Below are 125,640 nucleotides of genomic sequence, written 5' to 3'. Positions count from 1 at the left end.
CAATCTGAATTTGAAACGATAAGACTTTTTTTTTCTTTGAAACTGTATTTTATCCTCACTGAAAATTTAATTCTGTTTATTTTCATATTCAGTCTTACAAATAGAAAACGTTTTTTTCAATGTCAGATTTTGTTTTTGAATTGAGGTACTAAGTTTTAAATTAACTTTATGGTCAAGTATGAAGTATCCGGTTTGTAGGCGGGGACACCCTGAATCAGTTGCCAGCCAATCGCAGGGGACACAGAGACGAACAACCATTCACGCCCACACTCACACCTAGGGACAATTTAGAGCGTCCAATCAGCCTGCCATGCATGTTTTTGGAATGTGGGAGGAAACCGGAGCACCCGGAGAAAACCCACGCAGGCCCGGGGAGAACATGCAAACTCCACACAGGGAGGCCGGAGCTGGAATCGAACCCGGTACCTCTCCACTGTGAGGTCGACGTGCTAACCACTGGACTACCGGGCCGCCCGCCCTTCCATAATTAAAATATGAATTGATTTTGTCCTTGGCATCACCTGCTTGAACCCTCAAGTTTAATTATTGATTTTGTGTCAAAATATCAGTTTAATATTAATATAAGAGCAGATAAGATCTCAAGTGACGATGGGTCAGAGTATCCTCTTAATGTTGTCGGGTGATGCTTTTGCGATGGCGAGACAAGAAGAGCTGCAGGCCGGCCGTCTGTTATCAATCACAAAGTCCATTTAGTTGGACACAACAAGTCTCATAAAATTAGTCACCATTCTAACCTCAGTGACACCGCTCACCATATTATTCAATGGGGGGGGGGGGGGGGGCATTCACAAGTAATTTACGCTGTCACATTGTATTAAAAAAAATAACGGTTCCACTACTTTTTAAGCCTGAATAACAGCAAATAAAACCTGCCAACCAACCTAATAACGAGAAAAAAAAGATAAATAGCACCACAGTTGATACATGTCATCCCTTTTAAATCTCACTCTTCTCACCTGCTTTAGGCAATTTAAAGATAAGAACGGATTCATTATGAAACCTAATAAAGATTTTACGGTCCACTTGTATTATTTGTATAATTTTAACACAACACGCGTACAGTGATTACCTGGAAGCAGGTAGGACAACAACCTGCAGACACACACACACACATTACAAAATGAAGACATATTGCATTGATTATCATTTTATTGCCACCTGGACATGGATGAGATTAGCAAAGTACAATAACATTCGGGTAATAAACATTTCATATCGGCACAAATACAATATGTATACAACAGAGAACAGCATGCCGTATTAAGTTCAAATATTTTACAGTTTTGTACAGACTCTTGCAAAAATAAGTGTATTGCCACATTCCATTAAAATATTACATTTTGGAGATATTGTAAATAAATGCCTTCTTGAAACCGCCATTGCGTTGTCTCATTGTTTGCGTTTCTGCGACAGAGAGTGGGAAAACACAAAGAGCTGTATTTTTGTGACCAATGTAATATTTGACGCAGCGCGTGCCGTATCTCAGCACGGCGGCAGGTCACACCCGCTGTTGCAACTTTCGCAAGGCAGCAGCTCTAAGAGAGGGAGGGCTGCGCCACTGTGGGAACGGCCAGGGCCAACTTCGTGGCTAATTCAATCCAGCTTGTCGGAGACCGTTTTGCCAAATTGGCGAACGAGTGTAGTGAGCCAAGCGCTGATATAAAAAGGAAGACACGCAAACCATTCGGTTGCTGCCGTGCCACCGGCACGATACAACTTAACCACAGTAAAATAAAGGCATGGCAGTGGTTGCGTATAAATAAAAAAATAAAAAGACTGAAGTTTTGTTTCGATATGGAGGACTTCTGAGGTGTGCTCATCTTTTGCATAAATAAAACAAATCTGTTAAAAAAAATACAAAATCAACTTTTGTCTCCGGATTTGGACAAAATTCTCAAACTCACCTTGAAAGGAAGCAGCCTAATGGTTGATCTGAGTTCTATTTGAGATCCTATACATATCGGAGTGCTTCACCTTCACACTTTTTCTCCCTAGATATGAAGACAGTTTTGTCTTAATTGATGGAGTGGGTGTGTAGCCAAAAAAAACAAAACAATTTTCGACAAAATAAGACATGAATACTAACCTCTTTTGAGCGTTGGATATTTGCTGCTGTGCCTGTGAGGTAAAACGAGATTTTGGTTAAGTAGTAAAGTCGCCACCTACATTTTTGCCCGTCTCTCTAGTTTTGAGTCTTGATATCGGGTCCAAAGTCGAGCACTCGAGTGTTCTTTTATGCGTAATAATATGAGGATATTCACCTTTTCCTTCTTCTGAGCCCATAGACGATCAACCCGATCAGGATGACACTGAGAATGCAGCAGCCGACCGCGATGGCGGCAGCGACCCCGATGGCCGCCCAGCAGTCGCATTCGGGCAAGGCTGGAAAAAAGACGGACCTTCGTTGTTCACAACGAATCGCATTTTTTAAAAGGATAAGTACAGTGCAAATATATACGTGGCAATAATTTAGGCCATTTTGTACATAAATTCCTTGTCCAAAATAATTTCAATTTTCTTTTGGAAAATACACATTTCTTAAAGGTGATTTTTTTTTCTTTTTCTTTTTTAGTGTTGAGCTGTAACAATTAAAATGATAAACAATTAAAGTCATCAAATATTTCACGGTGTGTGCTGAATGTTTATGAGTGTCACTTTTAAATTTGATTTACTGTAATGAAGTTTTCTGCTATTAAGTTATCCAAAGTAATGGAAATAATGATTAGAGCACTATTGTTCCTTTGGGGGGGGTTTTTCTTCAATTTAAATGGCTGATACAACTAAAGGTCCACTTGGTTGGACAAATAAACAATCACGATGACTACAAAAATTCAAGTACTGGTAGATTTTGCCATGCATCTTTTCTTGATAATAACCAAACATTTTTAATAGCGTGTAGTGACAAAAGCTTTTAGAGATTGCATATTTTCTTTTTTTGTATCGGTCACATGATACACCTTCCCTGGTAGTAGGCGTTAAAATGAACACAGAATTGAAGAAAACAATGCTGGTGTAGTATATATATTTTTTTCCCATCAGCTTACTTAATTCACCTGGAGATAAATTCAATGCACGACACCAAAGACGGAACAGAACTTGGTTGTGCCTCACGTACCCAAAACGGCTAGCTTGTGGCTTCCTGTTGCGCTCTGTCCTGTGATGGCATTCCGGGCTGTGCAGACATACTTCCCTGCGTCCGAACTTCGACTTGCAACGACGACGTATGTGGCTGTGCGCACGCCGGTGGGCTTTCCGTTAAAAAGCCAGGAGAAGCTCGCCGTCGGTACTGACGAGGCAGAGCAGAGAAGCATTGCGTGTCGTCCGATGTAAACCGAGTCTGGGCCCTCGATGGTCAGGCTGTCCGGTCCATCTGTCAATCAACAGATTAAAAAAATATATATATAGTTCAAGAAGAAACATCTGGCAGTTATGCCAACAGAAACAAAATGAACACCTATTATGACAACAAGCCGCACTTTGTAAGTAGTGGTAATCCCCAGTTGAATTAAGATAAACATCAAACAAATAGGATTTCGGTCCGCTAGTTTAATGCTAAATAGCATCTATGTAGCGGTGTTGTAACACATGTAGAAAGACAGCATGACGGTACTTGTAGTCATATGTGATTTATCCTCTGTGTAGAGCAAGTGATATTAGTGCCGTACCGAGGAGATGAGAGGAATTGAGACATCTCAATGAACTCTCTGTCCATCTCATTCTGACCCCTGGTGGCCAAGGCGGGCACACCAGAAAAAGCGGCACAGCAAACCGAAATGACCAAGTCACGCCATGAGACCTGAGTCGGTGAGTCTCCACTTCAAACTCACACTGAATGAAAAGATGCAGCGGCCGGCTGAGTGCCTCGCTGACTCCGTTGGACACGTTGCAGCCGAACGGTCCTTGGTCGTAGCGCGTCACGTTGACTACGGTGAGTGTGGAGCCTCCGGCAGTGAGATGAACTCTGTGACTGGCCGTGACCTCCAAGCTGCCGTTCAACCACCGGAAGGAAAGTCCCGAGCCGCCAGAGGAGCAGGACATCGTGACGGAGCTGAACTCAAACATGACTGTGAGGTTGGAGGTAAGGCCCACGTTGGAAACTGGTGCTGCGGATGATGATGAAAACGGCAACTTTCAGTTCACACGTTGAAAGCAGCGACGCAACATACGCGCCTGCCCTCGGCTAAGCCACGACGGCTGATGCTAGTTCGCTTTTGTGAAGCGGCTCCAAGGAGAAAGGGAATCAGGGCTAGTGGTGCAAATAATGCTAAAGTGGCAGCAGCACGGGAGAATTTCCTTATTATGTTACAAAATTATATTTTTAAGGAACATAATAAATATACTGATATAATAGAATATTCATTTTAATCAAATTGTGTATCCAACCGTGCGTCCACAATCGTGATCGAAAGCAAATCTTAAACTTGTAGATGTAATCTTGTCCGTCACAAAAGAGAACGAGCATGCGAGAAAAACGATACATTGTGATGTTCATATTTTGTCACAAGTCAAGGTGCAAATTTCTCATAAAATCGACATACTTAGACATGGGATAGCCAAAATACTGATACCTGTGATTGCGTATCAGGACTGTATCCAAGTCGAAAGCAAAATTAGTCAGAAAAATGTGCATGGCGAGGCACTGGACAGCCAACGATGCTCGCGCATTAATGCCAGCAACAAAAAAAAATGACACTTGTCCCCTTCGTCCAGGTCGAGGGGCCCTCATTTAGTAAATCCTGACTTACATTGAATAAAGATGGCCGACGGCTTTGTCATTTGAGATTTTGCGGTTTTGATGTTAACGGCCCGGCAACTGTAGTTCCCGCTCTGGTTCTCCAAAACGTTGACTAGATTGAGGTCCGGTCCTGTGCGGGACAGCGACTCTCCATTGAAGAACCACTCAAACCGGGCCGAAGGTCTGCATGCAGCTGAGCAAGACAGGCTGATGTTGGATCCTCTCGCAAAGTATTCCCCTGACGGAAATTGCTTTAAATGAATGCTTTCTGGTCCATCTGTGGCAAAACACACGCAAAAAAAAAAAACAAAAAACAATCATTTTCAAAAACACCAATGGGCATGCCAAAATCTTTGCCGGACTCACAGCTGACGGAGAGTTTGAGCGGACGGCTGGTGGCATTGCTGAAATTATTGAAGACGTGACAGATGTAGGGACCCTCGTCGTAGCGGCTCACGTTCAGGATGGTGACGACGCCGCCTTTGCCGTCGATCTGGACGCCATCGCCAGCCGCCAGGTCGGCGCTGCCGTTCCGCCAAACAAACGTTGGGAACGAACCGGCCGAGGAACAGGACAGCCTGACTGAGCTGCTGAGCTCTTCCACGTCCGTGCTGCTGGCCGCGATCACAACGTTGGAGATTTCCGCTGGAGACCGGCGGTACAAAACAGCTGCTTTACTGACACTTCCACAGCACGCAACGACTCAGTTCCGCACCGCTTGCCTCAGATTCAAATTTCTGGCGTAAATTCGATCAAACTTACATCTTTTCACAGAAATGGCCACGGGCTCCGAAGTCACGTTCCTCATTGTTTTGTCATTAAAGGCCTGACAGCTGTAGTTTCCACTCTGATGGAAATGAATGTTCAGCAGCTTGAGCTGCGATCCAGCGTGGGACAAAAGGTCTCCGTTTCGGAACCAACGGAGTTGCGGCGGAGGGCCCGAGGCCACCGAGCAGATGAGGCTGACGTCCGAACCCTCGTCGTAGTTTTCTTGCGACGGCGAGCTCGTCAGGTTCATATTCTCCGGTCCAACTATTGTGGGTAAAATGATCAGCGCTGATTAGCGACGTTCCGGTCAAGTCGACATTATTTCGCTAGCGCCAGCCGACAACAGAAATGTTCATAATGGGCACGGCAAGAAGTTGATTTGTGACTCACAGTGGACGGACAGCACCACCGGACCGCTGGTGCCGTTGCTGATCAGGTTGAACACGTGACACCGAAACGGTCCCAGATCGTAGCGGGTCACGTTGAGGACGGTGAGTTTGGAGCCGCCGCCCGTGATCTGAACTCTCTCGCTTTGTGTAACTTCAGAACTGCCGTTCAGCCAGCGGAATGAGGGCGAGGTCCCGGTTGAGGAGCAGGACAGATGGACGGGACCACTGAATTCAAACATTTCTGTGGCGTTGGTCTTGACCTCTACTCTGGAAACCGGTGCTGTCAACAAAAATAAAAATAAAAGGGATGACAAAATAGTTTTAACAATGGCAGTGCAATCGTGGCTCAAGTCCAAACAGCCATCAAATCTATTGCACAATATTTCATAAAAGATATAAAACAACATCGACTTTCACGAACATGCAGATGCACTGGCACCTGATCTAAAGCACAAGATACTTTGAGTCTGCTATCGGTACGAGATCCATCCATCCATTGTCTACCGCTTATCTGGGGTTGGGCCGCGGGGGCAACAGCTTTTGCAGGTCAGCCCAGACTTCCCTCTCCCCAGCCACTTCTTCCAAACCTTCCCGGGGGATCCCGAGGCGTTCCCAAGCCAGCTGGGTGACATAGTCTCTCCAGCGTGTCCTGGGTCGTCCCCGGGGCCTTTTGCCGGTGGGACATGCCCGGAACACTTCACCAGGGAGGCATCCTAATCAGATGCCCGAGCCACCTCGTCTGGCTCTTCTCGACGTGGAGGAGAAGCGGCTCGACTCTGAGCCCGTCACGGATGACCGAGCTTCTTACCTAATCTCTAAGGGCGAGCCGTATGCATCTGCCAGACGTGATTTTCCTCAATGTTCACTTTAATTAAATTAGCTTTAATTAAAGATGACAAAAATGGAGTTTGCCCACTCTAATTCTAATTCTTGCTCATTGGCGACATGATCATTCACTTGCCCGCAGCTTCCAGAAGACATATTGGCGAGCAGCTGTAAAATTAAAACTGCAGCATACCCTAACCGAGGCAACCGGTTTTGATCGTACACATACCCAGTATAGTTATAGTCGAGCGGCGAGTTTTGGACTTTGTTGTCTTGTTGTTCAAGGCTTCACAGCGGTAGCTCCCGCTCTGACTGTCTAGAACATTCCTCAGTCTGAGCTCAGGTCCAGAAGCGGGCAACGGGTCTCCATTCAAGAACCACAGGAAGATTGCAGGAGGTCGAGATCCAGCAGAGCAGGATAGGTTGATGTCGGACCCTTCCATGTGGTATTCCAGTGACGGGGACGTGGTCAGACGGATGTTTTCGGGGCCATCTGCAGCGCGGGGGTGGCGTGGAGACAAAAGGAGGCGCAACATGAAGGTCATCGATGGTGATGGAAAGCAACGCGGTATCTAGAACTTCTACCCAAATACTGATTGTGAGTACTTTTGCCACCAGTGGCAATCAGAGGCGCTCACAGCTGATGAAGAGGTTGACCGGATCGCTGGTGCCATTACTGATCACGTTGAATACGTGACACCTGAACGGTCTGTGGTCGTAGCGGATCACGCGGGTTAAGGTAAGCTTGGAGCCCCCGTCGGTGATCCGAACCCTGCCGCCGGCTTTGATCTCGGAACTGCCGTTCAGCCAGAGGAAAGAAAGTCCGGAACCGGCCGCGACGGAACAGGACATCGTGACCGGGTTGTTGGACTCTAACAGATCCGTGGCGCTCGGGATTAAAACCACGCCGGTGATCCGTTCTATGAATGAAAAAAGAAATGACAGTTTAACCGTGCAACGTTAACTATCACAATTTAAAGTTTGGAACTGTTCATAATTCCCTTAAACAGCAGCAACACTGCAGCGTATGTAAAAATGGCCAATCTGTGCATGAGCGCAACGTACCATGGACGTCCAGTTTACAGTTCCCTCTTTGCTGAGCTCCACCAGCCGGTATCACAGTGACCGTGAAATCTCCGGCGTCTCTCAAGCTCACGTTCCTCAGTTCCAGCGATCCCGTGTGGCGGAAGAGGGTGATCCTGTCCCGGTACTCTGGCATGGTCACGTTGACGCTAGTGGACGTTATGATATTCGTGAGGGTGCCATGGACATCTGTAACACTCCAGGTGACCACCAGGAACGGTGTCGCCGGCGGAGTCACTGTTGTGGCGAACGTCACCGTTTCTCCCGCGATTGCCACCAGGCTGTCGGGCAGCACACCGGCTGCACGGCTGCAGCCTGAGGATGGAATTGATTTGTCATATGATCATGTTTTTAATTGAATATTCAAAAAAGGAATTACAGTGTGGCACTTTATTCCAATGCTGTACCAACAGCAAAACGTTTTTTTTTAAAAATCTATTATGATAACGATGTATTCATACTTCCTGAAATAATAATGCCGTACAGTGCAGCGTACTGATACCGGTGACATTCTAAAATAATTTGACAGATGTAAACTACTGTCGATTTCTCCAATAACATCAGAGATTTAAAATCCTAACGACAGTCATGAGGATGAGAACAAATCCAACAATATTTCGACTAAAAATGACAACGCTTAAGAACATTAGAACGGATTCAGAACATAACTTTTAATTCACATTAAAATGCGCAACGTGATAAATGTCCATTTAACAACCAAATGTACGGAACAGAATTCTCAAAAATATCAAATGTGCCAAATTAGCATAATTTTGTCGTCCTTTCCTAACTAATACAGTAAAGTATGAATAGCATTCGCACATTGTAATGACTTAACAATCAACGGATACGAAATGAACATTTGAGATATTTAAAAAAAAAATGTCAACTAGAGCACGCAACGCACGATTTTTGTTATTTCAAGAGTCCGAGCTGACCTGAGAGGGCCGCCAGCAGCAGCAGTCGTGTTATCATATTTGCAGGCTACAGTCATCAATAAGCAGTCCCAGAGCGGAGGTGCAGTTAATACGCCGGTTGGAGGGGAGGAGCGTGAATCTACTTGAACCTTTGTCGAACTTCAATCGCTCGTTGAGTCTCTCCGTACATTTTTTTTTTCCAATATGTACTCATCCCATGCGTTGTAAGATGAAGCATTCAGGTGCACGACAGTAATTTAGTTCATTTACGGCAACGGTTCAATGCAAAATGGTGGCACACTGGAAACGACTTTAGAACGACAATTCTTGATGAAAGATCATTTGGATTCTTTTAAATGAATTTATTGACATTGTTGTTAGCTTTAAACTAAAATCATCCAAATGATATCAAAGTAAACTACCAATATAGTTTTCTCTTTACCTGAAGTGAATCCACACCATGCACGTGTATTGTATCACTTTTTGAATTGAACCATTAATGTGAATTAAGTTCCCCCGCTGTTCTATAATTCATTTATGTGCACCAGTGATTCATTATTTCAAAAAAAAAAAAAAACAATTGCCTGTAACAACAAGTAGGGCAAGAAAAGATTAATTTATTTATGGCGAGCATAGAAAAGAGTACGTTTTCATATTCGACTTTCAATGCCATTTATGTCCCAAAGCCGTGAATTATTTATGCAAGAAACGTGGAGGCGTGAAGCCCAATGCGCTGTCCGAGTCCTTTGCCATGAACACATGCAACAACCAACCAACCTTGATACACGACATGACTTTTGATCAACGTTTATGGACTTGACCATCCCGATAAGGCGTTATCAGAAAGCCATCAAAATGATGATCGCTCTATCACAACACTTTGGGCGGAGGGCGGATAATAAAAGAACAAAGTCAACGTGGCCGAAAGGTCAATCGAGTTTGAGATTGACGCGTTTAATGTGACTAAGTGACACAAACATAAATTCGCATTAACGGCGGGTTGAAACGAAATCTAATTAAAAGCTGTAAGTCGTTAAATATTACAACAGAATGTCACAACTCCTGATGTCCTTTTTATGATGATGTCGGACGGCACTTTCGCTAATGGCTGAAATAACATTGGAGGAAGGCCCGAGGGCACGTCGACAAGCTTCATATGAAGATACAACAAACGCATCGCAATAAAGTGACGCAGTCTTTTAGCTCAGCATGAGTCCCAGTGACGTCAAGACAGCGCAAACCACCACGGACATTCTGACGGGAGCACAGGAGTCTGCGTGGGAAGAAAAACATGTTAGTCGGTTGCCATTTTGCACCCATTACTTGAGCTTCGTCATCTTTCGCTAAGCCACACCCCAATGGAGACAAGCTGGCCACTCCCATTTGGAAAAAAACATGTTTCCAATATTTGGTTTGCTCTTTTTTTTCCGAAAGAAACATTGATTCAATGATGAGTCACTCGTGACCATTTTCAAAATGCCTAAAGTATTGCCGGATCTGGGTGAAGCCATGCGGTCCACCGCAAGGTCAGCTGAATCCCTCAAAAATCAACAGCCGTATCGCTTTATGCGTTAGGGCCATAGCTGGATTGATGAATGGATGGATAGCGGGTGGACTGATCGGCGGGTGGAGAAGCAGAACCACCAAGGGTCAGATAGAAGGATGGTCGATGAACTGACACGTCGACACTGGATGAAAGTACCGGTACTAGAGTTCTACTCTTTTCCTTGATATTCCTTGACATATTTTGGATGGCTGGATGTGAAAGTAGCCTAGACTAGATGGTTGGATGCATTGATGGATGATAGCTTTTTGGATGGCAAGGTGGATTACCGGTAATTACATTCTAACTCAGGCTGGCCGGATGGGTGTAAAAATAGCCAGGGGTAGATGGATGGATGGTTGGATGGGTTGATGGATGATAGCTGGTTGAATGGAAAGGTGGATTCAGTACATTCTAATTGAGGCTGGCGGGACGGGTGGATGGATGGATGTGAAAATAGCCTTGAGTAGATGGATGGATGGATGGATGGGTTGATGGATGATAGCTGGTTGGATGGAAAGATGAATTGATTACATCCCAACTCAGGCTGGCTGGACGGACGGATAGATGGATGTGAAAATAGTCGAGGGGAGATCGATGGATGTGCTGATGGAAGATTGATTACATCCTAACTCAGGCTGGCTGGATGGATGAATGGATGGATGATGGGCGGATTAGATCATGGCCTGGAGTAGATTGGTGGATTGGGTCAATGGACCTACGATTAGAATTTGACGTGGATGGATTTATTACCTCGGTTGCGACAAGAGGTCGATGGATGCATGGATGATGGGCGGATAACGACAGAAAGACAGATGGTCGCGCAACACTAGCATCAATAGCTTGCCCCCTGGAAATGTGTTTCATACAAATATCGACTGCAATTGTACCACGACAACCAGAAGTGACCACAGGACAACTTCCGCACAAAGAAATGGAATCATATTTCACGAGGAAAGCAGACTGAAAGCACCGTCTTACCTCAGAATCTTAACGTTCGTCATAATTTAACAGCCGTGACTCTAACGGGGGGGGGGGGGGGGGGCGGTGAAGGCGAAGAAGCGGTGAGAAAGAGAGCTCAAATACCCCGCAACGTGTGGACGGCGAAGACTTCCAAGCCGGTGATTTCGTTGCGCGCCGTGCAAGTGTACTTCCCCAGGTCGCGCTTTTGCATTTCCTCGATGTAGTGCTCGGGCCCGGACATGACCGTGTGCTTGAAGTTCCAGCTGAACTTGGCCTTGGGCAGTGAGTCGGCCGAGCAGAGCAGCGTGACGCTCTCCTCGAGTTCAGCGCCGACCGGATCCTGATCTATAAAGGGTTCGTCAGGCCCGTCTAAGCAGAAAGGACGGAGAGGAGGTTATTCTGGATGATTTCCTGTATTGTTTGATTGGCCGCTTTTTCTCGGTCGGTTCGTTAAATGACCTGCCGTGGTTTTCATTTCACGGATGTGATCGAAGATGCGGGGCGGAGTACTTACAGAAGACTTTCAGCTTGCATTTGGCTGTCGCAAAGCTGACGGCGTTACTGACGTTACACAGGAAGATTCCGGTGTCCTGCCTGCGCACGGGGCTGATGGACAGCACTCGGCCGCCGTCGTAGAAGACGAATCGGCCGCCGGGGAGCAGCGGCTTGCCTTTTATCTTCCACGCTCTGTTGGTCACCACACCGACAGCGTCGCAGGTCAGGTTGAGGGAGCTTTGACCTTCGAGTAAGTTTTCCGCGGGACAGGCCATTGCCGGGATGGACACGACGCCTGTGCACAAAACGGAGATTCAGTCATGCGATGGAAAATGGAATTTGGAATCACTTGGATATAAACAGTTTGGTGTTGGGAGTGTTTGAAAACACATCAAGTATTTATTTTTGTTTGTTTTTGTTTTGCTGGCTATTGAATTTGGTTCAATGATGACATCAGTACATGGGGAAAATTGACAGAAGAGTTTCTACCCATTCCTTGAGCTGGGCAAAGAGACGCCATTTCCAAGTGACGACACTGTCTGACAAACAGCAAAAAGGTAAGCAGAGCTGCATTGAGTTTTGATGGATGAGCAGATTCGTTTTGGGAAACAACTGTTGCATCAAATTAGCGTTACTGATGTCATTGCCCTGCGAAGATGTTGACGCATCGGGTACTTGTGTGTGGTAATGGCTCTTCTGCAAGCACCCCAGACACAGATCTGCACAAGTGTATGAAGTGCTGCCGACATGAATGAAATTATTGTCATACAGTTTACATTTGCTTTGTTCACAGCTGATTTTCGGGGGACTCGGAACTCAACATGCAGCCGCCCATTGGTCGTCATGGTGATCAAAACTCGCCATTGGCCCAGCGGTATCGGATGGACCGCTGCTCACTGGCGTGAGCCATGACGGCCCCTTCTCAACAGGCTAATTTCAGCAGGCCAAAAATAGGGGGTGAAAAATAAATACAATTGTGGAGAAAAAAAAAATCCAAGTAAATCTCCATTAAATACACACATTGTACTCTACTTCAAGAATATTTAACGTGCCCATCTAAAAAATATACTGTATAACAATAAAAAAAAAATTTTTTAAATTGCAGTAGGCATGCTGTTCCACTCCCGTCCTGTAGGTGGTGGTAACTGCAAAGTTGACATTTTGGGTATACCGTATTTTCACCCAAATCCCCTTTTATTTAGGATCAACATCAGAAGCCTGTAACTATTTTAAAAATTTATTGAAAATCTGGTAAATTTGGCATAAAACTGGAATTGATATGTTCCCATTTTAGTGAATATGTGATTCTTCAACGTAACTGAATCGATATTTCCAATGGGATGTTTCGCCAGATGCCCCACGGCTCAGTCTTACGATAACGTCAGTTCATCCTACTCACTGAGCACTTCCAATTTGACATGTCCCAAAATCGGCTGGCCAGCATGCAGGATAACCAGTAACTCGTATTCTCCGCTGTCTTCCTCCGTCAGGTTTCCCAGCACCAGCGATCCGGTGGTTTTATCCAGGGTGATCCTGCCCTCATAGCCTTCTCCCACCACATCCACGTTGGTCGAAGTTATCACACTGGTGGTCGTGTTGAAGCTCCAAGTCAGCGCCAGAAAGGGTTCCGACGTCGGTGTCAGTGACGTGACAAAGGTCACGCTCTGTCCAGGCGTCCCGCGCAGCCAGTCGACCGGGATTATTCCAGCTCCGTGGCAAAGACCTGCAAAAATAAAAATAAAAATATCCGCACCATTCCCTATTGCCCGAAACATTACGGGCTGTTGATCCATTTGAAAGCATCGTTCCTCATACCTGAAAACAGCAGCGCAAAGACGGCTGCCCGGCAAAGCCTATTGGACGCCATCGCGTTTGATTCTTTCCTCTCCTCTTCGATGATTGTGTCACTTGTGCCCGGAGAGTTTGAGCTGCAAATGGAAAGAGTGCCTTGGAGATTATCTGCAATAAAGAAAACTTGATATCAACAAGTTCTACACTCAGCACGCTTAATTATTACCTCCATTAACACCACCAAAGTTACATAAGCAACAGTCTGATCAATCGTCTCGCCCAACCAACGTCTGACTGGACACACGTTATGTAGAAGTGGGGTATAAAATGTTGAAGGACCGTTGGAATTACTTTCATTCATACCCCCCCCCCCCCCCAAAAGTTTACTTTTTACTGCATATTGATCGAGTTCCAAAACCTTCTCCTGTACCCCTTTTAGACAATCACTAAAACATCTGGTACATTTGTTGTGTCATTTTGTTAGTTGGAAATTATGTAAAACATTTTTTTCAGTGCAACTTTATCTTCTGGATCCGGTGGGTCGCGCCCACACTCAGACGCAGTGCAACTGTTCATCCATCCATCCATTTTCTAATCTGCGTCGGCCTCACAGTGCAGAAGTGCAGGATTCGATTCCGGCTTTGGCCTTCCTGTGTGGAGTTTGCATGTTCTCCCCGTGCCTAGGTGGCTTTTCTCCGGGTATTCCAGTTTCTTCCCACATTCCAAAAACATGCATTGCAGGTTAATGCAACACTCCTCATTGCCCCTCGGTGTGATTGTGAGCGTGGCTGGTTGTTCGTCTCTGGGTGCCCTGCGATTGGCTGGCAACAAGTTCTGGGTGACTCCAGCACCCCCACGCGACCCTTGTGAGGATAAAGCGGACCGGAAAATGGATGGAGGGACACCGTAACTATAATGTGGCTCGAAACAACAAAAAAATAATTTATGCAAAGCATTTGGTATCATAATTGTACCGGATTGACTTCCAGCACAACCACAAGAGGGCGACGCTGCGCCACATTTGTGGTGGCAGACGCGAGCTGCAGCTTCCGTGTTAATATTTTAGCCCAATGTTGATGCACTGTGGCCCAATACGCAGGTAGGGTGGCTTCTTCCTCTACTTGGACATGTACAATTAGAGCTGACCCGGTGGATGCGACATTCTCTTCTGTGCAAACTGCAGGAGGATTAAATGGACACACGAGCAGTGTTGTGTATTGTCTCTGTGGCTCTGACAGGTAAGGCTGCCCAACGTTTCAGCACTGATCTGGCTGACCTTAAAAGTGGAGAGTGTTTGTTGAACTAAATTGTGCTCATCTGTATAAACAACATGTTTTTTTCTGCCTGTAATAATAATAGAAGTTGTCTTAAAAAGCTACATGAAGTTATATTTGGGAATGGTTGCTTTGTTGACCGAGCAAGCCTGTCAAAGTGAAACAAACTAAGCCCGGCCATAAACTTCATGATCGGGCAACTTTTGAACCTGAACAAACATCCATTGATTTGCTCAATGATTTGAAGTTTAAACTCTCACCAAAGAGCAGATAGTTTACATCACTAGGTCAGGGTTTTTTTTTCCTTATTCCAAATGTGTCCCCCCAGGTTTAACCGCAGGATCCGGCGTGTTGCCCGACGGGCCTCTGACCGCAGCCGTGGGAGGCTCGGTGAGGTTCGACACGGAAGTAGCTCCCACGGAGACGCCGTTCCACACGGTGAGCTGGACATTTAGCAGCGGCGGTAAAGAAACACCCGTGGTAACGGCCACGTCTCAAAACAAACCGGGCCCCGAGTATCAAGGCAGGATCACCCTCTTCAACAAGACGGGCTCTCTGGAGCTCAGAAAGCTGACTCTCAATGACAGTGGCGAATATCGACTTGTCATTGTAACAGCGGACGGCAACCCAATCACAGGGACCACCACACTGCAGACGCTTGGTGAGCAGATGTTTCTTGTGTGTCGAATCGGAGATGATGGGCACAATTTATTGTTCTGTGTGTATCTTTTTTCATGTTACATACATAACAATCTGTGCGCGTTTATCATGAGTGGGTTCCTTCTACGATGATATTGGACACTCTGAAATAATCCATCCGTTTTCTGTCGTGCTCGTCCACGTTCGGGCCACGCACGCCCGGAGTGATTAATCAAGACTTCTGACGATTTCCCGGTGGGCCGGGCTGCTACATATACTTTTCAGAGCTGCTCCTCCAGCCTGCAGAATCATGTTGAAATCAGCAAATATAGCGCATCCAACGTACTTGAATCCAATTATCACCTTCTTGGACAAACGTATGAATAACACACACCGGCAGGCCATTATATAATATATAACACTGACCGTCACTACCTGTCACTGCAAGAGTCACAGAGTGGCAGTAACTAAATACCAAAAGAAGCAATAATTTAATAGGCGATGAGCAACGACACGACTCGAACTATATTAACCTTTGTCTGTACAAACGAAGGAGTGCAAACAAAGAAAGTGTTTTTTTTTAACCCTTTCTTTCATTATTTGCTCACCCATTCTTTCGTCTAGGTGCTCAGGCCATAGCCCTGTCTAATAGAAAGGTATTGCTTTGTCACTATCCTGGTGGCAGGACATATCTTGGAGGGGAGGACTTTCATTGGGACAGGCCATTGCCCCGTCTTTTATAAAAGTAGTGCTTTGCCACCATTTTGTCGATAGGGAATTATACATCTTTGCGATTAGAAGCAAAAGTTCTGAATTTGCAAGAAAATGAGTTCGTCCTTGGCCCAAATTTCATGAAAAATCAGTTTGGTAAAGTAGCACGCTAACCACCAGCACGATTTCTGAACATTTTGTGTTATTTTGCACCCCCAGATCCAGTCTCCAAAGTCAACTTAACGGCCAGCAGCACAGACCTGGTGGAGTTCAACAGCACCGTCCGTCTGTCCTGCTCTTCATTCGGATCGTCCATCTCCTTCCGTTGGATGAACGACAGCGCAGAGATCTTGCCCGGCGACAGAGTTCAGCTCGGCGACAAAGGCGCCACGCTCACCGTCGCCCCCGTGACCCGCTATGACCAGAGGTCGTTTCGATGTCACGCTGCCAACGCTGTCAGTGGAAACTCCAGCGATTCGGTGACCCTTTCCATCAGCTGTGAGGGCCACTCTTCTGCAAATATCTCACCCGCCAAAACATTCGATCCACCTGCACAACCTAAACCGATCCAATAGAGAAGCCATATATTTCCATGAATCACATACTTCTACTACCGACACTTTCTTCTTTGTATTTGATGTCAGCCTGGATGCCCTAAGCTGCCTCTCACAGGTCAGCCTTGGTACTACAACACCTAGCTTGCTGGAGGGGACTTGTAAATGTCAAGCGAGATACGGTTTTGTGTGTGATGTGTTGGCCATATCAAGGACACCACACCTAATCCGTTCGGATTTTTTCGTTGTCCCGTGTAGGGTCTCAGACATTTTAAAAATCAGTTAAACGTTCAAAATTGGTGTGCGTGTACCTCGCTTTACTAGATTGTGCAGGTGTACCAAATTGTTGTGCTCAGTGAATGTCTGACTTATTTGCAAAATAACTTTCCAAAATATGCCGTCTACGCCCCACGCCCTTCAGATGGCCCGGACGACACACATCTGGTTATATCGCCGTGGCAAGATTACATCGCAGAAGGGACGGACGTCATCCTTTCCTGCTTGGCCGACTCCAGGCCGGCCGCCGTCTTTACCTGGCTTGTGGACGGGAATCCGTCGATCTTGGCAACAAATCTCTCGCTGATGAACATTCAGCAGAATCAGAGTGGAAACTACAGCTGCCGGTCCTTTAACACCAAAACTCTGAGACACAAAGACTCTCGGCAATGGCCGATTAATGTGCTAAGTAAGGGCGACTACTCTCATTTTAAGGCCAGTTTCTTCTTCAATTGACATTGTTATTAATCCCACGGAAAACACAAATCCTTAATTAAAAAAAAAAAATTGTGTGCATTACATATTTGCATTCAAATGATGTGTTTAACAGAGAGAATTTCCAGCACCTCTGTCACGCAGTCGACGGATCACCCAATTGAGGGAGCGGCGCTGAATGTTACCTGCGACGGCGTCGGGTCGGTCTTCTTCAGACAGTGGACAAAGGGCGGCTCAACCTTGGTCCCGGATGAGCGCGTGACGCTCCACGACGAGAACCGGACCCTGTCCTTCCGCGCCGCCGCAAGATCGGACAGCGCTGCGTATTCCTGTCGGATAAGCAACCCCATCAATGAGGAAGAAGTCGCATTCAACGTCCTGGTCAACTGTAAGTAACTGAAATGCTGCTCATGTCGGAACAGTGAAGCCACTCGCACAATAATGCAATTGAGGATTTCATATTACCTGTTTGGATGTTGATTCTGTACAATTGCACCAACCTGCGAAGCCGAATTCATTCAAACCATTCGCACACGGTTCCATTCAAGCTCGGACTGCATTTGCGTGTGTTTTGGTTTTTTTCCCACAGTATTTTTCCCTTGTATCGGACCACCGTTTCCAAATATTACATTGGCGGTTAGCTACCGAACAAACGCTCCAGAACAGATTGCATTGCACTTCACAGGTTTCACCGTGCATCCAGAACACACGATTGTACAAACGTCTCCAACATATTACTCTGTCTTGCAGTTGGCCCGGACCCAGTCCAAATCACGGGACCGAGCCAAATTCAGGTCAAGCAGACTTTGACTTTAACCTGCTCCGCCGCGTCCGTCCCATCTGCCACGTACACGTGGACGCGACTGAACCACACAGCGGCGCTACATAATCAATCAACGTTCGTCAAAAGCAACGTGGACTTTGCTGACGGCGGAAGCTACGTCTGTAGCGCGACGAACAATATTACCGGGAAAAGCACGTCGGCGGTACACAGTTTGGCTGTGACAGGCAAGTCATTATGACAGGTTGTACTGGTGCAAGCAGACTTTCCAGTGGACGTTTAAAATTTGCTTCAGTGGAATTTTGGTGAACAGAGTCCGAGCCTGTTACTGATCAAAGAGTCAACAGCTTGATGAGACGCTAATCAGAGAGTCAACCACATGATGAGACACAAGGGAAGGTGCTGGGCGGGGCTGTGAAGATGCGCAGCCAATCAGCTCAATGGATAAATCCACTTGTGCTGTCATTGGTCGACGTTGCACGCCGGGAACCAGTCATGCGTACAGCCATGTACAAAACATCTGAGTCATTCGGCTTTTTTTTCTGAATACAGAACTGTACTTTGGGGGAAAAAACGCGATCACATCGTGATATTTTGGGAGGAACCTTTGCTCGCACCAGTGCAACCGGTGCAAAAATTGAGTCTCGGGCCCTGCTGTAGCATCGCAGCACCACATAGCGAGAGAGAGAGATTTCTGGTTGTATGCATTCACAGATGAAACCGTGTCTGCGTGTTCGGCCGGTTGTATCGCTGGCATCGTGGTGGCTTGTTTCGTCATCTGTGCGGCAGCTGCTGGCGGCGGATTCGCCTTTTATCGTCATCGGTAAGTATACCGCATTCTCGCCATTGTCCGCCATTCTAATCATGCCTCGCTAGATGTAAAAAATAAATCAATAAAAGAAATAAATATTCGCACCCAAAAGGCAGTCAAAATAAACATTCACGAATGAAAATGTCACAATACAGGAACAGGAACAAGCCAATGAATTGCCCCGACGGAAACGCCTCCAACGGGACAGGTAAGCGTGACATGGGAACTATTCGATCCAGTCTGGGCTTTTATTCAGTTTTTGTACTGAGTCATGTTCAACTGAATGTTACCTTGAGTGACATTAATTGGATTTTTTTTTTTTTTTTTTTTACAGGACGAAAAGGCCACGACAACACAAAAGAAACAAAAACTCAGGTACAAAAATTCAGTTCGTCTGGACCGGCTGTCAATAAGACAATATAGACCTACTTCAAAATTGTATGTGGAGCCAGGCGATTTTATTTTGTTCAACCACTTGATGAAATAAAACGGAGACAATTACACACACTTTTTTTTTTCAGTGCAGATACGGTTGGTCTTTGTAGCATATGCTCAAACAACGAAACAAACGGCACCTCAAGACTGTTGTGTGGCACTGCGCCGACTTCAATACTGCTCAATATGTATTGGCTCATTTTACACCACCTGTCAAAACAGGAAAGAAAGCAAGTAAAATGTCAATCCGCAAAAAAACGTACTCATGACGTCGACGCTGAGATGGGACAAGTTAGTGTGTAAGGGAATGATTGTGAGGAACTAAAAATCATCTGACACATAAAACCTTTGATCGGCAAAGGATTGTTTTAACATTGACTATAAAGCACAGTTGTGCCAATATCATACCTTGCTGGGTTTCTGTGTAAAAGGCAAAAGGCGGCTAATTGTCAAATCTTTTCCGGCTCTGGTGTGGCCATTTTGCGGTATGCGAGGGGCTCAAGTAAAACCACAGCTGCCTTTTTGTGGATTCATGAGGCCAGGAAACACTTGACAACATTGGTTGATGACTGATAAGTCTGTGATCATGTTTGTCGGGCCTGGTTGGACTTTGAACCAGGAAGGAGCTACATCGCTAACCGTTGTATTGAGGGGGGAAGTTTGCGTGGTCTGTGGTTGTGTCTCTTTAGAGAAGTGGTACTCTTCGTTGAGTATTAATCCTATTCCCGTCTTTCGAGCAGGAGTTGACCTATGCAGACCTGAGTATTCTCCGCGCAAAGAACGGCGGGGAAGTCAAGCTGCAGCACCGGGATAATGAGACAGAATACGCCGAGGTCCGAGTGAACAACGTGCCTCCTTCCTACGACGCGCACATGCAGCGGATGAAGAGGCGAGCCCCTCAGCCGCTCGAAGCCTACGGAGGCCAAGTCGGCCAACAGGTTCACAGCAACGAGTGGTCGCGTCGCGGAAGTGGAGACCACCCAACGGTGTGACAGGCGGTCACAGTTCTTTAACTCATTCAGTCCCAGCCAATTCTAGACCAAGTCTGAAAAGACGTTTAAAAACGTCTTTGGGAGTGAATGAGTTAATGGCGCGCTAACGACGGCTAGTGTTTGCAGTCAATGTGTGTGCGCGTTAATCATTGATCTGTTGACGAAGAGTCACAAAAGCACAGCGGTACTTGATTAGATCCATCGACTTGATTGGATTAATCAACACACAGTGGGCTGAGTAAGGACTGCAGGCAGTCTTGCCATGCAACACTTTGTAGAATTTATTTCACTCGGTTCAAAGTAATAAATAGCAGAATAAACACTTTCACATACACAGTACATTTAACATGGATTTATTGATGTACCGGTAATCCAATTTCAGAAGCGCAGAACTGCTATTGTGCAGTATTTTTTTTTTCTAGGAGGCAGCACTTCATCATCAAACCACCGAATTGTACTACATGTCCAAATACAAACACCCTGCCTCCACCTTGACAACTGCCTCAAACATTTGAGGTTGTGGGGTTCACACACGCGAATGCTATTCGCTAAAGCTAATCCATGCTCACACTGCAGCTCTGCTTACCTTGGTAGTACAGATAGTGTTTACGAATGGTGGCCAGATTCTGGTTGGTGCTTGAAAATAGCTAATTCTCACCGAGTCTTGCTGCTAATTACGACAAGAGACACTGTTGAAGCCCTTTATGGACAGTTTGGCAGAATGGCTTATTTTCAGAAATAGACAGCGAACAAAACATTTCACGGGTTGTGTAATTTCCATCTCTTCCAACTCTTTGTATACGAGTAATTAAAATGTCAATTTTCCGATTTTCGTGGCTTTAAACCCTGTGAATCCGCCAAATGGTACAGTTCAGTTCTGCTATTTATGGTATGTCCCTAGAACGCTAAAGCGGATCAAAGTTTTCATCTGACCAACGTGAATGTAGTGCACGTTTAAAATTTTCAAAAGTGTAAAATGGACTTAAAGTGTCATGGGAATGTCTCTCAAAGGGACAAATAAAACATTTTTTTTTGTGGGTTGCTTCCATACTTCTTGAATTTTTATCACATTGTTTAAACATAAATGTTATCTAGCCAGGAACTCACGTATTTATGACCTTCAGATACTCTGCGGTTTGTGTCTGCGTTCTCCTTTCACTTGACTTCAACTTTTCCACTCGCCACTTCCAAAACATGCGTTGAATCGTAATTATAACAACTATTAAAAAGAGGTGAGCCTCTAACTCGGCAACATTTTTACTGTCAAATTTTGGCGGATTCCGACATTTCCTTGGCGACTAGATCACGTGAGTATTTTGGTTCATCACCGTGATTTGTTCTGATACTTTCACAAACAGGAAAAATACGGGGGATGTGTTTGTTTACCGTGCAAACTGATAACATTTGCTTCAGGTACACTTGGTGAATGAGTAACTCATATAAACACAAAAGGTGTCGAAACTATGCACAGCCCCCTCCAAAGAACACAGAGAAATACTTGTTGCAAAATTCGAATTGTAAAATGTATTTTAGTGCGGTAGAAATGTTGCAATAAATCCAAAGTGCAAAGTGGAAATGTTGCAATTAGCAATGCATGGATAAACCAGGAAATCATGTTGCTTCTGATGTCTTAAAACGTTAAGTTGGAGTGAAATACCCTAGTATTTAATTAGTTGTCACCAAAATGTTGTTATGAATATGTTCCGCCCTCGTCCCCGTTGCGGCTAGACAGACAGACAACTCCTTCAATGACCACACCGTTGATATTTCCAGCGATTTATTCACCAGCGAGTCAAGAAGGTATAAAACTGGAACAGACAGACATAAAAACACTTATACGTTGCAACGTAAAACGTGGTAAAACAATGTGCCCCACTGATCTGACATGTGACGAACGCGTGGCTACGCTAGTGTAGCTAACGCTAACGAGCTAATACGCTAATGTGCTAATCGCTGTGCATAAATGCGAACTAAACAATAGAAACGCCCAACAAATGTAAATCCACGCTGAACACCCCCCACGAATTAATAATATGGCATAAATTTACATAAAATATTTACATACAGGCTGTGCTTGGCCTACGACACGAAGTTGCAGTCCATCGTTCGGAGGTTCCCCGTGCAACGTTCAACCGGAAGTGTCTCACTCCATAACGTCGGTGTGCCCTTCACATTAACGAATTAACCTGACAAAATAAAGCACCATTAGGAGATATAGCGCCCTCTGGTGTATGACACCCTGAACGATCTCGTTTTCAATTACTCCATCGCGGACGACCTTGGTTTCCCGTCACTTCTTCTCGCCTCTGGTAAATTCCACTTTGCACATCCTGTTGCTCCATATCCTCTTGTTGTGAAAATGAAGGCGTGGCTACTTTTCACATATATCAGGTTTCTTACCATACAAACGACTAATTCGGCTGGAATTTCACAACACAACGAACAGTCCACAGTGGGAGATAATGGTCGCCATCTACATTGTTTTGTTGCTGGTACTGAACGGTAGGAGAGCGTCGAAGAAATTACACATTGTATATTTTAATATGACATAAGGGCTGGACGATCAATCGGTCTTATTCGACTTGTTTTTTTTTTTAATCAGCTTTATTATTATTGTCAACCAAAGTAACATTATGCACTGTTTAAACATGAAACAACTGTACTCGATGATTCTGTTAGGATGAATCATTATTATTATAATTTATAAAAGCTATTAATGTCGTATACTTAAAAGTTGCATACAGCTAGGTTGTGTTGAACAAATGAACATAACTAGGCTTAAAAAATGTTCCAGCCATGCCATAACACTATCCACAAAAATTTAATTGAGTGTTCCTTCACATAGGATTCTATAATTATCAATGATTTACGTTCTGTGTTCTGTTGTATTCTTGTTCTTCTTGTGATTAAATGTTCTGTAAAGCGCTTTGTGACAGGCCACTTCCCCCCCCCCCCCCCCCCCCCCCGTTTTGCAGGTGGACTGGCAGGAGGGCTCAAATTGCAAATTGTTTGGAGTGGTAGAGTGACCGCCGGGTCCAGCACAACTTTCACATGCTCGTCCAACTGCTTGGTAAACTGTACATACTCCTGGTCCTTGCTGGGCCGCACGTTCAATGGGAGCACGCTCACCTGGACGCCGGATGGACTGCAGCAATCAGTGGCGCTGCAGTGCACCGGGAGAAAAAATATAGGAGACTCCAGCACTACGAGCGCTATTGTGGATATTGAAAGTAAGTACAATACTACAGTCTACTACAACACTCGTGCGAGTACTTGCAGTGCAGAGGAGCCTAATTTATTTTTGACTATGTTCAGCAAAATAATGTCGGGTTCGTCACAAAAGTGGTTTCGAGTGAGTTGATCCCACTCGCAGTTGGTTACAGTCAAAATAAACATCAAACTAAGAGGAAAATACACTTGGTGTATTTCAAACAACAGCAATAGCTGGGCCTGAATAAAGTCCAGTTAGCTTAATGCTATCATGCTAAAATGACTAATACTGTAGTGTGGCTTACAGAGCGGTTGTGGCCATCTCCGTGTCTGTTCGTTTGTATTATTCTGGCACCCAGTGGTCAAGACATGCACACAAGTAGGAGTAGCACAATGTCTGTTGAACCAAAGAAAAATGATCAATTTAGTTAGGTACTACTGTATATTAAATAGCGCTATGTTTCTTATGAAACAAAGCATTATAAAAAATATTTGTTGTTTTGACACTGTATTTTAAGTACTGTCCTTCAAATAAATGACGAATTTGACGTTTTACATTGCCATTCCAGATCCAGTGTCAGTACAAGTCAGTCCAGCCGGCGCTGTGCCATCTCTGAACCAGTCCGTGGATCTCCTCTGCCACGTTGATGGAGCCACACCTTCCACGGTGGTCTGGTACAAAGATGGACAGAAGGTGGTCTGGCTTGATCATATGCACCTGCTCCACAACGCTACGCTCCATTTTGACTCGCTGCAACCATCAGATGCTGGATTTTACACGTGTGGGGCCGTGCTGAACCAGAGTAGGGTTTTCAGTCTAGGCTACCTGCTAAGCGGTAAGCACATCAAGGGCCGAGCTTTTAGTAGCGATTGTTTTTTTGGGGAGTTTTCAACATACTTACTTACTGTAATGCCGTTTCAGGCGTAAAAAGTATAAACAACATTTTTTTTCTCTCCATTTTGCGCTTCCATTTTTTTTTTTACATTGTGTTTAAAAATGATTATTTTATAACTTTAAAAGTGGGGCTGAGCGATTAAACAAAAATCTAATTGTGATTTTTTTTTGATCTTCCTGTGTATATTTTAACAAATACAAGCAATATATTAATCTGTAGATTACAAAAAAAACATTAGATTTATGATACAAAAATGTAGTAGAGGTTATACTTATGCTAAAATGTAAATGTATTATATACATACAGTATACTGTATGTATATATAAAGCCTACCAATACTAAATGGAGTGTTTTGGGGTTGTTGTTTTTTTCAAATTGCAGCCTTTGCAATTTGAAACTTGCATTCTACCACCTCGCAGTTTTGACGAGAATTTGATTAATTGTTCAGCCCTAATTTAAATGGTGCGGGAGAGACAGAACCTTTTTTTTTAATCCCTCGTTTATCACTGGGGTTACATTCCACAACAGTCATCCTATATTGGCATCTTTCTTTTTTTAAATGTCCTTTTTTTTTGTAGGCAATACACCTTGGAACGTCAGCATCAGCGGGCCCGATCAGGTGTTCGTGGGGCGACTGAGCACGTTCACGTGCTTGATGACGTGCACTTTGAACGTGGACTGCACCGTCAGGTGGCCGTTCGAGGGCGGTTTCCCTCTGGGAAGCTACATCTCTGTGCACGAAGACCAGCTCTTGTGGATTCCCGCCGTGCCGGGAACCTTCCAAAATCTGACCTGCCTTGTGGAAAACGTCGCAGCCGGACGCTCGGCCAAGGCCACCAAGATGCTGGAAGTGAAAGGTAACAGCTGCCCTTCAGTGGTTGTGAATTATCGCGACATGACCTCAGATTTTGTTAAAATGAGGCTTTCTTTCTTCTGGTCTGCAGGCGTTCCTCTTTCTGGATCCTTACAGCTCACTGGATTGTCCACTTTGGTTTTAGGCCTGGCTCTGCTTTCGGTGACTTACTGACAATAACTCACTGTGACTTTTCATTGCTACATTGACTTATTCTGTGTAAGAATTCATTCAAAGTGGACATCATTGTGGGATGCTCACTTTTGAAGCGCTTGTTGTATTATGCCGGTGTGCCACCCAAATGTGGAATTAAAGCAATCTTTTCTTCTCTGCCTGTTTCTAAAAAGGTGTGTGTGAGCCAGTCCTTTTGTACTTCGACCCTACTGTGATGTAACATTCATTCATTCATTTTCCAAACTGCTTTATCCTCACTAAGGTTGCAAGGGGTGCTGGAGCCTATCCCAGTTGTCTTCGGGCAGTAGGCGGGGGACTCCAGTCCCTACCCCCCTACCACCCCCCCCCCCCCCCCCCAAAAATAAATACATGTTTGTTTTTGAGAATAAGAGGATTTCGAACAATAAAGAATTAGTGTAAAGAATTAAACAGTTTGTACAATGATTTATGTTTTTCTGACATGCCCGCCTCGGCCACAGGGAGACAGTATAACGCAGTCTTCCAAACAAACATGGAGGAATAGTACTTCTACTTTTCCTCGAAGTGACTCAGTGAGATGCTTTGATATTAGTCATTTTTCATAGAGGACAACGAATGTGTGCCTGTGAGTGTTGGGATATTACATATCTGTCAAGGTGTGTTCCATCATTTTTGTTCAAACGTCCATTGCTTCTTCAACTGCGACCATCGATGAACATGCCACACAGGAAATGGATATTAAGTGCTACCTTACCGAGTGAAAATGTTTGTATTGTCTTTGCAGGTGCTGTTTTAATTTTTTTTTTTTTGCTCACGCTTTGCTTTCGCAAGTAGAATCGACGCCTGGTCGCAACAAAAGTTTATTTGTAGTTTATTTGGCTCAGATGCGGCTGGTATTAACATTCCAGGAAGCAGTTTTTTTTTAAATGCATGGTGTCTCATTCAAAGCAATTTTCTTTCTTTCTGCTTCCGTGGCCTTTTTACCTGTTGAGGGAACGATTAACACGAGTGATGTTCGCATGTTGGTTTGACTCAATGATAACCTTTGACCAGCTTGTGTAATTGATTCGCCTAACTATAGCAAAGTCATCGTGACGTACGTATGGAAATTTCAATGAAGATCCTTCACCTCGCTGACTTTTTTTTTCGTTAGTTTGTTTTGCTTTGTTTTTTAAACACTTATTAAATACAAAACGTTTGAATCACACAAAGCAAACAGGTGAGGGAGACAAAGGCCTCTGGTGTGTTTTGTCACATTACTAAATTCCTCCTGTCTTGTTCTGTTTACCTGTAGATTATCTCACCCTGTTTTGTGTGTCGAAAAAAAATGTTTTTATATTTCATTTGAGTTGGTAAATGCTCATACAGCCACATGGGGGATTTTTTTTCCCAGCCCGAGCCAGGATTGATCATCTTTTTTATTCCAGGGGTCTTTGATTGTTATGTATTTGCGTTTCATTTGTTTGTTTGTGCCGTTTGACAAAATCGATGTGGCGGTGAACCCTAGCCTAATATATTAGCAGTGAGGGAAGCGGAACTGCAAGGCGAATCCAAAGCTCTAGTAAGAATCACTGTGATTGCATATTAAGAACACACGCGCGCAACCCCCCTCATCCGCCTCCGTCTTGATTTGATCTGCGCAGAAAAAGGCCTTAGCCTAAGAACCCTGAATGCACAGCAACCCTGGCCGGGGGCCTCCTTCAGTATCGCTAAACATACCGCTTGTCATCATTTGTCATGCAGGAAACGTCACCTGAGATGGCAAACAAAAATGGAACACAGAAGCCACCTGCAGATAAGAACCAGCACGCTTGAGGAGATGGGGGTGGCACAAAAGAGGTACTGGTCAGGCACCTCAAAGCAGAGAGAAAACGCGCTGCAGTGCTGCTGCTTTCGAAACAGGGTGATGCTCAAGTGATGTGCTTCTCTCTTCTTATTTTCTGTAACTTCCTGCCTAAAAATAAAACACCCCACCCCCAACTTCAATCACTCATTCAACTTTATTCAGCAGACTCACGGTTCCTTTCAAAGACTCATACAAAACATATTGTATAAATACATACAATAAAATAATTTTTAAAAATTAAGAAAGGAAAAAAAAGTACCAAAATCCCCCAAAGAATTTAAAGTGACAACAAAACTATTTAAAATGTCTACTAGTGTTTCCACAAAAGTGACTGCTACCTCATGCCCCCCGCCCCAAAAAACGGTATTTATTTAGTTACGGTGTATTCAAAATTGTAATATACCATTTAGAGATTCATTTATTCAAAATAAATTTATCTTGACTTTAATTACTGGGTGTGTTCAGATATTTAGCAAGGCTTTTTATCTGACATTATCATGTTTTATTTAAACCTACAACTTCATTCAAATGATGCTGCCTCATCTGTGAGGTCTTGTGCGACAAAGAGTTGGGGGTTTTTTCTTTTTAAAAAGTTTTTATACACATTTTAAAATAATACAAACGCATGGCAGGCTTGATTGATAACAAGGAAAAGGTGTGGCTGCTGAAGAGGAACGCCCTCCACTCCGGCTGCTGCTGAAAACCAAAAACATAAGACTAAGCAAAACCATGACAGGCGTGAGATGCTTTTGCCTAACCAGGACTTGATTGGCAAAACTCGCAGTGGGTATTTGATCCGGGATGTTTCGAATAACGTGTCGGTGTCAACAGTATCTCTGAGCATTTACGGGTACCTTTCATGTCAAGCCTTTACAAAGCAACCGCTTTCTGTTATTGTCATTACAAAAGAGCAATGTTGACATAAGAACTTCATGTGATTCGGTATTTGGAGTGAAACAAAACAGTTTTTTTGGGGGGTGGTTGTTTTTTTTTTTTGTCATGATAGCATGTGTTTGCGCGCGCGTGTGTTTTGGCTTGCGCTGCCCTTTCCCCCCCCCCTCACATGCGACTTTCTGTCGCCAGGCATAATGGCATCAGCTCCCGTTTGACTTGTCCTGTGTCGTTATGCTCTGTTTGGAGAAACCTTCATCATCACCATCATCATCGTCATTGCTGTTGATGTTGTATTGAGTTGAGTTGAATTTTTTTTTTTTTAATTGGTAAGACACAGGCGGCCCGGTGGTTTAGTGGTTAGCATGTCGACCTCACAGTGCAGAGGTCATGGGTTCAATTCCAGCTCCGATCTTCTTGTGTGGAGTTTGCATGTTCTCCCTGTGCCTGCGTGGGTTTTCTCCGGGTGCTCCGATTTCCTCCCACATTCCAAAAACATGCATGGCAGGCTGATTGAACACTCTAAAATTGTCCTGAGGTGTGAGTGTGAGCACGGATGGTTGTTTGCCTCTCTGTGCCCTGCGATTGGCTGGCAACCGGTTCAGGGTGTCCCCCGCCTACAACAACAAATATTCACTGAACAGACACAACATTACAGACATCATGAAAAAAAAAAGACTGCTAGACTATAGTGCACATTCTTACTCTCACGCGTACATTCCTGTCCTTATTTTGCTGCCAATATGGTTGAGACACTTGAAAACGAGTTTATCCCAGGGTGTCAAGTGGCCGGCAAAGACACAACAGTCGTGCGCAACGATACGAGCGGCACGGAGGAGAATACAACAACAATGGCTGTTTGTGCAGTCACAGAAGCTGGCGGCAACACGTTGTTCACGCATGTCCATTATTCGTGCAATCGGATCACTCCTGAAAATCAGCCATGTCCAAACTTCAAATAGCATTTGACACAGCTGGTATCTTCATTTTTTATTTATTTATTTTAGAAGGGGGTTGTCCGATTTTTTTTTAAAAAAAGTGTGGATTGCGACACGCGCGATCATGACAACTTCCGCTACGGATGAATGAGCCACCGAGCTCACTCAATTTTTGTCATTATGCAGAAGAATAATTTTAAATTCTTGGAGGAATGATATCTTGGTGAGTCATCAGGCAATGATTCTTGCTTCTGGATAATTGTTTTTAACGGAAATTGTAGATTTCCTCAGATTTCTGTGTTCTGCCAAATGGGGGGGAAAAAATCATTCCATTAGTTTAATAATGCTCATTTAACTAAATAGCATTCCCTGAGTCGGCACCCGATGATAATGGAGTCGTGGTGATGTGGTGTCGTGGACAGACGATAGAACATATCTCATCGTCATCTATTCTTTATCCTCTGCATAGAATGACCCTAGTTAGAACTGTACCGATGAGCCGAAAGGGGTGGGGAGCTTCGTTTTCTGAAGTTTTATTCCCCCGGCAGGGTCACCATGGGGAAAACTGACAATGTCGTATTGCTTTTAACGAGTTGTTAAAAAGAAATGTCCTGTCAATCAGCAATTCAAGTTTCATCCAAATTCACTTCTGTTGTAATGTTTGCCCATTGTATCACAATGTTTGCCTTCGTTCCAAGTGATGTCACCCGCTCGTGAAGATAAAATATTTATCTGGTTGGCACGGGCGATTGAAAGTGTGCAGAAAAGTCACTCGGCGCCACCACAAACATGGCAAACAGGTGAGGGTGGATCAAGTGTCAACACCAAGCTGTTTCGTTTCACTTTAAAATGCCACAGAGCGGAAGAGGCCCCCATGCCCCCTATGTGTGGGGCGGACATTCTTTTGAATCTCAGTAACTTCATCATGCAAAAATGATTGATTCAAATCCCATCGAGTGGTGATCATCAATGGACAACACACAAAATACAATTCACGTACAGTATGTGAAAGTTATTTAGTGGTCTTTGTTTTTGAGCATCCGCTCAGTGCCTTTGTGAACACAGTAAACAAGGAATATTTATTTTAGAACCAACTTATAGTCTATGGGCGCTTTAGAAGAACAACCGTCTTACTCCAACTTTGTCCTTCAGACAATCCAAGGTCACACGAACAAATTCGCGCAACCCTGCTGTTCACACCGGGCCAATTTCGGGTCTTCAGTGAATTTGACACGCATGATTTTGGAGCGCAGAAGGAATCCCGAGTACCCAAAATTAAAATGGGCCCTTAAAGGGAAACGGTTTCCGACCACGAAACCTATGGCAAACACATTTTAATTATCATGGCTTCCACATCAACCGGTTCAACGAAATTGTATCTTTGTTGGTAAAACACCATAATACTGTTAGCAAGTTTTTCCGTGTGCGTTTGCCTCACTGAAATTGGCTTGCCTCAAAGTGTTCACATGACGCAGCAAGCTGCTCATTGGAAGTTTGCCGTCCAAGTAAACATAAAACAAAGGCAAAACAAGCCACACATCGTCTGCCTTCGGCTAGCTTAAAGCTAGCACGCGATGCGAAACGCCATCGATGGGTTATGTAATACCATCTGTTGTCAAATATGTGATCGCGAAGAGTGAAAATCTCACATAAACAGACGATATAACAATATTTATAGGCATATATTCTTTATCATTAGGAAAACAATTACTAATACTGGGGCAGTTCACTGAGTTTTGATCGGATCCCGACTCCAGGGGCCAAGTTGCGCACACCAGAAGGAGCTGCAACAAATTAATCATGATACACAAACCGATGGTTTACATCCTGTTTTGATTATATTCATTAGGATAAGTTTTATCAAGTAAATACTGAGTGTTACTTGTCTCATTTAAAACATTTTGTTTTTGTTTGGGAGGGAGGCTGGAACAGATTGCGTAAAAGCATTTGCATTCATATCAATTGGGAAAGATGAGTCAAGTGTTGTGAGTTCAGGCCACGGTCACAAAACAAACCAAAATCATATCTTCAGGCACGGCTGTAAATATGATTTCGGTTTTTCATAAATGTTGAATAGATCCTCATCAAATTGAAAAAGGATTCCCCATCTTTTAAATAACAACTAAATAAGACGTTTTGATGAATTGACTTTGCAAAGTGGCTTCTTGTTAGTTAAGCAAGTTGTTGAATATTGGCACAATCAATTACTTGTGTGTTTGCCTGACTCCAATTTTCACACAATGGGCGGATGTGAAATCGTTCATTCACCGCTAAAAATTCCAGTGTTTATTCAGCATCTGAAGGAATGCTGCCGGGGCTCAAAGGTCCTCATGTTATAAGTTAACGTTGAATGCAAGGCGTCAGCGTTGACCCCCCCCCCCCCCCCCCCCACACACACACACACTCCTGCGACAAGTGGACGGAAAGTTGCCGGACAAGATGAGAGGTTTACAGTAAATGGACACTCCTGCGGCGCAGCTCCGGGAGGATAAGGGCAAAACAGGGCGTGGTGGCTTTGTGGTGGCACTGCTGAGCATTTGCATCAACAGAAATTTGTGCAGAGCAAATATTTGCTTTCAAGAGAGCAGGCAGGATTGGTCACCGCGCGTGGGATTTCAATTAGTTTCGCTGAGAAGGCCCAAGGGAACGCAGCAATGGATCCTCCGCTAATGTGTCTGATCATCATATCCGTGTTATCCTGCTCGACAGGTAAGACTCGTCACATCTTTTGAAATTGAACCATACCAAGCAGTGCTGAAGAGCGACTGACCCCCCCCCCCCCCCAACCCCCACCCCTGCCCTCGACCCCCACCAGATCGTGCGGGCGGTCAGTCCATATCCGCCTCGGAGAACCCAATCGCCGTGGGGAAAAATGTCACCCTTTTCAGCCAGAACCAAGTCACCACGGGCGCGTGGCTCTTCAACAACAACCTGGTGGTGATCATTATCCCCGGAGGTGCGATCCTCGCCGCCAACTGGACGGGCAGGGTGCTGTTCAATTCCACCACGTCAGCGTTGACGGTGATGTCGCTCAGCTTGGGGGAGTCCGGGACGTACACGCTGCAGGACGTGGGTTCCTCCGCTTCCCAGTTAGTGCTGTCGGTTCAAGGTAAGGAAGTGGCTTCGAGAGACGAACTGGAGACGGCAGGCTTAGCAGGAGAAAATGGATCAAGTGGTCAAAAGCTTGGAGTGGCCACTTGACCGAGTCATTTGATCGAGGTGGTCTATTAGTTAAAATCGGATCCATCTTCCTCTTGAACCGTAAACGGGATTAAAAATTGAAAATGGACCAGTGTATAAGTACATAAATGGATGGATGCTTTGATGTGACTTGTGATTGATTGGCAACCAATTCAGGGTGTTTTAAATTCCAGCCAAGGCCCTGTGATTGACTGGCGACCAATCCAGCAGAGTTGGGATACTGTAGCCCAGGGGTGTCAAACTCCTTTTTGTCGCGGGCCACTTTTGAGTTACCGTTTGGACAGTGAAACCCCAAACATGTTTCATCGCATTATCGCATTATTACTTGTAAGGGTAACAAAATTACTGCAAAATCGCAACATCATTTATTTCACATGATTTCTGTATTTTATTTATTTATTTATTTTAGCAAGGACCATGCAAGTTGACACGCATGATTTTCTTTTGGGGACGGGGTCACATAAAATGAGGTGGCAGGCCGGATCTGGCCCCCGGGCCTTGAGTTTGACACCTGTGCTGTCGCCACTTGATAGAAGTCCGACTCCAGTCGCCAGTTTTATGACTTCCAGCTCTCCTGGGCGAAAACCTTCGAGACTTGACTCAAACGTAACACAGGTCACATCGAACAAGACGAGTCTTTCCAGTTTACAGTTGAGAAGCGGCACTGTCAACAAAGTGCGCCATTTAGGTTTTGGGGGGGGGGGGGGGCACACCAAAAAACAACCACGCAGAGCTTTTCTGTCTCTCTGCTATCTTGCACACACTCGCCGGCTCTGGCTGGCACTTTGCTCCTGGGCTATCTCATCCAATCGCAGTGACGTCAGCCTCAACATTGACGGCCTTACAAAGCTTCAGAATCTGGAGAACTCTTCACGCTGTTACACCAACACAGCACTTTATTTACTCTAAATCGGGGGGGTGGGGGGTGCTCATCAGCAAGCTTTGCAGAAGCCTGATAACGATCCCAATGGGTGGGGGCTCTCGAGGACCGGACTTGGGCACCCTTGTTCTAAATCTAAACATGAAGTGCCACCACAGGTTTGAAAACATGACGCGTTTGTTTCTCACAGTTGTCCCGGTGTCCAACAAAACTTTTGTCGGCTTGTCTTTCTCCACAGAGCCGATTTCGGGCGTGTCCATGACCACCAACGGCACTGACCTGGTGGAGTTCAACGACACGGTGACGCTCACCTGCGCCGTGGTCACGGGCACTTCCCTTTCCTTCCAGTGGCTCAACGACACGGCCGAGGTGACGCCCGGCGGATACGTCCACTTCAACGACGACGGCTCCTCGCTCACCCTCGCCAAAGTGACGCGCTACGATGAGGGCCCGTTCAAGTGTAACGTCACCAACGGCATCAGCCAGGGAATCAGTTTGTCTGCACAATTCAACATCAGCTGTGAGTTACGAGCGTCGCTGCGGCACCGATCGAACGACGAATCGTGATCATCTTTGCGTCAACTTGAAAAGGAAAAAGTAACAACACGATGGAGGCGATGAACTCGTCTATACCTTCGCTACGGTACTTTTGTATTGGACGAAAATCTGCGTGTGTCATTTTTGGCAGCCATCTTAGTTTTAAGTCTTTGGACGAGAAAATGCTGATTACTCTTAAAAACTTTTTTGTGATCGATATTAAATAGTTTTAGTTGACAAAAAGTCAAAAAGGTTTGAGTCTTGTTTTAGTCACATCATTTTGACAAAATTATAACATGCTAAGGATATATAATGGCCCTAACTTTCAATCAAGCCAAACATAAATACGGCATGTTTTGATAGGTTGCTTGGCTTTGTTCGTTTTTATTTTTTATTTTTTGTAGTTTCTTTTACCCGCACCGATAGCAGGTGAACACTATATTTTGACTGTCATGCCTTCGTGCGCGGGGAAAGGAGAAGATGACTACACTCAGAAGCTGCTGTAGGCCACAGCTTTCAACCAGACACTCACACACAGGCTCACTGATATCACACGCCAGCCCACCAGGGCCCGCCTCTTCAAGTCACATGCACATTCACAGACCCCACGATATGTGCAGTACCTTTGACACGCTTAAGGCTTGTAATTATTTTTATTTATTTATTTGTTGGGGGGGGCCTTAATAAGTAAAATATTTTCATAAGTATATGTTGAAAGTGCATTGGTGAGGTAAAACTTTAAAAAGTGTTTTTTTTTTGTTTGTTTGTTTGTTTGCTTTAATATGGTCTCTCCATAATTTGAGCACCATTGCTGGTGTTTCTGGAACGTGAACCCCCCCCCCCGACCTCTTTTGTCTAGACGGACCCACGGGCTCCGCTGTGTCAGTCACACCGCCGATGCACACCCACATCACGGGCTCACACATCACCCTGTCGTGCTCGGCCGAGTCCAAACCCGCCGCGACGATCCATTGGACGCTGGACGGGATGAACCTCAACCATACCGGGGCGCAACTTGAGCTACCGATGGTCGAGGAGAGCCATTCGGGCGACTACCGGTGTCACCTGTACAACTCCGTCACATCCAGGTTCAGCAGTGTTAGCGCAGTGATCAGGATCATGGGTAAGTTTGTTTGTCCCGTTGGTATAAGTGCTTGAAAATGGATGGAGGGTTGTCTGGTTCAGTGTGCTCCAATTTCCTGTGAGCCTGAACATATCTTTCTCATGTCTATCTCTCAGTGCGCTACAACTTACTGATGACCAATGCAGGGTCTGCCTTTCAGGAAGCAGTTGAATAGAGAAATGGGGCACGAATGATTTCCTGTGACCTTGCACAGGGTTAACGGTGCAAAATAGTTTCCCATTTTTCTGTCTGTTTTCCCTACGACGGCAAACAATCCACACAGTAGTTTGCCTTCCGCCCACAGTCAGCTGGTATTGTTTTCTTTGGGCCCAGTGATTGACTGGCAACGAATCCACGATGTCGTCGGCCTTTTGCCCACACTCACCTGGAATAGGCTTCAGTTACTTGTGACCCATGATTCAGTGCAGCATAAATTGTTGAAAATAGGTGGACGGATTAGTGGGTTGTCGGCTGTCCATATACTGGATGCCCGACGATTGACTGGCGTCCAACCCAGGGGATTATCTGACTCTCGACAGAATAAGAGGGGGATCGTGGATGGGATGGACGGATTTTGAAATGGCATGTTATTGTCCCCAAAGTTTGACGATGGCGCCCGCACATCACAACGCATCTCAAGTTGGTTCTATCCCAAACAAAGTCTTGGCGGTTTCATGCGGGTTTACGTGCCGAACTGGTTTATGAAGTCAATCTCGTACCATTTGAGATCGAAACTAACAACATAAAATCTGATTTGTATTTTTTTTAATGATGTTTTCCAATAAACAAGAATCCGTCCCACAGCACCCATCACCGCCGTGATGGTGAACCACACGGCCGGAGTGGCGGTGGCCGAGGAGCCGTTCACCCTCAACTGCCACGTGAGCGGAGAGACAGACCTCATCCAGTGGCTGAAGAACGGTCACCTGGTGTCCGCCGACAACACCACCGTCTTTGATGTCGAGAACCGGACGCTGACTCTGAGTCCGGCCCAGCCCGCAGATGCTGGCCAGTATCAGTGTCAGGCTTCCAACGCCGTCAGCAACATGACCAGCATTTCGTACATCCTGGAAGTCTACTGTAAGTCAAAACGTTTGTTCCACTGACAAATAGCACTGACTTAAAAAAAAAAAAAGATCTGGAATGCCTTTTCGTCTGACCTCCTTGATAGGAATCGATGCTAATCAAACTTGATTAATTTTGATCATTAGCTGACACAAGAACATACTGAGGTAGAGCCTCAAATAAAAATGACATCTCTCTATCGTGACGGATGAAAATAGCGCTAATCCTGTTGTAACCCATGTAATGCTTGCTTTTGAAGACGGCCCAAACACGCCGGTGATCACGGCTCCCTCCTTGGCCCTGATTGGAAACCAGGTGCTCCTCAATTGCTCCAGCAGCTCCCATCCTCCGAGCGTGTACAGGTGGAGCTTAAACGGCACCGAAGTGGCAAACACCGCCGAGTACCTGACGGGATCGTTGGCATTCAACATGAGCGGGATGTACACCTGCATGGCTTTCAATAATGTCACGGGAAGAAACAGCACCGCCTCCCACATGCTTACCGTTTTAGGTAAGTCAAGGGGGGGAATACCGTATTTCCTCAAATACAGCAGTACCTCTACTTATTAAAATTTATTGGAAGAACCTATGGTCACGAGCTATGGGTCGTGACCGAAAGAACGAGATCCCGGCTACAAGCGGCCGAAATGAGTTTTCTCCGCAGGGTGTCCGGGCTCTCCCTTAGAGATAAGGTGAGAAGCTCGGTCATCCGGGAGGGGCTCAGAGTCGAGCCGCTTCTCCTCCACATCGAGAGGAGCCAGATGAGGTGGCTTGGGCATCTGATTCGGATGCCCCCTGAGCGCCTCCCTGGTGAGGTGTTCCGGGCATGTCCCACCGGGAGGAGACCCCGAGGAAGACCCAGGACACGCTGGAGAGACTATGTCACCCAGCTGGCCTGGGAACGTCTCGGGATCCCCTGGGGAGAGCTGGAAGAAGTAGCTAGGGAGAGGGAAGTCTGGGCTTCCCTGCTAAAGCTGTTGCCCCCGCGACCCGGCCCCGGATAAGCGGTAGATGATGGATGGATGGATGGATGGATGGATGGAAGAAATTTCTTAACAAGAAAAGTTTGTAAGTAGGGACGCGTTTTCCATGTAAATGCCCTAATTTGTTCCAAGCCCCCAAAAATTCAGACATAAATGCTTTCTAGAGCAGAAAAATGCATCAAAATATGTAACAAAACATACAGTAGAGGTCCCTCTTAGCCAATGGGATGCCAGGAAGATGCTAGGCAATAGCCAACGGCAGAGCAGCTAGAAGTATGTTGCATTCAGGAAACTCGGAGCTGCGAGTAGCAGCCCATACTGTGTTTTTACTTTTCGTATCTTGACATTTCTTTTGTAACAAGAGGCAATGTTTTCCTGTCGAGGCGTTTTGTAACTCGAAAATTTAGTTTGAAGAGATGGTCAGTCACTGTAGTGGATTCTGACAGTCCTGACTGATAATCAACCCAATTTAACCAAAGCAATAGCATCGACTGAGTTAGTGTGGAGCTCGTGTATACCGACCGATAGTCCCTCCCCAAGATATATATTTTTTTAATACTAGAGGCCCTCACCATATGAGGAATTTCTGTCTGCTTATGTTCTAACCTTTCCACAGCTCCGGTGAGCATGGCCTCGATAACGGCGGCTGGTGGACATCCGATCCTGAACCACATGTTCAGCCTCACCTGCGAGACCGTAGGAAGCGTAGAGACCATCACCTGGATGCATCACGGCGCCCCACTGTACCCGGACGGCAACACAAGCCTCTCCTTGAATAACGCCACCCTCACTTTTGACCCTGTTTTGATCTCCCACAATGGGAATTACACTTGCGAAGCTTCCAACACTCTCAGCGGCCTCACCAGTGAAAATTATGCCCTCAATGTCATATGTGAGATTTTTTTTTTTTACATGCCGTATCGTGATAAATGGCGAGACCACTTGTGTATCTCTGTTGTGTCGTCACAGATGATGAGATAAAACTCAACTCAACTGCATTTATAGAGGACTTTACAACAACCATCGCTGTATAAAAAGGGCTGTAAACGGAGCAAAAATAATTCATACAACAATAAAACAAGAAATTAATTACAAAGACAGGAGAAAGCACAAAAACGGTAAAATTCAAAGTCTCGTGCTGAGTCAAAAGCCAAAGAATAAAAATGAGTTTTAAGATGAATTTTAACCCTTTCGGGGACAGCGGTTGCTGCAGCGGACAGTTTATCATCAGATTACTGGCCGCATGAAAGGTTTTAAAGATGGGCAGTAAAGGGCGAGGCCTTTTCAAGATTTGAAAACAAATATAAGGATCTGGAAAAGAACTCTCAAATGAGCCAGTGAAGGGATGCCAGAGTGGGCGTTATGTGCTCCCTCTTACAAGTACCAGTCAAGAGGCGGCGGCAGCATTCTGGACCGACTGGAGACACTCAATGGAGGATTGTCTGACTCCAAAATAAACTACATGACAGGAATCCAGACAAAGGCATGAATTACTGTGCTCTTGGCAAAGGAGAGGCTTGACTTTAGCCCGCTGCCTAAAATGAAAGAAGCCGGATTTAACAACGGTACCAATTTGCCGGCCCACTTTAAAATCACTGTCCAGTTTAAGACCCAAGTTCAAGACCGTTGGCTTGCGATGAGGAGCGAGGGAGACGAAGACGTGCGACCGGTTTTTCGATGCTGTATCGTGACAGCCAATGATGCAACCGGTGTATCGTCAGTGTCATGACAGACAGTGATACAATATTTATGTTTTAGATGGACCCGGGGTGCCAAACGTCACATCACCCATTGTGACCGTGGAAGGAAGCGGCGCCACACTCAACTGCAGTGCCTTGTCATATCCCGTGAGCCAGTACATGTGGTTCTTCAACGGCACCCCTGTGGCCAACACCTCCGTGTACCTAGCAAGTGCTCTCAGCACCAACATGAGCGGCACGTACACTTGCACGGCCCGCAACACCATCACCGGTGACAACAGCTCCGCCGACACCGTGCTGACCGTTCTCGGTGAGACCGTGTGAACATTTTCACCATTTTTCAGAATCCCACCACACTTTGGCCTACCTATCTCAACAAGTACCCTTTTTACAGCATATATATTTCCACTCTTGAAAGTGACTCGTAAACCACCTTTGTGTTTATTTTTGATTCAGAGAAAATCAAACACGTACACATCGAGGTGCCCGTGCATCCTCCTGTGGAAGGATACTCCTACATGATGACATGCAACGTGTCCGGGCCTGCTGACCAAGTGTTATGGCTAAAGAATGGACAGCCCCTGATCACGGACGCCAGGGTCGTGATGTCCATGGATAATCGGACCGTCACGCTCAACGAGCTGCACCGTAATGATTCCGGACAGTACCATTGCTGGGCTATTAATCCGGCTCAACAGCTACCAAGCCCTCCTCACCTGCTCATTGTAAATTGTGAGTATGACATGGAGACGGTCGGGTCACACGTGTATGTTGAAGTGTAACCAGAATTTCTCCCCCAGCCAATCGGCCAAAGACAAAAAAATGGTCCATACGATTGGGTGCTTTTGTGAAAGCGGGAGGCCTTTACTTGTACAAATGCATTTCTTGTTTGGTATAAAATACTATCTATATTTTTCATTGCAATTATATATTCATCCATCCATCCATTTTCCGATCCACTTTATCCTCACAAGGGTCACGGGTGATGCTGGAGCCGATCCCAGCTGTCTTCAGGCAGTAGGCGGGGGACACCCTAAACTGGTTGCCAGCCAATCACAGGGCACACACAGACTAACAACCATCCGTGCTCACATCTAGCGACAATTTTGAGAATTCAATCAGCCTGCCAGGCATGTTTTTGGAACGTGGGAGGAAACCGGAGCACCCGGAGAAAACCCACGCAGGCCCGGGGAGAACATGCAAACTCCACACAGGGAGGTTCATGTAATTTTTAAAAATATTTTATATTACTATTTGCATTGATAGCTAGCATTAAGTGAAACAGGTTTGTCAAAAGAAAAGTGTGGGGATTGTTTCAAATCTGAAGACGTCTTTTGTTTTATGTTTGGCTCGACACTAATCATCGTATGCTTTAGTCATGGCGTCTCTTTGAGGTGAGGTGTTTATTTATTGAAGTGGAAAGAAATCGTACAGCTTTACTAACACCTCGTGAGGCGCTTAGCCAAACCAACTTTGCGTTTTACGGTTGCAGTTGGACCGGAGACGCCGATGGTTTATGGTCCGTCGATGGCCGTGGAGGGACAGTCGGTAAACTTCAGCTGCTCGGCAGTGTCGCTGCCCAACAGCCACTTCAGCTGGTGGCTCAACATCAGCCTGGTTGCCAACAGCTCCGTGTACGTGACTCCTCCTCTGACGCTCAACATGAGCGGACAATACACCTGCATGGCCCGAAATCCTGTGTCAGGCAAGAACACCACAAGAGCTCTGACGCTCAATGTTATTGGTAAGAACACGCAGCAGTACTCTACGTTTTCTTTTAAAGAACGGAAACATCAGTGGAGATGTATCACATCAGCCTACTTCCTTGACACAAATTGCTCATTTCTATTTAGCCAGGATTCATAAAAATTAACCTGTCCGACAGACATTGTCCATTTGCTCCCACATTGGAACCGCGACAGATGGGCGACACCAGTTTGTGAGACAGGCTCCTAAAAAATTTTCAAAAAGAAATCAATCAATCAAATCATGTGTAATTTATACTTAAGTGTAATGTAAGATAGTTTGAAATGATAAAACAGTTTTGGGATCAGTCTGTGGTACATTTCCAGGTTAAAATATTAAAATGGGCGATTCTCAACGATGACTTGGATCATTCCGCAATTGGCGTTTGGGCTTGCTCCCTATCTTACTGTACTTCCTTCGAGTGTGCTGTCATCTTCAGAGAACATCGAGTCAGTGGTGGTGAAAAATGACACGATTCCCATCGATGGCTACAACTTCACGCTCACCTGTGTGGTGGACGGGCCGTACACATCCATCGAGTGGAAGAAGGACGGCACCCACCTGTCGGCAACCAATCACTCCCAATACTACATGGAAGACAATAAGCTTCACTTTGCGCCCTTGACGCGCGATGACGACGGCACGTACGAGTGCGTCGCCAGCAATCTGGTTGGTCCTCACCCAAGCCCCCAGTACAACCTCCTGGCAAACTGTAAGTACTGAAGGAATTGACAAAGTACGGTCATGTCTTTGTGGTGTTGTTGGTAATTCAGCCACGCAAACAGTTCATTTATTACGTGCGGCAACGACGTGACGTCATCTTTAGTAGACGTCTCCATGAAATAAAATCGAAAAGCCTTGCTTCTCTTCCCCAAAATATTTCTACCTCCTCCCGCATGACTCCTCTGTTGATCTGCCATGATTAAAAGGGTCATGATCAAAAGACGTCATCGCTTCTTCGACGGATGTAGATCACTTTGGGGACGCATTTGCTTCACACGACCAAACAGACTGAGGTCGCAATTCATTTGAAATGTGAATGATGACATACAGACAAAAAAAAAAAAAAAATCGGAATATCTCCAGTTGGTCCAAAATACTGCTGCTCGCCTCCTAACTGGAGCTCGTAAAAGGGAGCACATTACCCTAATTCTGGCATTTTCATCCTCTTGCAGATGGCCCTCTCAGCGTGGCTATCATGGGTCCAGACTTGTCTACAAACGACCTCACCATTTCCATCACGTGCGTGGCCGATTCGCGCCCGCAAAGCGAGTACGAATGGTTTCTAAATGACGTGCCGTCATCAGTCATCGGCGTCGGCAGCGTCATCCAAATCCCGCTGCTGGTGTCCAACTACACGTGCAAGGCGACGAACCCCGTCACCAACCTCACCTTGTCTCACACTAAGTCCCTCAACCCTTTCGGTGAATACGACTCTCGTTAAATGGCACCGCATTCCGGCCATAAATTGACATTGAAATTGACTGAAAATGGTCTTCTTTCTCTTTCAGGTTCCGCTTCAGCCTTCCATTCGCCATCCCAAAAAGCGCTCGTGATCATAAGCGTTTTTATGATGCAGGTTCTCTTCTACTGAACAGCCCCAAATCATTTTTTTCAATTTGTAGGTGACAAAACACAAGAGGGCCGGGCGTCCTTGTTGTCAGTCATTTTTGGTTGTTTGGAGAAGACGCACGGACATTTGTAACAATCTGAGATTTTTCATTTTTAATGGCAGCCTGTTGTGATTATCGCTGTCACTGCACTGGAACACACTTTTTCATCCTTTCAAAGTGGCTCCATTTTCTCACTTGATCACAATCAACTCTTGCACTTCTCCCGCCCCCGCCGCCGCCCAAAGTCACGTGAGATCAAACAAACTGTACGGAGTGTGTGTGTGTGAACTTTATCATGCGTTGATTTGTAGTATTTATTTCAAAATCAGTAAACCTTGGAAGACTGGTTGGCCTCGTGGCGTGTTGTCTTATTAGTTTTGACTGACGGGTATATGGAGGGATCGGGGCAGGGGCATAGGAGGGCGGGAACTCAGTAAATCCGATCGAGGTGCTGTCTACAGTTCTCAGAAGTTGCTCAGACAGCAAGCGGCATCAGCATACGGGAGATACCAGGAAACACACCCAAAAAAATGCTGCTGTCTCTCTTTTAATTCATTTTCTCAGCTTCCGTTGCTCAGAAATGGAAGCAGTGAAATATTCCTAAGGGCCAAATTCAAGCGGGGCCTACCGACACAGGACACGTAACAGCCTCTCATCTGTTGCTTTGAAATATAATAAGCTGCAGCAAAAAGTGCTTTGAGGACAATGATGATGTCATATACAGAAGGTAAACACTGGACGAAAACAGGTAGGGGAGCTTTATGGGGACTGAAGCGGGACAATTACTCTTTCTCTCTAGCGTTTCACATTTTGTTTCACTAAGCGTTTTGGTCCCGTTACCTGTAACAGTGATTGAAAACCACCACGCCCGTGGGCGCGTCGTCTTCGATTCTTTACATCATTCTTGCTAAGCTAGCAGAGTGTGAAGGACCGGTGCGATTCGTCAATGTGTGTATATTTGTGTGTATGTGTGTGTGTGTGCTCGCACACACGTCTTCCTCAGTTCTCAGCAGATTTGTCTAGCATGGACTTGAGGTGAGCATGCAGAGGCTCGCACACCGCCTGGTAGGCCTGCGGGCTGAGGTGAAGATAATCGTACATGTCCTGGTGGGAGATGCTGCCGTTGGAGTGCACAAAGCCCGGATCCACGTTCAAGAAGGAGGCGTGAGGCAGGTAGGCGACGGCTTCCCGCACCAACTGGTTCACCTTGGCGTTGCGCTCCCGCAGAGGGTTCGGGGATTTACCTCTCGGTAGGAGTCCCTGCATTGAAGAGGTTGTTTCGGAAGAATCTCTTCTGAAGCGTCACTTCAAAGCAATGCGTTTCTTTTCCATTTGCTCCAAGGCGATATCTATTGTTGATGATTCAAAATGCATGTACAATACCAAGTAACGGACTGGCACTGCCACCGGTATTGATTGTATTGGACTAAAACGAAACCAAGTCGTACAGAGGCCGGTATCGTAGTCACCAATATGCATACTTTAAAAAGGTGTGACTCTTGCAAATCTGATCCAGATAAATTAAGATCCAGGGATCAATGTTAAGATTGGTAATTTTTTTTTCCTTACTGATTTGACACACAGGAAATCTACTCTTAAAAAAAAAAGATCCTTTATATTTACATAATTTGAACATGTACATCGGTTGCACGTGATTAAAATTTCTCAAAAAAATTTCCCATGTTTTCCTCAAAAATAAGTGTTACCTTAATAGATGTTTATCATGTACAACCGAAAATCAAGTACTTTTTTTTCCTAGTGTCTAGCAAAAAAATGTATTGATTCCCAAACTGGTATCACTGATACCAGTGGCAGTTAAATATTAAAAAAAATATATATACAGTTTCTAACCAATATTACACCAAAACATTCGTGTTTTCTTCTCGTTATCACCATCATCCTCATTGTTGTTCTTACGTTTGTATTACTCGCTCTGTACCAGTGCAGTACGACGAAGGCGCGACGGGCACTTACGAGTACGAGCGTGTGAGCGTGCGGCAGCTTGTTCTTGACCACTTGGACGATTTCCATGATGCCTCCGCAGATCTGCTCTGCGGTATGTCCGCGATTTTGAGTCCCCACCCACAGCACGACGATCTGGAAAGACAAAAGCGAGACGATGACATCACAGCATCCTCATGCTGAGAATGGATGAAATGAACTGAATACCTTTGGGCTGATGTGGTCCAGTTCACCGTTGGTCAGTCTCCAGAGCACGTGCTGGGTGGCATCGCAGCCCACCCCGAAATTGAGGGCGTGGAGTGGGGAGAAGAGTTGCCGCCACACCTGCAAAAGTCCCCCCATCACCCCCGCCCCAAAATACAAATCAGGCTTAGACATGAGCGTACATTTGGGGGGAAATAATGGACGTAAAGGATAGTTTCTTACACCAAACTGATGCATGAGCTGCACCAGAAAGTCGCCGATGAAGAGGACATCGGGTTCTTTGTCTTTGCTGTCGGACAGGAAGCGGTGGTGCTGCACACACGCAGTAGAACTATCACTTACAGGAAGTAGCATCATGGAGGATTTTTGTGATATCACGACAGTAGGGTCTGAGAGGACGTTGATTATAGAAAGAGTGTGGGGATAACCACAGAACAGCAAATGGAGCTTCACAGGAAAGCATGCGGCTGTGCAGTACAATTTAAGTTATTAACGTAAATACATTTTGCATTTGTGGTTTACTCACTTACATACTGCTTTCAGCATAGAGGTGAAAAAAAGTATTGCTTTGCAACCATCGTGTGGCTTCCTGGTGCCAATGAACTGTGTTGAATTGAAGCTTAATTTCGACAAACAGTGCTTTGCCACTGTGTCATATCAGTGCCAAGGAACTGTGCTGAAGTGAATCGAGGAGCTTCATTTAGAAAAAAAAACTGTGATTTGCCGCCATCTTGTGGTTCTTACGGGCAATTATAAAAGTTTTTAGGGAGGTGTCAGTTTAATACTGTCACTATCGAATCAATTATCAATCATTCAATCAACTAATTCAGTAATCGGGACTTTCTGCCAATAGAGGGGGCTGATAAGCTGCAAAACAGCCAAAAGTAATTTATCGCAGGACAATGGAGCTTCAGGAAGACTGGAGAAGTGTGGCTGCCGTAATATGGTGCGTCGATGGTCTGGGCAAACATTTTGGTTCGATTTATTTTTTATGTTAACTCATTCGGATTAGTCAACTTTTTTCTAGCCCTGCATCATTTACTGTACTAGCGGATGCTGGCGATCCGTTGGGTGAGCGGGGTTTTGCATGTGGATTTGTCTCGTTGGACCAAAACGCATGTAGATTGACCGTATGACGACGAAGTCGTCGTTAGGGAGATGACGTACATTAAAATAACGTTGAGACACAAACCCACCATCGACATCCATCGTCCGTCTCCTTGGGTATCCTCACAGGGGGTGGGTGTGGCGGCCGGATTTCGCTCGTCAGCGCTCATGGCTCAGCTTCGATCTGTGTCTCAAAGCCGGCACGTATGGCTTCGGCACTTTCTGTTTCATCGACAAAAAAAAAAAAACAACACACAGTAAAGAAAGTGCGAGCACGGCGAACCGAACGTTTGTTCTAAACGCCAATTAAATTAGCACTAGCAGCTAGCGTTTCTGTTTTGTGTTTGTTTTTTATTTCAAAACAATGCAGCTTGTTTGAATTTTACGCGTTAAATTTAATTGTGCGTCAAATTATACGTTGGAGTAAACCATCATAAACTTACATGCACGTTGAAAATAGATAACTATTTCGTGCAAAATCCCATCGTATCCCCGAAAAAATCCGTTTCAGGAAGTCAAGGTTTACGCTCACCAAACGTACCATAGCTCCCCATGGGGGTTAAAGCACAATCCATTTTGAAACATTTCACACCGTTCGTAGTATTTTACAACCACGATTCAAGATAAGAGAAAAATGTTAAATATGTGGTATGTGAATACTGGGCTTGATTCCCTATAAATGATAAAATGGGAGAAAAGGATGAGCTCCGTTAGCAGACTCCCCTCCAAGCCTGTCTCAATGGACCGGTCCTGTCTCGTTCGGACTTTGAAGAGCACCACCGCTGCTCTCGCCAGGCGCATAAGCAACAAACATCGCGTTGGACGTGACGGTTAAAATGTTATGAACGCGCCGTGATGTCGCTCAATCTCTCGGTAATTGTTTTGGAATAGTTTTATTTTGACGTTTGTACGAAATGCTCGCTGTTAATTCCGCCATACTGTCTCTATTGTCCTTTATTTTTATTTTCTTATAGATCAATTCGGCTCATTTAAACCTTAGTCGTTAAAATAGTTGTGCGTCAGGTTATATGTTGAAATAAACTAGCGAACACATGCACGTTCAATAAAGATCATGAAGGAGATTCAAAATCCCGTCATCTTCCAAAATGGAATGAAGTCTCACGCTCACGGCACGTACTATTGCTGCCCCTGGAGGTAAAATTGAATTGTATTTCGAAAAACTTCCCTCCCTTAGTGGTATTTTACAACTCTTATTCAAAATAGGGAAAAATAAATATTACTTTTCAAACAGTGCGTTTTATTTGTTTAAATAGGGAAATGGCAGAAAGGGGTGCGCTATGATGTGGAACTCCCCTGTTGGAGTGCGTCAATGAATCTGTCCAGTGCGATATTTAAGCGCGCCACCGCTGCGCTCCCATGGCGCATCTATAGCGACGTGTTTGGAGCGACAGTTCAATTTTTTTTAAAAATCGCCGTGAGGTAGGTTAAACTATCGGCAGTTGTTTTTCAATTTTTTATATTTAGGATTCTCTGCTAATTCAGCCATATCCAGCTCAAGTTGGTCGTAGCTAACTTGGACAGAGTGTAGTAACTTAATTCAGGTGCGTCTTCAGTTAAAATTGCACCTGTTGGGCATCACCTCTATACGGCTAACGGGCGTGCTCGGCTGCAGCGTTTATGAGCCCTCGTACAGGGTGATTTTTTTGTTTGTTTGTTTGTTTTAAATATGACAAATGTGGATTGGTTTGCAGGTGCCGTGGCCTCCTCGGATCTGATCCGTCTCTTGTTCTGGCTTTGCTGACATCCTATAGATGGCGACCTCGCCAGTCTGTAAGTAACGAGGACGTTTGATCGAATACAGTGCGTACCTGCAACAGGGCCACAACATAAGCTACACTTGCTCACAAGAAATCAATGTGCTGTTTTGGTATTTATTGAACGATATATTTTGCATTAGGGTAGAACTGCTATGCGTCATCTGAGAGTTGTTTCAAATATTTAGCTCGTGTTGCTACACAAAAAAAGTAAAGCCTCAGTATGATTAATTTTACAGCAGTGCAAACTACAATAAACGCATATCATGATTGTATTTTTGTATTTAAAATCAATGCGGGCTAGTTTTTGGGGGGGGGGGACTTTAACAATTTTGAAGCTTACGCTGAGGAGCTGCGCTGTCATTCACCTCACAGTAACGTTTTGTAATTCCAGCAGACAGCGACTGAAATTTGAATTGCTTGACTCTGCTATTCTGGTCTCTCTGCGTTTACCTCCCAATTTGAAGTTTACGTGCCACCACCCTCACATGCTCCTATCTCTTGTACGGGAAAGTAGATGCTGCATTTGTACAATTTAAAAGAGTCCATGGGTAAATATTTCTGCGCCATAGTACCTTTGGGCTCTGGTGGTATCCTGAAGACATACACAACATGGAGACTGTCACAAACCCTCATTAAGCTGCAGTAAGACTAGTCGTCTTTTTTGCAGAGGATAAAGAATCTATGCCTGTGAGTATTGTTGTATTATGTCTGTCTTCATGTGTTGCTCCACATTTTGTGTTCAACTATCCGTTTTAAAGGGTTACACCATTACACAGATGTTATTAATTAGCCTGTCAGTGCAGTTTTGCTACATGGATTTTCCTAAAGCAAATCTGTGTGGTTGTTTTAACCCTGGAGAACCCAAGAACCCTTTTCTTCTTTGGAAAATGACGAATTATCCATTAAATGTCTGGTATATGTTCACTGAACACTAAAATATGTTTTTCAAATATTCAATGCTTTAATCTTAATTTAGGATTAGGGCCAAATTTGACCCTTTGGGATTTAAGGGTAGCATTTGAGTAGCAGAATTTATAGGGGCCAAATTTGACCCTGTGGATTCTCCAGGGTTAAACATACAATGTATAATTTTTTTTTTTTTTTGATGTTTAGTTTGACAGTAAATGTCAACTGCCGGGTGCAATCAAACTCCTTTGTTGAAAATTGGGAGCTATAATATACACTATATGTTTGGCACACACAAATTCTTTTTTCTTTTTTTTTTCCCCCCCAAGTCAAGATGAACCACGCAACAGAGGAGCGATCCATCAGCACCTGCAAATGCCAAGCAGGCACGAGCAAGCACAAAACGAAACGGCTGAGGTCGCGTAAGGAGCGCAGTCAGACGAGAGGCAGGAAGGACGGCTGCAAGGTCAAAATGGGCCGCTGCCACCCTGACGGCGGCCTGGATGTCAGGCACCTGCACGGCTGCTGCCGTCACGGCAGGAGGGGGGACGGTGCGTCGCCTCTGCCGCCGCTCTGCGAGGCGCTGGCTCCCACGCAGGAAGCCAGCGTCATCACGGAGGCCCGCCTCATCGGCCACCGCGGGCTCTTCAATCGCGAGGTGAAGTCCATCGACATTGAGCGGCTGTTATTCAGGAAGAAGGAGGCAAAGGTTAAGGAGACGTCTTCGCATGTCATGAGTGACGCCAGTGGCCCCGATGAGGAGGTTCAAGCCACTCGGGCCCAGGAAGGTTGCGAGAAGAAAAGCCAGGCGTCAGATGAGATGCCGAGCCAAAGAGAACAAGAGCATCCTTCATCCGCATGTTCTGCCGACGCCCCGTTGGCAAAGACCTGGAAACCCGATCCACGCCAGAGGCCGCCGCCTTCTGCCGACCGCACAAAGAAGCCCCCTGAGCTAGAGCGAGCACCCAGCCCCATTCTTCGTCGACCCATCGTTGCAGGAACCGGGGTGAAGGCGCACCCCCAAAGTCAAGGCGCCACCCGGGAGTCCGTCGCCGCGGTGTCTCGGCGCCTGCGCGAGGCCTTGCGCTTCCCTTCAGCGAAGAAGCGCGACCTGGTGGCGGAGAGCAGGGAGGTGTTGCTGCGAGCCCTGCGAGAGGCGCACGGCCAGCGCCTGCAGCAGAACCTCCTCCACATGCACTCGGGCACCGGGCCCCGCCCTCACCCCAGGAGGGAGGTGCACAATCGGAAAGCCCGGGACAGACGCTTGACGCCGGGTAGGTCCACAAGCTCCAGAAGCCGAAATACGCTGTGCTTGTATTCTCAGGGCAATGAATCGATGTCAACTGGACTATTCCGTTATGTTTCGTGACTGTCGTTAAGATGCCTCTCAAAGGCTTGATTTACTCCGCTTAGACAATGTGGTACCATTTTGATTTCATGCTTCATATGGCGTTTATAATAGCCGTCACTGTCATCACAGCGACCGTTTTGCAGGTAGTAGGGTTGCAAACCCGGACAAATGTTAGCTTTCTCTCGGGAATAGAAGCTAGCTCTTGACTGACGAGGAGGACAAATCTTAATAATATTAAAACAAAAAAGTAAATAAATTTAACATTTATTTTAAAACCTTTTATTTGAGATTCAAATAGGTCATTAGGGGGCTGGGGGACAGGGGGAGAGAGAGAAAAATGGCATTCCAGACTTATTTGGTATTTTAAAAATTATTTTCAAACATTCTTTTCCCTTAGATTTTTTAGTGTTGTTTTCCCTTGGATTTTTTAATTTACGCATGGCTGACAAAAAGCTTGGTTCATATCGAAGTGAATAAACGGCAATGTTTTTTGTTGTTGTTGTTTTTTAGACGCATTCCCATCACCATTTCAAGCCCACTCATCGGATTCCTTCTTTTTCGGAAGTGAGGACTCTCTGGTTTTGGAAAACGCAAGGAAAGGAACGAAGCAGGTTTCCTGGGATCTCGGTGGCTCGCCACTGCAGCACGTCAGCCAGGTATGAACGTCTTTTATCTTTCTTTTATTTTATTTTTTGCCTTTAGCCACTTCATCCTCTCCGTTGTCTCCTGTGAAGATCGGCGCTTGGCTAACAAGCCCAAAGGGCAGCTCGGCGGGCTTCTTGGAGGACATCATCAGGCCTCGCATCTCGCCGGAGTTCAGCATGGACTTCGGTTCCTCCAGTTCTTCGTCTGCGGCGGTTCACGGGCTGTTCGACCCGCCGGACTCCTGGTCTGTGGAACCCCCGGCGTACGACTTCGGCAAAGCCACCATCGCATTGGATCCCTTCGAGGACCGTTTTGCGCAGGGACGGTGGAGTCGGTCGCAGGCGTGCTCCACGCAACAAGGCCCCAGTCAGGAGCTGGCAGGCCGATATTCACGGGAGAACTTTCCCCTGCAGCGGGACGCCTTATTTGAAAGTCAGCAGTATTCCTTTGCCCCCACTTTTTCCTCCGACCCTTTAACCTCCCTCCGCGACCACCCTTACAGTCTCGAAAGCACTCCATCTTTATTCGCGTCCTTGTCAAGCCCCAAGCGCTGGTCCTTTCACCCCAGGAAACTATACTAACGCACCACTTCAATTAGAACTCTAGGAAAAAAGTATTCTTTACAAAAACATGTCCGAACGCTCTATCCTGATGGATATTGCATGATTGGAATAAGAATTCTGCAGATTATTCCATTCGTTTTCATCCATCTCAGGCGGCTGCCGTTTTGTCCTACACCGCCCCCTGCTGGCGACCGAAATGTATGTCTTGGTGCTCCCGGGCTCGCACTGCAAATCTCTCGAGACCGAACGCTCCCGATGCAAGCTGGGAGGGCACGTCGATATCAATTTCAATCAACATAAGAGGGCGGTATATCAGGATAGATGAAAACAAATGGAATAATCTGATTCATTCCACGAATGCAATATTCATCAAAATGCCATACTTAGACCAGTTGGGTGCACATGGACCGTAACGTATATCCTATCCGCTTATTTTAGTTCTTTGCTAAACACTCATCATAAGCCATTGGGTCTCCCAAAAAAAAAAAGCAGTGAAAGTTTGCCGTTTGATTTAGAAATAGTCACAATAAACCCAGAAGAAAGCGTGGAATGTCATGGCAAATTCAAAACAATCTGCCGAGCGACGGCTTGTCTCTCAAAAACTCGTTAGTCAAGGCGCTCATATCTCAAGGCACCACTGTCATGACATGAAGAAAATTGAAGGGCGACACGTGCATTTTATTTTAGAATTTCAAACAGTTACCCGGTGTCTGTGACCTATGTTCATTCAAATGACTCCAAAAATATCAAAAATGAGAGGACCATGTTTTTTAGTTGCGCTCGAATTACGCTGTTCTCAATTCACCTTCTGCAGATTAAATGAACTGGATGACCGAGAATCTACACAAACTATTTAATCCGTGTAAAAATGTCCATCCGCTATGAGAGTCTGAGTGTCAGAATCTCCCAAATCGTCATTGTCCGGCGCCGCCCGAGTTTCTTCATTCTCCTCCGTCTCCAGTTTGCTGCCCGCCTTGACCGCACGCCGCAGCTGACTCCAGAACAGCTCCCGGGCTCGCTCGGGGTCAACGCAGTCGGAGGCGGGCCACTGCAGGTACGTCTTCTTCAGCATGACCTTCCTCATGCGGTGGTAGGAAGATATTTGGCGCTCCGAGACGGGCTCCAGGAAGACGAGCAGGAGCACGTCGCGGTGTTCGTCGAAGAGCCGGTAGCTGGCCAGCTGGATCTCCAGAGAGCACCACTCGCTTTGGAGGAAATTGCGGCTCACCACGCAGATGGTCTTGCGACTGCTGTACACGGCCGCCACGATGTTGTCCACGATGTCCCGGCCGGGCTCGAAGTCGCGGTGATGCAGGCACAGTTTCAACGACGAGCCTTTGCCCTCCAGGTTGGGCAGCAGCTGCAGCATGACCCAGTCTTCGTCGTTGGAGTTGTACGACACAAAGGCGTCGTAGGCGCAATTCTCTTCCTCCTCTCGGAACTTGCGCCACCGCTCGCCGAACCAGGAGCGAAACGCGTAGTAGCCGTACTTGATTTTCCAGTAGAGTTTGACGTAAAGCAGCGGGAAGGCGACCAACAGGGCGACGGCGGCGGACGTGCTGAAGAAGAGATACTTGCCCAGGTCGATGTAGCACACGTCGGTTTCAAAGTTGTAAAAGTTGCTCTTCTCGCCCTCCTGGCACGGCAGATTGTAGACGTACACCACTTGGACCCTGTCGTTGTGCACCGTCCAGTTCTGCAGCAAGCTGTTGAGGCAAGTGCAGCTGAGCGGAAGATGGCGCATGTCCAAGTAGCGCAGGTGGGGCAGACCGTTCAACACGTCCACGTCGAGGCTTTGGATGCCGTTGTGGGTGAGCTGCAACGTCTGCAAGCCGGTGAGGTTGCCAAACACCTTCCCGGAGAAGTTCTGGATGCCGGCGTTTTCCAGAGTCAACTTGGTCAAGTTGCGCAGATTCTTAAAAACCCCCGGCGGCAGCCTGATGTTCACGTCGCAGCACTTGTCCAGCGTGAGGAAGCGCAGGTCCGTCAGCTCGTCCAAGGCGTCGGCGGCAAAGTACGAGATTTGATTGTTGGTGAGATAAAGGGACGTGAGGCTGCGAAGGCCGCGGAACAGTTTGTGCGGCAAGTGGGTGAGGCCGTAAGGACGCTGGCCTCCCAACTTCAAGTCGCCGAGCCTGCTGAAGTTCACAAAGGGGGAGCCGGCGTTCAGGCTGGAGAAGCGAATGAAGTTCTCCTCCAAATCCAACACCGTGAGCGTGTGCCGAAACACGGCGTGGAGGCTCATGTCGATCTGTTTCAGCTTGTTTCCGTCCAGGTACAACTTGGAGAGGCGTCCCAGTCCTCGAAATCCCGCCGAATGAATCCGGACGATTATGTTCCCTCCGAGGTCCAGCGTGGTCAGATTGCCGAGGCGGTAGAACGTCCGGTTGAAGATGACCGAGATGCGATTGTTGCGCAGGTTGAGAGTCTGCAGCGCGAACAGATCTTCAAAGGAGTCGTTGAACAAGTCGGTGAGGAGGTTGTTGTCCAGACGCAACGTCTTGAGCCTGCGCAGCCCCTTGAGAGCTTTCCGGCTGAGAAAGGAGATGATGTTGATGTTTAAATTCAGCGTCACGACGTTTGGCGTGTGATTGAAGGCGTAGGCGGAAACCTTGAGGATGCGGTTGTAACGGAAGCTGAGCTCCTCCAACTCCCGGAAAGGACGCACATGCCAGCAGGAGTATAAGTTGGTCAGGTGGTTGTGCTCCAGGACCAGTTTTTTGAAATATCGATTCTTGCCGAGGAAACCCAGGCAATTCAAGATTTTGTTTCGGGAGTTCTTCATATGATTTCCTGACAGATCCAGAGACGTCGTGATTCTCGGGCAATGGGACAGCGTGTCGCTTTTCAATTCCCTGATGCCGTTGCTGCCCAGGCGCAGCGCCTTGAGACTTTTCACCTTCCGCCTGAGCAGCTTGCACAGCGCCAGTAGATGAAAGTTGTTTTTCATGCCCGTGAAGTCCACGTGGCCCGCGTGGATGTTGCTGATGTTCAACAGCGTCATCACGTTGACCGCCGTCGAGCGCAAGTTGAGGTAGTTGGTCCGCGCCAGGTCCACGCCCAGAAAAGCCTCGGCGGCGAGTCGGGAATTGTAGGACAAATCCAAGATCTTGACGGCGGAGAGGAAGGAGCTCTCGCATCCCAACGTGGACAGGTCGTTTCGACACAGATACAACTTGGAGAGGGAGCGGGGAAACGGAATGCGGTCGTGGCGCAGAGAGGTGAAGTTGTTGAGGCAGAGGTTGAGTTGGAACAGATCGCTCAAGTTGGACACGGAACGGACGATCTCCGTGAAGTTGGCGAGGAGGTTCTGCTGCAGCATTAGAGTGGAGAGCTTGGGCGTGGCTGAGAAAATTCCTCCCGCTAGCCGCTTGAGTCGATTGGCCCTCAGAGAGAGAAAGGTCAGATTGTGCAAGCTGGCAAACAGCGAGGGCCCCAGCTCGGAAATGTTGTTGAAGGACAAGTTGAGGGACCTGAGTTGACGCAGCTCCCCGAAAGCGGAGCTCTCGATGGCCCTCAGACGGTTGTTGTCTAACCGAAGCAGGCGAAGGTCCTGGAAGCGGGCGAAGGCTTTGTCGGGAATGTACCTGATCGGGTTGCTCAAAATGCTGAGAGTGACGATGTGGTGCGGCAGGTCGTCCATGATGACGGAGATGTTCGTCTCCCTTCGCTGGTTGCATTTGAAGCTGCGTCGATTCGAGTTCCTCTCTTCGATGCAGTTCTTAAAGGTATACGCCGCCACCGCCGCCAGGACCAGCCCAAAGGGCAACAGCCGATAGACGAGAGCCGCCATGGACCCGCTTGCTCCCGTCGATGCGCCGACGCCTTTCCGCGTTACTTTTGGACCTTCATCGGAGTAATCTGAGGGTAGAAACCAGGACAGAACACGCATCACATCAATCTTTACGACCGTCCGAAAACGGCATCCGCCAGAATTTTGAACGCGTTGTTGCCCTCCCAACGAAAACCTCACACGGTCAATCTCGGCACACAAACTTTATTCGTCTGGAGACTCCGTTCACGAGCTGAAACGTTGAAATTGCCGGCAATGCAACTAATGTTCCAGTCTCAGACATGAAGTTCTTTTGTGCGTAGTTAAACCAAGATAGAAATAAGCTAACTCGCACTTGCTAGCGTCAAGATAGAAATAAGCTAACTCGCACTTGCTAGCGAATCACTGTGCGACGTTGACACCTCTTCGCATGTTATACGGTACCTTCGCTAACGCGATCACCACCGAGAATCAGTTTTTCCGTCGTCAACACCAACAATCATTTTTCTGCCCTTTTCTTCGAGGTCGAATTTGAGGTTTTGGCTGCGTCAAAACAGTCGCCGCGTAAACCGCACGGGCTGCCTGATGACCTCTTTATTCTTCAAAGTGCAGATGGCGGATTTTGCAAAACCAATCTGTGGCGCAAAATGACAAACGCAAAAATCATTTCATGTCTAGCCGTTACTTCCCTTTTGTTTGTCAACAGTATTACGATTTGTGGTCGCGAACCAAGGCAAGGTTTCTTGGAAGATTTTGTTTGTCAACTGAATTGTTCGTGAACAGAGGTTCCGCTGTGTTGCCACTTCAGGACCTGGACGATTCATTGGGAGATTCTCTGTGCTCCCCTGTATTATTGTTCACCTCGGCCTATTCACAACTCACCATTATTCGGGGTTCTTTTTGTTTTTTTGGTCCTCTTTCTGTTAGAACCTCAGGTGCCACATGATGGTGACGAATTCACGGCTAATGGGAAAGTAGTAATGAATCTCAAGGCAGTGATATCGTGAAGTCATACTTGCTGACTGTTCGTTGATCTTTTTATGTGTCTGAGTTTGAGTATGAGTTGCTAGTGGAAGATAACGTCATTTTTTAAAGGATTCCGGCCCGGACGTTTCACACTTGGCTGGCCAACCGGACTCCATTTCCTGATGTCGCTCACGACGCCGCATCCCTTCAGGTCAAACATCCAACACACGTAAAGTAAGTACAGAAATGACCCTTTATTAAATCCCCTTTATTTCTTTCCATTCCAAGTGCTCATTTTCTTTGACAAAGTGAACAACTTGGCTGGGGTTTTTTTTTGGGGGGGGGGCATATGATTGGCATTTCAATTCATTTCCATGTGGACAATGCATTTGATGTACGAAACGAAAATTGTTGCGATCTCGAACAAATTGAACGTTTACACACACAAGTCACGCATCAAGTTGGCTTCTGACACACATTGAACCTCGAGTGTAAATCCTCACTCGAGCGCCTGAGTAAACATTAATGTGAGGCTGACATTTCCTGGTTAAAAATGGTCATTTCCCTATTCACATGTTGACAGGACCTAGTTGCACACGGGAGTTCTTGTTTCGCTTTTTTTTTTTTTTTTTTACAGCTATGTTGTATTACCTATAATTAATCAAATGCATCAATTAAAGAATTGAAATAAAATTTAAACAATGATTTGACAACACACGCGCACATGCACTGGGCAAATGGAATATTTCTTGGAAGGATGTGATTGGCGTAATAATTCCCAAAACGAAAGGCAAAGAGAAAAAGAAAAGTGAGGTTGAAATATGTAAAAGTATTTATTTTAATCTTAAAATAATGGACTCTCATTTTGCATAATGATTATAATCCTAGTTAAAGCACTTAAAGCTTACGTCCAACCAAATGACCAAATTCACTTTAAAAGGTACTTATCGATCACGTGATTAAAAAACGGAGTAACTTCTGCAATATAAGTGAATAATATGTTTGTTTAACATCTTTTAATCATGTGCGACCGCTGCAAATGTTCAAATTATTTGAAGTCAAAGGACTTTTTTTTTTTCTTCTGCACATCGGACTCTTGATTGTTTTAAATGTTGGATGGGCCACATTCAATGACTGCGGACGGCATACGGCCCATGAGCCGTATTTGACCCACTGCTACGTGATGGGGATTATATAAAATTCACGACAGTGAAAATACAGTGTAGTGTGAGATAAAGAATGATTCACTGTCCAAAAAAATTAAATAAAAATAAATTTGTGTGAACTGTTGTGACAGTTGACATGGACAAAAAAAAAAAAAAAAAAAAAACTGCTTCCATTTGTATCGCTGCACTATTTATGTAACAACGTATCGTTCTCTTACGCTTTCCATTTTTTTGTGCATTCCAAAATAAGGAATCATTGCAACATAAACACACTTTGACCACTTCGGGCTCTCTATGAGAACACACCCTTTTGCACACTCTTCACATAACGTTGCGCGAAAAAAGACAAATATGAGTAATTGACAAAGAATGAATCGATTGCAGTATTATTTTGTCTCACCCGGTCAAAGGAAATGCGCCTTGTTGCCTTCGCTGTGTCTCGTTCGTCGGAAAGAGGAAGACGACACTGTTGGCCTTTGCGATTCACATATGTGCTTTAGTGACGTCAAATAAAGATTGAACAAATCCAAAGAGCGAAACGTGAAAATGACAGCTCAAACACACTTGCGGCTAATGGGATGTTTATTGGAAGGATGTGATTAGCAAAATAAATAATGAGTCAAAATGCATAAAGACAGTTTCATTGCACTTATTAAACTAATCATAAAACATCAACCATATGTATAGATGGGGGGAGGGGGGTGAGTGAGATTGTGGAGGAACCTTGTGGAGGAATTTAAGGTTACCGTGTATCTCATGCTACTCCCGCTACTCGCTTATAATCGCATGTGTGTGTTATGTTTGAATGTTTCAGATCGGTGATTCCCAACCACAAATGTACAGCACGGAGAATATCAGGTGTGCCGCAGAAAATTATCCAATTTCACCCAAAGTTGCCGTAAAGTGAAAAGAAATGTCTTCTAATTTTGGCTCACCACAGCCAAATTTGAATCAAAAAAAATCATCAAGTGCAGAAGATAAGGTATATAAAAAAATAGTCAAGCGCTTGTCACCGCTCTCAAACGCTGTGGCCATATTCGCAGAATCCGCTCGCCCTGGTTCATCGCTGGGCTTTTTCACACCACAGCCCATAATCCAACATGATGACTGTTAATTTGGACCCGTCGAAACCCCTCTTTGGTGGTGTTTTATTAAATTTTCCGATTGCGCCTTGCCTCGATAAAGGTGGTGAACCTCTGGTTTAGATAACATCAGTAATTTATTTCATCTCAGAAAAAGGAGAAGTATTATCATTCATCCTGTTGACTTCTCATGACTCGTATGTCAATTCATAATGTCACTTCAAACACAGAGTCCTCCAAATTGTGATTGGTTGTCTCCCCCGAATTCTTATTCTCTCATCTTTTGCTCTCTGGCCATTTGACACAGTCCACACGGCGTCAGGCAGGTCATGACCAACCAATCGTTACACACCGAGCCCTGAGGGAGGAAGCGGGAGATACACACGGTTAGATATTTTGACCATACACAATGCAGTATTTCCTCAAAAGAGGGGCCGGTGCTTCTGGTGCTAATCGTAAAAACGTATTTCGTGATTGCAGCATGGAGGCCACAATTTAAGGATACACGTGGGCAATTATGCGAATAAAAGGGATTACTAAATGTTACTAATTATGTGACTGGTGAAAACATTTAAACCCTATTTTATATCCGCCCATTATTTTGACATGCAACTACTACCACATAATTGATCCGATTCACATCATTCCAATTTGAACACATTGCAAAAATTCCATTTGTGGCCTGCGATTGGCGGGCCACAAATGGAGTCTGGGGTCTACCGGCTAGGATGAGCTCCATCTTAACAGTGCCCCGACTGAGAACAAGCTTCCACACAGTGGATGAATGGTTGCATATCCAAATGCAAGTTTTAATGGTGCCACAGGTAAGGTATTGATAAAAGTACATACACACCAAGAAAAAGATGTTTGAAAAAAAAAAGAAGAAAAGAAAATGCTATGAAAACCCCAATCATATGTCTGACCAAAAAAAAAAAAGACTACCGGTAATTTGCGACTGTAAAAAAAAAATCCACATGTGGGGCTGTCTTCACGCATCTTATTCCATTCGTGTGCAGCATGACAGCTGAATGCTGCTTCACCATACTTGTTTTGCACTCTGGGCTCACCTTTTTGGCCTGTGAGTCTGCCAACTTCAGAGCCCCAGTTTATAGTTTTTAAATAAACAGATCGAAAAGATTAAAGGCAAACATGCTCAAACGTTAAAGATAACTGAGCTGCACTTAACAAATATATCATCTTGGTTTAAAAAAACAAAAACAAAAATGAAGCCATTTACTTTTACTGGACAGGAGCGCCAAACAAGGTGGTTGTCAAGCATTGTAACCCTCCCAAACTTACTTCAATGCGGTACTTGTGGCGAATGCTGGTCCTCAAAGCCACCGAGGAGCCAGGGAGGAAGGCCAGGCAGCAGCTTTCCCCGTGGTCCTGAGCCACCTTGCACTCCAGGATGCACGGCAAGAAGGTCCCCCACAGACCTGTGAACCAGAGACAGTGTACAGTTAGAGCGCCACTGCGCCACTGGACGCCGCTCGATGGTTTCAACTCATACAGATGCCGCAGTCGTCGCAGCAGTCCAGCGTGTTGGAGCTCCAGTCGGACATGGTGGACTGGTGGACGCTGACTTGAGGCTGGAAGTTGATCACGCTGGGCTGGAAAGACATGTCTGCGAGCTAGGAAGGAAAATGTTCACCGCTGCGCACATTTACCCTCGGGTGGGTTCTTTTAACCCCCACATGACCCACCTCGAGTGTTTGATTACAGGGCGTAGCGCACCAGTCAAAAGGGTGCACCCAACATGATTCATTTGTGTCATATTATTTTTTATCGGCTGGCAATAATTGAAGAGCGAAGGATGAATGAGAATAGAGCGTGTGTTGTGTACACACACACACACACACACGCGCACTCACGTACACACACACACCATCTACGGAGCGTGACCCTCGAATGATAAATTGTCAAACGTGTTTGTATTTGGTCAGTATGTATTATACTCGCCGTCCAAATGAACAAATCACCCATTCATCCATTTTCTATGTCGCTAGTCCTCAGGGGGGTCGCGGCTGAGCTGGAGCCTATCCCAGCTGACTCGGGGCGGGGTACACCCTGGACTTGTCACCAGCCAATCGCATGGCACACGTAAACAAGAACCATCCATCCATTTTCTGTAGTTTCTGTTTTATGTTTGTACACTCTGGACTGTTTGAACACCCTCCCTAGGTACAGTGAATATAAAATGTCGAAACGCCGACTTTATGTTCATCTTCTATTGCTAGGTGTTTGTGGTATAAAAAAAACTCCAAACTTTTTTCCACTAATGTGTCCTATAATCATAGGCGTGTCCAGCCCATTTTGCTGAAGTACCCTGAAAGTAAATCCAAGCACCCCAGAATTTGGGCAATCTTAAGAATTTACTCTATGGTTTGTTTGTTTTTTGAGAAAAGAGTTAAAAACAGGAAGTACTTGGTAGACAAAAATACGGTACACCGTAAAGCTTTTTTTTAGGGCTGTACCATGAATACTTTCATAAATTCATTCCAATGCAAATTTGATTTGGTCGTACGTCGATGCATGCAGCTGTCGCTATATAATCTTTGGCTGAATAAATATAGCACGACAAAGAAATTTGAAAAGAGAACCGTGACAATTTAGCCTCGTGTCACTCTGAAACGCCTACAACTAAACAAAGGAAGTGAAAGTGTTTTGTTGCCGTTAGGCTATCATGGAAAAAAGGCAAACGTTTATCATCTCACATGCCGCCCCACACCAATAGGGGGCAGGATAGTACGGTTAATCAGTCCTCTGCCTTACTTAGTTCAACTTGTTTTTTGGCTAATACAGTGTGTCACATTCAAGAAACTGAAAGCAAATGTCTTTTGCTTTCGCTGGATCGTTGTTTTTATTGGCCGTGAAAGTTATTTTCTTTTTACATTTAAGAAAGTGGTGGCAGGGAATGCAATACTATTGAAACAAATGTTGAGAAGGGCCAAAGCAGTGACCACTACAAGATCCCTGTTGGAGTTTTAAAATTATTTTATTATCTTCTCACAAAACAAGCACTTTTTGAGGGTCTAAACATGCACAGAAACTCATGAAACTTCAAGTACATCGGGCCTGGTGAAAAAATTCCTCACACGCGATTACAAAGAAATGGGATGGCAAGCCCTGTCATGATACTTTTGAAAATTGGGAGGGATGCGTGGCATCCCGAGTATAAAGTCAACAGAAGCCATGTCTTAAAATGAACGGGAAGCGAGCTCGGATTATTTTTGACCATACAATTTCGGCCCATTTTTGCACCTGCACGGGGGTCATATAACTTTGCGAAACCGTGGCTATTTAAAAAAGAGGACAGGCACTCTCGAGGCCCAAATATTCGTATGAAAGACCTTGAAAAGTCTTCCTTTTCGTATAAGTGTATAAAGTTCAAATGTCATGCACATGCACTACTTGATTGGAGTATGTGCTTTTTTTGTCGAAAGCTGCGCTCGTTTCAAACAACTTTGACCGGAGCAGAAGTAAGAGAAACATCTGCGCTATTGTGCAAGTGCAGAGTTAACAGAAGACCCTCAGTCGGGACAAAAGTAACCACAAGATGATTCAGTTCCTCACACTTTTGGCAGATGAGATGCTTGTGAACATAAATCGGTCAGGAAAAAAGATTTCTTTTTTTTTTTTTACCTTTGGCCTAAAATGTGGAAGTGTGAACAACACAGAGCATTATGGGAAAATGCAACTTAGGTTTATTGTATGTTATTTGTTTTTAATAGGTTGAAGTTAGTTTAAGTAATTGGACAATCACAGTTTGTATGGTGAGTGAAAGTCCATTAGATATATAGACAGACAGACAGATAGCTAACTTGCTAGCCAAATAGCCAGCCAGATAGCAAGCTAGACAGACAGACAAATAGCTAGCTAGCTAGTTAGACAGACAAACTCACAGATAGCTAGATTGACAGACAGACAGCTAGCTAGCTAGCTAGTTAGACAGACAGTTAGCTAGACAGATGAATAGATATTAGTGTTGGGTTGACAATAAAAATAAATATGTAATTTGAAAATGTGATTATAATATATTTTATTAAGATGAAGCTGAACGGTTTCTACTTCTACATGTCATCACTGTCATCTGTTCATTTCCCTCTTTCCTTTCTTCTGTCTTTCTGTATGTTCTACGTTATGTTTGTATCCTGTCATGTTCGCACGTCTTCAGATGGTGAGTCAAACTTGTCTTCCTGTTGGTGTGCACTGCTTATTGTTTTATTTAGAGGAGTCATGTGTAAGCGTTCATGATGATATTTTAACATTGAAAAAGAAAAACAACTAATGATGCTGCTCTCGAACCTTTTTTCCACAGCATCCACATTAGTCACGCACTGTCTGTCTGCCTTAAATGATCATTCAAACTTTTTTTTTTTTTTTTTTGGCCCACACATGTCACAATTTCCTCCAAGGCAAAAATAAGACACTCATCCATTCCAATGCCAAGCTATGTTTGTGTATGTTCTCAAGTGTGTGAGGATTCGGTTCCCGAAATTGTGACTTCTTCTTTATTCTCCTCCATCCAGTTGTGGCCGCGAAAAACAGCTTCGCTTGATACACTTTGCAGTCTGCAGGTCACTGTGCTGCCTCCACATCTGCAACAAACATGGATGATTACATGGGAACCACTGAGGACTACTGGGTGAGTTGCTTTGTTTTTGCGCATTAAGGGCCAAATTGCTGGAGAATATTCTTAAATATAACAGATATACTATATAATAATACATAAGAGAGCAAATTGCCACTATATCAGAATGTTCTTGTTTTATGTCACAATCAGATTTGTTTTTCGAGCATAGACAAACAGGAAGTAAATAGAGAGGCATGCAAGTTGCTTCTCCTTAAAATATGATGTTAAGGTGGAAAGAATATGGATTTGTGATTGTTAGGTATTATATTACTTTTCTGTGCAGCTGTAATGCAGTAATATCACCTGGATAAATGAGCAATATAAGATAAGATTAGATAAGAAAACCTTTATTAGTCTCGCAATGGAGAAATTCCCAATTCACAGCAGCAAATTTATGAAAGGAAGAAGTAGAACAACAAAATATAGGAGCTGCTGGAAAGGCAGCCACTCTTGCGGCGCCATTTTGAAGTATGTCATCTTGGTTGGACACCACAGCTTGCATTGGTACGAATATAAAAGTAGGAGCACAGTAGGGGTCCATTTTTGTCTTTGCTACGGTGCTGCCCGTATGTTTAATAGTTGCAACCTCGAGTGTGTCTCATACTTTGTACAGCACAGTCATGTTCTCTTGCTGTAACAGGTACACATAAACAAAAGCAACTAACTTCAACGTAGTTCCTGTTTCCACAAGAATGCGCCAAAGCACTACATGGACTTCTGTATGTCATGATTCGGTTTAGGGACCAACAGGTGGCACTGTAGGGCTCCCCCGGCAGCTGCGCACCTGTTGGTCATTTGGTAATTAGTTGTATAAAAGGACTCCTGCCCGAACACTCGGTGTCGGGTCATTGTTTGCGTCTTGCTACTGTCATGTTTGTTTCTGTCATGGTTCTGTTCCTGTTAGTTTTTTGTCATGGTTTTGTTTTGCTACTTTGGATTAGTTTTGGTTGTTAGCACTTTGTTTGTTTTGGATTCAGTTTTCTCTGTTTTATTAAATATAATTCATCAAATACACCCTGCTCCTCCCTCCTGCCTGCTTTTTGGGGTCCACCACCATCTCGCTACATGACAGAATGACCCGACCACCTGGACCCCGCAGGTACTAAGGATTGGTCCCTGTTCCACCATGTGCCTGGCGGAGCGCGTCTGCGGCCGACACCCCTTTCCCCTTTCAGGCAGCGCTGGGGATGCGGCTGTCCTGTTTTCGTCTCGTCAAGCCGCGTCTACGGTGGGCCGAGCCCCGTCCGCGTCTACGTTGAGCCGAGGCTCGTCACATGTCTGTTGGAGCTGAGTCACATTCACGTCGACGACGAGCCGTGCCACGTCCACGCCCACGTCAGGCCGAGCCCCTGTTCACGTCCGGCTGTTCCTTGTCCCCCGTTACGTCGAGCTCCGTCCACGTCAGGCCACGCCCAGCCAAAAGGATTGCCGTCGCTTTTGTTCCTGTTCCCTGGCGAGGTGCAGGTCACCGTCGCTTATCGTTCCTGTATTTCGGCGAGGCGAAGGTCGCCGTCGCGTTTGTTCCTGTTTTGCGGCGAGGCAAGGATTGCCGTCGCTTTTAGTTCCTGTTACCTGGCGAGGCAAGCTTTTGGACAACTTTGGGACGTCTGGGATCCGTCCCTTGAGGGAGGGGTACTGTCATGATTCGGTTTAGGGACCAACAGGTGGCACTGTAGGGCTCACCCGGCAGCTGCACACCTGTTGGTCATTTGGTAATTAGTTGTATAAAAGGACTCCTGCCCGAACACTCGGTGTCGGGTCATTGTTGCTGTTTGCTTGCAACTGTCATCTTTGGATTAGTTTTGGTTGTTAGCACTTTGTTTGTTTTGGATTCAGTTTTCTCTGTTTTATTAAATATAATTCGTCAAATACACCCTGCTCCTCCCTCCTGCCTGCTTTTTGGGGTCCACCACCATCTCGCTACATGACACTGTAACTCACTTCAATGTAGTTCTTTGGCCACAAGATGTCAGAGGATGCTGCATCAAGCGTCACAGCTCACTTCAACATAGTTCCTAGAACCCAACATGCATCAATTACTTGCAGTTGTTCACAATTGGCGTGAGGGCTCCACGGTATACGATCCATGCTGCTTAAAAGAAACCTTGTTGTGTGTCTTCAGATATTCGACTATGACAACTACACGTTGTCCCCCGAAACCAGTAAGACTTACGCGGCCCCTTGCCCGCACGAAGACATCTACGCTTTTGCGCGGAGGTACCTGCCCGTCGTCTACATCCTGGTCTTTATCCTGGCCGTGGTGGGCAACGTGCTGGTGCTGTGCGTGATCCGCCGCTATCGCAACTCCCACGGCGGCGGCGCCTGCTCCTTCTCCCTCACCGACACCTTCCTCCTCCACTTGGCCATCTCCGACCTGCTGCTGGCCTTCACGCTGCCGCTGTTCTCCACGCAGTGGGCCCACCAATGGGTGTTCGGCGAGGTCGTCTGCAAGATCTCCGGCGCTCTGTTCTCGTTCAACCGCTACAGCGGCATCCTTTTCCTGGCCTGCATCAGCTTCGACCGCTACCTTGCCATCGTCCACGCCGTCAGCTCCGGCTGGAAGCGTAACACCTGCCAGGCGCAGGTAGCCTGCGCCTTCATCTGGGTGGGCTGCCTGGGCCTGGGCGGCGTGGACATCGTCTTCAAGCAGGTGAGCAAGGTGAAAATCGACGAGGGGCGGGCCCCGCTCCTGTGCCAGGTGTGGTTCACCAACAACGCCGCGCAGTGGCACGCCGGCCTGCAGCTGGTCAGCGTGAGTCTGGGCTTCGGGCTGCCACTCCTCATCATGCTTTACTGCTACATCCGGATCTTCCGCTCGCTGTGCAACGCCACCCGCCGGCAAAAGCGCAAGTCCCTGCGCCTCATCGTCTCCCTGGTGTCCGTTTTCGTGCTCTGCTGGGCGCCGTACAACGGCTTCCTTTTGGCCGACAGCCTCCAGAGGCTAGAGGTGGTGGCGGGGGGCTGCCGGTTCGGCCGCGTTGTGGACATGGGCAAGGTGATCACCGAGAGCGCCGGGCTGTCTCACTGCGCCCTCAACCCGTTGCTGTACGGTTTTGTGGGGGTGAAATTCCGCAGGGAGATGGCGCGCATGTGCAAGGGGCTGCTGGGCCCGAGAGTCGGGCTGGGCGTGGAGGAATGGAGGGAGAGGAAGCGCAAGACCACCGGCTCTTACAGCTCTGCCGAGAGCGAAAACACCTCCTACTCGGTCATGGTGGGAAGATGATTGAGAAGCTCATGTTTGTGAATAGCTTGTCAAGGGGAAGGGGGGGGGGTCCGGAAAAGTGCCACTTTTCCACTGCGCAGCACCGACTCCTCTGGCTCTTGAGCTCTGCACATTTTTCAAATGTCTTCCGTTTCATAAAGAGTACCTAATGAAAAAAAAAAGTGCACTTTTTTTTTTAAAACGGCACATAGGCTATACAACATTCTTGAGGAAAAAAAAGTTACGTGCCCCCCCCCCCCCACCTCCACATAAGATAAAAAATAATCATTTGAATTTGTAAATATTTGCAGAGATTTCCGGAAATAAAGTATCGGTTTCCTAATTCATTGTTGGGAGAAACTACGAACATGATCAGTGTCTTCCCACATCTCATCTAATTCAAGATAACGTTCGCAAATTTATGATTTCAGAAGTGTGTATAAAACTAGTAGTCCTTGGCATTAATTATTGCTCAAGAAATAGCTCTCGCTTTCAAGCGATAGCACGTGTGATTTTCCCATGTTTTTGTGTCTTGTGACAGGAACCCAAACTCACCAGGTACTAGATATAGTAACCTGTAGTACCGGGTTTTGTCAATAAAAATGAATAAATTACGAGTCGAGCCAAGTAAGTAAGTACTGCGCAGTAGAAGTCCCCTCATATTTTTACACCTAATTTAAAAACAAAAATTGCAAGCTCAAATTAAGAAAGTGAAAGGGAAAAAGGAACATACACTGAAATAAAAAGTCAGGTGAGGGATAAAGACTGGAAAATGTTCTCTATGTCGGAATGGTGCTGCCTCATACAAAATGTTGTCGCTTTAATTTTATTTTTAGATGGCCTATTGTGCTGTTGGATATTTTCCCGTATGCTAATCTTATGAAATAGTACTGTTCTTTATGATCAAACGCAAATGTATGAAATTTCAAGGAAAATACAACTGAACTGGACTGAATACTTGTTTGGCCAAAAAAACAGTTGTTGGTAGTCTGGGAATATAAACGCGCTCTTCTCACTGAGCATGAAAATGAAGTGTAAATGTTGTAAAAAAAAAAAGTTGAAGCAATTCCGCTGACTTTGTGTCTTTTGCTGTAGCTCCAAACATCCAGCTGCATGCGTGCGCTCTGTGCCGCAAAAGAAAGGAAAAAAAAAAGAGGAAATGATTGCGACTCACATATGATGTTCAAGGTGGCACACAACTATTAGCATTGGCTATGTGCTATGAATTGTTTTGTAAGATTTATTGTTGGTGGAATGAAGTCAACTGTTTTCTTCTCGTACGCTTCTGCCAAGTGTGTTTTATCAAGGGGGAAAAAAGTACATTTTTGTACATTTTATATTTGCTGTATATATTGTGAAAATAAAGTTAAAAATCAAGGGGAAAATATTTTGTATCACTAACTTGGTTCATGTTTTGAGAAAGAAAATTCATTACCTCGTGTGTATTGTCATATCAAGTTGGAATTTCAATTCACGGGAAACAAGTTTCAAAATATCCCACTGAGATTAGAATCCTCATTTTGAACTAAGTCCTTTCCAACCGTCATAAAACACACACCACACACAAGCTGAACCAATGAAAAATGTTGAACACTTTTGAGTATTTTTTTTCAATTCAAAAGAAAGAAATTATTTTGCATTTTCAACCAAAAAAATGCAAATTTGATGTCAACGTAAGAAGCGGAGGACGTTTGCGTCTCCAAAATTGTTTTGCATGTTTACATAGAGTTGAGGGCGGCCCGGTAGTCCAGTGGTTAGCACGTCGGCTTCACAGTGCAGAGGTACCAGGTTCGATTCCAGCTCCGGCCTCCCTGTGTGGAGTTTGCATGTTCTCCCCGGGCCTGCGTGGGTTTTCTCCGGGTGCTCCGGTTTCCTCCCACATTCCAAAAACATGCATGTCAGGCTGATTGGACACTCTAAATTGTCCCTAGGTGTGAGTGTGGGCGTGGATGGTTGTTCGTCTCTGTGTGCCCTGCGATTGGCTGGCAACTGATTCAGGGTGTCCCCCGCCTACTGCCCGGAGATGGCTGGGATAGGCTCCAGCACCCCCCGCGACCCTAGTGAGGATCAAGCGGTTCGGAAAATGGATGGACATAGAGTTGAACATTACTAAAGAGCGCTCTCTATCGGCCGTGAGCTGTCATTGCGCCCGCTTTGTGTCCGTCTTTGTTCGCAAGCGTCAAGCCAGAGCCTCCCGTGTCCGGAAAATTCGAAGAGTTGAGAAGTCTTCAAAATAAAAACATAACGAATGCTCATTCCTTACTAAACATAGACAATATGCTGATTGAATTTTATACTACTGTAATAATAAGTTTAACATGAATGACTCATGATTTTGGCATTTGTCATCGTTATTTTCGAATCCTGACGACATTTTGATTTTATTTTGAAGGGCACCCATGCATGCCGTCGTCGTGCGTTGTGTATTGGGAGCGTTTAAGTAACATTTGTTGACTCGAACAAATCCAGACGCGACGACTTAATTAGTCATTCACTCCTGCTGCGATTTACCAAAACTAATCTCTGTTGTGGAGTGTGTCTGTTGTTGTTTTTCCCTCTCCGTGTTTTGTTTTCGGTTCTTTCAGTCACCACCGCGCGTTTTGTGTGTCTGAACTGCGACCCCTAGTCAGCATGACAAGAACGCGAAGCTTCTGGGTTTCGTTTTTCTTCTGGATTTGACGTCTTGCAGACACTCTGCACCTCCACCCAAAAGTGTTGCGTTGCACCGCAGTGGAAGTGTGCGGGGGGAGTGGGCTTCTTTTTCCTGTTATTCATTTGGACCACGAACGAGCTGAACCTTGTGCAGCTGTCATCATCTGTTTAAGGTGAGCACCATTGTTGTCATTCTTTTTCTACGTGTGCCTCACAGTTTTCAGCTTTTTGGCTAGAATATCCCAAAGACAGAAAATGGGTACTTAGGTCCGATTTGTACATTTTCACTAATTGGTTTACTCACGTTTGTTACCAGCAGTTCAGACGTTAATTTGTGTTTTTTGAGGGGACGGTAAATTTGCGTGTTATACAAGATTCACACTGACATTGTCATATAATCAGTGGTGTCCCAATAAAATATATGATATATCCCAATAAAATATATGATATAATTTACTCAAACGAATTCTGTTTCTACTGATTCGACTGTTGCTTCAGACAATGATTAGTAATACAATGAAAATAAAAACAGTATCTTCACATGGTGGGCTATTGGGCAACACGTCTGCCGCACAGTTCTCGTGTTCTGGGTTTGAGTCTCAGTTCTGGCATTCCTGTGTGGAGTTTGCATGTTCTCCTCGTGCTTGCATGGGGTTTTTGTGTGTACTTTGGTGAAAAGCACACTTGGAAGGGAAAAGGGCAATCGGCTCAGTTTGGACATTTTCACTTTGAGGTGTGCTCACTTTTCTTGCTAACAGTTTAGATACTAATGGCAATGTGTTGTTATTTTGAGGGGACCAAAAATGTACTGTACATCTATTTACAAGCGGTAAATTGACTCGTGTGTGTGTGTGTGTGTGTGTATCTGGTATCATTCAAACCAAACGGGGCTGTTGAAATGACAATGGAATTTGTGTTTACCTAACACTGTTTTTCTTAGCCAGAGGCTGAGCTGCATTGTATTTGTTTACTGTATGGACATGTGCCTAAGCGCACAGCCCGATTTGGTCTATATGGGAACTCGGGACTCTGTGATCTCAAACACCCAAACATACTTGTATGTTACAACTCAAGTGTAAGGCAAACCCAATTTAGTCTCAATTACTTTGGTGCTTGTGTGACGTTCGCTGTTATCCTTAATATTATCATGGAATGAGCTAAAATTACGCGTCCGGTCGGATTACGCTTGAGTAAGAAGATAATGTGACACGCAATGTAGTTTTTAAAAAATCGTCATGTGGTGGATGAGCTAAATGCACAATCAGGATTTTGGTGGGAGGGTGTTATTTGTTGCTCAAGTTAACAACAGATCACACTTTTTCTAAAATTGAAATTCATTTTTTTAATGTTTGAAGTGTCATTTGAAAAGTTTAAAAAATGCTAACTGGTTCCATCGTATCACACTTTTTTTTTAATTTAGAAAATTATTTCATGTTTCAAGATTAAGTCATGAGACATTACATTACTGTTACACCCGCGCTGCAAGAAGGAGAGATACCGACGCTCGTTCCTACCAACTGCTGTCAGGCTGCTGAATAAAAAATAGCAACAATAATATTAATAATAATTAAATGATGTGGAAAACAACTGTGAATAGCACTGCGATTTATCCATTTTGTATTTATATTGCACTTATTTGAACGGTGTTTGTTTGTTTTTTCTTCTTCTTTCTGCCTACATTCTTGCTGCTGGAGGCTGTAAATTTCCCCAGTGTGGGACAAATAAAGGATATTTTATCTTATCTTATCTTATTAAAAATAAAATGTAAAAAAAAAGTCTATGGTTCAAGGTATTACAACACAAAAAAATGAAAAAGTTCATTGTTAGACGGTATCATACAGCTAAAGATTAGAAAACAGACGTAGACTTTTTTGTGTATTTAGTTCATTTAAATCAATTATATATTTTCTCTTTTATTATATTTAATGACCTATTGTGTATTGGTTTGAACACGTTTCTTAAAACCTCATTTTTAAAAAATATTATTATTGCCTGCGTTAGACGTTAGTACATCCCTGCCCTAAGGTGACAAAATACAAAGCACGCCAGTGTGTTGTCATGAGTAAGTAAGTCACTAAGACATTGTCATTAGTGTTACTTGTGAGAAGAAACCATGACTCATGTTAATGTTGAAGTCAACTTATGTACAAACGAAGTTTAAAAATATGACAAATAAGATGACGCGCGCGTTTGTGTGTGGTGACTTCAGCATTTACACAAAACCTGACCTACATTATGGGGGAGCAATTTAGGTGGCTGCTATTTATGTATTTGTTTTGCGCTTGGTCTCCGTCTTGGTGACAGTCCACACGTTGGTGACGTCATTGAAATGGTCAAAGCTAAACGACTGAAGATGAATGTCAGAACTTAAGAGGTTCCTTTTAGTTCAAGTATCAAAAGATCTCAAGAAGCCATGTTCAAAAAGACTCAGCAAGTCAGCCGTTTTGGTTTGCAATGACCATTTTAGGGTCACTTCCCTGGGTTCAAAAACAAAATTATCCTTTAGAAATTTGACATTCAGTGTGAACCCCCAAATTGGCTTTGTGGCGTCCTCTTCAAAATTCAGCCCCCATAGCCAGTACAACTTCCCCATGAACTTTGATAGGCAAGCTTAGCATGAGTAGACCCACAAAAAAAACTCTCAAGAACTCCCACGCGAAAACACAACCCGATCTTTCTGACCTGTCGATCGCGATTTTTGCTGATCCCGATCCCCCGAAATTAAGGAAATCGGTGCTGATCGATCGTTGCACCTGTATTACTAACGCAAATAAAAAAACGCTCCGGGAAACAAAAATTGTTCGCTATTGATTGCTATTTCTGGTGTATTACGGGAAGTTGCGCACAATCGTTTCTGCATCTAAGCCATCAGGTGACGATTAGTTTCCGATTGGTAATAGACATTAGCACATATGTTTTGTGTTTTTTGTTATTGTAAAGTGTCCTTGGGTGTCTTGAAAGGCGCTTATAAATAAAATGTATTATTATTATTATTATTATTTAAAAATTTGTTAATATTGCTCAGCTCCATATGTTGCAAATTTTCCCCACTTGCGGGTCACTCTGGAACATAACCCCGCACCCCGACGTGATTAATGGGGGTTCACTGTTGCGTACGGCACACACAAAACTGATTGAAAGATCTCTGCCATCATCTCACTGCTCAAAGTCATTCTCATACCTCTGCCGTATCGTTGCATCAATTACTCATGACTTTTATATCTACCTCATGTGAATGAAAAAGCGGAAGAGCTCTCAGTCACTGTCAGTTCACGTCGGGGGTGTGGGGTTTCCTGAAGCTCATCTTTTTTAGCGAGTGTTCGCGCATGTGGCCGGGGAACTTCCGATTTGAACCCACACTGCCCTTCATATGATGACACCCTCCCATGTGAGACCTCGACTGGTATTCTTTCAAAAACCTTTTTGCGGTGGACATTCTCCAAACGCAGGGAGGAGTGAACCATTTCATCTGTTCAAGAGCCTTCTGAAGACGGACGGCACTGTTGTCTCCGCAGCGGAAGGACCAAGATGGACATCGACCTGGACGGATTGTTCCGCCTGAACGTCAGCTACGACTACGACGACGACTACGTGTACCAAGATGACGACCCGGAGTCCCGGGGTGGCCGGACGGTGTGGATCCCGCTCGTCTACTCGGTGGTGCTGATTGTGGGCCTTTTCGGGAACGGCCTGCTGCTAGCGGCGCTGGCGCTGAAGAAGCGAGCGTGGAGGACGTCGGACACCTTCATCCTCCACCTGAGCCTTGCCGACGTCCTGCTGCTGCTCACGCTGCCCCTGTGGGCGGCGCAGGCCACCCAGAGTTGCGGATGGTGCCTCGGGCTCGCTCTTTGCAAGATCAGCGCAGTTATTTTTAAGGTTTGGACCATTTTGTTTTTGTTCACCTCCCATTACATTCTATTTACAAATCTTAGGCAAAATTACGTCCACAATGTAATATATGGGACTAGTCATGAAAGGTGTCAAATTGACCCACAGTTAAGTACAGAAACTTGTGTAAAAAAAGATTCAACTCAATTAAGTACAGAACCATAAAAAAAAAATAATTCTGCTTGGTTACAGTAACGGATGATATTTAGTTTCTTACTTCCCGCTACTGCTCATGAAAAATCCATCCATTCCTCTCTCATTGTTTCTGTGGGCCTCTGATGGGAAATGGAAAAGAGTGGAGGAAACGTGCTCAGTGAAAGCGAAAGCTCTCCAGGCATTTCGCAGAAGGGGGATGAGATGGGGGGGAAGGAAAGTGAAAATGTCTTCAATGTGACATATACGGCATTTCCCCCTGCAATTTGAAATGGACCCTCGGGGGTTTGAACAACACGTCTCTTGGGTGCTTTCAGCGAAATATCCCAAGGATCACGAATTATTGTATACTTGAGCCAAAAATGTCAATCATTTTAGCAGAACTACTCATTGATGATGCTTTGTCTGTTTTCATTTTGTACAATAATAATAATAATAATAATAATAGATTTCATTTATAAGCGCCTTTCAAGACACCCAAGGACACTTTACAAAAAAAAATAACACAAAACAATACGGGTTGAGCAGCGGCAGCCAAAATGCGCCAGCGTTCACTCAACCCGAAAGTAGCCTGACGAGGAATACTATAGCAGAGCAATAGTAAGATAGGTGAGAAAACTTTTTTTTTAAAAGCAGAAATAGCAGTGAGTTCATCAGCCAATGACTGCGGAATGTCTTTGCCTATTTGGATGCGGTCATAAACAATCTAGGGCACAGGTGTCAAACTCAAGGCCCGGGGGCCAGATCTGGCCCGCCAGGTCATTTTATGTGGTCCGCGAGAGCAAATCATGTGTGTCAAATTGCTAAAATCCGTACCGAAATGTCAAATTGTCATGTGTAATAAATAACGTTGAAATTTTGCAATCATTTTGTTACCCTGTTTACACTCACTTAAACAACAATTGAACAAACTATTATAATTGACTTGACTGATCTCAAAACTAGTACTCTATTAATTTGTTGTGTACATTTTTGGTTTCACTTTCATAATGGCCCACCGAGGGAAGACGTAACTCCGAATTGGCCCGTGACTAAAATGCGTTTGACACCCCTGATGTAAGGAGTCGGGGATCTGTACTTTTCCCACTTTAAACAAACAAAATGACGTTGTTTTCCTCTCCCAAGCTCAACTTCTTCTGTGGGATCTTTCTCCTGGCCATCATCTGTGTGGACCGCTACCTCTGGATGGTCCAGGCCAAGCAGCTGTACTCCCACAAGAAGCCCATGTTTGCCCACCTCAGCTGCCTGACCGTGTGGCTCGTCTCCCTGCTCCTCACCATCCCCGAGTGGCTCTTCATGGTATTGGAGCGGCATCCGTGGAAGGAGGAGAGGACCCAGTGTGTCCTCGGCCACTACCCAGCCGACACGCGCCTGGCATCGCGCCTTCCCCACCACGTACTTAGCGCAGCCGCCGCCGTCGTCATCGGCTTCTCGTGCGCGACACTATGGTTCCAGCGCCCCGCCAAAACATTCCGAAAGAGGGCGGTCACGCTCATCCTGGTCGGGGTCTTCTCGCTCTGCTGGATCCCGTACAACGTCGCGCTCGTCGTGGACACATTCGCCGGGGCGAAGAAGACCTCGAACAGTTCATCCGGGGTCCAGCAAAGCTCACCGAGAACCGCGCTGACGGTCACAGCGGCGTTGGGCTGCGTCCACGCCTGCCTCAGGCCGCTCCTCTACCTCGGCCTGAGCGGCGACTTCAGGAAGTGGACGCTGGCGGCGCTGAGTTGCGTCAGAGCGGAACCCAAGGGCTCAGTGTGGGAGCTGGGCGTAGGTGACGACGCCCCGCTCGAGCAAAGTCCCGATACGGAGGAGTTAAAGCAGATCGCCAGTGTGGAGCAACAAGTGCAGCATAAAATTTCCACGTAGCTGTGGAATTTCCACATATCACTCCCACATAGGGGGAGTGATATCAGGTCATGTGACTCAGACTCAAGTCAGGTATTAAGGTTAAACTGGCGACTTGCTTGGCTAACCAAGACTTGACAGAGACTCGATCGAATGCGGAACTTGACTTTCGTGTGCCCTCCCTTACTGGTTCAAGTTGCTAGTTGTCACTTTGGCAATTTTTATATTTTAATTTCACTCCATTAAATTATTTAGTTACATTCTCTTTCAGTATATTTCATTATGTTTTTATGTTTATATTTTAAAATACAGTGCTATATTTTTTTTCTTTTAAAAACACTTAAAAAAATTATGCCATTTTGTGGGGGAACCTGAAACGGGTAATCATTGGACAACCAGTACAAATAAATCTACTTACAATGTTATTCACGGAATGCATTCTCTTCAAAGTCAAGGTACCACTGTCTTGCCCGTTGACAAGAAAAAATACAGGTATGCGTTTTCCAAGTTTGCTTTGTTTATGAAAGAAATGTTACTTGCTGTATAGCGCGCACGCAAACCTGGCAACCCCACCAGTATGTTACAAAGCGAGACCCAAGCAGGGAGTTCCGAAGATAATTCTGTTTGAATTCCAACCGATATGTTTTTGAAAAAGAGAAGAGCAACATGCAAGGTTTGCAACTTACAGATCAGAGCCACAACTACGATCTCAACTTAATCCGTGACGGGCATCCCTTGCTAACTTCACAGTGTAGCCAACCTACAATCGGGTAATCGTTAACTCCGCTCAAAGTAGGTTAAGTGTTTAATCGAGAAGACAAAGTAATAACACAATGCGGAGACTGGTTCGGCAACGTTAAGAACTGTGATTGTGAACGTTTTGGTCCAACTAGCTAACGCAAGTGCAGCTCGGCATTAGCATGTGCAGTAGTGTCAACGCTAAGTGTGGTTGGTGTGCGACTGAGCTTGACTCGACTTAATGATCGACCTAACCCAAGTCATGACTCCTCCACTTGCTTGACATTTCGATCTAACTTTGGACTTGGTTGAAAGTGAAGATTTGAGACTCATGGCTTGTACATTTGTGACTTCGTCCCATCCCCGCCACACGGGTGGCTTATTCATGATGCCTCGTGGAAGGGAACTTTGTGTCATGTGCTTCAAGAGCTGAGATGTGCGCTGACTTTTCATGTCCCAGAGGACATCATTTATTTATTCAACCGCAGTTTTTACAGCGTTGCTTTTTGTCACATTGTTTACACGTTTTTAAATGCCTGTGTTTTAATTGTTGCTGTTGTCGTAAACCTGTGTCGACACTGCCTTCTCTTGACACGACCTCAAAGTTGTCATCATTATGATGATTGTTGTTGTTATTCTAACAATAGGATTTTTAGATTGAGTCGATGTTGCTCGTGGGACAGCTTTGTGTGAGAAACAGGAAGTGACGTGTGTTCTCTCATATGTTACTAACCTGAGTTACGTACTTGTACTTAAAAGTTAAGTAAGCAAGATGCTTTAACCGTCCATTTGTATGGTCAGTGAGAACGGAACAGAGTGAAAAAGTTATGAGTGATGTTTTTATTTGATTGATGTTCATATAACCCCCCACTAGCAGAGTCCAGATTGTAAGAATCTTTGTAACGTGCTGAAGAAGGGCTTACAGCTGTGACCCAAAACACTTCAACGTATCCAAACGATGCTGTGCTAAAAATCAAAGTGACAAGGAAATCTAACTCTGTTGTGGAGTGTGTGACTTTTTTTTTTATGGCTGGGCAGTGTTTTTCTAGTACAGTAGTTGTAGTAGCTAAATATTATTATATGTTAGAAGATAAGCTCCTGTCCTTATCAGTGTTTGTGTGATCTTAAACCAACTTCATAAAGTTGACAATGATATCTTATCTTATGACAAAGACCATTTTACTCCATAAACCAGCAGAGCGAGAACTCCGCCGTTATGCAACATGCGTGTTTTAGTGTCGGCAAGGGAATTTACCCCTTGGGCAAATGCTGCAATTTTTTAAAGAAATTTTTCACTACTACATGTTTGTACAGGCAACATAGCAGGTTGACGTAGATACATCGGGTGACATCATCGGTCATGTGCGTCTACGAGACTATTAAAAGTGTTTGCGTGTCGACTGTCGACTCCCGGTCTGTTTTGGAGGATTTGTCTTGCACAGCCAACCAGACCAACCTGATTTGTCAGTTGAGGTCACGTCAACGCAAAGATGACTTTCACAGATGCCTCTTTGTGTTGAACAGGGTGGAGGAACCTTTCTCGGTGTCCACAACGTCTCCTTCGGCCTGATCAAATGCATGAAAACAGTCAACCAAATTTGGATTATGAGTAACTGCAGCTCAAATGTCCTTTTTGTTCCCTCTCAAATAAACATGTTCATGGTGAGCCGCGACAAGTAAAAGCCTGAACAGATTGATCACAGTCATGCATAGTTGGGTGAAGTTTGCAGGCACTCCGCTGTTCTCCTTTATCATCTGATATTTTTTTTCTTGCATAAGCTGCACATTGCACAAGAGTGCGAAGCTGCTGTTTGTTTTTCCTTCGTTCGCTTCCTGTCAGAATCCCGCAAGATGATTTTCTTGAAATGTTGCATACATGCCACTGCAGTCATTAAAATTCTATAATGCGGTATCAGAAAAACTTTATTTTTTAATTCATTCAATTACTCAGACACTTTACTTAAGTAGAAGTAGATACTGTACATGCCCCCCCCCAAAAAAAAAATTGTAAAAAAAAACAAAATTACAGACTAACGGTGCAAAAGTAAAAAGGTCCAAATGTTATTTTTTGGGGGGGGGGTGCCAGTTCCATTTAAAGCAATATCTGTTATAATATGACTTCTAAGCACACATAATAGTTTCACTCTTTTACAAACGTGAATTTTAAAAAAAATCATGCTTCAATGTTGTACTTTTAAGACAAGAGGGGCGGAGCTTCTTGGCCGACGCACAGTCTAATAGCAAAGTAATACTTTTCCGCCATCTTGTGGCCAGTGGTATCTATAGGCGCTTAAAAACCTTTTCTGGGGTGGCAACTATATTACCTTACTTGTGGATTTTCACTATTTGTGGCCACACTCGCTCCCTGTCCCTGAGCATTGAAATCTTGAAATATAATCATTGGTGTCAGACGACGTGTACGAATACATTTTATTCGCGTACATTTAATGGCACAATCAAATACTATTGGCGTTGTATATGCTGTTGACAAGTGAGTCAGGATTGTTGGAAAGCAAAGCGATGCTTGAAGAAAAATGTTACATACATTCAAGATTTGCTCCAAATTACGAAGGCCTAAAGCCTCCAGAAGCCACTTGAGGGTTGTGGTATTTTGTCAGGGGTTTGGTTCTGATGTGTGCACGCCTCTGTTAACACGCGCTTCAGATTGCGAGGGAGTTGGAGGTTTCCGTAGACTCGGACCAAATGGAGGTTCTCCTGCCGCCCACCGACTGGAATTTGGTTCCCGTCTCGGATTTACAGGTGAGCAGCCGCAGGATGTCCAGGAGCTGACGACGGAACTTGACGCCCACAAAGGCATACAGGATGGGGTTGAGACTGCAATGGAGGTTGCCTACAATCGGGGTGATACTCATGGCCTTCTGCAGCGACGCTCTGAATTCACAACTGGTGCGATTGTTGCCCAAAAAAGCCGTCTCCACCATGAGAGTAACGTTGTACGGCGTCCAGCAGAGGAAGAACACTGCCACCACCGCGACGATGACTCGAAACGCTTTCTGCTTCTGGACGGCCCCCGCGCCGCAACGCAGCCGACGAAGGATGCACGAGTAGCAGAAGACGAGGACGAGCGAGGGCAGCAGGAAGCCGACGATGTGGCAGAGGAGGCGGGAGGCGAGCTCCCATGAGGCGAAGTTGGCCACGCACTGGGTTTTGCGTCGCCTCGTGTTCTCCACCGCCTCCAGGAAGATCAAATTGGGCACGGCGAGGAGAAGTGAGAGGAGCCAGACGGCCAGGCAGCTGGACTGGATGACCCAGGGTTTCCGGCGGCAGTACACCTGGGTGGCGTGCACGATGGACAAGTAGCGGTCCAGGCTGATGCATGCCAGAAGGAAGATCCCACAGTAGCAGTTGATCTGAGTGCGCAAAGATGACCTTTTTTTTTTTCCTGGTATGCTTACATACGACAATAATAAGAATCATCATCATGATAATATATTTTGACTTACTGTGAAAACAGCACCGGCGATCTTGCAGAGAGGCGTGCCAAAGGTCCATCCCAAACTCTGGCCGTCCTGTGCGGCCCACAGAGGCAACGTGAGCAGCTGCAGGACGTCGGCCACGGCCAGGTGCAGAATGAAGGTGTCGGTCACGCTCCACGTCTTTCTGCTCCGAGTCAGAATTCCTAAGAGCAACCCGTTACCCAGAATGCCCACGAGGAAGGCCACCGAGTACAGGACCGGGCTGAAGACTGCCTGGAAGTGCTGGCCCTCATTAGGGTCGCACACGCCGTTGAACGTCTCGTTGCTGTGGTACGATTCGTTACTCTCGTAGTCATATTCGAACAGCACGCCATCCAAGAGCGTCGAGTTCCCATCTAAGGTGACTGAATGACCGCTTTCCAGAAGAGAGCTCTAAAACAGATGCATTGTTTAGGCGTTGCGTCACCCGTGGCGGAGCGGTTCACCTGACGTTCATCTAACTGGCAATCGGTCTATTGAGCAATTTTCCACCTCTGTCCTTCAGTCGGTCAATCCGTCTGTCAGGCTGTCCATTAACTGTATCTGTTGGCCCGTCAATCCATCTACCCCCCTGTCGGTCTGTCCATCTTTCGCTCTAACTGGTTTATCTATATGGTCGGTCTGTCAATCATCTGTTCAATTCATCAGTCTATTGATAAACACATTGTTTGGCTTTCGTGTCACTGTTGGTGATGGATTCTTCTCTACACGTGCCCTGTTATTGACCAGTCCACAAAGTCAACTGGGAGAGACTCTGGCTCCCCACTGCAACCCCGAGCAGGATAATATAAGATAAGATAACCTTTATTTGTCCCCCACTGGGGAAATTTGCAGTCTACAGCAGCAAAATTGGGAGGGACAAAGTGTTTCATTGCACAAAATAAATGTTTCAGAAAAGAACTGTACACAGTTCAATATAAGCGCAATATAAAATATAGCATTAGCAATATATTTGTGAAATAAATATAATAAATTAGCAATAACAATGAAAACACAGCATAAGGTGGCGGAGGTGAAATCCTCTGAGATAAGAAGTACAGTATCGTTAAAAAAAACAACCCAAAAAAAAACACGTTTTGGTGGTTTTCTTTGTAACCACGGGGTGGCTCTGTGTCGCCGCAGCCTGTCGAAACAACAGGGGACATACTCAGAACTGTTTCTTTCATGCAACAATCATTGGGAACCTGTGCCACCTGCACGAGGGCAGACTACATCTCGGATTGGTCACGAGTTTAAGACGAAGAGTGACAACATGAATGTACCTGCTGCCAAATCTGCTATCCATACAAAATGTTGTCCAGTAGCAGATGACAACCAAAACGACAACGGGGATAACGTGACACACAAGCGGTATGCTTTTTTTTTTGTTGTACTTTGTCTTATTTTCGATTCAGACGCTGGGATTTTCACCCAATAATCATTTACGTGTACCTGGAATTGGAAAGAACCCAGAAAAGAGTCAAACCCCAAAACTACATGCTAACCGTTCGTCCCACTTGATGCACGTGTCTATCGCGAAACGAATAAACGACGAAAACAGCCCAAACTAGAACCACAAGAGTCAACACTTAAAAGTCAAATCCAAATCTGTCCGATGGCGTCAATCAAAACACTGCACTTTGCCTTCGGTGTAACCAATGAAGGGTCTCGTGACCGTCTCGCTGTCGCACCACATTTGTAAATCACTTCTACGGTATTGCCACCGTGTTCCTTTTTTTTTTTTGGGAATGATCTTATTTTATCTTCTTATTTTTTTAAACACTAAAGAGGCACTCACACCGAAGATAGACCTGTTCTTGACCTAGTTAAAAAGTAAATAAACACACAACAGATGTTCCCGAAATATAAACGTAGGAACATGTCAAGTGTAAAAATAAAATACGTACAGTATGTGCATGTCTGAAAATAATAATTATAAATTTACTTTTTTTTCCCAACATCTTTACCCATATTCGGGATGGCTGTGATAATAATAATAATGATAATAATAATAAGAAACTTACCACGCTGAAATCATATGACATGGCTGATAACACAGCAGATGTAAGCACCACAGACAATTGGGCTAATAGTTCTGTCGCTAAAAGAGAGGAAGCCAAGAAGGTTATGTGAGTGGAAAAAAAAAAAAAAAAGCGAAAACCACAGAAAGCAGGTGTGCTGAGTCCCGAGTGCATGACTGGGGATGCAAATGACATTGCAGCAAAGGTACTTCGAACAACCATCTGTACTCACACCAAGGGACAATTTTGAGTGGTCAATCAACCGGCCGTGCATGTTTTTGGAATGTGGGAGGAAACCGGAGTACCCGGAGAAAACCCACGCAGGCCCGGGGAGAACATGCAAACTTCAGACAGGAAGGTCGGAGCCGGGATTGAACCCGCGACCTCTGCACTGTGAGGTCGACGCACCAACCACTGGACCGCTTGCCCCCCTTCTCAAACATCAACTATTTAAAATCATTGCAGCACACAAATGTGAAACGAGAAAAGTTAGCAACATATGCTCGAAGGTTGCATTCATTGTCTTCATTGTTTCTTAGAACGTCTTTATACACGACCATATAACCGTATAATCTTTTTAAAATAAAATCACGTTTTATTACTTTGTCGTTTGCATCGACCTGACACCTGCCAGCGAGCGAGCCTTTTTGAGACGTGTTCCTGTTTTCTTCACACCTTCACAAGGCTTCTCATCTCCACTTCTTGTTTTTCTATCAAACTCGACAGCAACGTGACACTTTTTGTTTTGTTCAACACCAACGCAGTGGGGTTGAACTCTAACAATCAAATGTGATTCAAATGGAGAGATTTCGCATATAAGGTGTCGTCATTCGCCGTTTAGGAGACACACCAGGGGACCTCAACAACTTGTGTTGGTACAAAAACACTGGCACTGTCCATTACTTCTGGACCAAGTGTGTATGACTTTTTCAATCATTTTTATTAAACGTGCAAAATCTCTGCTGCCTTTTGACTGTATCTGCCAGTAAATGTTTGTGAGATCAGTATCACTTTCACCCCTCAGATCCAAAGGCAAGTACTTCCTCCTTCACCTTGCATGTGACACTATTCTGTGTTGTATTTTATTCTGCCCGGGGTGTGTGGCCCAAACAATGCCACATGCATTTCTTTTGTATTGTGTTCTTCTTCTTCTTCTTTGTATAGATTTTAGATACAGCATACACCCGGGATCACTTCTTGTTTATTTGAGTTTCACTGACATTTTATTTTAGCTAGCGTCAGTTAAACTTTTGGACACACTGGATTGAAAGGCGTGTGTCCTTTTTATTATCGCCTATTTGTGTATGCATAATGTGCTTTTAAGATCGAAATGAATATTATTTATAGCGATAGTACTTACACCAAACTTATTTTATTCTGATAATAATTGTTTTATTTGATTTTGCATTAGTTTGTAGATAGCGTGGGCCCTAGATTAAATTGGATATTTGTACTCAATTTTGTTGTCTGTTTTTACATTTTTTTTATTTTATCTGCACCCAAGGAACTTGTATTTCTTTCATTTTAAATTTTATTTTACACATTATTTTACATGTTATTTTTGAATTGTTATTATTTTACAGTACTTCAGCGCTGAAATACAGAAGCCTATCCAGTCTGGATTAAATTTATCGTTGAGTTTAGTTTTAGTCGTAGTTAAGTTTATAGCTACACCAACATATCTCTCCTCTTCATTCCCCCACAAAAGAAGGGAAGCTCCAATGTATCAGAATAGCCTGGCTTCCTTTTTGTATGACTTTCCTGTCATAAAATCCAGCAGGGAAATCAGAACAAGTTACAACTGCTCCGGGCGTGGCCGACATTCGCACCGAACAATGACAATTTGGGGGGATTAGTATCAACAATTGTACCCAACAAGGAGGCCTTGTGTTATTAACCACAAAGTTGCGAGCAAGGACACACATGGTAGAGCTACCGCAGGGTTTGCACATGTACATGGAGTAACTAACTATTTTTGATGTATGCATTTTACCTAAATGCATAGGATGCAGGGGTTTTTTTTCCTTTCATTTGCACGTATGGGTTTACAAACCCCTTCCTCTTTTTGACTCATGCTGCGAAGGCTGACCGCATTGTAGGTTTCGAGCGTATGTTGCTTGTGCATGGATAGCAAGTGGCATGATGCACACAAGTCATTGCACAAGAACTCAGACACAGGCTTGTGATCATCTCTTGTCATGATTTAGAGTTGAAATATGACTTATTTTCTTCTTAAATGAGTTGCTCAATTGCTCTGCACAACATCAGCACATCTACAAATGTATAACCAAATTAAGAACTGCATTGTAAATACAATAGCCCCCCTCCTCCGTTTTATGCATTCATGTAAAGATTTGATCCACTCGTGAACATTTACGCCATAATTTATATTTTATTTCTATAATTATACTGTTAGGGAATGTATTTATTTATTATTTAAATACATAATTGCATTACTAATTTCAATAAAACTAATTTTATGTATTACAGTATTATGTATTTAAAAATAATTATTGTTTTTTTTGAACATATTTTTTGGTAATACTGGGAGACAAAAAAGCAAAATAAGCAAGACAATTTTATTGGTCATACTGTATATGCACGAAAGCCTTATACAAGAATTGAAGGCCGAAACCGTTTGGAACCTTTTTGTGTTTCATTGACTGCATTTCATATGCTGCCTTGTTATATAGGCCCTTGTGCAGAGAACAGGCAAGTCAAAATATTATTTCAACATATTACTAAAATGTGTGACTAGAATATTGCCCTAGCGTGACTCTAGATAAGGTTTACTCGAATATTATTGCTTGTCAATTTCTCCTTTTTTATGTCACATTTTTGACTCGGCAAACCCTGTGCAATCATTGGAAGCCTTTGCTCTTGATAAGTGGTTGGTTGTTGCATGTGTACTTTGACCACAGACGAGAGCGCTGTAATGCCATCTGCTGGATAAATTACAATGACAGAAATAAATCGACGCAAGTCATACAACTTTTTTTTTCCTGCATTGTTGTTTAACAACAAATGCGGACTTGGTGATCCACGAGGATGTTCTATTACTTTGACCTTAAATGTGAACGTTATCATGGCAAAATGTGATATCGTTCGCGTTACAACGTGACAATGGTATGCCAGCAACACGCTTCCCCCCAAAAAAACTTTAGTAGTAAAGCATTGATTTTTTTCCAAAACAAAGCAAATCAAAAAAAAATTCCAGGTTCATTTATTCTGAATTTAGCTCGAATTGGGATCCAGATGTGCACTGCGCGGCATGTCCACTGGGTGACGCCGCCAAGCCAGGCATGCTTGACTCGCTTTTGTGTGGGTGGCGACCTCCAAAACAACAACGAGCATCTGTCTCGTTGCTCCGGCTGCTGTAAACCAGTGCCGAAAAATTAAACACCTAATTTCTCTGCTTGTGGCCTTGTCACTAACAGGACGAGGTAGCCGGAGAACGTGCTACGTCGCCCTTCATCAATAATGTCCGTTCCGGATTGACTGCGCATCTGGAGTCGGACTGAGGCTGCGCTCACGAGCCACCTAGCGTATAGCCGTATTGTTGTTAGCAATCTGCTAGCCGACCGGGCAGCTTTCCATCTCTCCGTAACAACTACGATCTAACGACTGGCTATTTTATCTTGGGGGGCAAAGGGAGAGAGAGACAAAAGATGTAAATGGCTCCGGGGCCGGAGAGACGGGAACTGGTACGTACTGTATGTTGGCACAATGTAATGAAACAGATGCTACGTAGCTAACTAGCGAGCTAACGGGCCATGGCTGGTTAACGGTGCAGCATCGCTTTGGAACATTGTTTTATGTTAGTCTCACAACCCTCTGTGTATATACGGTATTTTTCTGCACTAGACACTCAAAACAAGAACTACCTAGTCTCGGTGATTTATTTATGTTTTAAATTGTCTAAATCCCGCGGCGAATTCTTGAAACAAATCATGCGTTTTAAGAGGCTGTTTCCCCCGGAGAAGTCCTTTTTGTCGAGAAAACTGGCAGGTTTTTGAGCCTGTTTGTATCCGTGGTGTAGATAGTTGAACGAAGATATATCATTCATAGTCAATGGATAATACCTTTTTTGTAACAATTTGGTGATATTGCGGAACAGGAGTTGGGAATCACTTATGTACACGGATTGAAATCAATTTTCGGATTCATATTCATCTCATTTTCTTCCCCCAATCACACAGACAGCAACAGGGATGGCCTCCACCCTGCCCGTCTGTTTCCTCCTGGTGCTTGTGCTGCTGGCCTGGTGGCCCACGTGCCAGGCGGGTGACTGCAAAGGTCACCGGCAGGTGTTGAGGGGGCCGCCGGGCTACGTGACAGACGGACCGGGGAACTACTCAGTTAATGGCAACTGCGAGTGGCTCATCAAAGGTTTGTACTCCAGCTTTATCACTTTTCACACAGTGGCAACTTATTGTATCAACCTAATGGAAATTACAAATTTTCTTTTCCCCTTCACCTTTTCGCCCTTCAAGCACCGAGCAGCAGCTATCGCATTGTGCTGAACTTCACCTTCATGGACACAGAGTGCACTTACGACTACCTGTTTGTGTATGACGGAGACTCATACCAAAGCCCCTTGTTGGCTAGTCTGAGTGGCAACACCCTGCCGCAGCCCATCGAGGCCACGTCCGGGAAGGTCCTTGTTTATTTTCTCTAATTTTTTTTAACCTGTTGCATATAGATCCTAAACTTCTCGCTTCCTGTTTTTCTAGATGCTGCTTCATCTCTTCAGCGACGCCAACTACAACCTGCTAGGCTTCAACGCCACCTACACCTTCTCTGTGTGCCCCGGAGCGTGTGGCGGCCACGGGCGCTGCGACCCGTCCACACACAAGTGCCACTGCCAACAGGGCTGGGGCGCGGCATCTTGCACTACTCCCCTGTGCTCCCACACCTGCTCGGCACATGGCCATTGTGACAAGGTGAGGTTTGCAATTTACAATTTCTCGGGGTACTCCAGTTTCCTCCCACATTCCAAAAACATGCATGGCAGGCTGATTGAACACACACACCTAGGTGTGGGTGTGAGCATGGTTGTTCGTCTCTGTGTGCCCTGCGATTGGCTGGCAACCAGTTCAGGGTGTCCCCCGCCTACCGCCCGAAGACAGCTGGATTAGGCTCCAGAACCCCCCGCGACCCTTGTGAGGATAAAGTGGATCAGTAAATGGATGGATTGTTGCCTATAGTTGCCACATAATGGTGGCAAATCAACATCCAGAGGGGGGAACAAAAGTAAAAAACAAAACTTACTGTCGTGTTCTTTTGTGGAAATAAATAAATGAATACGGCTTTATTAAGGTGTTACTCCCCAGCTTTACACAGCGCGAGAAATCACTGGGGGTTGTTGTCATTTTTTTTTGCATCAGAAGGGAGAGCGTTGCCTGTGTCACGCCGGCTTCCTGGGTCACAGTTGCCAGCTCAGTCTCCATGACGACAACGGGGCGGGACAGTGGTGGCGCATTAAAGAGGGAGACCCCTACATGTCGCCCAGGACAGGTTCCGCTGGCGTGTACCTGTCCTCCACTGGAGCCATGTACGTGTTTGGAGGTGAGAATAGAATTTGCGTCAACTTTTCTGCTTTACATATTTAGGTGTTGTTTTAAAGCAACAGTGTGATTGTTTTAATTTATTGTCTTTAAAAAAAAAATCCAGGATTTGACCTCAACAGAGCGCTTGGTGACTTGAACAAATACAACTTCACATCTAACCAGTGGGAAAGCAGGTCTTATGGTCACTCACCTGTAAGTACTGTAAAGGAGAAGTGTACTTTTTTTTGCCTTGCCAAAATACCCCAAGGATCAAAAATGTCAGTACTCATTTTTTGTCTCACCTAAATTATCCAGTTTTTAGGATGGTGCAGCACCACTTTGAGAACTAGAAATTAACCAAGAATAATGTTTCTTTTTTTTAATGATTCCGTTTTGCCTTATTTCATTTTTTTTAATCACTTCACAAGTCAACTTGTACATTTTAATATGAAGTTGTTTGGCCCTGAATAGTTGAAAGACCATCCATTGTAACACTAACCAAAATGGCGGCAGACTGAAAAGGAAACGTTACTATTCATATTTTAATGGCATTTTCCCTGCCAACAGTTGGCGCGGCATTCCCACACCGCTGTGGAGTGGGCAGGAAACATGGTGATCTTTGGTGGGGAGCTGGCCAACGGCTCCTTGGCCAGCGACGTTTGGATGTACCGGGCCCTGCAGGACGACTGGCAGCAGCTTGGCTTTCCCAACACTGGCGGCGCCCCCAATTTGGCCAATCACGCCGCGGCCGTAGTAGACAGTTACCTCTATGTGTTTGGAGGTGGGTTTTTAAACACGGCGTGACTCTCCCCGTGTTTTGCAAGTGGCTACCTTCCACCCCCAGAAGAAATAAATCGGCAATATAGCATGGCAGCGCTAAGTGAAAATTCAGTACACAAAGAGCTTTCAAACAAGATTGCACTTCACTGCCCTTTACGCTTGTTATATCCCAGGTCGCACCGAGGACGACATGTTTTCCTCCTCTTTATATCGGTTCAGCCTGCGGGGCTCTGGTCGGTGGGAGATCGTCCAGCCCACCGGGGGGAAGCCCCCGGCCACCGCTGGCCACTCCATGGTGTTCCACAGCCCTTCCAGGACACTACTGGTCTACGGGGGTCACCGGCCAACCACCGCCAGGTAGGCACACCCTAAATGAAAAAGGGAAAGATGTCATATTCAGGTTGAAACATGCTCGATTTTATTTATTTTTTTAACTTCCCATTTTGTAACACCTAGTGGTGCCGGCTAATGCAAGAAGCTAACATAGCATCCTAGCGCTCCACTCAGGGCTGTTTTTTTTTTCCCCCTTCAAGAAAATCTGGTGAGCACTGGGCATTGACCGGTATCAGATTGATGTGGTATGATCACCTTGAGCAAAATATGGTATTGAAAGTAACGATCTAAAATATATGACTTTGTCTGCTTTGTGAGTGAACGTCAGTCCCGACATGACCTGATGTTAGCTATGCTCGTTAGCACCGTTGTCTGCCTGGTTAGTAGCAAGCGGCTAACGTAGCAGTCTACATCCCCTCTCAGTGCTCCTTCTTGTCAAACAGCACCAACTGATGAGACAATGTAATTTCCTAGATTTAGCGTGCGGGTGAACAACACTGACGCATTCCATGTCGACCAACGCTTTTGGACGGCGTTCCGCTCCCGCTACCCGGCGACCGGCCCCCGAGAGAGAGCCTTCCACTCAGCCACTGTCATTGGAAACTACATGGTGGTCTACGGTGAGTCAGAATAACGACGTGGGCCCCAGCTGACAAACCTTCCCTGTACTGAATTGACGTTTATTGTGGATTTGGCTCCCGTTCCCTATAAGGTGGAAATGTCCATATCCACTACCAAGAAGAGAAGTGCTACGACGAAGAGATCTTCTTTTACCATTTGGGCTGTCACCAGTGGGTGTTAGCAGGAGAGAAATGGTCACTCAGTGAGTTGCTCTTCTGATCGTTTTGCTTCTTGTCTCTCTCGCCGGTTTAGCCTAGATTGTATCGTCGTGCGTTTCGGCAGGCGGTGAAGCTGTCAAGGGGCGCTATTCCCACGTCGCTGCGGTGATGGAGGGACGAGTGCTGCTGGTTGCCGGCGGTTACAACGGCGTCACCCGCGGAGACCTTGTGGCTTTCAAAGTCCCTCTGTTTGTCAGTAGCAGCGAAGGTGACAGGGTGAGAGAAAACTCTCTTTCACGTGCATCAAAAATCGCATTGGAGTCACCAAAGACAAGATCTGATATGCTTCCGTATTTGGAAATTTCCTGTGTCACCCATTTCAGTTCTGTGGCATTGATATCAGCTACCAAGATAAAACAATTCAGATTTGAAGACAAGTATAAAGTTGGCTTCTGATGGTACCTCCAAAGGTAGAAAATCGCAATGTCAACTTTGAAAAAGTTTGATAAATCCTGTCTTATGAAGACAGTATAAAACGTCTTATACCGGAGACAAATTCCTTGTGTGTTCTACATACTTGGCCAATAAAGATGATTCTGATTCTGATTCTGGAAGAACTTTGGAAGGGGGAAAATTCCTGGGTCGTCTTCACCCCAACATTTCATGTCAGTGCCTTTTTAATTGAGCGGCAGCCTGGAAAAAGGTGGATAAATTCCAGTGTGAAATATAAAGGAAGCTTTTGATACGACGACCTTCAAGTTGGAAGCGAGGCTGTCGTGTCATCTATGTTGATCAATATTCTATTTGTGTCAATCCGCGTTTCCCGGCTAGGACGCCATTTGCGCTGAGGCCCTGGATGAAAGCATGTGTCTGAAGAATCCGGAATGCAGTTGGTGTGAAGGGCGCTGTCGAGAGTATGAGCCCACTAATCAGGTAATGCTGGAAGCACACACAAAATGGATCATCAGGATTACCGCGGCAACTCTTCTCCACTTTCCTTTTTCCACTCCCAGTGCGGCAGCACAGGCTGCCTGGGCCTGGCGCGCTTCCTGTCCGACTGTCAGTCCTGCCTGGTATTCAGCGGCACGCCGGCCTCCCTGGCCAGGGCGCCCGGCGAATTCGGCTGGTGTGTTCAGAACGAGTCCTGCCTGCCCATGTTAGGTGAGAGCCAGGGAGGGAGGACGGAGGGGGCGGCGGCGGCGCTCCGAGGGTTGCGCAGCACACTGACGGAAATATGTTGGGAGGGACTCGATTTGGGTCGGGCGCTTGTCAGAGATGAAACGTTTTGCATTGGGGTGTTTCCTCAGTGTCAAGGAAGGGCTCCTCAAAGAGAGGAAGAATTCTTTGAAGATTGCACAAAACGGATATTTGCTGTCTCTATAGTCACGAGCTCGATGTCTCCTCTCACACTCCTGTGCTCATAGAAATCAAGCGGTAATGCTTCATGTGGTTCGCTAAAAAATAAATATACCGTACTGTATTTATTTTTTTTTTTTTACATATTTACAAAAAAGATTGTTGTTTTTACATTCTGTTGCTAAGGTAATAATGCCGCGGCTAACGACTTATTCAGATCATTGTAGTCATTCTTTGACGACTTGCATTCTATATTTCTTTTTTTCGTGGTTCGATTAAAGTTGCTTCAGACATTTGCTAATAACAACAATGGCGACGACCTCGTATGTATTCAAATAAATGTGGCAGACCAGTGGGTCGTAGGTCCACCTCAAATGTTTTTCACAACCCATAGCTACTGGTAGACATCTATAAATGTAGGGGAACAAATAATTTCCCCTCCATCCTGTGTAATCCCACACCCTTAATTTTATTTTATTTTTTTTAAAGCAAAACATTTAGACTGTGTGCCATGAAAGTCACAAATTGCTGCAATATTTGGGTTGACTTTGAAGGATGTTAATGGTTCTGCTGTTATTTTCTGAATATTTTTGTCACTCCGTTATATATCTGAAGATACGCTGATTGTGAATTTCACTAACAGAGGAGAGTGAAATGAGAGCTTCATTGGATGTTTATTTTTTCGTGAAGCAGTTGACCACCGGTGTTTTCTTTCACTCTCTCTAATACGGCATGTCGTGAGGGGCGGGCATCATCCTTGACACTGAGAAACATCAAACACTTGGCTCAACTGCGCCCAGCTGAAATAGTAGCGGTCACTCAAAGAAAACTTGACCGGCCTCTTCCATCTCTCTGGTGCGCGTCGCCGGTGTTTCACCACTCTCTGACTCGCGTCCGGCAACCACCACGACGGCCGATCAGGCTCACCGCAGTATTGTTGAGATCTCACGAGGTCAGATTGTGTTTCTCCGTGTTGCTGACCTCTCCCTCTCGATCTCGCAGAGCCAAGTGCGTGCCGTGTGGACCAGATCTCAGGGGCGTACGGCTGGTGGGGGGAGCGTACCCTTTTCCTAACCTCCCTCCACTCCTGTCGCACCGAGAACTATGTCCCGGGACTGCACCTGCTCACCTTCCAGCACCCCCGCAACGACTCCCAGCCTGACAAGGTACGGAGTCCCCGTCTCAAAAGAGTTGTGCTTGTAACTCCTCTCCCCCTTTACTTACCGTATCCGTCCTTCCTTCCTCCAATGTCGTTAACTCAGACGAGATTTACACTGCATGTCTCGGTGTTCTCTTGCCGTTTGGCACCTTGTTTTGACATCTACATGTGTCTTCTTATGTCCCATCTGCGATATAATGTTCAATCCAACTTTTCAGAGACCTGATGACACGAAAGTTATCATTTTATAGGAATGGAATCCTATTTAAGCTAAATACAGCGAAGCTCTGCTATTGGCCGGGATAGCGACCGAGCACTACCAAAGGAAATGAATGGATAAAGTTAAAATAGTGTTTCTCATTCATTTATATGACATCATTTACATAAAAAGATAATCACAACAGACGTTTAAAAAAACAAAATGCCTTTATTAGGCACTCAAGCAGTGAGTGTTAATCAATTTAGGCGAGGACGTCATTGTCTGAGCACAAGCTGTCAAAATGACGGCTATGGTAAGTATAATAGTTTCACAGTCTTGGGGTTCAAGTGTTAGTTACAACCAACAGAACAAGAACAAAAAACTAAACACGGATAAAAGTTGATAAATTCATGAAAATGAAGTGAAAACCAGACAAAATGTCGGCCTTTGTTGCAGACAGGTTGTGTACACGAAGTATACTAACAACTACATGAGTGTCTATGTCAGGCAGTGACAACAATCATAAGTAATAAAAATATAAATCCGTTTTTGGAGGGTTTGCCACGAATTTTTATCCACCTGTATTATCCGTGCATCGTTTCTTCACTGATTTGTCACCACACAACCATGTGGTATAAATCTTGCACTCTTGGCATTCTAACACTTAACCCCCCCTTTTCTCTGTTTATCTTCTAATCCTCTCATAGCTATTACTTTTTAAAGGAGACATATTATGTTCCCAATTTAAAGCAGTGCCCAGTGTCTTTATGACATGTCTGGGTTTTAGACTAGCGAGACCCAGTCAGTCGTCCACAAAACCATACAAAATACAGTATCTAAATGATACGTGCATTGTGTTTTATAACAATACTTAACTATATTTATCATTTCATACGAAGCTGTCGACTATATTGCAAAGCTTGCAGTCTCTGCCCAGATGTATGTGGGCGATGTGCGTACCGTACCGGGTTCATTCAAGTGAATGGGTGAAACTTTGCCTTTCGATGGATCCCCACGCTTGTCCCCCGTCCTCTTTCTGCAGCATCCCGCCTCATCCATGACTCTGTCTATTCAAGTACTGTAGCGGCTGTCGGAACAGCTGAAGCCAGCAAGGCTGACTGCTATTTTCATATTCTCTGAGCCGCACGGATATACTTGTATGATGACTGTGTCGCCTTGTTTAGGTGGACATTTTGCTGCTCCACAGAGCATTAAGAGTCCAGCGACGCAGCAGACGGGCTAGTCATAAGTCCTAAATTGAGAGCTTGTAAGAAAAGATGGTAAAACCCTGCGATTATTAGTCGCTTTCAAGTTTCAAATGCTGCTGCAGAGTGATAACAACGACTTCAGCATCCCCCCCCCCCCCACAAAATCAAATTAGAACAGTATGTTTACGCTTAACTGTTCTCTTGATTTTTACTTGATACTACTTGTGACTGTTTCTTGTAAATAGCCAATTTTCACCCAGTCGAGCTTCGATGTCATGGGCTGAGAAACTCAGTGAAGGCGTTATTATATATACTGTATGACAGTTCCTTCGTAGAGACACATTTTCAGAAATAGACAGCGAACAAAATACTTGCCAGACATCCAACCTCTGGTCGACAAGCAATTAAAAAGTCAAATTTCCATAGTATGTCCCCTTTAAGGTATTCCAGTGGTGTAGAGAATAGTGCCTCTGTTGATGTGTGTCCACATGCCCCACCCCGTCCTCCACTGTGCCCCGCCACCCTCCCTACTGTTGTCAGGTGTCCATCCTGCGCAGCACCACCATCATCCTCAGCCCGACCACCGAGATGGACGTGGCCCTGCAGTTCAGGGGCTTCATCCACCCTCTTTGGGGCACGCCAACGGGCCCTCCCGCCGAGACCGTCTCCATGTGGGCTCGCATCCAGAGGCTCCATTTTGAGGCTCAGGTGGCAACGGGTCCCAACTCCAGCCAACTAGTGAGCAAAATGGGGCACGTCGTGACAATTGAATACTGGGTTTGGTAGCAGCAGTCTTCCTGTTTTATTTTGTCTCCCAGAGATATTCTCAATTTCTGAAAACAAATGATGCAATAATAGAACATCATGGAACATTTGTGGAAAGAAAGTAAGACAATGATAAAGCCATACAATAGACAATAGAAATTGAAATATCACAAAAATGAAGTTGAAATGTAGCAAGCGTTAAAATGTCTTTTCAAGAGAAAAACGGCATCATTTTTCAAAAATACTGCTGTAATACGGAGAGAATCCTGGGAAGAAATGCGCTAAATGTTTGTTGGCTTTTCCTACCGTTTCCTCTGAAGATTTACGATCTTTTATTTCATGATGAGCCAGCTCAAATGCTCTCTTAGGCCCTAACTTGCTTCCCACTGGGCAAATAGACACCGCCATTGTTTTGTGTCCGCGCAGGAGGTGGTAGGTCGTTGGGCGGCTCAGCAGGAGAAAGAGCTGAAGCTGCTGTCTCGCCCTGATGGGAGTAAGCTGTTCTCCAACCTGACCAGAGGCAACCATTACCTGGTTCAGGCCGAGGGCTACCTGAACAATTCCGGTTCAGGGCAGACCAGTGAGATGGCCCTCATCTGGAACAGAACTCTGCCGGGAGGGAGCGTGAGTATTGCTTGCCTTTCTGTTCGTCTCTGTAACGGCAACTTCATCTTATCTTCTCTCCTCTTGGACTGCAGGAAATCTCCTTCCTGTTCCTGGAACCCTATCGTTCAGGTTCCTGTTCAGGCTACATGTCCTGTTTGGCCTGTCTGTCGGACCAATCTTGCGGCTGGTGCCCGTCGCTTTCCCGCTGCCTGCTTCGGGGCCCTGAACCGGAGCCTTGCCCTGAGGTGGAGCTGGGAGGAGGAATGGGCGAGATGGCTCAGCGCCATCTGCTGCTGGCACCCCAGCACTGCACACTGTGCGAAGAGTACAGAGACTGCTCAACTTGTACTCGGGTATGCATTCATGGTGCCACAAGATTTTGCACCCATAAATTTGTGAAGATACAATACATGTCACGAAAAAAAACAGGAATGGCATGATTTTGCATGAAAAATAAATTGTGCAAAATTGAGAATGCAGTCCAACTATATCATTTTATGAGAATAAAGGGGATCGTTTACTTGTAGAAATGGAGAATCGCACATGACTAAAGTTGTAATGTTACGAGAATAAATGCAGTGAAGGCGCAAAAAGCAAACTGCGAGGGACAACTGTACTGCCAGAATAAAGAGGGAAGATTGCAAAAATAAAGTCAACATTGTTCAGTCATTAAAAGGGACTAAAATTTATGAAATGACGACAAATAATTGATAATTTTGTCAGAGTAAAGCCATAATTTCAAGAGGCAAAAATTCTACATTTTTAGAAAACAAAGTTTTAATATTACTTACACTTAACGGGTAGTTTTTGGAGAGTAAACTCATAATATTTCCAGAAAAACAATGAAATATGTTGTTAGGTTGTGGCCCAAATACTTTTTTGCATTTTAAAACTTGAAAAAGAGTCCACACACCTATAGGATTTTGTTTTTGAATCAGTCAACTAAGATGAAAGTGTTTTCAATGCAAAGCAGGGCTAGGCGATCTGGATCATATTTAGAGCTTCCCCTTTTCAAAGGTGACTTTGTCCTCCCGCAGGACCTTTACTGCGAGTGGCAGATCAACTCCAGCAAGAAAGGAGACTACCAGTGCAGCAGGAGAGGCCGCTTGGAGGGCTCCATCCGCCACCCCTCAGGCTGTCCCAGAGTCTGCAACCAGTGAGATGACAATGATAATACTATAGATGAATTAGTAGCACTGTCTTACGGCTTGCTCGATTGGTGTTCATCTTTGCTCCACCAAGGCGCAAGACATGTTCCGAGTGCCTTTCCAACTCCAGCCAGTGTGCTTGGTGTGAATCTGCCCAAGCCTGCTTCTATTTCGCCGCCTACCTCACTAAGTACCCTTACGGAGAGTGCAGGGACTGGTATGACAGGTAGCCATCACGCGACACTTCTCAAGCACCTCGAAATTGTGTTCAGGATCTTAATTTTGCCATTTCCTGACTTGCCAGTGTGCATTCGGTTCCGCAATGCAAGCACTGTTCCGCTTTAAACACTTGCACCGACTGCCTGCGAACGTTCCAGTGCGGCTGGTGTGGCGACTACAACAACCCTACCATTGGAAAGTAAGTCGAGTTGACGGCAAAGGGGACGTCATGTCATACTGTGATTGTTTTACGCTGCCATTTTATATATTTATTCATTTTTTTTAGATGTTCGAGAGGCGATTGGGCTGGAATGGACGACCCCTCTGTGTTTAACTGCAGCGTGGCCGTCACTGAAGCCCGAGCCGCAAAGTCAGTCCCAGCTCACGCACCATCAAACGAGGACATGCGCTGTAGAAAAGAAATCAGATAATTTGATTGATGATTTTCTGGGGGGGGGGGGTTTCCTTCTAGCCCTGAACCGCAGACTTCTGCCCCGCCTCGTCCTCTGGACATGGACATGGAGCTGGAGCTGGAGCACATGGAAGGCGAAGAGCAAGATGCCGTGTGGTCTTACCCCACTTGCCCAGATGTAGAAGAATGCCGCCTGGGCCTCCACAGCTGCCACCCCTTCGCCACCTGCATCAACACCCCCACCTCTTACGAATGCCACTGTGAACGAGGCTACACGGGGGACGGCACTTTGCATTGCAACCAGACGTAAGGGTTATGCATTTTGTCACCATTTAAAACAGTTTTCAGGGTTCATGATGGCTTTCGAACAAACTTTTGTCAGTGGACCAACGACAAAAGCACTTTTGAACGTCCTCTGTGTTTTAAGGGACCAGCCCAAAGCGAGTTCCCATCAAGACATTGAAAGCATTTGTAATCGTGTAGGCAGCCCTTCAAACACTGCACTACAGAGCACATGGAGTCTTTCCCCGTGAATCAGGATCACTATTCGCAATTTTGCCAATTTACAGACGTTACTAGCACCCCAAAAAAAAAAAAAAATCCAACCTATTTGCTGTTGTTGTGCTCTGGCTGTTCGTGGCGCAGCTTCGTCCGTAAACACTGCACAGTGAGAACACTCGAGGGACCTAATTATTTTCATACAAGCCATTTGAAAGTTCATTTTTCCACAACGCGGCCTCTGAAAAGATGTTTCAACTGAAACCTCCTTAACCCGCAGCTGCTACAATGAGTGCAGAGAGGGCCAGTGCAGCGGCAGCCCGCGCTTCGAGTGTGAATGCTCACTGGGTTGGACATCTGATCCTGCCACTCTGGTTCTGAGCGGCGTCGAGTGTGATGTGGACTGCGGCTGCAACTTTCACTCCACCTGTATCACCGCGCCAGGGATATGCGATGAATGCCAAGGTGGAACCTCAAAAAAAAGATGATTTTATTTCCTTCGGGTACGACACAACTGATTTTCCTTCGGCTTCTCTTTTGAGACTGGACCACAGGGCCCCACTGTGAGCACTGTCGCCCAGGCAGCTTCGGCTCGGCCATGGCCGGCGGCGGTGGATGCCTCCAGTGTGAGTGTAATGGCCACGGCGACCCGCTGCGAGGATACTGCCACAACCAGACGGGCCAGTGCTACTGCACACATAACACCCAGGGCCTGCACTGTGAGTCCTGCCTCCCTGGTTACTACGGTGACCCCAGGTAAATGCTCATTCTACACATTTTGTGAATGTAGGGTTTTTATCGCGGAGGATACATTCCAAACCCACCCACAAAAGGCCCAATATTAAGAGACCATTCAAAAAAATAAAATAATGTCACCGCTCTCGCACGTCTTTGACACATTTAAAAGTATTACAACACAAATTGCAAGCGTTTCTTTGCCTCTGTTTCAAATCTGCATTTCTCGAACATCATAAACACAGGAGCACATATGAGATGGTCTATGCTGACGTGTTTTCTCCCTCCTTTAGGAATAATGGCACTTGCTACCGCCAGTGCCAGGGACGCTCGGTGCTGCTCTCCTCCACCTCCTCGTCCCCTGGCGTACCGCTCTCCTCATCCCTGGGCTGGCGGAGTGGCACTGAAGGCAATGGTGGACTCTCCCATTGCCTTTGGGTCCTGTCGGTGACGGAGAGCCTGGCGCCCTGTCTCCCCAGGCAGCTGTGTCCGCCTGTTGCCCTCACGCTGCACCCCGACTCCCATACCCACTGTAAAGTGAGTCAGCTCGGCTGCTTTTGTGGGAACGCTCTGTTGTGTTGACATAGTTCAAAAGCATCAAAACCACATTTACACAGTACAGGGGAACCACAAGAAATGTAACTTTGTCTGACTTGATTGCAATTGAGTTGTATTGTTAATTGGTCACGTTCATGTTGGCGACAGTTTTGAAATGTATTTTACTCTGTTTCTCACATCACGAAAATTTGCCATTAGAACATTGGCGGCGAAGACTTTTTATATCCGTTATAAATACACTCATGTATTTCTTTTGCAGAGCTCATACGTATATGTGTTTGATGGCCTTCCCCGTTTCCTGGATAACGGCGTCGTACATTCAGACCATAACTTGATCGGCGCATTTTGCGGCACCACAAGGACGCAGCCGATCACCGTCGAGGCCACTTCAGGTACCCTGCCCCCACGCGTACTCCTCATTGAAAACCAGCCGAACAGATAACGCGACCCTCGTCTCCATGCGCCATTTCCCGCCCGCCAGGTGTGATCTCTGTCTACTTCGAGGCCAACGTGTCGTCAAACAAACCCCAAGGCTTCAATGCATCCTTCTGGGTGCGGCGGTGTCGCCACAGCGCCGACGAGAGCGATGACGGGTCGCCCGTGTGTCCGGGCGGCGCGCAGTGCCAAGGCGGGCTTTGCCAGTGCCCCCCGGGATACGGTGGCCCCCACTGCGACCGCCCCGTTTGTCCCCAAGATTGTGGGCTTGCAGAGGGACGAGGCACTTGTAATATAGTAAGTGGCGTGATCATAAATTCAAATTAATTGCAGTTGCTGACGGTGTGATTTGGTTGCATTGATTGACAAATGTTTTACTGTCACCTTTGCTTCTGTCAGACTCTGGGAGTGTGTGTGTGCTCAGAGAACTGGGCTGGCTCTGACTGCGCTGTCCCCCGAGACTCCAACAGCCTGATCTGGGAGACGCTACTGGACACGCAATTGACAGTGGTACACCATGAATACAACAATGCGATAAACGCTCAATGCCATGTAGCACCACGCATTTAGACACGCTTTTTTTCCCACCCAACAGAATCAGGCCCACAGGTTCCTCCACAGGATGGGCCACTCCCTGGTTTCTGGACCTCACGGCAATCTTTGGATGTATGGCGGACTCTCTCTTTCAGAGGGCATTCTCGGAAATATTTACAGGTAACTAACAGTCACATCAGCGATATTGTTGCTCAAGTAATAATATCAAGTCATAATAATACTTTGTACCATATTTCCCCTAATATTGGTTACCGCTCTCGAAAGAAGCAAACGCTCTATCTTCACTTGCGTGATCACGGCTTTCCATCTCGTTTTAGATATTCCGTGTTAGAGCGCCGTTGGACTCAAATGTTGACGAGTTCGGCAGACGAGGGTTCCACCCCGGCGCCTCGTTATCATCACGCCGCCGCCCTGCTGAGCAGCCACGAAATGGGAACCAGTCACAGCTGCATGCTGGTAGTGGGCGGAGTCACTCAGCACTCTGTTGCCATGGACACTTGGAGTCTCAACCTCAGCAGTTTGGTCTGGAGAGAGCACAAGGTAGAGAAACGGGCTTCTCATGTGGAATCTGCGATATTTATACCTCAAGCTGATTACTCTTTGCCCTACTCTGAACCCTTTACACTCTGGCAGAGCTCAGCGTTGCCTTCGGTGGCGGGCCACACGCTGACAGTGCGTCGGGACAACTCGGTGCTCCTGATTGGCGGTTACTCTCCAGAAAACGGCTTCAACCACCACCTGCTTGAGTTCAGCCCTCACACGGGAAACTGGACAATCGTAGCACACACCGGCACGCCGCCGACGGGCTTATATGGCCACTCGGCCGTTTACCACGAGCAGACGGACGCTGTCTATGTGTTTGGGGGTTATCGTTTCCATGTGGAGGCTGTGGAGCCATCGGGAGAGCTTTACAGCTTGTACTACCCCAACTTCACCTGGTCACTCCTGGTACCCTCGCAGGGTAACAAGGTAAGGAGAGCTACTTTCTAAATGTCAAATTGCAAGCAATTTGCCCGTCATGATTGTTTTTTTTTTTTTTTTTTTTTTTTTACAATTTATAACACTTCCCAGGTATTTCAATATCTGGTGATTGCAATCATTTGTATTCTTCCACGAAAGCATGTGGATTCCTAGTGTTGAATCAAAAAATAAGAACAAACTTTCAAACTGCTTTTATTTTGGAAAACTACTTTTTTTCAACTTCTTGGTGTAAAATTTCTGACATGTCCCGGACCCAACCAGTAACTGAATCATAATCAATTCCTGGAAAAAAAGTTTTAATCGATTAGAATAAAATATTTTAAATTTAAAATGACCATTATATATAGCCACAGTATGAATAAACTATAATTCACGTGTATTAGGCAAAGTTCACAAATTGTGACTTGACAATTTGTCAAAATTCAGGATGGCTTGCTCGCAAACATTTTCAGAGAGAGATAGAGAGAGAGAGAATAAATAACTAAAGATTTTCTTTGTTGTTTGGGTTGGCAGCTACCGCAGAGAGTCAACGTACACCAATTCTACTTTTTTGAAACTATTATCTATTTCTGACATTCCACTTGTTTTTTGCAGCCCATCTCCCGTTTCTTCCACGCCGCAGCCCTGATGAAAGACACCATGGTCATCGTGGGGGGACAGACAGAAGCGGAGGATTATAGCAACTCGGTGTTCTTGTACCAGATCAACTGCAACACCTGGATCCAACCAGGTAGTCCATCTCATCTCTCCGCACCTTCCTCAGCTGCGCTCTCTTGTCCTCACGTGGCATCCGTATCTCTCAGACTCTGCCATTGGCGACTCGGTCAATCGCTCTGTGTCTCTTGCCATGACGAGCTGGGGCGGCAGCCTCTTCTTATCGGGGGGCTTCAACGGGGTCACCTTGGGACGACTCCTAAACCTAACGGTGCCCGCCGACCCCTGTGCAGTGATGGCCACGCCGGAGACCTGCAACACCACCACCGGCAGCTGTGTTTGGTGCCGAGGGGCCTGCGCATCTTCCGATAGTGCTGAACGGTAACACATGAGCGCTTGGTTGAACTTATTTTCATCAACAGTGGAACTTCCAAAGTTGCTCAATGATGCCGGCCAAACTTCAGTCGGCTCCGTCTATCTCACCTTAAGAAGGACCAGTGTTCCACTGTATTGTCTTAAAACTGTGGTCATATTTTCACTTTTAGACTACAGCCGTTCGTCTTTGAAGGATGGACTTGTTTTGTCAATATTGAGCTTTTATTCTCCCCCCCCCCCCCCCCCTCCGAATAGAATGGGCTGTTTCACTGGCCAGTCGCCCTGTTCGCCAACCCCGCGCCAGCCAGATCAGTGCCGCAGACTTAAGACCTGCAGCGAATGCCTGGCCCGTCATCCCAAGACATTCTCGGGTCCATCGCAGGTTGTTCCCGCCGTGGATCATAACGCCACCGGACATGACTCCTCTGTGTTAAATCTTTGCGTTCCGGTTTTCCAGCCTGCTTTCCAATGCAAGTGGTGCACCAACTGCCCCGAGGGGGCTTGCATCAGCAGCTCGGTGAGCTGCACATCCGAGCACGACTGTCGCATCAACCAGCGAGAGATCTTCCTTTCCAGCAACTGCACGGAAACCAGCTGCGAGGCTTCCGACTGCCCCAAGTGCACGGCGTCGGGCAAATGCATGTGGACCCGCCAGTTCAAACGCACAGGTCGCGGCAATAGTCTTATCATAATCAGGGCCCGGTAATATGGTCCCCGATTTTTTGGGGGGGTCACAATATGCAGATTTCCAATTTAAATATAATTATATGCATGAAAATGATTCTGCCCACGTTGTTTGTTTCTTCGTGAAAATTAAACCCATTACGAGTCTTTTTTTTTTTTTTTTTCTCTCTCTCTGACTGTGGACACAATTCATCCAAATATAATTAATTGTCCGAAACGGCACTCACTGCGATGACCTCTTTTCACCAGGCGAGACACGGCGTATCCTGAGCGTCAACCCCACGTATGACTGGACCTGCTTCAGCTACGCCCTCCTCAACGTCTCGCCCATGCAGGTGGAATCCTCACCGCCGCTGCCATGCCCTCCGCCCTGCCACACCCTCCTCAACTGTACCCTCTGTCTGGGCTCCAGAGGCTCTGACGGCGGCTGGCAACACTGTGTGTGGAGCATGGCCCTGCAACAGGTAAGGCGGACCCATTGAACAAGCACTAAAAGTGAGAATAATACCAAGCCCCCTTTACATCCCTTGCAAAAATAAAATAAAAAATCTCTTTACGCCTTTCCACTGTTCTGTATAAACGGCACAGGCACTGGATGGGGTGACTCAGTTTTACATTTTTCTCTCAGAGGTAATATCAAAAACCCCTTTTTGGTCCATCAAAAAAAGGGCTGTCCGACCAAAGTCCTTGAGGGCCCTTGTCCAGCACGTTTTCGATGTCTTCGTCCTCCAACACCTGATTAAAATGATCAGCTCATCAGCAAAATCTGAGAAGCCCGATAACAATCCTAATTATTTGAATGAGTTGTGTTGGAGGAGAGACGCATCCAAAACATGCTAGATTGGGGCCCTTGAGGACCGGCGTTGGGCAGCCGTGCTGTAAAATGTGCCGTTTCTCCAAATTTTTTCCATCTTCCATCTGTTACTACTAGAGAGAGACATAACGGAGTCATTGATGCCAAAAAGGGCAATACTTCGTATTAACCACTAATCCAAAGGCGGCTACCCCTGATATGACTCGTTTCTGATGCCGCCTCTGCAGTGCATGAGTCCATCGTTTGTGCCGTTGCGATGTGAAGCGGGCCAGTGCGGTCGCCTTCTCTCCGGCGGGGACTCCTGCTCTCCGCAGTGCTCCCAGCTCACCCAGTGCTCCCAGTGTATTGCCAGGCCCCAGTGCGGCTGGTGCGCCACGCGGGGGGGAAACGGAGCGGGATACTGCCTTCAAGGAGGACTTGAAGGTGACAACCCTTCATTTGGGATGGGCTCTTCCCAAATGTTTTCGGCCAAGTTTGAACCAGTGTACTGGTTTGTCCTCACAGGAGTCAATGAGGGTGTGTGTCCTCTGCGGAACAGCAGCTGGTCCTTCCTGCACTGTCCACCGGAGGATGAGTGCGCAAACGGCCATCACCACTGCAACAGCACCCAGGACTGCCATGACCTCTCTCAAGGATACGACTGCACTTGTAAACAAGGCTACCTACTCGGCAGGTGAGCTCACTGGTCACCTGTTTAATAAAGTCGGCGCAAGCACTTGAATGCGGCACTCCTGAAGTTGCACATTTACAGATGACTCCAAAATGTTGTGGAAAAAAAGAGGCCTCTAGAGTTGCTCTAAATGGTGAACTTGCAAGACGTCGTGCGATATGTTGACACTTTGACCCTCACGTGTGGTAAAAAGATTTATTCTGAGCCTAGGTTTGGCGTTTTCTTGAGCTTTTGCTTGCAAAATACTCCAGTGATGAATTAACGACGCACTCTTGTTGGATTGATTATTTTTAGTCATCATACATTCGCTTATGCCTGACATGATAACTTGATTATGCTTGCAAAGAAGAACGCTTATGCTTGCAATCATTAATTGACTATGCCTGCAATGAAGAACGCTTCTGCTTTTAGTAAAGATACATTCTTTATTATGTACTCACATTTTATCCATTATATACTCACTTGTATAATCAAGAATGCTTGGTGCACCGTGTGGAAGTTTAGGGACGCAACCACCTTTCAGAGGACGTGGTTGGGAAGAGATAAGTGTTTAGACTAAACAGTGAGCAAGGGTGAACAGTGAATGGAGCCATTGACACCAGCTGCAACGTGATGTTTTTGTGACACATGTACGTAATTTGCACTCACATACACACACATAGTCAAACAAGTTCAGTGTGTGTTCAACAGCCCCCACCCTTTAGGTTGGACACACCTATGTAGTAGCTTTCCCAATAAATGAGGAGGTGAAGGGGTTTTGGGGTTACGTGAGGAGAACTGAAACCGAACGCTTCTCCTCGTTCCCTCCTGGTACCAGAATTGAGTCTCCTGTCTCCTCCTTGTGTTTTATTCCTGAGTGTCAAATTGGACCAACCTGACACTCTAGTCGCCTCATTTATGAGGCAGGTGTCAACTCATTGCAAGTTAAGAGCTGTATAGCACGTACCTTTTACAGTACCCAACTCATGCCACCCCTTTGACAATTTCAAATAAGCAATGGAATGAATGTGCCACTTTTCAGAAACTAAAACTGTTAGCAAACGCATCACTGTGCATCCCCCTCAAAAATCTCAAAACATCTCTGCTCACTGCACCATGTTCAAATCGAGGTGAGACTAGCGCATTCAATTTCGTTTTCCTTTCATCTTGTGTCTAGCCTAAGTGGTCAGTGTGAGCCGGTGTGCGCTCAGGGCTGCGTGAACGGGACGTGCGTGTCGCCCGGCGTGTGCCGTTGTCACTTTGGCTTCGTGGGGGACAACTGCTCCTCCCAGTGCAGCTGCAACAAACACAGCAATTGCGCCAGCGTCGCCAAGCCCGACGTTTGCCTCGAATGCCACAACAACACCATCGTAAGTGGTCAGGATTTGCACAGCGCGCACTCGCTGGTTGTTTTTACGCTTTCGCCTTCCTCTGATTGCAGGGCAAGCATTGCGAGAAGTGCAAGCCGCTGTTCGTGGGCTCGGCCAAAGGCGGCGGCACCTGTCGGCCGTGCCGGGAGTTCTGCCGGGGCAACAGCGCTTTGTGTCTGTCCCGTGATGAGCACAAGAAGGCCCAAGAGAACCCGCGCCGCTTTCCCCTGGAGTCCAACAGCGTGAGTAGCGAGCGTCATCGCCAGAGGTGGGGCACTTGGGTCGGAATGAAGTTGACACTTTGAAGACTTGGCTAAAACTCATGAAAAACTCGACTTGTACTTGTATTCATGATACTTGACTTGGTTTTGAACGACATGACTTGACCAGGTTTGCCTCTTCACACGTATTTAGTTTACACGACAGTTTGCCATTTGTTAACCCGCCAATGCGCTATGATGCTGAGTCCATTTAATGATTGATGCAATTTTTTTACTTGTCCTCCATTATTCACAGAAAAACCCACCCTGACCCTTAAGTTTTTGATATAATCTAGACAAAGAGAATGGTAACATGCAAAGTTTGGAACTGAAAGATAAGAGAGACAATAGCTATGATATTTTGACTTCATCCTCCACTTTACCCCCCCCCCCCCCCCCCCCCCCCCCCAAAAAAACAAGTAAGCTACTTTGTCTTCACAACTGCCTGGTCAAACATTCACAGAAGTCTGTTATTGAGTACATTTTATTTTTACTGCATTCTCTATCAACCTTCGTTTAATAATAATTGTAAAAATGCTTTTTCAAAGCTTAGTGTTGAAGTAATAGACAATGCAGACTTCCCTCTTCAACAGATCCACAACTGGGTGCCCGAGGGTCCCACCGAGGAGAATGCGGTGTGCGTGAGCTGCCAGAACAACAGCGTTGGCGACAAGTGCGAGAGCTGCCTCAGCGGCTACTTCCTGCTGCAGGGGAAGTGTGAGAAGTGAGTGGCCGCCATTGGGATTGGGATTGACACTCGTTGAGCGAGGCGACTGGCAATACAGTGCGTCCTCGACGTTACTGACATACAACTTCAGTCAAATACACTGAGCACATCACGCAGAAGCTACCGTTGACAATTGCTAACAACAACGAGTACTCCGGAGAGCTGGAGCGCATTGAAAACTCCAGTGAGTCGCATAGATATGCAGTACACAGAAAGACAATAAAAGACAAAGAGAAAAAAAAAATGTCCTCCTAATTCCAGGTGTCAGTGTAATGGCCACGCAGACACGTGTAATGAGCACGATGGCACGGGTTGTCCGTGCCAGAACAACACCGAGACCTCCTCCTGTCTCAGTAGCCCTCAGAGCGACCGCAAAGACTGCTACAGACAACAGGTATGGACGAGAGTTTTGTTTTTTTAAACTGACCCCACACCACAGGATAATCGCTCTTACTAATCTTTTCGCGACATCCTGAATTGAACCTTTACTTTACTCGGAGGTGGGGGGGGGGGCACTTGGGCTGAAAATGAGACCAGTTTTCAATATGTGTGTATTGTGCTTAAGATGCTGGAGTTTGCTGATGAACTTTGTAAAACTGCCTCCAGTGCGCCAAGTGCAAAGACTCCTTCAACGGCACACCGGTGAACGGACGCCAGTGCTACCGGCAATTCAACGTGGACACCGAGTGCTGCTTTGACCCCACGTCGCAGACCAACTGCTTCCACGACCCGGCCATCCGCAACTTGCCGCGGGGCCGCACGGTCTACTTCGCCGCCCAACCCAAGTTCACCAACGTTGACATCCGGGTCACCATCGACGTGACCTTCGGAGAGGTGGAGGTGTACGTGTCCAACTCCCACGACACCTTCATCGTGGACGTGGACCGCCGCTCGGGCGTCCATGCCATCAAGATCGAGGAAGAGTCGCGAGGGACTACGGCGGCGGGGGTGGACAAGGACTCGCCGCCATCGCCGATCAAGTTGTTTCCCAATGCCTCGTCGGGCGTTGGGGGAGGCGTCATCGCCAACAATCCCCTGCAGCTGCAGGCGAAGCCGCCGGGCTCGGAGAGGGAGATTCGTGAGGAACGTGCCGAGGGCCTTATTTCATACATCACCGTTTGGAAACCGCAGACTGTTCTGATCGTCCGAAGCGTTCGGGACCGGGTGGTCATCACCTTCCCGCACGAAGTGCACTCGCTCAAGTCCAGCCGCTTCTACATCGCCCTCCGAGGGGTGGGAACGGCGGCCAACCAGGGCGAATCCCAAGGCCTGCTCTTCCTGCGCCAGGACCAAGCCCACATCGACCTGTTTGTCTTCTTTTCCGTCTTTTTCTCCTGCTTTTTCCTCTTCCTGTCTGTCTGCGTGCTCCTGTGGAAGGTCAAGCAGTTCCTGGACTTCCGGCGGGAACAGCGAAGACACATCCAGGAGATGACGAAGATGGCGTCGCGCCCCTTCGCCAAGCTCACCATCTACCTGGAGCCGGATGAGCCGCAGCTCATTTATCTGCCGTCGAGCGGCGGGGGCGGCATGTCGGTCGCCCACACCCGCTCCGCCAAGCTCGGAGGGGTTATGGTGGGCCAGAGGGGCCGCACCGGGGCCGTGTCCTACAAACAGGAGCTCGGCTCGGGACCCGCCGGGCACCACCAGCACCATCTGGCCCCGGGCGGGGGCAACAACGGCCAGCATCTGCCTCTGCACTACCTGAACACCCACCACTACGCCGGCACCACAGCCGGCAACCAAGCCTCGCTGCAGCACCACCCGTCCACCTACAGCGGCTACCAGCACTTCTGCCGCTCCGACCCCTTTCTCTCGCAGCTCATGGGCTTCTCCTACTCCTCCTTCAAGGTGGGGCCCATCACCCTGGAGCCCACCGACGACGGCATGGCTGGGGTGGCCACCGTCCTCTTCCAGCTCCCCGGTGGGGTCTTGGCTCCCAATCGGGCCTGCTTGGGCTCGGCGCTGGTGACGTTGCGGCAGAACCTACAGGAGTACTGCGGCCACGGCAACGGAGGCGGCCACCCAGGGGCGGGCGGCGCCCGCAAGGGACTTATCGGTCATCAGCACCTGACCACTATGGCCATGTAGGGACGTGGGCCATTACGGAGCGTTGGGAAAAGAATTGCCGTCGTTGCCTCATATAGTGGCTAACCGTGCGGTAAATTAGCGGTTAGCCAATCGCACTCCTGCCGCAGTCATGAGATTGGGGTTGGACTCTACGTTTGAGCTTCTTTCTCCCTAATCTTGCCTGGGTTGTCTCATTGTCCTCCGGCTTCCTGCCACATTCCAAAACATGCATGTTGGCTGAAGAGTCCATACGTGAAAAGGAGCATTTGACTTTTTGCCGTCGCAGAAGTGGTTAGCAGATCTGCCTCCCTGTCGGCAGATCTTGGTCTGAATCGATGTTGGAATATCTGCTGTGTGGACGCGCTTACGTAGCTTTTCCGTGCGTACGCTGACTTCATCCCACATTCCCATTCTCGACGAAGTCTGACAGTTCTCCATTGTCCAAAAATGTATGCTACATGCTATATTAATAGCATAGAAATAGCACAAACTATGAACACAAAACATATAATTTCAAAGTTAACTGACAACGTTACCCTTAAAAATGAATAGTTTACATATCAATTGATTTCAAACAAACAAAAAATAGGAGGTGGAGATAGACATGTACATGCAGCAAAGAATCTTGCATCGACGAACATCCCAGTCTAACCTTAGCTGCACCCCATCACTCGGCGTACCTCCTCGATACGACTTACTCGCTTCCTAAGAGCCAAGGCTGTGGCGCCATCTTGTGGCATCTTAGTGTTGTAGCTCAAGCACAATAACCATGAATAGGTGAATATGGGAATAACAAACCGCCAATAGACATGGGTTCATATTTATTCAATGTTCATCATATTTTCAAACACTACACTAGCTAACACGTTGAATGCGCCTGTCGGGAGGATGAACATGACAAGTATCCCTACAAACAGGAATATTGTAATCTTAAATATCAAAATTGCGCAATATCCAGCCACAGATAAGCGTTTTGTGTGCCCTCTCCAGAATTAGTCACATAACACATTTTTCCCCCCTCTATGTCATGTTGTTGTAAAATATGACGTTTTGACGTGACGTTTCGGGGCCACTACGTGAAGGAGTGCTGTCAATTCATGGGGCGGAGGGACGGGGGGTCATCCACGAAAGTCCAATCGAAAGCATTATCGTCACCTGTGGTGAGCAAATAGAACACATGTACATACACTGTATATCGCTTTGTTATGAAGTGTCCTCGATGACGGAGGGTGACCAAGCCGCCCGTGCTTTTTCGAATGCACTAATAAGACACCGCGTCGCTGTTGTTCACGAGAGGTGCCAAGTCAGACTTTGGACATGGAATTGGTACCTCCGAAAAGTGACAATCAAAGTTACAGTTGAGGGGTTTGATTTTTACAAATGGAAAACACTTTTTTTAAATGGGTCAATATGCTTTCATATTTGTTTTGTTTTTTTTGTATTTGGCCCACCTGCTCTGTTATATTGTTTTTCGAGCACATTTGCCTTGACTGCTTGCCTTGTCTGTGGCTAACTCACACGCGTGAGGAACCTATTTCAGTTTACAGAAGTCCTCTGAGGGGCCATACAAAGTTTATTTGGGAGGCGCAGGGTTGTCAATTATGCAATTCAGTATTATCAGCATTTGAGGTTTTTTTTTTTTATGTAATAGGTATTTATTATCATCCTTGCGACAATTGAATCCCCTTTCTGAGCCTCAACGTGCAAACACAAACAATTGGCATGTATCAAGGTGAAAATGTTTATTTTAGGGGTCCCGGAGACGTCTCCCAAACTCACTTAAGAGCGCCACTTGAGAAGTTAAGGATAAAAAAATAAAAAAAATTGTCCTCGACATCACTTTCACAGATCAACACCAAATTTTGTGCACAGGTCTATGGCAGGCCCCAATCAGAAGCAGGGATCCTGACATTGGTTCCCCGCCCCTGCTCGAAACATATGCGTCAATGGAAGTGTGTGGAGTTCTGTAACGACACTAATACATGAAATTGTTTGTTTTGTAAAAAGAAAAAAAAACCCTCTGTTTTTTGACGCTGGTGATAATGCTAGATGCGCATATTGTTCTCGAAAATGAAAGACATTTGAGCCTTTGCGTGCTTGTAGTATTTTGTGAAATATCTGTTTGGCTGGTTTTGCTGGACTGCTTTTATTTGGGGCGACCCGCCTCGCACAAATGATTGTATTAGCAATCGTAGCTGCCGTCGAAAAAGATACTGTACAACAAACAGAATGGAGTTTTGCTCGTACAATGAAAATTCTCCTCAAGGCTTCTCTTGTAGAGATATTAAGTGACAGGATTATCATTAGAGGTGAGGATGAATGACTCCCCACTCCAGTGGGCGTGGTTTTTAAAAATTTCATTTCTTTAATTTTACACTGCACAGAGGCAACAATTCCCGTTAAACTCGTTCACCCAGCCTCATCCATTGATGACACAATTTGGAATGGTGCTACATGTAAACTCCTGCTACATTCAAGTTCCGTTGAATACTGTCTCTATTTATAACCCCGCCCTCACAGATAAACATTAATTCATTTTTTCCTCCCAATGGTTTATTTTATTATTATTTTGTGAACATGCTTTATATTTGTACATAAGGATTGTGTTTGTTTTTGAAAGAAGGGAACAGTGTTGTACAAAACATTGCATTATGATTATCTGTCCTCTGTGATGTGAAATAAAAATCTGTGAAATAATTGTGATGTTTTTGCACACTCGATACACAATCTAAGCCAAAATAAATGTGTATTCTGCATTTGAAACATCCTGATCAGAATGTTGATCCTCTGCAACACAACAAGGGCCATGGGCCGGTAGTTGGGGACATATTGCCAATAACGATATACCACATTTTAAAAAGTGTAAAAAAAAAAAAACAGCACACTTTTTATTGTCTACAGTTGAACATAACCTGCTTTTATTAAGGTATATTTATTTTTAGAAATTGAAATGTTACAATTATAGATTCAAACACACATTTCACGCATTTAGTATTTTAGTTTGTAATACATATTAAATTAGATACATGTAATTAATATAGATTTACGTACTGTTTCTTGTGTATAGTACAGTGCATATTAAATTATTCCTTGTAATCATAATCAGTCATTATCACTTACCTTTAAATAGTTGAAGTCGTATTATTACAGTTTATAGCGACATGATTAATACTCTTTAAAATGATGTATTATCTATTTATATATTTTTAATTACAAACATATTAGGATGGAATTCAAAATGAGTTGGGAGAAAACGCCACGAAACAAATAAAAGGGGCGTGTCTTCCTTCGAGTGCTTTAAATATGGACGTCCCTGCTGCCCGCCGATTGGCCATGTAACCCGGACGTTCTTCCCTCATCATTTTATGTGATCATCAAAGTCACGAATGAAGCGGTTCAGTAAACAAGAGGTGGGCGGGGGTATTTCTACCTCTTAACATTATTAGAAGACCACCGACAACTACAGCTACATGATACTAACGCGAGCATCGTGGACGAGGCCGGGATATGTGACGTCGCAGCGGAGGTTCAGTCTTGCGACCGCGGCCAGGTTATTGCGGTTAGCCGCGATGCTAACGCCATTACGCTAGCCGTGGGCGACACAACCACAGCGTCGTTCGGTACTGTGGCCCGCGAAGCTTCAACATCGTCGTCGTCTTCGCTCAAGTACGTTCCGCGCAGGACGTTCAAACAAGATGAAGGTGGAGTGCTTGGAGTCGGAGAACAAAGCGACGGCGGACGGCGTCGTTGTCACGTTCAAAAGTGAGGACGACCCGTGGTCACGTGATGGGACGGAGGACGACCCGGGGGACGATTACGCCGATGGACACGACCTCGACATCCGAATCAAGGAGGAGCAGCACTGCCTGCAGATCAGCGAGGTCCACTGCGGACTCACGCTCGATGCTCACCGTTCTTTCAAGGCTGAGCCCGACCTGGACTTCCAGGACGAATTCGAGCTAGAGGAAGCTGTCAAGGAGGAAGACGTCATCAAAGAGGAGGAGGAGGAGGAAGAAGAAGATCGAGAGGGTGAGGAGTTACAAGACGATGAGCAGATGGAGGATGGAGAAGAAGATGGCACAGGTGAGAAAGCCAAGGAAATCTGTACATTTTGTGCATTGTCGTCTGAAAAATACAGTACTAAAGCATTTTTCCACTTTCCTTTAATCCTTTTCTGTCAGAGTCGTCATCAAAGTTCTTCCCCTGTCCTCATTGCGACGTATCCTTCACAAACCTGGACTTCCTGGAGAAGCACGTTAAGTGGGTCCACCAGAAGGAGTACCTCGCCGAGCTGAAGAAATGCCTCTCGGACCGCGACCAAAACCTCATCCCAGAGCACGTCTGCACCACCTGCGGCAGCACCTTCAGCTCCAAAGTCTACCTGCGGGTCCACATCAAGGAGGCCCACCCTTCCGCCCCGCCCCGCCGGCTCCACCCGTGCCCGACGTGCGCACGCAGCTTCCAGTACTTGAAGAACCTGAAAAACCACTGTCAGCGCTGGCACAGCATGTCGGTTGTCATCAGGGGGGGGCACCTGTGCTGCACAGACTGCGGTAAGAGCTTCAAGGCCACCTGGGGACAGGGACCTCACCTGTGCCACGCGCCGCACGCCGAATCTGAGGAGAAGCCTATTTGTCTGGACGTGGGCGTGCAGTGTCGCGAGTGCGGCAAGAAGCTGCGTACGCCACAGAGCCTGGAGGACCACATGCGCACCCACACGGGCGACCGGCCGTTCGTGTGCAAGGACTGCGGCCGGCGCTTCGTGGAGCGCAGCAGCTGGCGCCAGCACGCCCTGATCCACACGGGCGAGAAGCCGCACAAATGCCAAGTGTGCGGCAAGGCCTTCCAGAGGGGACACCAGCTCAAGTGCCACCTCACCACGCACTCGGCCAAGAAGGAGTTCTCCTGCGGCCAATGCGGGAAGGAGTTTGGGCTCAAGGCCAGCTTGAATCTGCACCTCCGGACGCACTCGAGTGAGAAGCCCTTCCACTGCCCGGTGTGCACCAAGAGCTTCAACACCCGCAAGAACCTGCGCGTGCACAGCAAGCTGCACAACGGGGAAAAGACGCACCAGTGCAGCGACTGCGGCCTGAAGATCAGCGACCTGGGCGCGCTCAAGATCCACCTGCGCACGCACACCGGCGAGAGGCCCTACCACTGCACCGTGTGCGGCAACAAGTTCATCCGCCTGGCGCACTTGCGCAACCACCAGCGCACGCACACCGGCGAGCGGCCCTACAAGTGCGACCAGTGCGACAAGAGCTTCACGCAGTCGGGCGACCTCGTCAAGCACAAGCGCACTCACTCCGGGGAGAAGCCCTTCGAGTGCCCCGAGTGCCAGCGACGTTACACGTCGTCCGGCGACCTGGGCAAGCACCGCCGCAGTCATACCAACCTGCGGCCGTACAATTGCCAGGAGTGCGGCAAGAGCTTCCGTCTGTCGGGCCATTTGAAGACGCACATGCTCACGCATACCGGCGAGAAGCCCTTCTCGTGCCCCAACTGTCTGCGCAGGTTCGCGCGCTCGCACCACCTCTCCGGACACGTCGCCAAGTGTTGCTAACTTTGCAACTGTGCACTTAGCGCCATTTTTCTGTGGGATTTTTTTTCCGACCCAAATACAGTGGAATCTCTTAAGTGGGGCTCGGTAAGAGGGGACCCTGTAATACCACAAATAGCGAAAAAAATATGACTTAGGGCACGGTGATCTGTATTTAGAAAAAACAAAAAAAAATCGATTTTAGTCAATTCCTCCACACCTCCCCCACCATCCCCCACCCCCGCGCCTCTATATAAAGAAAAGCACATGACGATGACATTCATCAAAACTACAAGCGGCCCTTTAAATACAACCCTCTTTTACGTGTTCGGCAAGTTAGCCTTCATAAATTGACACGTTTATATTTCAATGAAATGCTGAACTGAGAAAAAAGGGGAGGGGTGACATAAATAAGGGGAAAAAAAACTTTTTTTTGTCACATTACATTAACTGAATGGCTGTTTTGTTGCTCTTTCTGGTTTTCCACCTTGTGGGCACTATAAGACGAGTCAACACTCGTATTAGTAATTCTTAGCAGAGGATAAATAACATGGCCGAATACTGTTATAACGTGGACACCGTTTGTGTTCAGTCTGTTGCTTGAAGTGTTATGGCATCCCTCTGCTGATGTATACACTCTATTGTTTTCTTCCTTTTTTTTGAAAAATTGCATATACAGGGTTATCTTCGTGTTCATTGAACCCCAACAATTTGTTGGTTCGACATTCATGAATTTACAGGTTTTGGGGTGTAAATTTGACACAATGTCACATCACAGTCAGGAAACATCCAGAACAGAGAGTCGACAGACTATTATTCACGCTCTTTTGTAAAGTCCATCCAATTTCAACACCGCTTATCCTTTTGCCGGACCCTATCCCAGCTGACTATGGGCGGAAGGCAGACTATACTCTGAACTTGTATCCAATCAGTCTCCGGGCACATAAAGAGACATACAACCATTCACGCCCACATCCAGGGAACCGAGTTGACCCTGGACTGTGCAAATTTTGGGTGGGATATTTAAGATGAGATGACTTCATAGATAATTTAACCACAAGGCCAATTGTCAAAGCAGTCCTTAGAGGTTCCACTGTATTTGTAAACACGGCTTGGAAAATGGCGCACAATCTCATGCTCTTTTAAGTTTTGTTTTTATCGAGTTTGGTAGATCCTCTCATTTTGCCTTTTTTATTATTTTTATTTTTTAAAACACTAATATTACAAATTGCTGTTCGTATACATGACCGATCCGTCTTCACTAATTCGTGTTGTGCTAATTGGAAAAAATGTAATAAATTATATGAACACTGCGTGCGTGCGTGCGTCTGTTTACCGGAAATCAACCAATATCTTCACGTTTTACCCTCATGGTCATAACGGCGCTCGCCTGATAATTAAGTGTCTCCCAGCAGGGCGGGTGAGTTTAGCACTGTGCAAGAAGCTCCGCCCACGAATAAACCACCATGTTGTCCGCAGAAACAAGCACACCCGAATTCAAATTTTCGTACACAGGTGAAACTCACCAGTTATGCTCGGATTTGTGGAGAAAAAAATGCGCAATCCATTTTCGTGTGTCCCGTTTGAGCGAGTACACTGCCCACCTAACTGAGTGGAAAAAGCGCAGCCCGTGGCTCAGAAACAAACAAACCCGAATTCAATTTTGGTGGCTTGTATGCTACAGATAAGTCATATTTAGTCAAACTCGTAACTTTTTTAACGCCCCAAGACCACCACCGGGGAGGTGACACGTTCCTGCAAACTTTGGCTGCTTTGAATTGGAACTCCAGTAAAGCCTCTCTCATTTTATACACGTAAGTATGAAAATGAACTTTTCACTCAGTTCCTAGCCATCTTATTTCGAGGGAAGGAAACTCAATGGAATTTAAGGTGAACAGGATTTGGTTTTGTTCGAGTATTAGCAGAAGACAAAAAAAGGTAACAATTTCTAGACCATGTTAAGTGAATTCAGAGATTTGTTCCTTAAATGCGTTATGCATGTTTAATATTAGTTGCTGAAGACATAAAGACTGAGAACTCAGGCTAATGTTGCATTCAAGGAAGGTAGGAATTCTGAAAAAATCCATTCGGGTCCTCCCAATTCCGAACTCAAAATGTTCCAGGCGAATGTAAACCTCAAAGATGGCTGATTCTGATCAATTGTTTTCTTGTTCTGGTGCATCGCAACTTCTTTGGACCTCCAGCAAAACGTCCTTCATCATTTCCTTTAGTTATATAAATAATGCAATATGTTAAATTTAAAGCGTTTCAAACATTTCACCAAATCACTTCATTTTGGGGCATATCAACACAGTCAGTTTACTTGGAATGGAAAAATAAGAAATTAGACTTCGAATATGCACTTGTGCATTTTGTATTAGATCTGGGTGGACTGTGCGAATGTGGCTTTTATTATGGTGACTTTCTTTTAAAACAAATGACCATTTTGCTGGAAAGATGGCAAGAAAATATGCATTTGAAACATGTTGTAGTGCGCAATTTGGGCCACCAGAGAGCCGTGTCTACCTCCTTTTGGACGTTACTACTGATAATAAAATAAAAGGCAAAAGCAACTCAATCCAAGCTGCGTTCAGATGACCTCCAAAAGAGAAAAAAAATGGTCTCCCACAAAATCCTCGTTGACTGTCAATAGTGCGTTAGTCGAGTCCAGAATTATCTTTTGCATTCATAATGTCTAGAGGGCAGATTAAAGCCCAACTCCCCCCCCCCCCCCCCCAATTTAATGAAATCCCTCCTGCTGACTTGATTTTGGTGCCAAATGTCAGCACAAGCGACATCATCTTAAAGTATATAAAATCCACGTAAACAAAAAAAGCGTACAAAAACACTAAATACATAAAAATAAGAAAATCATGTTCAATTAACACATACGGAAAAGTTAATGATGATAAATTCCAAAATATAAACAGAAACTTTGTTCTAAACTAAAATGTCTCATTTAAAAAATAAAAAAAATCTGAGAAATCAATACAGGTCCAGTAATTATTGGATCAGTCCTGACATTTTCCCAAATGTGTGTCTTCACCATTAAAAAAAAAAAAGGTTTTCTTTGGGTTTCAGATCACATGGAAATAGATCATTTGTCTGCTTTTTATTGGGACGGCGCCGATATGGGAACGTCCCTCCAAATTGATTGGCACTTGAGCGCATTGAATTACCTTGGAAAGACCTGCTTTATTTTCCCGGCGTTCTCTCGTTATCTGCCAATTTGACGGCAGTTGCCGCGTGCCCTCTCATTCATTTACATCACAGCAAAACGCAGCGGCGTCCAACCTGTCTCCGTCGATTCCGTGGCAATTGCTCCATTATTTTTATGTCCACAATTACGAGGACAGAGCGGCGAGCGGCACCGACTCCCCGCGCAGATAACAAAGATATATTTAGGGGTAAATAATATTGACTGTACCTTTGTTTAAAGCTGGAATCAATACTTTCTAAAGCGTGTCCATTTTTCATTTAGCCGCGTCATGGCCGTGAGTGGGAAGGGCCCCGAGATGAATGGGTTGGACCCTCTAATTCGCCCGCTTGCAGTTATCATAATTGTTGAACAAGCGCCACTTTTAAAGATCGGATTGGAGGAGAGGCAGGCCACACAAAGAAAGCTAATAGATTTGGAAAATTGAGATGGATCACGCTGAGCGCCACCGTCGTCTTTTTAAAAAAATAAAAATAAATTTTCATTTTTCTGCCCCTTCATTTTTTTTCGCTCCGCCGGTGCGACAGGACAAATATGTTCCTGGGATGAAGAGGTGTTTGTCTTTGCGAATGCACCCCGGTGAATAAAGCTGCCTCTGTTGTTTGTCTTCTGTTTGACGCCTGCACTGAAGAAGCGAGCTGCAGTTACCCTTTGGAACCAGTAGGGGGAAACAAATCACTGCGCAAGAAGATGCTAGGGGGTGGGGGCGAGGGGGGCGGGGGGGGGGGCGGAGGGCGACCAGCTTGGGAAAAGTTTGTGAAGTCGGAAGCATGTCGGACTTGGTCAGCGTTGCAGGGAAGAAAAACAGCGTCTTCACGCTACAAGGATGGCCGTTCACGTTTTCGGCATAAGAGAAAACTATTTCAAAAGTATTTCATAAGAACTTCAGTTTTCATTTACAGACTTGGTGAAAAAAAAATATTTTTGACTGTGATAATGACGAGGCTCCTAAAAATTCCCGCATATCCGTGATTAGCTACGAGTTGATTGACTTTTTCACCGATTTTCTGATTGAATCTGAATCTGTCCTTCGTGATGCACAGAAAATGAAATTTCTATTTTAGTGATCCGGCAAAATAGCGGGCATATTTAAAAAGTATTATTCTGGTGCTATCTTGTGGCATTTGTAACTCTGAAAAGGATGCATCGATCCCTGCGGTACCGGAGCTTTGCTTGCCGTGCTTTGTCTGTGTGGTAACACTGAGAGTAAGCGCGTTACTCCAAAAATACGTTTGCTGGAGGAGGGAGACATCAAAAACAGGCTGGCTCGGGCACCCCTCGTTTGAATGGTTCATCAATCTTGAAAATAGCTGTCGATTTAATGTTGTCACCTCGATTTAGTTGTTGATATTCTTGGCCGTAGTACGTTGTCGTAAGAGCAAAACTCAGTCAAAATCCTGGTTTTCGTTGGATACCTGCGAAAATTTTTGCCTCTTATTGCCGGCGTGCCACGCATACCTGACCGTGACCCTCTTATCAGTCTGCCGAAGATTGCTTTTAGTAGATCTTTTTTACCAAAAAAAAAAAAAAAAATGGATCCGGAGGCTCTGGTATTTGTCGCCATTGTTTTCACCCGTTGATGCATTCGGGCTTTGCTTTCCTCCCTTCTCCAATCTTCCCCGTGTCCAATTTTCGCCTTTCTCATATCCAATTTTCCTTAATATTCAGATGATTATGGCCTGATGCTTTCCTTCCCGCAGCTCGGGATCCCGCTCTCCCTTCCTTTACTGCTCCATTTTCGGCTGATTCCATCACGCTCTCGCCGCTATTACATGCAGCTACACGACACGTACGCTCGCACCCGCGTTTGGTCCCACTGGCGCAAATGTACACCCTGCAAAGCTCCCGCAAAATGATCAGCAAACGCAATCATAAAACCTTACATTTATTTAACCTTTTATACCCGAAAGTCAAACGGCCCAAACACTCTGCGTTGTCATTTTCTTGACGGACAGTCGCTAGTCGCTGTTTTCGGGGGTCTGGGAATTGAATTATGGAATCTTATAAAAAAAAAAAGTGCAGCTGAGGGGGATTTTCTTTTTGTGATGTCATTTGCGCCATCCAATTTTCCTCGTATTTACTGTCTCTACTTTTTTTTGGTGGTCAATTTGCCGGGGGGGAACACAAGACAATGTGTGTGCCGGCGCCGCGTGTCAGGCGTGTCGTCACACTGCTGTGGTTTTCGCTGTTCGCTGGCCTCTGGGGTCAGCGTGTGGGAAGAGGCGGTGGCTCTGTGGGGCTTTTGGTGTGTGTGTGGTTTCTTCCCTCGCCGTCTCTTTGGGTCTCCGGCAGGGCCCGCTTGCGCTGCTCTCATTCACGGCGGCGGGGGGGGGGTCAAACGCACGGGTCACAACACACTGTTTGACTCGCCACGATACACTTGCTATTTGTTCGTGGGCGTAGATGAAACCGGCATATTTTTTTGTGGACCTTTTTGGTTGTTGTTGATGTTGTTTTTTATGCTACTCTGACTCTCAAGTCCAAATGTGCCTGAAAGAGTCTGCTGGCACACAGAGGAAGGAGAAAGAACATTGTGAGTGGAGTTGGAGGAGATGCAGAAAGCTTGTTTCTTGTTTGCCCCCTCTTGAAATTGTTTTGTTCTCGTGGTTGTTTTTACAACACCAAATGAGTCGCATTGTGGTGGCTTTCACCAAATATTAAGCCGGTTTCAGCCAGGAACATGGAATTTGGTAGGTCAACAGTAGAGTCACAATAAGACATAAGAAGTGTGCCGTTGTAGTTTCAAAGTCATCTTTGAGTCTGTTTTGCCCATTTTAGACCATCCTGGAGATTTGTTCAATTGGTACTTAATTTGAAATTTGTTTATCCGACTCTCTGGGATTGTCATTTGGAAATGTGTGTTGGTAGGACAAAAAAAATAAGTCATTGGATCTGTGTATCCTTGAATTTTGAAGAAAGGAAAATTGCCCGAATTCTCAATTTTCAATGCAATTTGAAAATAAACTTCTAAGAAGGTAAATGAGAATATATTACAATAATAGCACTTGAAAAAAAACTAAAATTGCCGTTTTGGCCTCTTCTGGGTAGTGTGGCGCCTTTGCATGTGTATGTGTTTCCACAGGGTGTGTGTGTGAATGTGTATTTGATCGAATATCACTCTCCTCAACGATGCTACTTTCCGTTAGCATTTAAATAGGCTCCTTTGACTTTAACATTCGCGCTAGTGGCGTTTTGAAAGTCAAGCATTTTAAAATTCAAATATACAATGTATGCAATTCTTTTGTCAAGTGTTTAGTTTTACAGTAACCTCTACCAAGGGTGCCATTGAACAGTTTAAAGCGGGCACAGGAACGGCCGAAGCACAAAAGCTACGTGCTTGCTAGCATGCGACATGGTGCTTTCAGGCTACTTTCACCACGTTAGGAAATTGTAAACACACCGTATTGTATTCACAACACACACGAAGAATCTTGAGTTTTAACATTTCCGATTGTCTTCCTCCACAGTTTTCTGAGCAGATCCGAAAATAAGCTCCGACCGCCGAATAATCGCTTTTTGAAGTCATTCAGAGACGTTCTACAATCAGGCCTTTGCTGACTTTGAAGGTAAAATGAGGGACGGTGTTCAAATTTGGCCCGATTGTTGATTCTAGGTTTTATCTGCTTTTGAAACACAGCCTCTTGGTCACCGCCTGCTCCACTTTGGGAGTGTCTGGCGATCTCATGACGGAGGGGGGGGCTCCCTCCTCCCTTCATCCCACTGTAACCTCTTGCTCCCTCCGTCTCCTTAGCAGCGGGATAGAGATGTGGAGGGCAAGAGAGACTGACAGTGTGCGCTCCCCTGCTCAGTAAATATGAACTTCAGCCAGCAGACAGACTCATTCATCACGGGGGTAAGAAGAGCGAAAGAGTGGAGGGGAGGGGTTGTCGGGGGCGGGGGGGGGCAGAAAGGACTGAGAGAAATGCCCAAAAGACAGAGCGAGGGCGTGAGGATGAGGAAAAGAAGTGGGAGGATGAGGAAGCAGATGGAGGGGAAAAGGATGAAGGAGCAAAGTGTTGAGGGGGCGAAAGGAGGACGCCAGATCACAGGGCGAGAGGAGGAGAGAATCGAGGATGATGGAATGGGGATGTGCACGGTGAGACCATTTTGGATCACTTTAAAACATACTTTTTTTTTTTTTTTTGCCTATGACCAAGGTCGCTCTTTGGACTTTGAATGTCCACTTTGAGATGTCCGCTCTTCAAAGTGGACAAGGTCAACTTACGGCTCTGTGCCGCAGTCGTGGACTGTAACTTTCCATAAGCTAATGCGGGACAGTGAAACCTGTCGAGTGGAGCACCTCAGAGGCCTTTGCAGTTATCATAAATGACCAAAATGAAATAAATAGTCATATAGACATATACGTTGTCGTGTGGAGTGGTCACTGTAAAGTGAAAATTGTCTTCTAAAAGTGACGCACCACAGTTGTAGCAACGCAGCGAAATCGGAATGATAAGAAAAATGAATAATCACCAAGTATGAAAAGAAAAATGAGGCTTCAACATCTCTACATGTTCTTGAGGCGTGAAAAGATATCTACTTCTAGCTTCCGGTGGCTGCTAGCCACCAGCTAGCTTGTGAGCTAGCAAGCTTGGGCCGAGTAATGACAACAAAGTAACTGATACGTGGTGATGCGTACTGGCATTTCTCAAGCTTCGTTTGGGGATCTTCTTCTGGAAATAAAAAACATTGACAGTAGAAAGTATATTTATTGAGCTCAATTGAGTTCTGGTCAAGTTAGCTAATATGTGGCCACAGAAAATGTAGCTACATATAAATGAAGAGAAGAAAAGAAATGAATGTCCTTTGTGGTCCATGTCCTCAATTTCCCCCATCTTCACTCCAACCCAGAAAACCTCCTCGACATTTTTTCCCCACTCTGCCAAGAGACAGCAGAGAGGGCAGATGATGTGTGACAGATGCCATATTTCGACTTTCTGTCAAGGAGATTAATATTGACACCATGCATTTCTTACCAGGGGCTTGTTGATTGTGTGTTGGGCTTTTGATTTCATTATCCTCTGCTCAGACACTTTTTTTTTTCCTTAAGAATCAGACAATAACAGATGTGGCTCCCGAAATGGAGAAGCTGCTATTGCACGGGCTGAGTGAACAAGTCATATATTGCCGGGTGGCTCGGCCATCACTCCTGCGTGCTGTGGAAGTGGGAGCCCACCCCAGAGGGAAGCCGCAGTCCAAAGTACCTGCACATTTATCAACCCTTTCAGCTCGGTTATTACGTGGACAATATTCGCGCTTAGCTTACGTCTATGGGCATTTGTCAGTTGGGGATTAGCACCACTGCTTAGAGGTGGACATGCAGTACAGTTCCGCAGGAGTACTCTAAAAGTATGAGTCGTGATTAAAATTCCCTCTCAGCCATTTTGAATTTCTTCCGACTGGCAGCCATTTTCTTTTTTACAGCACTCTGACTCCTCTTTCAAGGCCAACAGAATATGCTTCTCTACTGCCAATAGACCACTTACAAAAACACAAATAGGCTGAATGAACGTGTCGTTTTGCTCACGAGACACGAGTGAATTGATCTGAAGCAGCACAAAAATGCTCACGTGTCGAAGTGCTTCTCCATTTAAAAACTATTCTACAATTCGGGAAATGTCTAAAAAAAACAAAACAAAAGAACAACAACTGAGTCCGAAAGTGTTTCCAAACTTTTGACTGGTCCTGCACATTTGTATTCGAGTGTGACATGCCTACAATTTGTCTGCCTTGCAACGTGTTGGCATTTCTCTTGCTCGGTGTTCCAGTGTTTAGCGCGTCGATCTCACAGTGCATAGGTACCGGGTTCGATTCCGTCTCCGGCCTCCCTGTGTGGAGTTTGCATGTTCTCCGCGGGCCTACGTGGGTTTTCTCCGGGTACTCCGGTTTCCTCCTACATTCCCAAAACATGCATGGCAAGCTGATTGACCACTCTAAATTGTCCCTCGGCGTGAGTGTGAGCGCAGATGGTTGTTCGTCTCTGTGTGCCCCTGCCATTGGCTGGAAACCGGTTCAGGGTGTCCCCAGCCTACTCCCCGAAGACGCCTGGGAGAGGCTCCAGCACCCCCCGCGACCCTTCTGAGGATAAAGCGGATCGGAAAATGGATGGATAATGCAATCCAAAGCAATGTCGCCATCTACTGGGATCGGTTTGTCATTGCGGTGGCTTACAAACCGGGATTTCACAGATAAGCTGGGCAAGACCCTTACGCTTCTTCCCAGTATTTGAGGGAACGCAAGACTGTCTTTGCATGTCTGCTCGACGGAATCGCAGGGCCTCTCACGTAAGCTCTTATCTTCTGACTTGACTCAGCAGGTGCGATTTTAGGACTCAATGTAGAGGCGCGGGGCCTTCGACACCCAAGTGGCCGGCCTCGGGGGTTTCGACGTTGGCGCTGGAAGCATGAAGTGGTGACCTACGGCTTCCTGATTTTGTCATTTCAAAGCGTGCTCACGGCGGGAGAATCAAATCAATACGGCTCTCCGGGGAGGAGTCGCTATGAGCTCGGAGGTCCTCCTGATATGAAAGCGGATCCGAAACGGGAAACCGGGCCCGGCGCGGAGGAAGCGGGGAGAAGCTAAGTAGCTTCAGCACATAAACAAATAGAAAGTAAAGTCGGGCAGATAATGCACCAAGGAGACAAGAGAGCGACGGGGGAAACAGTTGTCGCCACAGACTTTTATTGACTTTTCCCTCCTCCTCTTCCTCCCTCTTCCCCTCCTCCGCCGTTTCACGTGAGCACCAGATAAATTTGCAGCGAGCGGGCAAGAGAGGGTACGATGAGGAGAGGGGGGGCGGGAGAGAGAAATGAGAAAATAAATGACTCTGGAAAGATATGACGATAGGCTACACGCAGCTTTAAATCTAAACGGGAATTCCTGACACACTCAAGCAATTTGTCATCGCTCGCCCCTCCTCACCCCCCCCCTCCCCTTCTTTCTTTTCCATTTCTTTTTGGTACCCCTCTTTCCCACCCGCCGAGCGGACCTTTGCGATTCTTCCTCCTTCCCATCTTCTTTTTCGGGAGCTGCCGTTGCGGCGTGGCCACCACGTGGGGGCCCGCATCATCGATCTCACTTTTGGCTAAACCTACTTGAGAAAAGTGCCTTTTTTCTCCATCCAACTCCTTTTTTTTTTGTCTGCGTAATTCACGTCAAACCCATCCATCCCTCCAACATGGGCCGGCTCTCCCTTTTCAGCGCCCCCCCCCACCCCCTTTAGCTCCTCTAAGCGCAATCCGATATCGCATTTGCGCCGCCGCCGCCGCCACTGCAAAGGCGGCTCTATCAAAACGCGGGAGAAGGGAGGAAATGAGATGCATCGCGGAAAAAGAATGGAGCCGACCCGGGCGAAAGGATGGCTGGGAAATGGCTGGATGAATGGAATGGAAAAGAGAAAAGAAAGAAAAGGCAGCCTTAAAGTATAGCCCCTCGCTTTTATTTAATTTAGACGCCAGGCGAAAATCGATCCTGCCATTCGATACGCAATCCGAATCAAGGCGAATTAAGCGGGCGGAAATTAACTCTGAAAATATTTTTGATGGAGTGGCTTGTAGTCTCTCGGCCAAATGGACTGCAAAGTGGAACAAATGACAGGGGCCTAGTGGTGGAGACAGCGCCGCTCCATCTTCCATTAGGCCGTAATGGGATAGGTCCAGCCCCCTAGCTCGACTCGGCTGCATTAATCAAAACAGCCGCTATATGAAGATTTATGGTTCTCCACTCCAGCGGAGCCGCTGCCCCAGCCAGTTCGACGCGTGCACGTTTGAAGGAGGGTGGGGGGTGTTTGCTCTCGTCCCCCGCTTTACCCCGTTCCTCCCGCCCTCCCTCCATCCGTATAGCCTTGCCTCACACGCGTGTCGCACCTTGACGCGCACGCCTTTTCATCTCGACGCCGTGTCATCGCATCCTGTCGTTTGAGCTCGGCGCCGTGACGCTTTTGTTGAAACGTGCGAGGGGGCTGAGAACGGGCCTCCTTCCCAGACAGACTTCGCTGACGTAGCTTAAACCAGCGTAATTGGATTTAACGAAAAAATCTGGATGATGTTGTTATTAGTATTTAGTTTTTTACTTTGAAATTCAGGGAAAGTTTAAAAAGAAAAGTGAACGCAAGTAAGGAATAAATGTCTGTAATGGGATTGTCAAATATTGGCCACGTGCCCCCCCCCCCTAATTTTTTTTTTACATTCTTACAGTTTTTTCTTGTTTGCCAAAAATCTTCAATTTAGATTCTTTTAACTCAGGATGTCCAGTATATGGCAACTCAGTCAAAACAAACTTTAGGAGCATTCTCATTGCCAGTCAGAGTGAGGGTTTTTTTGGGGGGGGGGGGCACCAATGTGTGTAATCAAGAAAGTTTATTAAGGGAGAGTTTTACTTGTACAAATCCATTTTGAATTTAATATATGACAACCCCCCAAAAAAATGTGAACCAACAGATTTCTTTCTGATGCAAAATGGCCGCCCCCTGAGATGGACAAAATCAGGTGGAACTTTCCGTTGAACTCCGATTCGATCAACGCAATATTCATCAGAATGCCGCGTTTAGACTCGCCGGGCTGCATCGAAATTATTATCGTCAAGAAAATGTGGGTGTTGACCTACTTTTTAACTCATTCACTCCCAAAGACGTTTTTAAACGTCTTTTCAGACTTGGTCTAGAATTGGCTGGTACGGAATGAGTTAAGTATCGGTGGCTGGTATCAGCGGCCTTCATGAGACCCCGATACAAGGTATCGCGCCAATACTGGTACTCGCCCATCCCGACTGCATGGACATCCGACAATCGAGCTTTTACTTACTTTGATCGCAAGGGAGGAAGAACATGCTCAGTTGAGGCTCGATTCTGTTTTCTGGATGACTCGAGGTAAACACCTGGGAAGAGTTCAGGCTTTAAAGCGGCCCCGTGAAGGAAACCCAATCAAATCAGTTTAGTCCCCTTTCGGTGTTGTTGTTTTCTTTGTGAGTGAAGTCGAGGGGCCAGCCGTCAACCCCGCTCGTTCATCCGCGTGGCAACCGGCCGCAAAGCAAAGTTAGCATCCCTCCGCCCGGGCTCCCCGCTGAGATCTCAGATGAGGCACGAGGGAAGGGCCCCGCTGAGCGTGACTGCGCCGAGCCACGGGCACAGGCAGGGGGAGACGCTGTGACGGGGGACGAGTTGCTCCCAACTTGGGACAAGTTTTCAGGAGATCATGCTGGCTGCCCCCTCCAGAGGTGCGCGGGGGTGGGGGGGGGGGTGACTTGATTTGTGTGTTTCTACAGGTGCAGGAGGATGGATGGGCTCTCTCTCCCAAGGAGATGGATCGCACCGCTTCCACAGATGTGGCAAAAGTACACACGGGCTCCAGCGCGACCCTTGTGAGGATGGAATCATTTAGATTTTCTCAACTCGCGGCATGAAATAAAATCATCTGGAGCCAGAAAAAAAAAATGTTTAAAAGTTGATTCTACAACTATTGAGCAAAATCTATCTGGATCCAAAGGATGATATTTCGTGCAACCGCTTGACGAAAAAGTAAGTCAATTCCACACTCCATATTTTCAGTGCAGTACAGATAAAAAAATTAATAAAAAAATAAGTAACATGGTATTACTACTCGATTACTCGCCACTACTGCACCTCTAGATATGTTCACACACACACACACAACTAAAGTTTGAGTGTTCGCTTAACCCTGAGCGGTGTCACCATTTTTTTCTCCATTATCCGTGTGGCCTCCTCTCTGTCTCATCTAGGTTGTCCCCCCCCCCCCCCCACTCCCCCTCCCCGTCGTCCTCTGGCCTCTCACTCCTCCATGCGGATGACAAATCCAGCAGCACGGGAGACATCTCTATATCCGTCTCGTTCTCCTCTCCTTTCGCACCCTTTCCCTTTTCCCTTCCTTCTCCATTTTCTCCCGGTGAGCAAAAGGGGAAGCTGGCTGCCAGTTTCAGTCTGCCCAAGGCTTTATTTAAATTAGAAACGCTTCAGTCTTCACACTCCCCGCCTCTGCCTGCTTGCGTTGCCGGGGCGACTCCCGCCTCTCCTGGCGGGCAGCCTCCAGGGTCCCGTCAATGCCAAACAACTTCATTTGGTGGATGGAAGTGGCGCAAAGCGTGGCCGGCGAGGAAGAGAGGAAACGAGGGAGGGGGCGGTCAGGGGAGGGAATGTTCTCAAGTTGCCGTTTCCTCTCACGGCTCATTCCGCTCAGATTAGGAGCCATCAATGGCTTCGGGGGGGGGGCTTGCAACGGCGCAAAATGCTCGTTTCTCTTTACTGTCCTGGTCACAAAGCCCACCAAGCACGTGCATGGAGATTTGGGACGGGGTGGGTGCTTAAGACTTTAAAAAAAAATTAAAATGAAAAGGGTACCCAAAATTACACATACAATTGAGAGGAAACAATATCTATCGATCGATCTTCGGGCAGTAGGCGGGGGACACCCTGAACCGGTTGCCAGCCAATCGCAGGGCACACACAGGCGAACAACCATCCATGCTCACACCCACACCTAGGGGCAATTTTTGTGTGTGTGTGTGTGTTCAATCAGCCTGCCATGCATATTTTTGGAATGTGGGAGGAAACCGGAGTACCCGGAGAAAACCCACGCAGGTGGGGGGATCGAACCCACACCCAGAGGTCACAGTGCAGACACTGTGAGGCCGACACGCTAACCACCGGACCACCGTGCCGCCCCTCTATATATTTAACATCTTTGCTTATCACAATCATTTCTCGGCAGGATTTGAGAAAATCTGCGTGGGAACCGCAAGGCCGTCCATCTCAGTGGGCCCCCACGTTGGGCAATATCTCCCTCCGCTGTGGCCCCGAAATTAACCTCATAAGCGCTTTCGTGCTTACACTG

The 125,640-nt window shown here is 45.9% G+C and overlaps 13 protein-coding genes and 1 long non-coding RNA gene across 17 annotated transcripts; 8 read left to right on the top strand and 6 right to left on the bottom strand.

Annotated features, from left to right (window-relative positions):
- Nucleotides 1-1,941: 1,941 nt before the first annotated feature.
- Nucleotides 1,942-8,796, bottom strand: LOC147204217 (cell adhesion molecule CEACAM5-like). The gene is made up of 13 exons (XM_086113448.1): nt 8,760-8,796; nt 7,804-8,136; nt 7,377-7,658; nt 6,968-7,231; nt 5,915-6,193; nt 5,519-5,788; nt 5,123-5,401; nt 4,767-5,033; nt 3,849-4,124; nt 3,137-3,391; nt 2,283-2,403; nt 2,108-2,139; nt 1,942-2,012 (listed from the first exon to the last, which is right to left on the bottom strand). The coding sequence occupies exons 1-13, from the start codon at nt 8,794-8,796 to the stop codon at nt 1,942-1,944; spliced, it is 2,766 nt and encodes a 921-aa protein (XP_085969574.1).
- A 579-nt stretch (nt 8,797-9,375) lies between these two features.
- LOC147204216 (cell adhesion molecule CEACAM20-like) lies at nt 9,376-17,275 on the bottom strand. The gene is made up of 6 exons (XM_086113970.1): nt 16,415-17,275; nt 13,555-13,667; nt 13,139-13,462; nt 11,759-12,034; nt 11,368-11,613; nt 9,376-10,011 (listed from the first exon to the last, which is right to left on the bottom strand). Exons 1-6 carry the CDS (start codon nt 16,468-16,470, stop codon nt 9,938-9,940), a joined length of 1,089 nt encoding a protein of 362 aa, XP_085970096.1. The 5' UTR covers nt 16,471-17,275; the 3' UTR covers nt 9,376-9,937.
- Nucleotides 17,276-22,829: 5,554 nt separating this feature from the next.
- LOC147204215 (hemicentin-1-like) lies at nt 22,830-25,743 on the top strand. The gene is made up of 5 exons (XM_086113969.1): nt 22,830-22,940; nt 23,414-23,668; nt 24,218-24,484; nt 25,123-25,401; nt 25,489-25,743. Exons 1-5 carry the CDS (start codon nt 22,901-22,903, stop codon nt 25,569-25,571), a joined length of 924 nt encoding a protein of 307 aa, XP_085970095.1. The 5' UTR covers nt 22,830-22,900; the 3' UTR covers nt 25,572-25,743.
- A 328-nt stretch (nt 25,744-26,071) lies between these two features.
- On the top strand, nt 26,072-27,536 carry LOC147204214 (uncharacterized). Its single transcript, XR_015101292.1, has 2 exons — nt 26,072-26,206; nt 27,294-27,536. It is a non-coding gene; the product is annotated as an uncharacterized LOC147204214 (long non-coding RNA).
- A 4,235-nt stretch (nt 27,537-31,771) lies between these two features.
- ceacam1 (CEA cell adhesion molecule 1) lies at nt 31,772-42,419 on the top strand. The gene is made up of 13 exons (XM_086114421.1): nt 31,772-31,934; nt 32,041-32,334; nt 33,545-33,826; nt 34,703-34,966; nt 35,771-36,046; nt 36,291-36,542; nt 37,631-37,906; nt 38,773-39,024; nt 39,171-39,446; nt 40,207-40,458; nt 40,900-41,172; nt 41,636-41,884; nt 41,972-42,419. Exons 1-13 carry the CDS (start codon nt 31,880-31,882, stop codon nt 42,052-42,054), a joined length of 3,084 nt encoding a protein of 1,027 aa, XP_085970547.1. The 5' UTR covers nt 31,772-31,879; the 3' UTR covers nt 42,055-42,419.
- Nucleotides 42,420-42,604: 185 nt separating this feature from the next.
- pafah1b3 (platelet-activating factor acetylhydrolase, isoform Ib, gamma subunit) lies at nt 42,605-45,943 on the bottom strand. The gene is made up of 6 exons (XM_086114427.1): nt 45,790-45,943; nt 45,436-45,568; nt 44,462-44,551; nt 44,243-44,359; nt 44,048-44,170; nt 42,605-43,333 (listed from the first exon to the last, which is right to left on the bottom strand). Exons 2-6 carry the CDS (start codon nt 45,514-45,516, stop codon nt 43,073-43,075), a joined length of 672 nt encoding a protein of 223 aa, XP_085970553.1. The 5' UTR covers nt 45,517-45,568; nt 45,790-45,943; the 3' UTR covers nt 42,605-43,072.
- Nucleotides 45,944-46,040: 97 nt separating this feature from the next.
- prr19 (proline rich 19) lies at nt 46,041-51,428 on the top strand. Of its 4 annotated transcripts, XM_086114426.1 has the most exons (6): nt 46,750-46,786; nt 47,059-47,137; nt 47,694-47,811; nt 48,360-49,304; nt 49,892-50,037; nt 50,116-51,428. In XM_086114426.1, the coding sequence occupies exons 4-6, from the start codon at nt 48,365-48,367 to the stop codon at nt 50,605-50,607; spliced, it is 1,578 nt and encodes a 525-aa protein (XP_085970552.1). In that variant the 5' UTR covers nt 46,750-46,786; nt 47,059-47,137; nt 47,694-47,811; nt 48,360-48,364; the 3' UTR covers nt 50,608-51,428. The 4 variants fall into 4 exon arrangements, with proteins under 4 accessions (XP_085970550.1, XP_085970552.1, XP_085970551.1 ...); XM_086114424.1 differs by lacking the exon at nt 47,694-47,811 and having other exon boundaries at nt 46,041-46,786; XM_086114425.1 differs by lacking the exon at nt 46,750-46,786 and having other exon boundaries at nt 46,798-47,137.
- On the bottom strand, nt 51,247-56,944 carry tlr21 (toll-like receptor 21). Its single transcript, XM_086114422.1, has 2 exons — nt 56,894-56,944; nt 51,247-54,450 (listed from the first exon to the last, which is right to left on the bottom strand). Exon 2 carries the CDS (start codon nt 54,380-54,382, stop codon nt 51,443-51,445), a length of 2,940 nt encoding a protein of 979 aa, XP_085970548.1. The 5' UTR covers nt 54,383-54,450; nt 56,894-56,944; the 3' UTR covers nt 51,247-51,442.
- Nucleotides 56,945-57,664: 720 nt separating this feature from the next.
- On the bottom strand, nt 57,665-59,325 carry cnfn (cornifelin). Its single transcript, XM_086114376.1, has 3 exons — nt 59,086-59,325; nt 58,875-59,011; nt 57,665-57,933 (listed from the first exon to the last, which is right to left on the bottom strand). Exons 1-3 carry the CDS (start codon nt 59,195-59,197, stop codon nt 57,844-57,846), a joined length of 339 nt encoding a protein of 112 aa, XP_085970502.1. The 5' UTR covers nt 59,198-59,325; the 3' UTR covers nt 57,665-57,843.
- A 2,634-nt stretch (nt 59,326-61,959) lies between these two features.
- On the top strand, nt 61,960-66,806 carry cxcr3.2 (chemokine (C-X-C motif) receptor 3, tandem duplicate 2). The gene is made up of 2 exons (XM_086114521.1): nt 61,960-62,220; nt 64,331-66,806. The coding sequence occupies exons 1-2, from the start codon at nt 62,185-62,187 to the stop codon at nt 65,429-65,431; spliced, it is 1,137 nt and encodes a 378-aa protein (XP_085970647.1). The 5' UTR covers nt 61,960-62,184; the 3' UTR covers nt 65,432-66,806.
- Nucleotides 66,807-67,790: 984 nt separating this feature from the next.
- Nucleotides 67,791-76,096, top strand: cxcr3.3 (chemokine (C-X-C motif) receptor 3, tandem duplicate 3). Its single transcript, XM_086113502.1, has 3 exons — nt 67,791-68,235; nt 71,512-71,938; nt 73,229-76,096. The coding sequence occupies exons 2-3, from the start codon at nt 71,591-71,593 to the stop codon at nt 73,970-73,972; spliced, it is 1,092 nt and encodes a 363-aa protein (XP_085969628.1). The 5' UTR covers nt 67,791-68,235; nt 71,512-71,590; the 3' UTR covers nt 73,973-76,096.
- Nucleotides 76,097-76,491: 395 nt separating this feature from the next.
- cxcr3.1 (chemokine (C-X-C motif) receptor 3, tandem duplicate 1) lies at nt 76,492-80,277 on the bottom strand. The gene is made up of 3 exons (XM_086113501.1): nt 80,169-80,277; nt 78,154-78,558; nt 76,492-78,060 (listed from the first exon to the last, which is right to left on the bottom strand). Exons 1-3 carry the CDS (start codon nt 80,187-80,189, stop codon nt 77,350-77,352), a joined length of 1,137 nt encoding a protein of 378 aa, XP_085969627.1. The 5' UTR covers nt 80,190-80,277; the 3' UTR covers nt 76,492-77,349.
- A 3,221-nt stretch (nt 80,278-83,498) lies between these two features.
- megf8 (multiple EGF-like-domains 8) lies at nt 83,499-108,737 on the top strand. The gene is made up of 43 exons (XM_086113370.1): nt 83,499-83,869; nt 84,365-84,554; nt 84,659-84,822; nt 84,899-85,108; nt 85,553-85,733; nt 85,839-85,927; nt 86,282-86,495; nt 86,668-86,851; nt 87,302-87,447; nt 87,540-87,650; nt 87,731-87,882; nt 88,438-88,539; nt 88,620-88,767; nt 89,965-90,128; nt 92,069-92,266; nt 92,720-92,917; nt 92,992-93,252; nt 93,937-94,055; nt 94,142-94,273; nt 94,352-94,465; nt 94,553-94,636; nt 94,739-94,984; nt 95,457-95,641; nt 95,719-95,932; nt 96,205-96,448; nt 96,729-96,861; nt 96,951-97,201; nt 97,304-97,414; nt 97,500-97,618; nt 97,777-97,999; nt 98,093-98,428; nt 99,035-99,170; nt 99,244-99,475; nt 99,725-99,851; nt 99,927-100,137; nt 100,403-100,617; nt 101,195-101,390; nt 101,472-101,640; nt 102,794-102,986; nt 103,058-103,228; nt 103,840-103,970; nt 104,235-104,367; nt 104,580-108,737. The coding sequence occupies exons 1-43, from the start codon at nt 83,840-83,842 to the stop codon at nt 106,059-106,061; spliced, it is 8,649 nt and encodes a 2,882-aa protein (XP_085969496.1). The 5' UTR covers nt 83,499-83,839; the 3' UTR covers nt 106,062-108,737.
- A 688-nt stretch (nt 108,738-109,425) lies between these two features.
- Nucleotides 109,426-112,892, top strand: LOC147204204 (uncharacterized). The gene is made up of 2 exons (XM_086114605.1): nt 109,426-110,123; nt 110,222-112,892. The coding sequence occupies exons 1-2, from the start codon at nt 109,736-109,738 to the stop codon at nt 111,601-111,603; spliced, it is 1,770 nt and encodes a 589-aa protein (XP_085970731.1). The 5' UTR covers nt 109,426-109,735; the 3' UTR covers nt 111,604-112,892.
- Nucleotides 112,893-125,640: the final 12,748 nt, after the last annotated feature.

The sequence above is a fragment of the Hippocampus guttulatus genome, chromosome 6 (genome assembly GCF_054856545.1).
Source record: "Hippocampus guttulatus isolate MCC_2025c chromosome 6, RoL_Hgut_1.0, whole genome shotgun sequence".
NCBI classification, from domain to species: domain Eukaryota; kingdom Metazoa; phylum Chordata; class Actinopteri; order Syngnathiformes; family Syngnathidae; genus Hippocampus; species Hippocampus guttulatus.
The sequence above is the reverse complement of the archived record's forward strand: the minus strand, read 5'-3'. Positions and strand labels throughout refer to the sequence as shown.

Bases quoted from the DNA above. Each gene is read 5' to 3' on its own strand.
- cnfn (XM_086114376.1), bottom strand. From the start codon at position 59,197: ATGTCTTTCCAGCCCAGCGTGATCAACTTCCAGCCTCAAGTCAGCGTC. The intron at 59,012-59,085 runs GTATGAGTTGAA...TCTGGTTCACAG, and splicing joins CTGCGACGACTGCGGCATCT to GTCTGTGGGGGACCTTCTTG. The intron at 57,934-58,874 runs GTAAGTTTGGGA...TTCCTCCCTCAG, and splicing joins GCCACAAGTACCGCATTGAA to GGCTCGGTGTGTAACGATTG.
- LOC147204215 (XM_086113969.1), top strand. From the start codon at position 22,901: ATGGTCGCCATCTACATTGTTTTGTTGCTGGTACTGAACG. The intron at 23,669-24,217 runs GTAAGTACAATA...TTGCCATTCCAG, and splicing joins CGCTATTGTGGATATTGAAA to ATCCAGTGTCAGTACAAGTC. The intron at 24,485-25,122 runs GTAAGCACATCA...TTTTTTTTGTAG, and splicing joins TCTAGGCTACCTGCTAAGCG to GCAATACACCTTGGAACGTC.
- LOC147204217 (XM_086113448.1), bottom strand. From the start codon at position 8,796: ATGATAACACGACTGCTGCTGCTGGCGGCCCTCTCAG. The intron at 7,659-7,803 runs GTACGTTGCGCT...TTTCATTCATAG, and splicing joins CTGTAAACTGGACGTCCATG to AACGGATCACCGGCGTGGTT. The intron at 4,125-4,766 runs GTAAGTCAGGAT...CATCATCCGCAG, and splicing joins GTCGGCCATCTTTATTCAAT to CACCAGTTTCCAACGTGGGC.
- LOC147204204 (XM_086114605.1), top strand. From the start codon at position 109,736: ATGAAGGTGGAGTGCTTGGAGTCGGAGAACAAAGCGACGGCGGACGGC. The intron at 110,124-110,221 runs GTGAGAAAGCCA...CTTTTCTGTCAG, and splicing joins TGGAGAAGAAGATGGCACAG to AGTCGTCATCAAAGTTCTTC.
- tlr21 (XM_086114422.1), bottom strand. From the start codon at position 54,382: ATGGCGGCTCTCGTCTATCGGCTGTTGCCCTTTGGGCTGGTCCTGGCG.
- cxcr3.2 (XM_086114521.1), top strand. From the start codon at position 62,185: ATGGATGATTACATGGGAACCACTGAGGACTACTGG. The intron at 62,221-64,330 runs GTGAGTTGCTTT...GTGTGTCTTCAG, and splicing joins GAACCACTGAGGACTACTGG to ATATTCGACTATGACAACTA.
- ceacam1 (XM_086114421.1), top strand. From the start codon at position 31,880: ATGGATCCTCCGCTAATGTGTCTGATCATCATATCCGTGTTATCCTGC. The intron at 31,935-32,040 runs GTAAGACTCGTC...GACCCCCACCAG, and splicing joins CGTGTTATCCTGCTCGACAG to ATCGTGCGGGCGGTCAGTCC. The intron at 41,885-41,971 runs GTGAATACGACT...TTTCTCTTTCAG, and splicing joins TAAGTCCCTCAACCCTTTCG to GTTCCGCTTCAGCCTTCCAT.
- cxcr3.3 (XM_086113502.1), top strand. From the start codon at position 71,591: ATGGACATCGACCTGGACGGATTGTTCCGCCTGAACGTCAGCTACGAC. The intron at 71,939-73,228 runs GTTTGGACCATT...TCCTCTCCCAAG, and splicing joins TCAGCGCAGTTATTTTTAAG to CTCAACTTCTTCTGTGGGAT.
- prr19 (XM_086114424.1), top strand. The intron at 49,305-49,891 runs GTAGGTCCACAA...GTTGTTTTTTAG, and splicing joins GGACAGACGCTTGACGCCGG to ACGCATTCCCATCACCATTT. The intron at 50,038-50,115 runs GTATGAACGTCT...TCTCCTGTGAAG, and splicing joins CACTGCAGCACGTCAGCCAG to ATCGGCGCTTGGCTAACAAG.
- megf8 (XM_086113370.1), top strand. From the start codon at position 83,840: ATGGCTCCGGGGCCGGAGAGACGGGAACTG. The intron at 86,852-87,301 runs GTAGGCACACCC...GTAATTTCCTAG, and splicing joins CACCGGCCAACCACCGCCAG to ATTTAGCGTGCGGGTGAACA. The intron at 98,000-98,092 runs GTAGAGAAACGG...ACACTCTGGCAG, and splicing joins TGGTCTGGAGAGAGCACAAG to AGCTCAGCGTTGCCTTCGGT.
- cxcr3.1 (XM_086113501.1), bottom strand. From the start codon at position 80,189: ATGTCATATGATTTCAGCGTG. The intron at 78,559-80,168 runs GTAAGTTTCTTA...CATCTGTTTTAG, and splicing joins TGTCATATGATTTCAGCGTG to AGCTCTCTTCTGGAAAGCGG. The intron at 78,061-78,153 runs GTAAGTCAAAAT...TTGCGCACTCAG, and splicing joins TCGCCGGTGCTGTTTTCACA to ATCAACTGCTACTGTGGGAT.
- LOC147204216 (XM_086113970.1), bottom strand. From the start codon at position 16,470: ATGGACGATCCGAATGAAGAGCAGGACAGACGGACGGTGCTGTTGAAC. The intron at 13,668-16,414 runs GTCTGTGCTGCT...TTCCATTTGCAG, and splicing joins GTGCTGTTGAACTCCACCAG to CTCAAACTCTCCGGGCACAA. The intron at 10,012-11,367 runs GTATTTGAGCTC...CTTCCCACGCAG, and splicing joins CGCCGTCCACACGTTGCGGG to ACTCCTGTGCTCCCGTCAGA.
- pafah1b3 (XM_086114427.1), bottom strand. From the start codon at position 45,516: ATGAGCGCTGACGAGCGAAATCCGGCCGCCACACCCACCCCCTGTGAG. The intron at 44,552-45,435 runs GTGGGTTTGTGT...GCGTGTGTGCAG, and splicing joins ACGGACGATGGATGTCGATG to CACCACCGCTTCCTGTCCGA. The intron at 44,360-44,461 runs GTAAGAAACTAT...GGACTTTTGCAG, and splicing joins AGCTCATGCATCAGTTTGGT to GTGTGGCGGCAACTCTTCTC.